We start from the raw sequence: 144,179 nt of genomic DNA, 5'->3' as shown, positions 1-144,179 counted from the left end.
TTTGTGGTGGAAATTGATCTATTTTCGGGAAATTGATATTCATTTTTCGGAACAAGGAGACCCTGGGGTCCACCCCACCCATATTTACCGATTATGCCATTAAGTGGGTCATATGAAATGATTTTGAAAGTAGTGTATCTTATAATAATTTTAATGGTCAAGTGACCACCCCCGAAGTACCCCCTAAACCGGTAATATTTACCAATGCGGTATTATAGCACTAAAAAGAAAGGCATTTGGGAATAAAGTAAAAATTTGCCCAGGAACCGGGTAGGGGCAAACTTCTCACACATCAATGAGTGCTTTCTGATTCAAGTTGAGTTTAAAAAATGTTTAACAAATACCTCAAAACCAAAAAATTTTAAAAAACCTGGCGCAAAAAAGAAACCCTCTCTGGTTACGGATAATCGTATAGTTACTTCACTTAAAGGAGAACCTTGTGTTCTTCCAAAGGGTCCAACGAAGTTTGGTGTCTGCAAAAATACCAGATAGAATAGCTCGAAAAGTTCCAAACTTGAAGAAGAGATAAAACTTTGGTTTGACTCATAAAACATAGTGCGGAAAAGTGGCGCAATATCCTTTGGACCGACGAAGTAACAAAGCAAAAAGGAATTTTCGTCATCCAAAAGGGAAAGAATTCCATGTCAGATTTACCAAAAAAACGGTTAAACATGAAGGAGGAAATGTCATGGTATGGGTCTATTTTTCTTGGGAGGGAGTAGGTCTTATAAATCTTATTGAAAACACAATGGACAAATCTGTTTACAAGGATTTGTTGGAGACAGTTATGCTACCATACACTGAGTAAAATATGGCACTTGTTTGGAGAATTCAACAGGATAATGACCCGAAACACTCATCAAAATTGGTGACTGAATGGTTTCGAGATCAATATTTGAACATTGTTGAGTGGTCAAGTCAGTTCCCCGACCGCAATCCCATTGAGAACCTTAGAGGTGAACACAAGCGACAAGTTTCTAAGCTTCAGTGCAGCAATAAAAAACAATTGTGGGAAAATATTCAAAAAGCATGGTATAATATCTCGATAAAGATTTGCAGTAAGTTAATTTTGGCCTGCGAATTATGGTAATATAACTAGAGGACCACCTTACCCCAAAACAGTCGATCAATCATAATGACTCAACAGGATACTGCGTGATTTAACTAATTTAGGTACAATGGAAAATGTAGGCCGCCCTGCTCTAAAAATAAGGACGATTCGTTCGGTGTCATGGGCGTAGATGCAAATCTTAGTGCCATGGTGGGCACCACAGTAACAGCAGGGATATATCTCACATATCAGATTTTCCAATTCAAATTTTAATTAATCGATAAGGGACCTTTCTTTCCTAGGCAAGTCCAGACGACGTGCTGGTGGGTAACACTTTTTTGTTCAAAAGAATTACATGGTCATCCCCACATGTTAAAAATTTGATATATGAGCCTAGGAGGCCTCCTCGACAGCCCAAAACAAAAAGGAGACCGATCGGGACAAAATGGGACTTAAATGAAAGGTATTTGGGAGTAGATTACGAATATGGTTTGGAACGAACATTTGACTTAATAATTTTATGATATTTAAAGGGGTTGGACCCTTCCCCCTTACCTTTAAAACACCATCCAAAATCAAAAGTGAACCGATTGGAACAACATGGATATCAAATGACAGGTATTGGGGAGTAGAATACGAATATGGTTTTCAAAATTGGGTCCAAGAACCCAGGGGGCCACCCAAAACGGACATATTAGATGACCGTGAAAAATCAGAAGATGGCAAGATCGGATTATATCTTGATGTAGCCCCCATATAGACCGATCCGCCGATTTAGGGTCTTAGGCCCATAAAAGCCACATTTATTATTTGATTTTGTTGAAATTTCGGACAGTGAGTTGTGTTAGGCCCTTCGACATCTTTCCGCAATATGGCCCAGATCGGTCCAGATTTGGATATAGACCGACCCGCCGATTTAGGGCCTTAGGTCCATAAAAGCCACATTTATTATCCGATTTTGATAAAATTTGGGACAGTGAGTGTTAGGCCCTTCGGCATCCTTCGTCAATTTGGCCCAGATCGGTCCAGATTTCGATATAGCTGCCATACAGACCGATCGCTCGATTTAAGGTTTTGGACCCATAAAAACGCATTTATTATTCGATTTCGCCGAAATTTGGGAATGTGAGTTGTGTTGGGCCCTTCAACATCCCTCTTCAATAACTGCCATATGGACCGATCTCTCGATTTTAAGTCTTGGCCTCATAAAAAAGCACATTTATAATCCGATTTCGCTGAAATTTGACACAGAGACTTATGCTAGGATTTTCGACATCCGTGTTGTATGTGGTTCAGATCGGTCTATATTTGGATATGGCTACCAAAAAGACCAATATTTTGATATACAAAATGGATCAATGACTTGTACTTATTAGACCTCTCAATATCCGTGTCTAATTTGGTCCAAATCGGACCATATTTCGATAAAGCTGATATGGGGGCATAAATTATGCATTTTTCACCGGATAATGACGAAAGGTGGTTTACATAAGAAACAAGTAACGCCTTTTTACTTGTTTCTTAGTAATTGTGTTGAAAGACGTGCTTTTAATTTGTGGAATATTACTTTAAATAAATATGGCAGAGCTAGTTCGATTTTTTTTTACTACTCTTCTAATGTGTACATGACTGGCATGGCTTTTTGTATCTAAATTTAAAGAAAAACTATTATGGAAAGTATACATTGAGTGGTGATTATAAACATCCACTGTGACACACATTTACATTTGTATTTTATTTTTTCATCTAACATTCCGTTCATAATTAAGGAACAGCCATTTTCAGCAAACAACGGACTTTTCATCTGTAAGCCTGCTGTTCTGAAATAGCAGAACTACTGCTACAATAGCAGCAAAATTAACAACTCATATTCAGCAGACAGTGTTTGCTATTTTTAGCAAACTTTTTTCTATGAGTGTACCAAACGGGACAATATGGGAACCAGAACCAATCAATGATGATGGTATAGAATGTTTACCTCCTAGTCAGAATGAGGTCCAAGTAGCAGTGACCCGACTAAAGAACAATAAGACAGCAGGAGTCGACGGATTACCCGCTGAACTATTTAAGACCGGGGGCGACACGCTGATAAGGCGTATGCATCAGCTTTTCTGCGCAATCTGGCTGGAAGAACGTATACCCCATGATTGGAACCTCAGCATACTATGTCCCATACACAAGAAAGGAGACAAGGCGGAATGTGCCAACTACAGAGGAATAAGTCTTCTCCCCTTCTCATACAAGATACTCTCGAGCATACTGTGAGAAAGATTAAAACCTAAAGTCAATTAGATAATTGCGCCCCATCAATGCGGCTTTAGTCCAGGTAGATCCAACCTGGACCAAATATTCACACGGCGCCAAATCCTGGAAAAGACCCGAGAAGGACAAATCAACACCTACCATCTCCTTGTTGACTACAAAGCCACTTTCGAAACCCCTTTACGTTCAAGCCATGTCTGAGTTTGGTATCCCAGCAAAATTAATAAAACTCTGCAGGATGGCACTTGCTGATACGCGCTAAGAATGGGAAAAAATTTCTCCGAACCATTTAATACCAAACGAGGTTTCAGACAAGGTGATAGCTTATCATGTGATCTCTTCAATCTCCTGCTGGAGAAGATTATACGAGATGCAGATGTGAATAGATATGGCACACTAATCACAAGAGAACACATGCTACTCAACATTATAGGTCGGTCACCGGAAGTAGTAACTGCTGCCTTTGAAAGAATCGAAAAGGAGTCAGTGAAAATGGGTCCGGCAGTAAATAGAGATAAGACGAAATGGATGGTTTCAACTCCCAAAACGCCTTATAAAGGGTGATTTTTTTGAGGTTAGGATTTTCATGCATTAGTATTTGACAGATCACGTGGGATTTCAGACATGGTGTCAAAGAGAAAGATGCTCAGTATGCTTTGACATTTCATCATGAATAGACTTACTAACGAGCAACGCTTGCAAATCATTGAATTTTATTACCAAAATCAGTGTTCGGTTCGAAATGTGTTCATTCACCGTAACGTTGCGTCCAACAGCATCTTTGAAAAAATACGGTCCAATGATTCCACCAGCGTACAAACCACACCAAACAGTGCATTTTTCGAGATGCATGGGCAGTTCTTGAACGGCTTCTGGTTGCTCTTCACTCCAAATGCGGCAATTTTGCTTATTTACGTAGCCATTCAACCAGAAATGAGCCTCATCGCTGAACAAAATTTGAACACATTTCGAACCGAACACTGATTTTGGTAATAAAATTCAATGATTTGCAAGCGTTGCTCGTAAGTAAGTCTATTCATGATGAAATGTCAAAGCATACTGAGCATCTTTTTTTTTGACACCATGTCTGAAATCCCACGTGATCTGTCAAATACTAATGCATGAAAATCCTAACCTCAAAAAAATCACCCTTTACAACCGAGCAGATAAAGAAAATGGTAAAAGTTGGGAACCACAACTTTGAGATAGTCAGTAACTTTATCTACCTCGGCACCGCCGTAACCGAAACGAATGCCACCAGTTTTGAGATAAAGCGAAGAATAATACTGGCAAACAGATGCTACTTTGGACTAAGTAAGCAGTTTAGAATCAAGGCCACCTCTCGACAGACAAAGATTACACTATACAAGACACTGATACTACCCGTGTTGTTATATGATTCTGAGGCCTGGGTACTTTTGAAAGCAGATGAGGAGTATTTGAGGGAAAGATTCTTCGTAAATTAAATTGACCAGTTTACGATAATGGAGAATATAGGCGAAGTATAAACCACGAGCTGTGATTGTTTACTACATCCAAAAATATTTCGGTCATATTCTACATTTTTAATTAACCACAGGTTCTTTCTTGGTCAAATTTATCACAAATTTGGATGTGACGTTACACAAAAATAAGTCCCATATTGTCCTGATCAGCCTTGAAGACCGTTTGGGATATTTAGCCTATTGGGCAAGCATATGGCTGTATGTATGCATGAGATTACCAATGGATGACTTAAACATATTATCTTCTGAAACACCCCCACAATAGTCGACTGAAGCATGCTAAGAGTGAAGCCTGAAGGGATATAACCTCAATGAAGTATTAAGCGTTTGGAAAAGTTTACCATCATCTCTCATGGGATAATATTTAAAACAGTTGGCTAAAATCGAATTCTTTGCTCCTTACATTTGATGTTGTAATTGCGAATGAAAACTCTACGCAGAAGGGAACGAAGCCATAGACACTAGTAATGTACTACTATGTTGCCTTGCAAGCCGAACCATTTAGCATACGTTATGAAAACCTTATGCTAAATCAGCTTAGTTTAGCCACATTTGTAATTTGTTCCTCATAGGGATTCTCTAAACTCACTCCTCCATCACATAACATTGGCTCCTTAGAAGGCTAACCGCAACCACACCAAGCTATCACTAGTCCGTCATACTGATATGACTGACTCACTATGCCACAGAAGAATGGTTGGACGGACTTTGTGTTGATGTGTGGCAGTCAATTACTCTGGAATTTTCAATCAAAATAAATGCTGGCAATTATTTTTCCTTTACTGGCTGCAATTTGTTGCTGTTTCCATGGCTATTCGGTTGATGTTGGACATTTATGGAGGGTGTGTATAGGCGTATGCGTGCATATGAATTTTGTTACTCGGGTAACTAAATTAGGAAGAGTCTAAAATATAGTGCGGCATATTTTGTACACCGAGTAAAAAATCAAGAGGTTGTTTCGGTTATTACAACTTTGTGAATTTGTTGTCAACGCTCAAAAGGAGTTCTAGATCAGTGGTGGCCACACTAACACAAGTATACACTATTTTATGTTCTAGTGCACGTACACAGTTATATGCAAAAGTATGACTGTATTTGGACACCATTTTTCTAAACATAAACCTTCACTTAGAGAAATTTGTTAGTAAAAACAGCAAACATGTTTGCAACAACAACAGAAAATGTGATAGCAGCAAACATTTTCTGCTATTTTTAAATGGCAAAAAGTTGAAAGCAGTCAAACATCTGCAAGAGCTTCAAAGAAAATTTGTTAAGGTTTCCTTCAAAAATTGAAAATTTTTCAATTTAGAATTAGCAGACAGTTTTTGCTGATATAAGCAAACAAATTTTTCTGGGTGTTCCTTAAAGTAGGACTAATGGCCGACATGCCTACGGTCTACATAGTCAGTGTTACCGTTGTGAGAGTAAAGTCTGAAATTCCAATCTTTTTTTGAGGCGATTGACTTTTGTGCGACTTCTTTAAATATACACTAATTTATGACCTTTTGCCGAATTGCAGGACTTTTCTCAAAGTCAAGTTGTCGTTGGTATTTTTGAAATTGTGGAAGTATTTGTAAGCCGATTACACCATTCGAAGGATTCTAGTTTGAAACTTTGAGTGGAGCGGACGTATTTTTATTTCGCTCCGCAAAATTTTTATATAAGATGTAATAGATAGTTATTTATGGAAAAAATGTTAAGTTACTCTAGGATAGTTACAATAGCGTTATCCATTAATGAGTTGATGATCTGCGCCTGTTTTCAGTAGCGAAGGCACATGGTTTCGAGTCTTAAGGAGCTGAAGTCTGAAGGCATCATTACTTCCGTAAAAAAATTTTTTAATAACTTAGCTCCTAAAAGATGCGTTACGGTAGACTTGGGATCTGTAGATCTAAAAAGATTGGACCACATAGGGATACCCCAAGAAAGTGCACTGTCTCCTCTACTTTGGAGTATAGCCATTAACAATATATTGTTGTCTTTGGAGAAAAAGGTATGAAAGTGATCACGTATGCTGATGACGTGGTAATTGCGGTTAGGTGAAAGTTTTCCAGCACTCTTAGAGATACACTGCAGGAAGCTCTACCTGCGACAGCAAGGAGGGCTAGAGGGCGCAATTCTCGTCCGATTTGATTGAAATTTTGCGCATAGTGTTTTGATATCACTTCCAATAAGTGTGAGAAGTATGGTTCAAATCGGTTCATAACCTGATATAGCTGCCAAATAAACCGATCTGGGATCTGGACTTCTTGCTCCTCTGGAGTGGGCAATTTTCATTCGATTTGGCACAAATTTTGTACAACGGCTCCTCCCATGGCCTTCAACATACGTGTGCAATATGGTCAGAATCGATCTGTAGCTTGATATAGCTTCCATATAAACCGATGTCCCGATTTTGCTTCTTGAGCCCCGAATCGGACTATAACTTGATACAGCTCCTTCTCCGTGCTTATTCATCATTCATTGTTTGCCTTAAAAGAGATGCTGCGCAAAAAACTTGACAGATGCGACCATGGTGCAGGGTAAATAAGATTCGTCCTGGCCGAACTTAGCACACTCTTACTTGTTTAAAATGTTATTACATTTTTACTTTTTACCATTTGAAAACAGCAAAAAATGTTAGCTATTTTAGCATAAAGTTACTTCTATCCCATTTCGCCAAACATTTTTTCTGTTTAACTCACGAAAGAATAAAGCTAGGCGCTTGGAATATTACATTGGAATATTGGTGTAGGTCGATTGGGATTGCAAATGGGTCAAATCGGTCCACGTTTTGATATTTGCTTTGACTTCTTGAGCCTCTAGAGAGAGCAATTGTTATTCGATTTGGCAGAAGTTTTAAAGGTGGAACTTTTTCATAATTTTCAATAGTCATTATGATTCGGCCCATACCTTGATGTAGCTCGTATATGTGTAAAAAATTCTCTAAAAGAACTTGTCCATTGCGATCCATGGTGGAGGATTTATTAGATTTGGTACGAATTTAACTTGCTATTATTTCTTTAGTTTGACAACTGGTTGTGCGTTTGAAGCAGGTGCCAATGCAGTGCACGATTATTGAATTTCGACAACTCTTTACTCGTGGACTTGTCACGTGTCGCCGGTACTGTTGTTATTACTACCGAAACCGTAATATTGTCTTTCCCTTGCTTACTTTTCTTGTTGGTTTTGTCAATTTTGGTCTTCGGAGAATACAAGATTCACCAAGGTGGTAAGCACGCTACTCCAACTTTGCTGAAGCAAGCTTTGCCCCCATGTTCCTGCCGGGCAGGCGTCCACTTGAAGATTACCCACTTCTGCGGGTTCCAGCATTATAATTTATTGAAAGGGACCTGCACAAGATCCATTAGTAAGAGTATTTTAAGGTTCCAGTTGTAGGCTTTGTCTTCTTTTGGGAAAATTACAAAACAAATGTATATGCCTTGTTTGCGTATACAAAACTCATTTATTATCATTTAATTTGTTTTTTTTTTTCAGTGTATACATTTGCATATTTTGTGCTTGAATCTCAGAAAGTCTGTGCATATTTCGACAGTGTATATGTATTATTTACCCCTCTGGGGTGTGAGAATGGTATGGGATATGGGGAATTGTGTTTATCGCACAATATGATGAAGTGCCTAGGCATGATGAATTCTCCTGCTGCTTCTGATACGTGTATGGCAGTACTGGCCATCTACTCCTTGTCGGCATTGGGACAACCGCAGTGCGTGTTGAGGATTGCCATAGAATGACTGCGAGGATTGGATTTTTAGTTTAGTGGATTCATAAAATATGCATTGAACCAAGCAGGCTATTGAATGTGGGCGTATTCGCCAGATTCACACAGCAATTGATAGATACGGACAAATATTTCGACTCGCACATTCATCAAATATGAATGGGGGCAATTTTAATCCCTGAGGCAATTTATTAATAAATAATTTATGTACACACACACACACATGCCAACATGAAAAAATATGTGCGTATCGCTATATACGCTGCCACTGACAATGATGTTGAGCACTTTTATGAGTGATGACTTAGGCTTCTATAAGACTGTATGATCTTAAAATACAATTAAGCAAAGTAATTAGATTAAATAAAAGCTTAACAAATTGCATTCAAACGAATATAAATCATGTTTGAAATATCCATAGATGCGTAATGAATATACCCAACTGTATGGCCATGACAGAGAATTGGAATCACATAAGTGATTCATAGCAGCTTCGCGTATAAAAACCAGTAAGGTAAGGCAAAAGTCGGGCAGTGCCGGCTATATAGTATACCATACCTACTTTTAAAGTGGAAATATATGTAGATATAATTAAATATGAATAAGAACCACATTTCTTGTAAGCTCAGTTTATTACAAAGTGACCATAAATTTGACACAATGTTGCCGACGTTGTATGCAAATAACGAATAATGATAAATTATGGCCTCCTTAACAGTGTTCCTTGGAAAAATGTCACTGTACCAGTTTATTACAGTTTTCTCCATAAAAATTAAGATAATACTGATAATAAAAAAGTGTAAAGCTCAAGTCAATTAATTTGGCATTCAAGTTCCAAGCAACATTTATATGTGAAAACGATAAATGATTTGTTTTGAATTTCCTCTGATTTTAAAAAAAGATTCATACCAAAGATATAGAAGTTTCGAATCGGATGATGCAAAAAAATCTCACAACTCCTGAGGGGACAAATTTTTATACCCACCACCGAAGGATGGGGGTATATTCATTTTGTCATTCCGTTTGCAACACATCGAAATATCCATTTCCGACCCTATGAAGTATATATATTCTTGATCAGCATAAAAATCTAAGACGATCTAGCCATGTCCGTCCGTCTATCTATTGAAATCACACTACAGTAAAAATAGAGATATTGAGGTGAAACTTTGCACATATTTTTTTTTATCAATAGCAGGTTAACTTCGAAAATGGGCTAAATAGGACTATATCTTGATATAGCCCCCATATGGACCGATCGGCCGATTTAGGGTCTAAGGCCAATAAAAGCCACGTTTAGTATTCGATTTTGGTGAAATTTGGGACAGTGAGTTGTGTTAGGCCCTTCGACATCCTTCTTCAATTTGGTCTAGATCGGTTCAGATTTGGATATAGCTGCCATATAGACCGATCTCTCGATTTAAAGTTTTGTGGCCCATATAAGTCGCATTTGTTATCCGATTACGCCTAAATTTGGGACAGTGAATTGTGGTAGGACCTTCGACATTCTCCTTCAATTTGGCTCAGATCGGTCCAGATTTGGATATAGCTGCCATATAGACCGATCTCTCGATTTAAGGTTTTGGGCCCATAAAAGGCGCATTTATTGTCCGATGTTGACGAAATTTGGGACAGTGAGTTGTGTTAGGCTCTTCGACATTTTTCTGCAACTTGGCCCATACCGATATCTCGATTAAAGGTCTTGACCCCATAAAAGACGAATTTATAATCCGATTTCACTGAAATTTGACACAGTGACTTATGTTAGGCTCTTCGACATCCGTGACGTATATGGTTCAGATCGGTTTATTTTTAGATATAGCTACTAAAAAGATCAGTATTTTGTGTATAACACACAATTGAACAATGACTTGTACTTATTAGTTTTTGGTCCAAATCGGAACATATTTCGATATAACTGCTATGGGGCATAAGGTATACATTTTCAGCTGATTTTGACGAAAGGTGTTTTCCGTATATACTCGAGGTGGTGGGTATCCAAAGTTCGGCCCTGCCGAACTTAACGCCTTTTTACATGTTTTGTTTGTTAGTTTGTTTGTCTGTTCCGTATAGACTCAAAAACGGCTGAACCGATTTTCATGAAATTTTCACAGATGGTAGAGTTTAGACCCCCGGTGAAAGTAGGGTCTTACATTTTTTTTAAATCCAAAGGAGGGGCGGACCCTACTCCATACCCCAATTTTCAAAAAAGCCAGATCTCGGAGATGCGTGCACTGATTTAAGTGCAATTTTCTATGTCATCTTATGGTACTTCAAAAATACGAAATTGGCAAAAAATAACCTCCTCATCCCAAAACCCACCCGAACAGACATGTGTACCGATTGGGACAATGTGGGTATCAAATGAAAGGTATTTAAGAGTAGAGTACGAACTTGGCATTAAAATGTAATGTCGGGGAGCCCAGCCCAAAAACACCACCCAACAGGACACTTTTATCGCTTTGAGCAATATGGGTATCAAATGAAAGGTATTTAAAATTGGAATACAAATCTGACACAAAAATTTATTTTTTGGTGGCTGAGGGACCTCCCACCCCCCAAAATCTCCCAGCAGGACAAATTTACCGATAGGGACAATATGGATATCAAATGATAGCTTTTTAAATGTAGAGTCCAATGCTGGTATAAAAATGTATTGCTTGGCGTCTGAGGCACCTCCCGACCCCCAAAACCACTCAAGAGGACCTATTTACCGATTGGGACAATATGGGTATTAAACGATAGATATTTTTAAGCTGGGTACACAACTATTATAAGAATTTGGTCTAAAATGGGTATCGAATGAAAAGCCTTTGGGAGTTGACCGGGAGTTGAGAATGACCGAGAATATATTGTACTCAAATGAAAGGACGTGTCAGAGGGCAACCCCCCCCCCCCCCCTCTATCCTACCCAAAAAAAGGAATTAAAAATTATATATAAATAATACGAAATAATATATAAAGGCAGAGCATGATTGAATAGGGCAGAATTAAAGGTCTTTGGAAGTAGAGTACACTTTTTACCTTTAGATTGGGATGGACACAGGAGGAACTACGGATCTTTAAGATTTTGTGGTATTTCAAGTTGTCGCTTTGAAGTATGATTTTGAATGTATATAACCAATACAAAAAAATTAATCAGTGTGAATCTGAACGAGACCCGTAGCCATGAATATCTTGATAGCCACATTCAAAATGCTTGACATTATGGGGCCAAACAAAATCGTGCTTTAGCACTATGTTGATATTTCTTCAGGCTCCGCCTGAAGACTCACTTCAAACCGGTCGTGATTGCCTACTATGGTTGCCCAAAAAGTAATTGCGGATCTTTTAAAAGAAAGTAAATGCATTTTTAATAAAATTTAGAATGAACTTTAATCAAATATACTTTTTTTACACTTTTTTTTCTAAAGCAAGCTAAAAGTAACAGCTGATAACTGACACAAGAAAGAATGCAATTACAGAGTCACAAGCTGTGAAAAAATTTGTCAACGCCGACTATATGAATAATCCGCAATTACTTTTTGGGCAACCCAATAATAGGTATTTGATTGTAGAAAACGAATTCGATATCCAATTTTGAGGCAAAGTGTTTGGGGGTCATGTCACCCCATAAACTCCTCCTAAATTAATGGCAATTGGGGCTCAAATCAAAGAGCACGATGTTGATATTTTTTTAGGGCTAAGTACGTAGGTGGCCGCCCCACCCTGCATACCCCTCAAACTGGACATATTTGTGGATTATGGCAAAAAGGGCTGAAATCTGTATCTGTTTCATGGCCAAGTGTTTCAGGGACGCCTCATCTCATAAACTCCCCCTAAACCACACATATATACCGACTACAGCAATATGTAGCTCCAATATGGTTTTTGGGAGTGGAGTATGAATCTGATATCCACTTTCGGGGCAAAGATTTTAGCTACCCCAATCCACCACCAAATCCACGCGAATGAAGTAGATCTAAAATCCAAATTTTAATGGGCGAACCCTCCCCTCACCCTATTTTTAAAAACGCCATATCTCGGAGATGGGTGGTGCGATTTACGCGAAATTTAATTTGTTCATAATAACTTGAAAACAGAAATTTGGAATACTTATTTAAGGTGGGATGTCTAAGGCGGCCGCCCCAGTTCCAAAGCCCGCCAAATGGAAATATAAACCAATTATGACAATATTAGGCTCAAAGGAAAGGTATTTGAAACTAGAGGGCCCACCTAACCCCCAAAAACACCCCTATACCGGACATATTCACCTACCATAGTAAATGAAAGAATTTGGGAGAAGAGCACCAATATGATATCCACATTGGAGCGAAATATCTGAAAGGCCGTACCGGCAGCCCCAAACAGGACGTGCCAATATAGGGCTCAGATAAAATAAAAGAGTGAAAGAAGGCTCATCTTTACCCTTATTTTCAGAAACGCCAGATCTCGGTGATGGTTGGTGCGATTTAAGCGAAAATTTTAAAAATAAAAATTTTATATCCAAATTTCGGATGGGGTACCTGGGGGGGCAGCCCCACCCTTAAAACCTACCAAATATATATAGACCAATCATGACAATATGAAAAGTATTTAAGAGTAGAAAACGTATATGATATCCAATTGTCGGACTAAGTGTTTGGGGGACCTCCCCAACCCCCAAAACACCCCTAAATCGGACATATTTACCGACCTTGGCAATATGAGACTCAAATGAAAGGTATTTGCGAGTAGAATACGAATTTGGTATCAAAATGTGGGACAAAGTTTCTGGGGGTGCACCCCTTCCGCAAAACACCCACCAAACAGGACTTTTTTTTACCGATCATGGCAATATGGGGCTCAAATAAAAGGTATTTAAGTGTAGAATACGAATCTGATATCCAAATGTAGCACCAAGTGTATGGGGGGCCACCCCCTCAAAAAGCAACCCCCAAAGAAGAAAAATTTACTACAATAGCAATATGGGGCTCAAATGAAATGTCTTTGGGAGTAAAGCACGAATCTCATATTAATATCCATATAGAACGTATTTGCTTACCATTCCAATATGGGGCTGTAATAGAAGTATTTTAAAGTAGAACAAGAATCCGATATATATTTTCAAGGCCAAGTCACTGAACGGCCGCCCCATTCCCCAAAACCCCCCCGAAACCGGTAATGTTTGCCGACTATGGAAATATGGGGCTCAAATGAAAGGAATTTGGGGGTCAAATGTTTGAGGACGCCTCATCCCATAAACTCCCCATAAACCAAAGGCAATAGGGGGTTTAAATAAATGGTATTTGAAAGAAGAGCACGATGGTGATATTTTTTCCTGGGCAAGAGTTTAGTGGACCTCCTCACCCTCGAAAACACCACTAAATCGAACATCATGACAATATCGAGCTGAAATAAAGACTTTTAATAATAGAGTATAACTAAAACCCAAACGTTTGTGACCCTAAACCTTGCGAGCGAATTCATAGACCAGTGAAGATCATATGGGATTCAGATAAAGGCATTTATATTGTTATGCTTTTGCGATATACATATACTATTTTCGTTGCATAATATTTTACTAAAAGCTCTTTAATTGTCGAAAATATATATGTTAATAAATTATATCAAAAATTGTTTAAAATCATACACTGAAAAAATTTGTGTCGTAATTTTAAAGATTCGAGCCAAAGATAAGCAAACTTTATTCAAAAATTATAAAGTTTCCAACTTTTTTTAGGAAACATTTCCTTTTGTAAAAGATATTTTCCTTGGTTTTAAGGATTTTTATACCCACCACCATAGGATGTGGGTATATTAACACCTCGAAATATTGATCTGGGACCTCATAAAGTATATATATTCTTGATTATCTTGACATTTGGATCTATATAATCTAGCCTTGTCCGTTCGTCCGTCCGTCTGCCGAAATCACGAATGCGTAAAGTTAGCCGCTTGAAATTTTGCACATATACTTAATATTGATGTAGGTCGTTGGGAATTGCAAATGGGTCATCTGGGTTCAGATTTGGATATACACTGTCGGACAAAATAAAGTGTGGTTTATATTATTTTTTATTTTTTGATTGAAACATATATTTGTTGTTTTCAGATGTTTATAAATTATAGTTTTATTTTTAATTCGGTTGATGATTTATCTAATAATGAACTTGACATTGAATTCTTACTTCATATTATCTATTGATAATACAAACTATATGTCACATAAAGAATTTCAAGTTACAAAATAAAGTAACACTTCACTAATAAATATTATGAAAAATTAAAAAATTAAAAATTAAATTAAGTACGAAGTTGCTCCTCCTTTGTTTTTTATGGCTTCTCTCAATCATTTCGGCATACCTAAAGCGAGGTTCTTCAAAATATTTGTTGGAATTGCCCTCCATTCACTTTGCATTTTTTTCCAAAATGCTTGAAGATTTGATCTGGATTCCATCGGGATTTTGATATCAAGGATAGCCCAAAGATGCTCTAAGTTTTAGACTATGTATAAGGTTTTACGATTTTAGCCTTTGTGTTGGTTCACACCACAATCTTTTCCAATTTTTGCAATTTTTTAATTCATATTTTGACTCGTCTGTCTAAATAACTTTATTCCAAAATGATTCAGACATATTTATATACTTTTTAGCAAAAGCCAATCGTTTTTATACCCACCAGGATAGGGTGTATATTCATTTAGTCATTCCGTTTATAACACATCGAAATATCAATTTCCGACCCTACAAATTATATATATTTCGGATCGTCGTAAAATTCTTAGACGATTTAACGATGTCCGTGTGTCTGTCCGTCCGTCTTTTGTAATCACTCTACAGCCTTCAAAAATTGAGATATTGAGCTGAAATTTGGCACAGATACGTATTTTTGATGCACGCTGGTTAAGTTCTTGAACGGGCCAAATCGGACCATATTTGGTATAGCCGATCTGCCGATAAAGAGTCTAATGACCATAAATTCTTTATTTTTATCCGATTTTGCTGAAATTTGAAACAGTGAGTAGTTTAAGGCTTCCCGAAATCAGACCAAATATGGTTCAGATCGGACTATATTTAGATACAGCTGCTATATTGACCGATCTCCAGATAAAGGGTCTGAAGCCCATAAAAGCTTTTTTTATTACCCGATTTCGCTGAAATTTTAATTAGTGAGTTATCTTAAGCCTCTCGACATCTGACCTAAATATGGTTTAGACAGGACTATATTTAGATATAGCTGCCATATAGACCGATCTCCAGATAAAGGGTCTGAAGCCCATAAATGCTTTATGTTTTATCCAATTTCGCTAAAATTTGAAACAGTGAGTAGGTTTAGGCTTCTCAATATCGGACCCAAATATGGTTCAGATTGGTTTATATTTAGATACTAACCGAACCGGGCCCGCTCCGCTGCGCCTTTTTTAACTCTCTAATATCTTTTTAACACTCTTATATCTTTTACACTTCGCCCTGAATGCGGATATCGAAATCATGCCATTGTAGCCTATGACGCTGAACGCTTTCGAATCCTGGCGAGAACATCGGACAAAGCGGTGGTTATCCCCTCTTAATGTTGGAGACATTTGCGAGGCACAATGCCTTGCATGGTCATTCAAAATATGTTCTCCAAGGACACGTCGCACTGCGGGACGCCGTTCGGACTCGGCTATAAGAAAAGGTCCCTTACAATTGAGTTTAAACTTGAATCGGAAAGCACTCATTGATGTGTGAGAAGATTTCCCATGTTAGGCTTCTGGTGTTTTTAAAAATTAGGGTAATGAGAAGTGTTCTTTAGGGATATGGAAATCAAATTCGTGCCATACTTCCAAATCCCTTTAATTTGAGCCCCGAATTGCTATGGCTTCAAGCATGAACCGTTTGGAGGGTGTTTTGGGGCGGGGACGACCCCCGGCACTTTGCACTGAAAATAGATATCAAATTCGTTCTTTATTCCCAACGGAAATGAAATTCAGTTAAGGGGGTGCTTTAGGGCATATCCCAAAAAACTTGGCTCCAAAATTGGATATCAAATTCGTTTTCTACTCTCAAATACTTTTTATTTGAGTCCCATATTGTCATAATGGGTTTTTTGGTCTCCAATACCTTTCATTGGATACCCTTGTTGTGCCCATCGGACCACTTTCAGATATGGGTGGCGTTTTTGGGGTAAGGGGAGGGTCCGCCTCCACCCGAGATCTAAAAATTATAAAGCCTATGTTTCCTTCGAGACAAACGTACACAATCTATGAAAATTGATTTAGCCAAGTACCATATAGTCATAATGTGTCTATAGACGGAACAAACAAACCGAAACCCATATATCCGTGATTGGCTAATGTGCCCATTTTGGGTTTTTTTGTGGGGGTGGGGTGACCCCCTATACTTCGACATGAATTTGAATGTCAGAGTCGCTATCTACTCCCGCATACTTTTCATTTGATACCCATATTGTCTTTATCGGTCCACTTTTGATTTTGGGTGGTGTTTTTGGGGTAACGGTGGTGGGTCCACCCCCTTTCGTTATCAACAAATTATAAAGCCTGTTCCTAGTTCCTGACCATATTCGTAATATACTCCCGAATACCTTTCATTTGAGTCCCATATTGTCATGATCGTCAAATAAACTTATTTCAAGGGGTTTTTGGGCTGGGGCGCCCCCCCCCCCCCACCAACTTTAATTATGAAAGTTGTACTCTACTCTTAAATACCTTTCATTTGGATGCCATATTGTCCCGATCGGTCCACTTTTATTTTTGGGTAGTAAATTTATGGTAAGGGGAGGTCCGCCCCCCTGCAATAAGGAGTTTAAATGAGATTAGAAAACGAATTTGATATCCAATTTTTAGACCAGTGGCAATATGGGGTTCAAATTAATGATATATAGTTATATGAGAATAGAGCACGTTGCTGAATATTTTCCGGGCTTTGAGTTTCAGGGACCACCCCAATCCCCAAAGCACCTCTAAATCGGGCATATTTATCGACCATGTCAATGTGGAGCTTAATTGAAAGGTTTTGGGGGGTAGAGCAAGAATTAATACACACTTTCGGGACCAATTTTCTGGTTGTCTACCCCTTTCCCAAAATACCCCACAAACTGCAATTTTTTACTGACCATCGCAATATGAGGCTCAAATAAAGGTATTTGGGAGTAGAATACGAATTTGATATCCAAATGTAGGACCATGTATTTGGGGCTTCACCCCTTCCCCAAAACACCCCGCAAGGGGTAAACATTTTTCGACTATGCCAATATGTGGCTCAAATGAAAGGTATTTGAGATTAGAAAACGAATTTGATAACCTATTTTGGGACCATGTGTCTCATCCTGTAAACTCCCCTAAACCAATGGCAATATGGGGTTTAAATAAATGCTATTTGAGAGAAGACTACGATGCTGGTATTTTTTCGGGGCCAAGTGTCTGGGGTAGTACCTCCTCCCCGAAAACACCCCTAAATCAGATATCATGAGAATATCGGGCTGAAATAAAGTATTTTAAGAATGGAGTACACCTTACATCCAAACTTAAATTCGCAGACCAATGAAGATCATATGGGATTCAGATAAAGGCATTTATATTGTTAAACCGTTAGTCAAGCGATATACTATTTTGATAGCATGGTATTTCACTAACAGTTCTTTAATTGTCGAAAATAAATATTTCAAGGAAACTTTTGTTCCATACAAAGTAAAAGAAGGCGCAGCGGAGCGGGCCCGGGTCAGCTAGTCTAAAATAAAATTCGTAGTCCAATACAGATCTTATGGGATTCAGATAAAAGCACTTATATTGTTAATCTTTTAGTCAAGCGATATAAAGGGTGATTTTTTTGAGGTTAGGATTTTCATGCATTAGTATTTGACAGATCACGTGGGATTTCAGACATGGTGTCAAAGAGAAAGATGCTCAGTATACTTTGACATTTCATCATGAATAGACTTACTAACGAGCAACGCTTGCAAATCATTGAATTTTATTACCAAAATCAGTGTTCGGTTCGAAATGTGTTCATTCACCGTAACGTTGCGTCCAACAGCATCTTTGAAAAAATACGGTCCAATGATTCCACCAGCGTACAAACCACACCAAACAGTGCATTTTTCGGGATGCATGGGCAGTTCTTGAACGGCTTCTGGTTGCTCTTCACTCCAAATGCGGCAATTTTGCTTATTTACGTAGCCATTCAACCAGAAATGAGCCTCATCGCTGAACACATGAATGAACACATTTCGAACCGAACACTGATTTTGGTAATAAAATTCAATGATTTGCAAGCGTTGCTCGTTAGTAAGTCTATTCATGATGAAATGTCAAAGCATACTGAGCATCTTTCTCTTTGACACCATGTCTGAAATCCCACGTGATCTGTCAAATACTAATGCATGAAAATCCTAACCTCAAAAAAATCACCCTTTACTATTTGCGTAGCATGGTATTTCACTAAAAGCTCTTTGCCGAAAATAAACATTCCAAGGAAAATTTTGTTCCATATGTAGTAAAAGAAGGCGCAGCGGAGCGAGCCCGGGTCAGCTAGTTATCAATAAAATGTACCTGGGCAAAATTCCGGTGATTTCAGCCGACGGACGGTAGGACATGGTTGGATCGACTTAGAATGTCAAAACGATCAAGAATGGTGTTACAAACGGAAAGACTAGATTTGTATACTCCCCATCCTTTGCTTATAAAAAATTTGCCTGTATGGAAGCACTAAAGAAAGCACTGTACTGTAATGGCCCAATATGGCGGCCGATCCCATTCATGCAGCTGGCAAATCGTTTTTTAGCCCGACTCAGTGCGATAGTCAAGGCAGAAGGTGGTTGTTTAAATATGTACGATGTGTTACTGTCTGCTACCATGTAATATGATACATGGGAGATATACAATGCGTTAATGTGAACCGATATTGATCTTAGTGGACATAAGTTGGAAAGGGGGATAGCCCGTCAAATTTAGAAATTGGTTATCGATAGTTTCGCAACAGAAAACAACTATTCAAAGGATAATAATTTCCAATCGTTGACGATTTCGGGCAGGTGCAACCACATTCAAACAACCAAGCATTTTTTTAATAGATTATATCTATTGTATTCCCCACTCGTCGTTGTTGTGTTTATTTTAAATGCTATAATAAATAACTGCATGGACAATTGAAATAAAATTATAATTATTTTAAACAAATTGATTGTTTAAAGCTTATATATTAACGACTTGTGCAAAGCGCAAAGCCGGTAACCTGGCAAGCTTGATTACAATGAAAGGCGACTGTAAGTGACTGCTCGGCCATAAATTTACATTTGAATATTTATGATAATTTGCTTGTAATTGTTGTTGTTGCTGTCATTTGCATGACATATAGATGGAGCGGCCAGTAAAGCGGACTCGACCATCCAGCCAGCAATATTCGGATAATAAAAGATTGTTGTCATTAAAGTGAATTAATTTAAGATACAATAAAACAATGGCAGATAATCAAAACGGAATGAATTGAAATAAATTCTAGTGATAATGGCGATAAATCTGTCAGATAGCAATACCATAATAAAAAGCCGATAACAACAATTCTCCACAGATGCAAACAATGTGCCAGGGCAACTGTGTTAGTGTTGAGTGGCAGAATGGACCTTGTTAAAAAGGTTTTATAGAACCTAGAGATCAATTAAAAGTTGCAAAAAAAAAAAACAAATGAGCTACGTTCAGCCCTGCCGGCGTTTGGCTAACCCCACGATTGAATTTGGTAAGTAATTTTCAAGAATTTTCTAATTCCATGATTATTTTGAAATAAACTCAAATGAATTTCACCAGCAATGGCCGTTAAAAAAGTCAAGTCGGGAGATGATACATTGAAATTATAGTTCCCTGGATTGGCTCCGGCCCGGAATAACTATGAGCACCACACAGGCTGAAACTTTGAGCTTTTACTAGTGTGGTGCCCATCGTTATCACGGGAAGCTTAGCTGAAAGCTACCGGGCGCGTCCACAGGTTGCGGATGGTGGAAAGCTCCGTCTTTATGCGTCTTTATGGTAGCTGTGAATGCGGCCACGGGCAGTCAGCGATTTTCGAGAGGAGAGTCTCAGTGAGGAGTCAGGTGGCACTGGCTCTTAATTAAATACTGAGTGCCAATGATACTCGAGATGACAAGGCAAGTTATTGGCGCCTTCAAATAACCAATGGCCAATATCAGCGTCTGTTCCCAGGATAGGGGTGGCTGGAGACGAGCGCCGGATCTTGGAGCAAGTGGCTCGCCACAAAGACAGATAAATTTGCAATCCCACAAAACCCATGCGGTTGAGGCGCTGGGCCAGTAACCCGCCCCGAAAAACTATGAGAACTAATATGAGAGACAAAGGAATAGTTAAAACGGACCCCCAACGTTGACGACCCACGAAAACGACCCACGGAATGTCCGCACCCTTTATAGAGAAGGTGCAGTATACGCGCTGGTGGATGAAGTAGAGAAGTACAAGGAAGATATTACCGCCTTACAGGATGTGTGATGGATTGGGAATGGGGATGGAAACGGCAAAGTATACTATAGCTGCCATACCACGAGGCATGAATTTGGATGTGGATTTGTGGTTAGTCGGAGGCTGAAACACCTTGTCTCCAGCTTTACGCCGGTGGATGAGAGGCTAGCCACAATCCGCAAACATCAGCCTTATTTGTGCCCATGCCCCGAGGGAAGACAAAGACGAGCATACCATGGATATTTTCTACGAGCGCCTAGAGAGAGAATATGACCACTGCCCCCCCCTCCCATGATATTAAAATCGTTCTGCGAGATAGGAAAGGAAGACATTTTTGGTCCAGTAGCACCAGATTTCGACATAAAATATTCACAAAGCCACATGGCTGCCACCCGATCAAAACAAGAGGAACCAAATTGATAGATGGACGATCGATCCGTGGAGCGAATATATATTCGAATTATTACCTTGTTGCACCAAAGATTCGCCAACGTTAAAGCGTGGCGAGAAAAGTACAATCTGGCTCGGAAATACGGAATCTGGCATATTTTCTTTATTGACATAAGGTGGGAAAAGTTCATTACGCATTTAAAGATGGCTGTCGCCTATTGCCGTATGCCGATATGATATGATATGTTAACCACCTCGGTACCGCTCTCGCATTACTTCGAGGTAGATCCCCTTGTGACACTTACGCCATGCGTCTCAGTATTTCTTCGTCCAGGTTCGCTCTCAATGTAGCAGTTGGTATATCATTGATGTCACGTCAAGGTATCTTTCTTTGGCCTGAGTATATCTTCGAAAAAAGTTGTCACAGCTCTCTAGCTATCCTCTCTGTTACACATCTTCGTTGTTAGATTTTCTTATTTCAATAATCTGCTCTTTTAGTCGCGCCAGCGGTAACAGTGGAAGACTTCGTGCTGTGCATCGTGACGCAGAATGATGAGTTGCATTTTCCCCATTCTGTGTAGGCACTTGAGGAAGTATCCGTGTCTAGATATTGCCTGCCTCACATAAAAGTTAGCATCGCCTTTCTTTCTACCGATCCCTTGCTGTATATCGGAGACGAGCTTAAAGGTCCACCTGCCTCACGTGTCGTTATTCCATCTTGACTATCAAATGCTCAGCGCGTCTGGTCGAATATATTCCAATATGGATTCCTGTTGGGAGATTCCTTGGGGTAATGATATCTCTTTGAAATTTGAAATGGCTAGAGTTGTTAAAGAGATCGTGTGCAAAATTTCAAGGCCCTAGGTTGTCCGATCCCTTCGGTATTTCGAAAAATTGTTGGGGCTGCGAAATCTTTATTATTGGTCTTTATTTTTTTTAGTGCTCGAAAATCACTACAAAATCTTCCGCTTAATGTCTACCATATCCACTGGTTTTGGAGATATACGACTTTAATTTTTTTGTGCAATTTTGACCGAGATCGGACTTGTATTTACGAAGGTATTTTTGGTTCGATTTTCAATTTTATGCATGATTTGGATTCGTGACAATATTTACAACGACTTTGCCGCGACAAATTTAAAAGTCAAAATATGTGAAAAAATTGTATTTTTTGTATATTCTGGTAAAAAAAAAAATGGAGAACATATTGTAGATGCTTTTTAAGTGAAATTTGATCAAGATATGTCAACCTAAACGGGTACTATATATGTACTTCCAACTTCTTGTTAAAAAATTGAAAAAATCCTTCGAGTTCAAAAATTCCAAGCCCACAATTTTTGAAAATCTGACCATAAATGAAGTTTGGCATCCCCAACAATTTTTCGAAGTACGCAGGTGACCAACTTTAGGGGCCTGCCAAAAGGCTCCCGGACATCCTGGGGCTTTCAAATTTTGCGCATGATCTCATTAACACCTCAGCTCTACCAAATTCAATTTCACAGAGATATATCTACCCGTTCGCAGATGGCATAGTTTTACTTTTTTATACCCTCCACCATAGGATGGGGGGTATACTAATTTCGTCATTCTGTTTGTAACTACTCGAAATATTCGTCTGAGACCCCATAAAGAATATATACTCTTGATCGTCGCGACATTTTATGTCGATCCAGCCATGTCCGTCCGTCCGTCTTGAAATTTTGCCGCTTGAAATTTTGCACAAATACTTCTTATTAGTGTAGGTCGTTTGGTATTGTAAATGGGCCATATCGGTCCATGCCTTGATATAGCTGCCATATAAACCGATCTTGGGTCTTGACTTCTTGAGACTCTAAAGTGCGCAATTCTTATCCGATTGGGATGAAATTTTGCACGACGTGTTTTGTTATGATATCCAACTACTGTGCCAAGTATTGTTCACATCGGTGCATAACCTGATATAGCTGCCATATAAACCAATCTTGGGTCTTGACTTCTTGAGCCTCTAGAGTGCGCAATTCTTATCACATTGGAATGAAATTTTGCACGACGTGTTTTGTCATGATATTCAATAACAGCGCCAAGTGTGGTTCAAATCGGTTTATAACCTGATATAACTCATATAAACCGATCTTGGGTCTTGACTTCTTGAGCCTCTAGAGTGCGCAATTCTCATCCGATTTGACTGAAATTTTGTAGATAGTGTTTTAGTATCACTTCTAACAACTGTGCTAAGCATGGATCAATTCGGACCATTACCTGGTATAGCTGCCATATAAACCGATCTTGGGTCTTGACTTCTTGAGCCTCTAGAGTGCGCAATTCTTATATGATTAGAATGAAATTTTGCACCACCTTTTTTTGTTATGATATCAAACAACTGTGCCAAGTATGGTTCAAATCAGACCATAACCTGATGTTGCTGCCATATAAACCGATCTTGGGTCTTGATTTCTTGGGCCTCTAGAGAGCGCAATTCTTATCCGATTTGCCTGAAATTTTGTCCTCTCATTATCATCAGCATACGCGTTTATTATGGTCTGAATCGGTCTATACCCCGATACAGCTCCCATATAAATCGATCTCTCCATTTTACTTTTTGAACCCCCAAAGGGCGCAATTCTTATTCGAATTGGCTGACATTTTACACAGGTCTCCAACATATAATTTAATTGTGGTCTAAACCGGATCATATCTTGATATCGCTCTAATAGCAGAGCAAATTTTTTCTTATATCATTTTTTGCCAAAGAAGAAATGCCGGGAAAAGAACTCGACAAATGTGCTCCAAGGTGGAGGGTATATAAGATTCGGCCCGGCCGAACTTAGCACGCTTTTACTTGTTATATATAAGATTTGGATTTGTGACAAAATTTACAACGACTTTGCCGCGACAAGTTTGGAAGTCAAAATATGTGAAAAAAGTATATTTTTTGCATTTTTTGGTAAAAAACAAGTAAAAGCGTGCTAGGTTCGGCCGGGCCGAATCTTATATACCCTCCACCATGGAGCACATTTGTCGAGTTCTTTTCCCGGCATCTCTTCTTTGGCAAAAAATGATATAAGAAAAAATTTGCTCTGCTATTAGAGCGATATCAAGATATGATCCGGTTTAGACCACAATTAAATTATATGTTGGAGACCTGTGTAAAATGTCAGCCAATTCGAATAAGAATTGCGCCCTTTGGGGGTTCAAAAAGTAAAATGGAGAGATCGATTTATATGGGAGCTGTATCGGGGTATAGACCGATTCAGACCATAATAAACGCGTATGCTGATGATAATGAGAGGATCCATCGTACAAAATTTCAGGCAAATCGGATAATAATTGCGACCTCTAGGGGTGAAGAAGTCAAGATCCCAGATCGGTTTATATGGCAGCTATATCAGGTTATGAACCGATTTGAACCTTATTTGACACAGTTGTTGAAAGTAAAAATAAAATACGTCATGCAAAATTTCAGCCAAATCGGATAGGAATTGCGCCCTCTAGAAGCTCAAGAAGTCAAATCCCCAGATCGGTTTATATGACAGCTATATCAGGTTATGAACCGATTTCAACCATACTTGGCACAGTTGTTGGATATCATAACGAAATACTTCGTGCAAAAATTCATTCAAATCGGATAAGAATTGTGCCCTCTAGAGGTTCAAGAAGTCAAGACCCAAGATCAATTTATATGGCAGCTATATCAGGTTATGGACCGATTTGAACCATACTTGGCACAGTTGTTGGATATAATAACAAAACACGTCGTGCAAAAATTCCATTCCAATCGGATAAGAATTGCGCCCTCTAGAGGCTCAAGAAGTCAAGACCCAAGATCGGTTTATATGGCAGCTATATCAGGTTATGAACCGACTTGAACCATACTTAGCACAGTCGTTGGATATCATAACAAAACACGTCGTGCAAAATTTCATTCTGATCGGATAAGAACTGCGCACGCTAGAGGCTCAAGAAGTCAAGACCCAAGATCGGTTTATATGGCAACTATATCAGGTTATGGACCGATTTGAACTATACTTGGCACAGTTGTTGGATATCATAGCAAAACACGTCGTGCAAAATTTCATCCCAATCGGATAAGAATTGCGCACTCTAGAGGCTCAAGAAGTCAAGACCCAAGATCGGTTTATATGGCAGCTATATCAAAACATGGACCCATATGGCCCATTTACAATACCAACCGACCTACACTAATAAGAAGTATTTGTGCAAAATTTCAAGCGGCTAGCTTTACTCCTTCGGAAGTTAGCGTGCTTTCGACAGACAGACGGACGGACGGACGGACGGACGGACGGACGGACGGACGGACGGACGGACAGACGGACGGACATGGCTAGATCGACATAAAATTTCACGACGATCAAGAATATATATACTTTATGGGGTCTCAGACGAATATTTCGAGTAGTTACAAACAGAATGACGAAATTAGTATACCCCCCATCTTATGGTGGAGGGTATAAAAATGGAGAACATAGATATGTCAACCTAAACGGGTGCTATATGTACTTCCAATTTCTTGTTAAAAAATTGAAAAAACCCTTCGAGTTCAAAAATTCCAAGCCCACAATTTTGAAAATCTGACCATAAATGAAGTTTTGGGATCCCGTACAATTTTTCGAAGTAACGAGGTGACCATTTTTAGGGGCCTGCCAAAAGGCGCCCGGACAACCCAGGGCTTTCAAATTTTGCGCATAATCTCATTACCACCTCAGCTTTACCAAATTCAAATTTTGAAGAGATATATCTACCCGTTCTCGCACGGCATGTTTTTTACTATTTTTATACCCACCACCGAAGGATGGGGGTATATTCATTTTGTCATTCCGTTTGCAACACATCGAAATATCCATTTCCGACCCTATAAAGTATATATATTCTTGATCAGCGTAAAAATCTAAGACGATCTAGACATGTCCATCCGTCTGTCCGTCTGTCTGTTGAAATCACGCTACAGTCTTCAAAAATTGAGATGTTGAGCTGAAACTTTGCACAGATTCTTTTTTTGTCCATAAGCAGGTTAAGTTCGAAGATTGGCCAAATCGGACTATATCTTGATATAGCCCCCATATAGACCGATCCGCCGATTTAGGGTCTTAGGCCCATAAAAACCACATTTATAGTCCGATTTTGCTGAAATTTGGGACAGTGAGTTGTGCTGTGCCCTTCGACATCCTTCGTCAATTTGGCCCAGATCGGTCATGTTTTGAATATAGCTGCCATATAGACCGATCCTCCGATTTAGGGTCTTAGACCCATAAAAGCCACACTTATTATCCGATTTTGCTGAAATTTGGGACAGTGAGCTGTCTTACGCCCTTCGACATCCTTCGCCAATTTGGCCCAGATCGGACCCGTTTTGGATATAGCTGCCATATAGACCAATCTTCCGATTAAGGGTCTTAAGCCCTTAAAAGCCACATTTATTATCAGATTTTGCTGAAATTTGGGACAGTGAGTTGTCTTAGGCCCTTCGACATCTTTCTGCAATATAGCACATATCGGTCCAGACTTGGGTGTAGCTGCCATATAGACCGATCTCTCGATTTAAGGTTTTGAGCCCATAAAAGGCGCATTTATTGTCCGATATCGCGGAAATTTGGGACAGTGAGTTGTGATTAAACTTTCGATATTATTTTTCGATTTGGCTCAGATAGGTCCAGATTTGGATATAGCTGCAATATAGACCGATCTCTTGATTTATGGTTTTGGGGCCATAAAAGGCGCATTTATTGTCCGATTTAGCCGAAATTTGGGACAGTGAGTTGTGTTAGGCTCTTCGACATGTATTTGCAACTTAGTCGAAATCGGTCCAGATTTGGCTAAAGCTGCCATATAGACCCATATCGCGATGAAAAGCCTTGGCCCAATAAAAGGCGCTTTTATAATCCGATTTCACTGAAATTTGACACAGTGACGTATGCTAGGCTTTTCGACGTCCGTGTCGTTTATGGTTCAGAGCGGTTTATTTTTAGATATAGCGACTAAAAAGAGCAACATTTTGTTTTACACAGTTGAACAATGACTTGTACTTATTAGTATTTGGTCCAAATCGGATCATATTTCTATATAGCTGCTAGGGGTAATAAGGTATCCATTTTTCCCGGATTTGACGAAATGTGTTTTATATATATACCCGAGGTGGTGGGTGTCCAAAGTTCGGCCCGGCCGAACTTAACGCCTTTTTACTTGTTTTTTTTTTTAATTTTCTACCCGTGTTCGATGGCGAACGTGGATCACCTTTCACCTTGCTGATCAAAATCAGCCTTTGTTGTTCCATTGGATCTGGAAATATTCCTTCCAACGCTCATCTGTTATAGACGTTCAGAAGCATTTCTGGTCGTTTCTCGGCTATTATCTTCATGGCTTCTACTCGGACCCCGTCGGGGCCGGTCGCCTTCCACCTTGAAGGCAACGTGTAGCGAGTTGGAGTTCTTCAAGTGTGTGTGTGTCCACTCCAATGTTTTCGTCGTTTTGTGTTAAATCGTGTCCAGGGAATAGTGTGGTTTCAATAATCCGAATTATTTTGTCCACGTTTGGGTTTTTCATTGCTAGCTTTTTATACCCTCCACCATAAGATGGGGGGTATACTAATTTCGTCATTCTGTTTGTAACTACTCGAAATATTCGTCTGAGACCCCAAAAAGTATATATATGCTTGATCGTCGCGACATTTTATGTCGATCTAGCCATGTCCGTCCGTCTGTCCGTCCGTCCGCCCGTCTGTCTGTCGAAAGCACGCTAACTTCCGAAGGAGTAAAGCTAGCTGCTCGAAATTTTGCACAAATACTTCTTATTAGTGTAGGTCGGTTGGTATTGTAAATGGGCCATATCGGTCCATGTTTTGATATAGCTGCCATATAAACCGATCTGGGGTCTTGACTTCTTGAGCCTCTAGAGTGCTCAATTTTTATCCGATTGGGATGAAATTTTGCACGACGTGTTTTGCTATGATATCCAACAACTGTGCCAAGTATAGTTCAAATCGGTCCATAACTTGATATAGCTGCCATATAAACCGATCTTGGGTCTCGACTTCTTGAGCCTCTAGCGTGCGCAATTCTTATCCGATTGGGATGAAATTTTGCACGACGTGTTTTGTTACGATATCCAACAACTGTGCCAAGTATGGTTCAAATCGGTCCATAACCTGATATAGCTGCCATATAAACCGATCTTGGATCTTGACTTCTTGAGCCTCTAGAGGGCGCAATTCTTATCCAATTTGAATGAATTTTAGCACGTAGTATTTTGTTATGATATCCAACAACTGTGCCAAATATGGTTCAAATCGGTTCATAACCTGATATAGCTGTCATATAAACAGATCTGGGGACTTGGCTTCTTGAGCTTCTAGAGGGCGCAATTTCTATCCGATTTGGCTAAAATTTTGCATGATGTATTTTATTTTTACTTTCAACAACTGTGCCAAATAAGGTTGAAATCGGTTCATAACCTGATATAGCAGCCATATAAACCGATCTGGGATCTTGACTTCTTGACCCCATATAAACCGATCTTGGGTCTTGACTTATTGAGCCTCTAGAGTGTGCGATTCTTATCCGATTGAAATTTTCCACGACGTGTTTTGTTGTTATAGACAATAACTGTGCCAAGTATGGCTCAAATCGGTCCATAACCTGATATAGCTGCCATATAAACCGATCTTGGGTCTTGACTTCTTGAGCCTCTAGAGGGCGCAATTCTTATCCGATTAGAATGGAATTTCGCTCGACGTGTTCTGTTATGATACCCAAGAGGGCACAATTCTTATCCGATTTGAATGAATTTTTGCACGAAGTATTTCGTTATGATATTCAACAACTGTGCCAAGTATGGTTGAAATCGGTCCATAACCTGATATAGCTGTCATATAAACAGATCTGGGGATTTGACTTCTTGAGCTTCTAGAGGGCGCAATTCCTATCCGATTTTTCTAAAATTCAACAACTGTGTCAAATAAGGTTCAAATCGATTCATAACCTGATATAGCTGCCATATAAACCGATCTGGGATCTTGACTTCTTGACCCCATATAAACCGATCTTGGGTCTTGACTTCTTGAGCCTCTAGACTGCGCGATTCTTATCTGATTGAAATGAAATTTCGCCCGACGTGTTTTGTTGTTATATCCAATAACTGTGTCAAGTATGGTTCAAATCGGTCCATAACCTGATACAGCTGCCATATAAACCGATCTTGGGTCTTGACTTCTTGAGCCTCTAGAGGGCGCAATTCTTATCCGATTAGAATGGAATTTCGCACGACGTGTTCTGTTATGATACCCTACAACTGTGCCAAGTATGGTTTAAATCGGTCCATAACCTGATATAGCTGCCATATAAACCGATCTTGGGTCATATAAACAGATCTGGGGATTTGACTTCTTGAGCTTCTAGAGGGCGCAATTCCTATCCGATTTGGCTAAAATTTTGCATGACGTATTTTATTTTTACTTTCAACAACTGTGTCAAATAAGGTTCAAATCGGTTCATAACCTGATATAGCTGCTATATAAACCGATCTGGGATCTTGACTTCTTGACCCCTAGAGGTCGCAATTATTATCCAATATGCCTGAAATTTTGTACGATGGATCCTCTCATGACCATCAACAAACGTGTTTATTATGGTCTAAATCGGTCTATAGCCCGATACAGCTCCCATATAAATCGATCTCTCTATTTTACTTCGTGAGCCCCAATGGGCGCAATTCTTATACGAATTGGCTGAAATTTTACACAGGTCTCCAACATATAATTAAATTGTGGTCCGAACCGGACCATATCTTGATATCGTTTTAATAGCAGAGCAACTCTTTTCTTGTATCCTATTTTGCCTAAGAAGAGATGCCGGGAAAAGAACTCGACAAATGCGATCCATGGTGGAGGGTATATAAGATTCGGCCCGGCCGAACTTAGCACGCTTTTACTTGTTCATTATGACTTTGTATCTAATCCCCAGGGGTCTCGGTTGAAGTATTCCTAAGTTCCTGGTGGGTGTCCAAATTTCGGCCCGGCCGAACTTAGCGCCTTTTTACTTGTTTCTTGTTTATGAATATGCGAGTGCATTTCAAAATTTCACCTGGGAGGCATACAATCATCCCATATACAACTGTGTTAATGCATTCAAAGGAATAATTTATGTTTTATTGTTTTTCAGATGACATTTAAATAAAGATAAGATTAGGCCACATGTCGTCGTTGTTGTCGAGGTTGTTATTGTGGTCTTTTAGTAGCTGCTGCTGCATCTGATACAACGGGCGATGTGGCTCTTGACCAAAATTCTTTGGTGGAAGGCTTTGTATCAGCATCCATGCGTTTCCCTGCACTTGGGACAAAAGCAAAGGCAGCAGTACCTTAAGGTTTACGTTTTACGGCTCGTAGTATATAACTGTGGTAGATACGAGTACATATATTGAAATATTTGTTTACTTTTTCCAGCTAAGTAGCTTTAGGTACATTGAATTTTACAATTCTTTTCAACGAACAACTTTAAGCCATTGTTTGAGGGTTGTTGTAATATATTCACTATATGTCCCAATGGTCTGACAAAAGTCATGTGATCACGACACCCATTCAAGTGCCCCCGGAGAAGCGAAGACGCCGCAAGCATTTTAGCTGAGATATTGACAAAGTTATGGCTTTTAACTGATAAATAGGTGCGGAGTTTATTATTCATCTTTCCCATTGTGCCAAGAACAAGGCAGTAAAGAAAGATATACCTAATCTTTACAAGAGGTATAAAATAATGGCTAAGTATATTTTGTTGATTTTTTTTTTTTTTTGTTAGTAGGCATTGCTTACAGGAAATTAAATCTTATTTAAAACCATAAATCATGATAACTTATGTGTGTTTTTTAACAATAAGTTCTTTGCATTTTTTTCAACTGACTATCAGCTGGGTTGAGCTTTTACGGATGACTAGGATTTATTACAAAATAATTTTAGGGAGCATTCAAAAATAGAAATTATTTTTGATGATAAAAAAAAAACACACCTGACGTTGTTAGTGGGTAGTAAAACACACGTTAACTTAATTATCGTAAAATTAACTATCAATGTGTTGTTGTTGTAGTAGTCGCATGTCTATATGTGGAGGTGACGATTCTCGTCTAACTTCTATAGGTCCAAAGGACCGATCAACACGGGAACATGATGGCCATTGCTTACTTAAAAACTCCAATTACCCGCCTTATCATATCGTGGACGCACCAGCTAGCTGGCAGTTAAACTTCTCGTGGTTACAATAAACACCAACAAATCGGAGCTCAAAGTTCCAGCCTGTGTGCTGTTCATAGTTACCACGTGTCAGGAATACCAAAGTGTCATAACACACTGATCCCAAGAACTTGGTAGCACTAGTAGCATTTCTATACAAGGCCCTTTAGATGAAAGTTAGTTAATATTAAGGGGACAGCCTGCAATCCGATTCACAGAGACATTTTAGAGCATCATGATGGAGTTGCCTTCTAGTACTTACCATTGCATCATCCAGATGACATTAAAAGAACTTACGATTGCCCACATCCGCTGATTCAGACAAGTCCTCAAAGAACATGAACTTAACGTGAACGAGACCATGACCGACTTACTCAATTATGGGAAGACCAGGATAAGCAAAGATCCTAACCTTAAAACATCACGTAGTTGAAAGTACAAGAGACTCAACACAGCTTAATGAACAGGGTTCTTACGATGGAACTATAATCGCCCTCCTGGAAATTCAAAAAAACTAACATAGGCAAAAATTCTAATATTGAAAAACCGGACAATGCATTGACAGGAAACCCGATGTAGGCTAACTAACAGGGAGCCGACGATGAGACCATCACCAACACCCAAGAAGCCCATTCACTTAAGATTTGGAAGACTAGGATAGGCAAAGATCGCAATATTGGAATATCAGGCAGTGCATGAACGGGAGACTCGGTGCAGACTAACGTACAGGGACTCGAGGGTGGAACCATTACTGACTTTCTGAAGATTCAGAAGAGTAGGGCAGGCACAGATCCTTATATTGAAATATAAGATAGTGCAGTGACAGGAAAATCAAAAGCATCGCCCACTCCCAAGAAGCCCATTTACTGGAGGACCAATAATTGAGGTCATCCAGATAAACTTCCACTGGAGTGAGACAATAACTCACGTTCTGACGGACCATACTAAGGTATGGTCTAGATTCATGTTGGCTTAATTCTATAGCCATGGACGACCCTGAACAAAGTTTCTGGACTGAACCATTTCAACTATCCGTTATTCTTTGAGGAACTGCGTTGTTTGTCATAAAAATATAAATTACATATTTTCTCCAGAGATGTCAACGTCGAATGTAACAGGGATAGGGATTCGGTGGAGCCCCGGCATCACTTTATCAGCCGCCACCCACGTCGGAGTTACAACGGCTGGTGAGGAAGGCAAAACAGATAGGAAATGAGGTATTTATAGTGTTCGATGTGTACTCTCATCACATTTCGTGGGATAGTACCAACATTAATAAGCGGGGCCAAGCCCTGGCAGAATTACTAACGACCTAATACTAACGACCCAAGTTGTCTCCTTCGAGAAAGGAACTCAGCCTAAGAAAATCCATGGATGACCGGGGAGATTCGCAACATTGGGAATGATGTCCGCAGACATTACAACAAAGCACGCCGTAGAAAACCAGAAGTTTATTGAGATGTGAATTACACAGAGTGACAAAAACACATGTCCAAACTGAAACTTTAGTAAACGACACGGGACTGAAAACATAGACAACGGAGAACATGTTTAGGCTTTTGATAAAAATTTTCCTTAGGATACGATGGGTCTCACGGTGACACCGGTATCTTGGAATAATGGTTGATCGAAGGCGTATCATTACCGAAATTATGGTAGGATAGGTAAGGTTAGGTTGAAAAGTGGGGTTGAGAGTGCGGATATTAATCCACCCCATGCTACTATGGACATACACCTAAACCAATAATCGGCTTGTTTTGCGCTCTACTTCGAACGTCGAAAAAGAAAATTTTGAATTAGGAATTTTCATTATTTTAATTATTTCCAAAATCCTCAATTGTTTCCATACCACTCCCCTAACTTGGGTCATGTTTAGTATTGTGTCCCCACCTAAGCACTGGTGTTTGTTAGCCGCGAAAGCGGGGAAATGGCATAGGAAATGCTCCCATGTCCCATCACCTTCCCCACATGCCATCACTTGCAGCACCGATTTTGCATATGTAGTCCTATGTTTCCTGTTATGACACCAAAAGCTATCTGACCTCCTTCTTACTTCCTCTCAGTAATAGCCTCGTCCTCTCACGATCCGGATCTTCCTATAGGATTTTCGCCTTTTTACCGACTGTTTCGCTGTTCCACAATGTTATATGCGTGTTGTCGCCCACAACCTTAAATCGGACTGCGTCGACCCGAAAGGCATCGGGTTAACCAAGTTTATTGACGGCAGTCCTCTGGCCTTCACTGCCAAATTGTCTGCCCTTTTAATCCCCCTTCCTCCGTTATGGCCCCGCACCCAAACGATGCGGATTTTTCCATCCTCAGAGAAGGAGTTAATCTTCTTACACTGAAAGACTGTTCTTGACCTCTCCTTCCTGCTTGTTATTAAACTTATGACCATTTTACTGTTCATAAAGATATTCTCACTCGACGTCCTCGCGTCAGTACCACACCACCTCACCCATTTCGTGATCGCCCGGATCACCGCCTGCAGGACCGTATTATGGTCAGGAAGTCTAAAACAGATCTCAGACCCTGGGTTCTCAATGTAGACCCCCAGGTCCACTCTTTCCTTTCGCTTTGATCCAACCGTGTAACATGATCTACCAGATGGCAATACAAGAGTTCCGTCAGTTCAAGACTGTGCCGCTGGCAGCAGTCCCTCGCACTCCACCTCAAGTGTCGTCTCAGGTATTCTATCGGAAATCTTTCCCTTCCATTCAGGTTTCCTATCGTCTTCTCGATTATACCGCGATGGTATGAGCTGCTCCCATCCTCAAACCATTCTTCCATCGCCTTAAGTCTCGTAGCCGCAGTGGCTGCCTCACACTTAATTTGTATGTCTATGGGTCGGATATTTAGAATAGTCTCCAGTGCCCTAGTGGGCGTGGTCCTCATCGCTCCGCCTATGCCAAGACAACATGTTCCAGTTGTAGGGTCCTTAAGTTGCACTTTTTTCTATAGCAGTCCATAGCTTTCAACCATTTAAGTCACCTGGACATGATGGAATATTTTCGGCGTTTCTGCCGAAGGTGGCCGATTATTTGGCACCCAATCTGGCAACTATTTTCACGGCCTGGCAAGTTGTGCGACACCATAGGTCTACAGTCCTAGAAGCCTTACGTCCTTTCTGCTTAAACCATGGAACGTATTGTGGATACGATGGTAAAGAGTAGGACATCCAGCGAACTACTCAAATAAAAACAGCATGCTTATGTCAAAAGAAGGTCGGTGGAGACTGCCCTGCACGAGGTTGTGCATAAAATAAAAGAATCATTGATGCCAAGATGAAACACATTGGCTGTATGCATTGACATCGAGGGGCGTATAACAATGTGCGGACCGACAGATTTATCCAATCCTTAGACCAGTACCTGACGACTAGACCAGACCTAGGGGTCTCGCAGTTAACCCAGAGAAGACTGAAAGATGCCTAGTCTCAAGGAAGACGAAAGTGGGCGAATTTGACGCACCACGTTTCCTCAAAAGAACGATTCCGATATCCGACAAGGTCAAATACCTACTAGTGATCCTAGATAGGAAACTGCATTGGAAGTGTCACATTCTAGTGCGTACTGAGAAGGGTCATAGATGTTGGGCACTATGTAGACGAGACATTGGCTCGAAATGGGTACTGAATTCGAGAATAGCCCACTGGCTCTACGGGAGCTTGATTAGACCAATTCTTACTTACGCCTCAGTAGTTTGGTGGACTGCGGTGGCGAAAAGTGCAATGTAAAAATAATACAACAGGTCCAGAGAACATGTTATCCTGGTATAGGCGGAGCGATGAGCACCATGTCCCCTAGAGTATTAGAGACTATTCTAGATGTCCGACCCAAAGACAACCGATTAGGTGTAAGCAGTCACTGTGGCTATGAAAATTAAGGCAATCGGAGAATAGATAGAGGGAGGGAGCAGATCACACCATAGCGGTATAGTCGATTTATGAGTATTTCCGATCGGATATCTGAGATCACACTTGAGGTCGATTGTAAGGCACTGCTGACAGCAGCACAGTCGTAGTCGTCATAGGCGTATGTTCATCAAAATCGTTTCAGATAAACATATAGCTCACGTATACATCTTATAACCGATACGCGCTTTTAAGATTGCAGCAGCCACAATTTAGGTTCGATTGTAAAAAATCTTTCCATCTTTTAAGATTATGTGCAAAACACTGGAAAGCCATTATGATATCTTTGTTCCCTTTCTTACTAAAATTTTTTCAACTTGAGTGAAAAAAATTACCTTCATTTGTGCGCACAAAGAATTTTCCCTTAAAAACTAAATCTTAATACATTTGAAAGCGCCGGAGCCGAACATATTTCGAAACCAATTCAAGAAAATAATTTCTGTTCCTTTAAGCCTAAGGAATACATTTGGACCCCAAAATAGTGAAATAAGGCTCCACAGTAAAATGGAAATATTTCCTACTATTTACCACCCAATTTTATTTGAAAAATTTGGATTTACTCGAGGAAAAACTAAATCAGCTCCAATGGCTGCATAAAGAAGGCCCAGAAAGTAATAAAAATACGCCCAAAAGTTTTTTTTTTTTTGTTCTCCATATACCTTTTTAGGGCGAATTTTTGTGTTTGGTGTAAAATTTTGTGGAGCCAAACTTCATTCGCCCACCACCTTAATATCATTATTGAGGGTGATATGTGAAGGAAAGGGTTAAGTCTCAGTACACATTTTTTAAATCTTGTCCATTTCGGTCCATGCTTTGAACTTCCCGAATTCTCAAGTATTTCCTTAATACATATGCTCGTGAATTTCTAATGGCATATTATTATTCGGGATAGTAACTATCCCGAATAATTTTTAGCCTCAAAATAAAACCTTTGAGCAGTAATCCATCAACATCATAACATGTTGACCAGCTATTGTAAACAATTTTTCATTGCAATTTCCGCAAGCCAATTTCATTTGAAACGAACTTTGATCTAAGCCGAAACCTATTGTTGTTTTGTTTTTGCCATAAGATACATTATTCAAAATACCCAAGAAACAAAAAGAAACTCATCAGTGTAGAGCTTCTTAAATCTCAAACCAAGCGAATTTATTTTGGCCATTATATTATGTCTTAAGGTTTTGCAGGTTTTTTCATCTCCTTTGAAGAAAAGATTAATGTTTGTCCCCATTTTTAGGCTATTGTCTCTGTCTCTCCCTGTCTCTGTTTTCGCTTGCTTTTGGGCGATTTTCGGATAATTTATGACGTCTACGTTAACCATACGTAAGTTATGAATTATGTGCCTGGCCAAAATAGAAAACCAAAAGCCATCTTAGTTGTACGCTTTTATTGTTTTTAGATGTTTGTAGTTGAAACCCAAATAACCTGAACTCTGGAAATATTTTGAATTGTAGCCACAGCTCTCATTTTCAAATACTAAAGACAATGACAACAATTACGAACCTAAATTGAATTTCAAATACCCATCAAAACGAAGGACGTTTAAAAATTCATGAAAACAGTAAGCGAAGACCACAGAACATCAGAAACAAATTTTATAATTATTATCTAGATACATAGTTATGCCTTTCACTCTTTCTCAGATTAAGATGCAACATCAATAAAAACTATGGAATTTAAAGTAAATTAACCGTACTACCTTTGCCCCTACTCGCATGGTCCGTGCGATTTGGTGCAGAGCGGGCATCCGATTATTTATGAGTGAGAGATTAGGTGTGCTCTTTAAAAGTCTGAGGATGATGTGTTGCATGCCGATTAAGATTCCTTGACACGAGCGTGCTAGGGTCATGGGAACTTTCTTCCGCAATGCAGATGATCAATGTGAAATTTAAAGTACAATTAACCATACTACTTTTGCCCTACTCGTGAGGTCCATGGGATCTGGTGCAGAGGGTGCATCCGATTATTTGTGAGAGAGAGTTTAGGGGTATTGAGCTCTTTTAGAGGTCGGTGCATCTCGCCAGTGCTCCTTGGAAGCCTGAGGATGATGCGTTGAATGCCACTCTGGAGGATACTCCGAGAATTTTGGAGTGGAGGACACGTTTAAGATTCCTTGGAACGAGCGTGTTAGGGTCATGGGAACTTTCTTCCGCAATGCGGATGAGCAAGGAGAGGCTCCTATAGTGGACAATATTGTGCTTCCGCCAAGTTTGGCGTAGGCATAGATGATATGACTAGAGCGAGGTGTACTTACAAAATTAGGCGAAATAGATTGTCAGAAATTTACTCTCTGGCGTAGTTACTTCTGTAATAGAAGAGCTTGTGTGGTTGGTGCTAGCGAAAAGGTTTGAAAAGATATTGAGTGAGGCTGTCCTAAGCGGCCCAACTAAGCTCCTTGTATACATATGTATGGAACCTTATAATCGATTCGCTGATGCGGAGTTTGCCAGTCATTTATAAACAGTGCATAAACTGTTGACCCATTTATCCTCGTTGAAGAAAATTACAGATTTGCGCTGAAAACTCCGGGTGAGCAGGCTAAAGTATTGTACGCGGATAAAGTGATCGTGTTGGTTTTAAGTGCCGGAAGTGTGCCCAGGAAATTGGGCGAGAAAGGTGGTCGAGAACTTTTTCTCGGGCGTACTTAATTATCTGATATAAGGGCTTACGTGGTTGGTATTTAAGATATGGTTTCCTTGCAAACCGTATGGAACGAGGCTGTCCTTAGCGTTCCATCAGTGTTCAATATATATGAAACTTCATGATGTATTTGCTACTCAGAAAAAAGTTGGCAGAACATTTAAGATGTTCCTTTGCCGTACGATTTCAGCACTGGCAAATAAAAGCGTGCTAAGTTCGGCCGGGCCAAATTTTGGGAACCCACTACCAGGGGGTGGGCATAATTTAAATCTAAATACCAAACTCCTGTCAAACCAGCAAACCAGGATATAGCTCCCATATAAACCGATCTCCCGATTTGATTTCTTGAGCCCATGAAAGCCACAAGTTTTGTCTGATTTGGCTGCACATAGTATTGCTATGACTGCCAACAACTGCGTCAAGTACGGTCCCAATCGGTCAAGAAATTTTCCTACGATTTGGCTGAAATTTTGCACATAGTATTCTGTTATAACTCCCAACAATGGAGCTAAGTACGGGTCGGTAAACTGATAAACCGATCTTACTTACTTACTTTAATTGGCTATGACAGAATATTTGTTCCACTAGCCGAACGTAGAATAGCGTTCCAAGCGCCTCGATCTTCTGCGCTCATTCTAAAATCTCCGACACCAAGTTTCAAGGTGTCTCCCACAACTTGATCTTTCCATCGGGCTTTTGGTCTTCCCTTTTTGCGTGTACCACCGTGTTTGCCTTCAAAAGACTCCTTTGCTGGAACTTCTTCATCCATTCTGACAACATGACTTAGCCAACGCAGCCGTTGTATTTTGATAACTATGCTAACATCGTCATACAGCTCGTGGTTCATATTTCGTCTATATTCTCCATTGACGAAAATCGGTCCACATATTTTGCGAAGAATCTTTCTCTCAAATACTCCAAGCACTGCTTCATCTGCTTTTACAAGTACCCATGCCTCAGAACCATATAACAGCACGGGTAGTATCATTGTCTCTTGTATAGTATAATCTTCGTCTGTCGAGAGGTGGCCTTGTTATTTTTAAACTGCTTACTTAGTCCAAAGTAGCATCTGTTTGGTAGCATTATTCTTCGCTTAATCTCAAAACTGGTGTCATTCGTTTCGGTTACGGCGGTGCCGAGGTAGATAAAGTTACTGACTATCTCAAACTTGTGGTTCCCAACTTTCTCCATTTTCTTTATATGCTCGGTTGTGCAAGGCTTTTTGGGAGTTGAAACCATCCATTTCGTCTTATCTCCATTTACTGCCAGACCCATTTTCACTACCTCTCTTTCAATTTTTCCAAAGACTGCAGTTACTACTTCCGGTGACCGACCTATGATATCGATATCGTCTGCATAATCGAGTAGCATGTGTTCTCTTGTGACTAGTGTGTCATATTTATTCACATCTGCATCTCGTATAATTTTCTCCAGCAGAATATTAAAGAGATCACACGATAGGCTGTCTCCTTGTCTGAAACCTCGTTTGATATTAAATGGTTCGGAGAGATTCTTTCCTATTCTTACTAAGGAACGCGTATCAGCAAGCGTCATCCTGTGAGTCTTATTAATTTTGCAGGGATACCAAACTTAGACATGGCTTGTAATACCTTTGAACGTAAAGGAATATCGAAGGCGACTTTGTTGTCAACATACAAATGGTAGGTGTTGATTTGTCCTTCTCGGGTCTTTTCCAGGAATTGGCGCAGTGTCAATATCTGGTCCAGGGTGGACTTACCAGATCTAAAGCCGCATTGATAGGGCCCAATTATCTCATTGAATTTAGGTTTTAATCTTTCACATCTTTCGAGAGTATCTTGTATGCGATGGGGAGGAGACTTATTCCTCTGTAGTTTGCACATTCCGTCTTGTCTCCTTTTTTGTATACGGGACATAGTATGCTGAGGTTTCAATCATCGGGTATCCGTTCTTCTAGCCAGATTGCGCAGATAAGCTGATGCATACGCCTTATCAGCGTATCACCTCCGGTCTTAAATAGTTCAGCGGGTAAACCGTCGGCTCCTGCTGCCTTGTTGTTCTTTAGCCGGGTCACTGCTACTTGGACCTCATTCTAACTAGGAGGTAAACATTCTCTACCATCATAATTGATTGGTTCTCCGGTATCCTCTTCGCCGCCAACGTCGGACACTAGCAGTTGGATAAAATGTTCTTTCCATATCCTCAGCATATTATCTGTGTCAGTTACCAGTTTTCCGTCTTTGCCTCTGCAGGAGGATGTGCCTGCACCAAAGCCATCGGTTTGATGTTTAATTCTTTGGTCGAATTTCCGGACTTCATTCTGACTCGTGGACATCTCAATTTGCTAGCACTCACGTCTTTCCATTTCTTTTTCTTTCTGCGGAATAGACGTTTCCCCTCCCCGTTTTATTTTACATACCAAATTTCTGTCAAACCAGCAAAAATTAAAGCTTCAAGGAACCGAGCAAGGATGATCGAGAAACCGGTTTACATGGGAGCTATATCAGGTTAAAGACTGATTTTGGCCGTATTTGGCACTGTTCTTGGAAGTCATAACAAAACACTACATGCAGAATTTCAGCCAAATCGGGCAAAAATTGCGGCTTGTAAGTGCTCAAGAAGTCAAAGCGAGAGGTCAGTTTATATGGGAGCGGTTTATATTACTCGACGAGACGATCAACAATGTATATACTTTATGGGGTCTTAGACGAATATTTTGAGGTGTTAAAAACGTAATGACTAGATTGGTATACCCCCACGGTGGTGAGTATAAGAAACAAGTAAAAGCGTGCTAAGTTCGGCCGGGCCGAATCTTATATACCCTCCACCATGGATCGCATTTGTCGAGCCCTTGCCACGGTATCTCTTTTTAGGCAAACAAAGGATAAACAAGTCCCCAGATCTGTTTATATGACAGCTATATCAGGTTATGAACCGATTTGAACCATATTTGACACAGTTGTTGGATATCATAACAAAATACTAGGTGCCAAAATTCATTCAAATTGGATAAGAATTGCGCCCTGTAGAGGCTCAAGAAGTCAAGACCCAAGATCGGTTAATATGACAGCTATATAAGGTTATGGACCGATTTGAACCATACATAGCACAGTTGTTGGATATCGTAACAAAACACCTCATGCAAAATTTCATTCCAATCGGATAAGAATTGCGCACTCTAGAGGCTCAAGAAGTCAAGAAACAAGATCGGTTTATATGACAGCTATATAAGGTTATGGACCGATTTGAACCATACTTGGCACAGTTGTTGGATATCGTAACAAAACACGTCATGCAAAATTTCATTCCAATCGGATAAGAATTGCGCACTCTAGAGGCTCAAGAAGTCAAGACCCAAGATCGGTTTATATGGCAGCTATATCAAAACATGGACCGATATGGCCCGTTTACAATACCAACCGACCTACACTAATAAGAAGTATTTGTGCAAAATTTCAAGCGGCTAGCTTTACTCCTTCGGAAGTTAGCGTGCTTTCGACAGACAGACGGACGGACGGACGGACATGGCTAGATGGACATAAAATTTCACGACGATCAAGAATATATATACTTTATGGGGTCTCAGACGAATATTTCGAGTAGTTACAATCAGAATGACGAAATTAGTATACCCCCCATCTTATGGTGGAGGGTATAAAAAGAATTGCTATGTTATTGGAACAATATCAAGTTGTGATTCAATTCGGACCATAATTGAACTAAATATTGGAGACCATAGTAGAAGTCACGGTGTAAAATATCAGCCAAATCTGGTAAGAATTGCGCACTTTAGGGGCTGAAGACGTAAAATAGGAACACCGGTTTATAGGGGAGCTGTTATATGCTACAAACCGATTCATACCATATTCGACACGTATGTTAAAGGTCATGAGGGATATCGGATAATATTTGCGCCCTCTAGTGGCTCAAGAAGTCAAGACCCCAGATCGGTTTATATAACAACTACATCAGGTTATGGACCGATTTGATCTATTCTTGATACAGTTGTTGAAAGTCGTAACGAAACACGTCATGCAATATTTCAGCCAAATCGAATAGGAATTGCTCCCTGTAAAGGCTCAAGAAGTCAAGATCCCTTATCGGTTTATATGGCAGCTATATCAGATTATGAACCGATTTGAACTATTCTTAACACAGTTATTGAAAGTCATAACAAAACACGTCGTGCTAAATTTCAGCTAAATCGGATGAGAATTGCGCACTCTAGACGCTCAAGAAGTCAATACCCCAGATAGGTTTATATGACAGCTTTACTAGGTTATGGGCGATTTTAACCATATTCGGCACAGTTTTTGGAAGTCGTAATAAAACATCTCAAGAAGTCAAGATCCCAGATCGGTTTATATGGCAGCTATATCAAAACGTGGACCGATATAGCCGATTTACAATCCCAACCGACCTACAGTAATAAGAAGTATTTACGCAAAATTTCAAACGGCTAGCTTTATTCCTGCGAAAGTTAGCGTGCGTACAGACGTGCGTATCGACTAAAAATGTCATGACGATCAAGAATATATATACTTTATGGGGTCTTAGACGAATATTTCGATGAGTTACAAACAGAATGTCGAAATTAGTATACCCCCATCCTATGGCGGAGGGTATAAAAATGTTTAAAAAGTTAATTTCCATACTTAAAGGATCATGTATACCATATTTTATTTTTACAAAAAAATTGTATGTTAAACTTGCTCGTACATTGTGGTGAACTTCATACCAACATGTCTCGAGGATTAATGATATGAGCTTCAGCAAAAATTTCCTACAAACAATTTTTTCCATACCAAATTTATTTTTATACCCTCCACCATAGGATGAGGGGTATACTAATTTCGTCATTTTGTTTGTAACTACTCGAAATATTCGTCTGAGACCCCATAAAGTATATATATTCTTGATCGTCGTGAAATTTTATGTCGATCTAGCCATGTCCTTCCGTCTGTCCGTCCGTCCGTCCGTCCGTCTGTCTGTCGAAAGCACGCTAACTTCCGAAGGAGTAAAACTAGCCGCTTGAAATTTTGCACAAATACTTCTTGTTAGTGTAGGTCGGTTGGTATTGTAAACGGGCCATATCGGCCCATGTTTTGATATAGCTGCCATATAAACCGATCTTGGGTCTTGACTTCTTGAGCCTCTAGAGGGCGCAATTCTTATCCGATTTGACTGAAATTTTGTTCGTAGTATTTTGTTATGATATCCAACAACTGTGCCAAGTATGGTTCAAATCAGTTCATAATCTGATATAGCTGCCATATAAACCGATATTGGGTCTTGATTTCTTGAGCCTCTAGAGGGCGCAATTCTTATCCGATTGGAATGAATTTTTGCATGTAGTATTTTGTTATGATATCCAACAACTGTGCCAAGTATGGTTAAAATCAGTTCATAATCTGATATAGCTGCCATATAAACCGATCTTGGGTCTTGACTTCTTGAGCCTCTAGTGTGCGCAATTATTACCCGATTGGGATGAAATTTTGCACGACGTGTTTTGCTATGATATCCAATAACTGTGCCAAGTATGGTTCAAATCGGTCCATAACCTGATATAGCTGCCATATAAACCGATCTTGGGTCTTGACTTCTTGAGCCTCTAGTGTGCGCAATTCTTATCCGATTGGAATGAAATTTTGCACGACGTGTTTTGCTATGATATCCAATAACTGTGCCAAGTATGGTTCACATCGGTCCATAACCTGATATAGCTGCCATATAAACTGATCTTGGGTCTTGACTTCTTGAGCCTCTAGAGTGCGCAATTCTTATCCGATTGGAATGAAATTTTGCACGACGTGTTTTGTTATGATATCCAATGACTGTGCCAAGTGTGGTTCAAATCGGTTCATAACCTGATGTAGCTGCCATATAAACCGATCTTGGGTCTTGATTTCTTGGGCCTCTAGAGAGCGCAATTCTTATCCGATTTGCCTGAAATTTTGTACAACGGATCCTCTCATGACTATCAACATACGTGTTTATTATGGTCTGAATCGGTCTATAGACCGATACAGCTCCCATATAAATCGATCTCTCTATTTTACTTCTTGAGCCCCCAAACGGCGCAATTCTTATTCGAATTGGCTGACATTTTACGCAGGTCTCCAACATATAATTTAATTGTGGTCTAAATCGGATCTTATCTTGATATTGCTTTAATAGCAGAGCAAATGTTTTCTTATATCATTTTTTTCCTTAGATGAGATGCCGGTAAAAGAACTGACAAATGCGCTCCATGGTGGAGGATATATAAGATTCGGCCCGGCCGAACTTAGCACGCTTTTACTTGTTATATATCACAGATTACAATTTAGGATGTAATTTTCATTTTTTTTGTAGCGAAAACTTTTTAGAAAATTCACATACCCACTTTAAGTATATGAACCAATTGCAATTTCTTTGATAGTAAAATAAGTTCCCGTAGTTTAGGAAATTATCATACGAAAAGAGAAAAGTATCATAAAGCGTAAGGGAATTTTTATACAAACTTTGGGTAAATTTTTTAATACACACTACGATACCCTTTTTTATACCCACCACCGAAGGATGGGGGTATATTCATTTTGTCATTTCGTTTGCAACACACCAAAATATCCATTTGCGACCCTATAAAGCATATATATTCTTGATCAGCGTAAAAATCTAAGACTATCTAGACATGTCCGTCCGTCTGTCCGTCTATCTGTTGAAATCACGCGACAGTCTTTAAAAATAGAGACAATGAGCTGAAACTTTGCACAGATTCTTTTTTTATCCATAAGCAGGTTAAGTTCAAAGATGGGCTAAATCGGACTATATCTTTATATGGCCCCCATATAGACCGATCGGCCGATTTAGGGTCTAAGGCCATTAAAAGCCACATTTATTATCCGATTTTGCTGAAATTTGGGACAGTGAGTTGTATAAGGCCCTTCGACATCCTTCGTCAATTTGACTCGGATCGGTCCAATTTTGGATATAGCTACCATATAGACCGATTCTCCGATTTAGGGTCTTAGGCCCATAAAAGCCACATTTATTGCCTCATTTTGCTGAAATTTAGGACAGAGAGTTGCGTTAGGCCCTTCGACATCCATCGTCAATTTCGCTCAGATCGGTCCAAATTTGGATAAAGCTGCCATATAGACCGATCCTCCGATTTAGATTCTTAGGGCCATAAAATCCACATTTATTATCCGATTTTTCTAAAATTTGGGACAGTGAGTTGTGCTACGCCTCTCGACATCCTTATTTAATTTGGCCAAGATCGGTCTAGATTTGGATATAGCTGCCATATAGACCGATCCCTCGGTTTTAGGTTTTGGGGCCATAAAAGGCGCATTTATTACCCAATTTTGCTGAAATTTGGGACAGTGGGTTGTCTTAGGCCCATCGACGTCCTTCTTTAATTTGGCCTAGATCGGTTCAGATTTGGATATAGCTGCCATATAGACCGATTTCTCGGTTTAAGGTTTTGGGGCCAAAAAATGCGCATTTATTACCCGATTTTGCTGAAATTTGGGACAGTGAGTTGTGTTAGGCCCCTCGACATCCTTATTAAATTTGGCCCAGATCGGTCCAGATTTGGTTTCGGTTTTAGGTTTTGGGGCCATAAAAGGCGCATTTATTATCCGATGTCACTGAAATTTGACACAGTGACTTATGTTAGGCTCTTCGACATCCGTGTTGTATATGGTTCAGATCGTTTTATTTTTAGATATAGCTACTAAAAAGACCAATTTTTGTTATACACAATTGAACAATGACTCGTTCTTAATAGTATTTGGTCCAAATCGGAACATATAACTGCTATGGAACATAAGGTATGCAATTTTCACCGGATTTTGATGAAAGGTGGTTTACATATATATCCGAGGTGGTGGGTATCGAAAATTCGACCCGACCGAACTTAACGTCTTTTTACTTGTTTCAGTGCGTCTTAGGACGCACCATTACAACATTTTCTGCAGTTATTGACCCTACTGGTCTTTACTGCTTTACTACTGGACGCGCGTGGTTGCTCCTACCATGTGAGTGGAAGAATGTATGTTCAACGTCCTCTAGGTGTTCTTCATCTTCGTAGGGGCAAAAAGGAGTGCTGCACTTCCCCATTTTGTGCAAATATTTCCTAAAGTATTCGTGCCCGCACTACATTTATGTTATGTAATAGTTTATATCTCCATGTCTCCTATATACAAAGTTCTTGATATTTGGGATCAGTTTCGCAGTCCATCTTCCGTATGCTTCGTTCTCCCACCGTGTCTGCCACTTTCTTGTATTCTTTTCTCTTAATTCATTTCTGTAGTCTTGAGTAGATTCACTGTAGTTCTCTCTCGCTTTAAAAAGTGTCATACCCGCTATTATCTACGTCTGGTTAGCAGAGCTAATTCAGTCTTTTGTATGGCCAGCTCTACCCCGCGTTCGTGCAACCAGTTTCTCGAGCGGATCATGACCTGCGTTAGCTTGCGCTGTGCCTTTTCCGTATTTCTCGCTGGTATGATCGCCGCAATGTCGTCTCGTCGGGCAATTCCATCCTTAGAGTGTCATTGTAGATGATGTTCTAAAGGTCAGGCCCCAGGATAGACCCCTGAGCTGCTACTGACTTTCGTTCCATTATTCTTAAAAGGTACCCAGATATTTTTTCACATCAAGGGTGGCCAAAAGTATGATTGGTCTGCTGTGTTGGATTGTTTCTCGTGCACGTAAGCGGAAGCCGTGCTGCTTTGCGGATAGCCCTCCTTCCGTGTTAATGGCTTCTTCCAGTCTGGGTTTTATAAGCCTCTCGAGTAGTTTACCGACTGTGTCAATCTTGCATAGAGGTCTGTAGGACGAGGGTCCTAGTGCGTCTCCCTTTTCCTCATTCTGGGAGAGCATTCTGGGAAAGCACTTTTGGAAAGACACGTATCTTACATACTTAGGAGTATGTCTGGCCTTGCCACGGCTGTTTGTTTCTGGACCTCTGTTGGTATTTCATCAGGACCTGGTGTTATCTTATTTTTCAGTTTTGCAGCTGCCGAGTTAAGTTCCTCCACTGTAAAAGGGGCAAAACCTCGTGTTTCCTCATTTTCTCAACTACCGTTGAGAAAATTTTTTTTGATGTTCTCGCTAGGATTTGAATCCTGGCGTTCAGCGTCATAGGCGGGCATGCTAACCTCTGCAGAAAACTTCAGATTTGCCGTAAAAACTCGGGAATAGCACGCCAGGGTATTCAACAAAAGTGTTGGTTTTAGCATCACAGAGGATTTAACCGTGCAAATGGTGTTAATTTTGGCGAAGATAGTATAAGGAATTAGCGCACGTTAAATATCTTGAAGGGAATGTTTCAGATAGAGATTCGATTTCCTGCTCCATTTGGATTGGTTGACGGAGAGAATGACGTGAGTAATGGGAATGGTTAAGAGCATTATGAGAAGTTATAGGGATCTAAGCCAATGTGCTGTTCGTGCCATGTCGATGTAGGGAGGACAGTAGAACTACGTTTACTAATGCACTACAAGTTTTGCCCGCACAAAGTATACTCTATGATCTAGAAATAAATGTGTGGGGATTTTCTCCCTGCTTCTTAGCAAAAATGATATCAATCAGACTTACATTCGCTTGTTGGTTGCTCGGATTATCGGTACAGGGGTCATGGGTTCGATTCCCACCGGAGCGTTGGTCTGTCGCTACTGTGGTATCATAATGTACTAGAATTGCCTAATTCAGTCTTTTTTGAAAATGGACTGCCACTCGAACCTAACCTACATTCTCGCCTGTTCCGTCTCGATTTACCAATGTTGCAAGCCATTTGCTCTTCTCGTTTATTTAAATTGATTTTAATTCGCAGTCCGACCTCTCTTCAACTATTTGTCTTATTTAACATTTCAAAGCGGTAGCCATTGGCTGTATATCATTTCAATTTGTTACCTTTGTTTCGGGCCATCATTTGCTCTGGGGTGTCTCTGTTTCTGTTGAGGTTTCATGTTTCTTTTTGAAGGGGGTTTCCTATTAATTTGAATAATGACTATTTCGTACATTTAGTGGCGGTGATATTCGTTTTTGAGGTATTTCTGCTTGTTTTCAGAGGGCAGCTAGACCATTGATTGAAGTGGCCAAGCGAAGAAGAACTACACACTCACTCACTCACAACTGCTGTTCACCATTTGATTTATGCCACTCAAGTGCGACGAGACATTGGTTCGAAGCAATGAAAAGACCATAAAAATAATGGTGATTTTTAACGCGTGATCGTTGTTATAATTAAACAATTTATCATTCGGTTAATGAACAAAACAAAATAACATACCGACATACATACGGTCTAGTACAGATACACTCACTCGCTCAATCACTCACTACACTGATGATGAAACTAGAAAAGCCATTAGTGTTGATTCCAAAGTGTCTTTCAGACACTGGCTGCAGATAAGTGTGTTAACTGAAATTAATGATGCCGTTGTCAAAACGATATTCTTGCATCAATTACTCGTGCCTGGTACCCAAATGGAGTCAAAAGCAGTTGATTGGAATTTTTAATTGTCAAATCCATTATGTTGCTATATTGTTGATGTTAAAAATATTAAAACTTAGACTATTGTTTTGAATTATGTTATCTACGCGTATGTGCAATACATACAAAATAAATTTGAAGCGATATTCAAAGATACAAATTATGCATAAGCATATTTGGTTTTGAATTTGAAACTAGGCTTAGTCGTTAAGCTGTATAAATTGAAATTTTTACATTAACAGCTTGTGACCTTAATAGCACTCCACAAATTGCCCATAATATTTTTGTAATTACCATTCTGCAGCTAAAACCGCATATTCCCATGCTATGGTGGAAAGTATACACCATTGGATAAAGTACTCGTATACTAACTTTGTCAATCCGATTGTAAAATCTTAAAATAATAGTCTATGATATGTAGGTACGTCTGATATTATAATTTCACTGAGGTGGGTTCCTAAATAAATCGATTTCACAATCGAGCCTCGCATCGCCCGATTTGATTTCATGAAATTGATTCAGATAAAAACTCAGCTAATGTGGGTACCTTGGAGATGACTTTTTGGCTTTTTTCTCAAAATTAAGTTATCGTGTCATGAATGCATGAACTTTTGCCTATTATTGACTAAAATGATATTTATTCTATTTAAATATTGAACAATATCACACAAAAACCATTTAGAAGTTTTTTTCTGTAAAAAAAATTTAATTTTTGTAACCTTTTTAAATTATATAAATCAAAAACTTAGAAAATTGTCATGGTGTATAACCTTTGCGAAAAGCCACATAACTAATGAACAAAATGAGAAATTGAACATAGAAATCGATAAACATACCTCGTTTTTACGTACATCAAGTGACATAAATCAAATCGAATTAATTTATTTAATTAAATGTACAGTGTTGGTCATATATATATAGGGATACCGTTTTTGATTTTGAAAAATTTACGTTTTATTGAAATTAAATGATAAAAACATAATTTTTCATTAATTAAATGATAAAAACATAATCTCATACGTCATAATGAGGAAAATTTGTATTTAAAACAAATAAAAACGTGCTAAGTTCGTTGCATGTATTCTGCAAAAAAATTACACAAAATAAATAAAGTTGAAGGGCATAATTTAACTCTACAAACCAAATTTCTGTCAAACCAGGCAAATACAATCTTAAAATTCCTAGGAACTAAACAAGGGTGATTGGGAGATGGGTTTATATGGGGGCTTAATCAGGTTATAGACCGATTTGGACCGTACTTGGCACAGTTGATGGAAGTCATAACAGAACACCACATGCAAAATTCCAACCAAATCTGTCATAAAAATGTATTCCTTGATGTCTGAGGGGTCTAAACATCCCAGCAGGATGCCGATTTGGACAATATGGGACTCAAATGAAAGGTATCTGGAATATAATAGAAATATTGTATTAAAGATTGGTATATGGGAGTAGAGTATGAATGTGATGTTTAAAATTGGCTTCAAGTACGTAGGGAGCCGTCCCAAGCCCAAAACAGCCCCAGATGTTCCGCCAAAAGCAAAGTGGACCGATAGGGATAATATGGGACTCAAATGAAAGGTTTTCGGGAGTAGAATACGAATATGGTGTTGAAAATTGTCTCCAAATACCTAGGGCGTCGCCCCAAGCCCAAAACCGCACCAAATGAAAGAGATTCGAGGGTACAAAGCAAATATGATTTGCGGATATTAAAAACAAGTAAAAAGGCGTTAAGTTCGGCCGGGCCAAACTTTGGATACCCACCACCTCGGGTATATACGGAAACCACCTTTCGTCAAAATCTGGTGAAAAATTTCTACCTTATGCCCCATAGCAGCTATATCGAAATAAGTTCCGATTTGGACCAAATCTATATAGTAGCTATATCCAAATCTGTATCGATTTGGGCCAAGTTGCAGAAGAATGTCGAAGAGCCTAACACAACTCACTGTCCAAAATTTCAGCGAACTCGGACAATAAATGCGCCTTTTATTGCCCCAAAACCGTAAATCGAGAGATCAGTCTAGGTTGCCCAAAAAGTAATTGCGGATTTTTTAAAAGAAAGTAAATGCATTTTTAATAAAACTTAGAATGAACTTTAATCAAATATACTTTTTTTACATTTTTTTCTAAAGCAAGCTAAAAGTAACAGCTGATAACTGACAGAAGAAAGAATGCAATTACAGAGTCACAAGCTGTGAAAAAATTTGTCTACGCCGACTATATGAAAAATCGGCAATTACTTTTAGGGCAACCCAATAGATGGCAGCTATATCCAAATGTGAACCGATCTGAGCTAAATTGAAGGAGAATGTCGAAGGTCCCAATACAATTCACTGTCCCAAATTTCGGCGAACTCGGACAATAAATGTGCCTTTTATGGCCCCAAAACCTTAAATCGAGAGATCGGTCCATATGGCTGCTATATCCAAATCTGAACCGATCTAGACCAAATTTATGAAGAATGTCGAAGGGCCCAACACAACTCACTGTCCCAAATTTCGGTGACATCGGAAAATAAATGCACCTTTTATTGGCCCAAAACCTTAAATCGAGAGATCGGTATATATGGTAGCTATATCCAAATCTGGACCGATCTGGGCAAATTTAAGAGGGCGTTAAGGGCACAACACAACTCACTGTCCTAAATTTTGGCGACATCGCAAATTAATTGCGCCTTTTATGGTCCCAAGACCTTAAATCGAGAGATCGGTCTATATGGAAGCTATATCCAAATCTGAACCGATCTAGACCAAAATGATGAAGAACGTCGAAGGGCCTATCACAACTCCCTGTCCGATATTTTAGCGAAATCGGTTGATAAATGTGGCTTTTATGGGCTAAGACCCTAAATCGGCGGATCGGTCTTTATGGGGGCTATATCAAGATATAGTCCGATTTAGCCCATCTTCGAACTTAACCTGCTTATGGATAAAAACAGAATCTGATCAAAATTTCAGTTCAATATCTCTATTTTTAAAGACTGAAGCGTGATTTCAACAGACAGACGGGCAGACGGACCGACATGGCTAGATCGTCTTAGATTTTTGCGTTGATCAAGAATATATATACTTTATAGGGTCGGAAATGGATATTTCGATGTGTTGCGGCTTCTAGTGACTCAAAAAGTTAAATCGGGAGATCGGTTTATATGAGAACTATATCAGGTTAAAGACCGATTTGGACCTAACTTGGCACAGTTATGGGCAGTCGTAGCAAAACACTGAATGCTCAGCCTATTTATATGGATCGATTTATATGGAAGCTATATCTAAATCTTAACCGATATGGCCCATTTGCAATCCCCAATGACCGACATCAATAAAAAGGGGCTGTGCAAAATTTTAAGGGGCTTGTTTTATGTGTTCGACCGCTATCTTGATTTCGACAGACGGACGGGCGAACATGCCTAGATCGATTCAGAATGCCGAGACGATCAAGAATATATACAATATATACTTTATAGGGTCGCAGATCAATATTTCGAGGTGTTACAAATGGAATAACTAGATTCGTATACACCCAAGGATGGGTGCTGGGTATAAAAATATGGGCTAAGTTGCCTATTTTATATAAAAAGGAAAGGATACATTTCCTCCATCGTTGCTTGGACGGCTTATTCGGAACACTAGTGTTTTTTATGTATTAAGTATAAAGGGGTATGATTTATGTAACTTAAATTAGTTCTTCGGATGGTTCTTAAGTTTCTGAGGGCACAGTTAGCTCAAATAACTAGTTGGGTAACCCTTTCACGTAAGTACTGCTCTTCAACTTGGGGGAAGGATGACAACTAACTTTTTAGCGATCCTGGGTGATATTTAGCCAAAATTCTTATACATATTGGAATAGGAACAGGGCCCGAATTTCAACTTGTTCTTCTCCCCAAAGCTTCCTAGAGTTCTTAAATGGGTTTGAATACGGTGATCTAAAAGTATAAGTCCTTTTTTCTGCTCTGAAAATTTTTATACCCTCCACCATAGGATGAAGGTATACCAATTTTGTCATTCTTTGTAACTTCTCGAAATATTCCTCTGAGACCCCATAAAATATATATATATATATATCCTTGATCGTCATGTCATTTTAAGTCGATCTATCCATGTCCGTCCGTCTGTCCGCCCGTCTGAATGTCGAAAGCACGCTAACTTTCGAAGGAGTAAAGCTAGACCCTTGAAATTCTTCTTATAAGTGTAGGCTGGTTGCGATTGCAAATGGGCCATATCGGTCCATGTTGTGATATAACTGCCCTATAAACTGATCTTGGATCTTGACTTCTTGAGGCGCAATTCTAATCCGAATTGGCTGAAATTTTGCATGAGGTGTTTTGTTATGATTCTCAACAACTGCGTTAAGTTTGGTTCAAATCGGTCCATAACCTGATATAGCTGTCATATAAACCGATCTGGGGTCTTGACTTCTTCTGCCTCTATAGGGCTCAATTTTAATCCGATTTGGCTGAAATTTTGCATAAGGTTTCCAAGAACTGTGCTAAGTAGGGTTCAAATCGGTCCAAAACCTGATGTAGGTGAGATATAAACCGATCTTGAATCTTGTCTTCTTGAGCCACTAGGAAGCACAATTCTTATCCGATTTGGCTGAAATTTTGCATAAGATGTTTTGTTATGACTTCCAAGAACTGTGCTAAGTACGGTTCAAATCGGTCCATAACCTAATATAGGTGCGATACAAACCGATCTTGAATCTTGACTTCTTGAGCCACTAGAGAGCCCAATACTTATCCGATTTGGCTGAAATTTAGCACAAGGTGTTTTGTAATGACTTCGAACAACTGTGGCAAATATGGTTTTAATTGGTGTATAACCTGATATATCTGCCATATAAACCTATCTGGGATCTTGACTTCTTGAGCGTAAAATGAGCATTAAAAAGCCCCCATATATACCGATAAAGCCCCATATAAACCGATATCCCGAATTGACTTCTTCATCCGATTTTACTTTTTAAACATATACCGGAAGCAATTCCTAGCCTGACCCTTTTAAATTTCGCCAAAATAACGGGTTCGTAAACCAAAACAAGTAAGAACGTATTCAGTTCGGCCGTGCTGTACTTTGGATACCCACCACCATAGATAAATTTATTATCCTATTTTATTATAACTCCACTATGTCCATAGTAATATCCAAATATATTAGGATCATATTCGGTTTAGATGCTGATATCCCAGTTTCAAATTGCTGCGAAAACTGGTATCAAATGCACCTCTTATGGGATTAACACCCTAAATTGGCAAATCGGTCAATATGGCAGCTATATCGGTTTATATGACAGGTTTGGATATTGGGAGGCTCAATACATCTCACTGTTTGAAATTTCAGCGAAATCGGGTAGTTAATGCGATTGTTTTGCCTTGGAGCCCTATATCAGAAGATCGGTGTACATGGCAGCTATATTTTAATATAGTCCGATCGGGGCCGTATATGGTATGGATGTCAAGGGGTGTAATCGAACTCACTGTTCCTGGCAACATTTGTGAGGTACTATGCCATGTAAAACTTTTCATCTAACAGGTGTCGCACTAAGGCACGCCGTTCGGACTCGGCTATAAAAAGGAAGCCCTTTATCATTGAGCTTAAACTTGAATCGAACTGCACTCATTGATATGTGAGAGTTTGCCTCTGTTCCTAAGTGGAATGTTCATGGGCAAAATTTGCATTTGCAATAAAGCATTCTGTTTCAAATTCTAGCTCAATCGGGTTATAATTACGGATGATATAGCCTTAAGACCCTATACCGGCCTATACCGCAGCGTTACCTAAATATAGTCCGATCGGGACAAAATTTGGCAAGTTGTCGAGGGTCTTAGATAAAGATACGAATATGTGTCAAAATTCAGTTCAATATCTCAATTTTTGAAGACTGTAGCGTGATTACAACACACGGACACAAAGAGATGGGGGACAGACGGACGGACAGACACGCCGACATAATTAAATCGCTTTAGAATATTACGACGGTCATGAATCTGTATACGTTATTGGGTCTGAAATTTATATTTCGGATTACATAGAAATGTTTATACAAGTGGTATAACTTCCAATAAATACGAATTGAAATTTCATTCGATACGAATGCGCACACGATCACGTAATTCGCCCCCTGAATAAATATATGGAGGCAAGTTTCGGAGCATTATCGTCCATAATAACGAATGAAATTGGCATGTTGTGAACCACATATGCTTTCATTGCTTTCTCCGTTGTATCTCTATGAAAATGGTGATCCATATTTTGAGTTTTCTCACATTTAAGACCCACAAAATTTCATGAAAGAGCACCCTAAAATCTTATGTTTTCTCCATCAGGATTTATAGCCTTTAATGTATGCTGAAGGTAAAGTTTTTTTTGGAGGCCCTCGTATGTATTTTTCTACCATGCAAATCAACAAAAAAAAAAACTTGACCCTCAGTATATTGTAAAGTCCATAAATCCTAATGGAGATTTCATAATGGTTATGGGTACAAAAGTAGAATACTCAAATAATGGATCGCTATTTCCATAGAAATGTAATGGAAAATGCAATGATTTGCTCAAAGCTGTCGCTCCAACGGGCAGCAACGGTGTTCTTTGTCTGATGGCAGTGAAATTCCAACCCCATGTAGGCAGTAATCCTCAAGGCTATTTAAAAGAAAGCAACTCGAGTGAAGGATTACTCGGTAAGCACGTAGACGTGGAGCAAGCACTTTGACTTCAAACTTCTTGAGAACAGAATTGCAGAAGGTGTTAGATGAGTTTAACCTATGGGCATCAATTGCGGTGATTGTTGCCGACTCAACAAGCGTGAATACCTGCAAAAAGACAGACGTTGTATTTCGAATGCAGCAAATGCTCGGTGAGAAAGGTCACCCTGACTAAATCATCAAACATCGAGCACTTCTTTGGGCAGGATTTAAAGAGCAATTATGACCTATTGAAAGCAGACTTCAGCAATGGTAAAACTAAAATTAAGGAAACAGGGAGCTGAATGAATGACTGAATGACTATCCAAAAACGTGAAGACTCATTGGAAAAATCTCTTAATCTCTTTTTTTTTAACATTTCCCGGAATAACCAGTGCTGTGAGTGTGCGATTAAACGTATTCAACAACTTATAACACTTTTGCCGCAACAAGGACCACCTCACACTAAGATTCACCTTCTCCAATGACAACGTGAATATGTAGGTTGGGTTAGGTTTAAGTGGTAGTTTGCCATCAGACTCACTTAGATGTTTTCGTCCATTGTGATACCTCAGGGACAGAAGAAGGAAGATGCCTTCTAGTTCCTTCCATTGAACCATCCAATATTTAATTTCCTTGTGTATTTGACGATCCTATGTAATGTTTCATATGAGTGTCTATTGAAAAATAGCGCAAAATGCTGCAATAAAATTTTTTGCGTGAGGTTTTTTATCGAATCACCTTATATGTAGGATTTTATCTAATCTTATATTTAAGCTCATCTAAATGTGGTACAGGGATACACATTTATAAATAAGTCACCACCCTATTGTTCATAGTGGTATGTGGCGGATTTATATCCGCCTACTCTTTTCAACCTTACGTAACCACAATTTTGGTACATTTTTACCATCGCACGTTGTAGTTCTTATAAAATACACAGTTGTAAATTTTAAGAGCTGACACTGCATGAAGTCCTCATGTGTGCTGTTATGAATCAAATCATGAAATAATTTCATTCAAGTTTTGACAAGTTCGCAAATGGGAGGTATCCGATCACGAATGGGAAGTCTATATAAAAAATAATACCCTGTACCACAGTGGTGGTGCAGGGTATAACTATACCTCTCACCACACTGCACAATACCCTCACCACACCGATACAGCTTTTTCCAAGGATGTGGTAAGAGGACATATGAAATGGGATGGTGTATATGGGTTAATTATACAAATCGACTTAATATCACTTTCTGATGCGGTTTAGACAATTTTGTCTATCATTCACATTAGTTGCTCGATTTCGGAATATTAATTGTATGTCAATGTTTTCGAAGAACGATTATGGTTCAGTTTTATATATTTAGTTCCATAAAAACCAAATATTTTTCATTCACAATTTTGTAAATATTTGATGAGATTTAATCATAACATAGACCGTTATACACGATCTTTGCAGATTTTTTGTTTTGCTGCTTAATATGCATATCGGTGGCACTGTCGCATCCTCCCCCTTACCACCATTTTCAAAAAAGCCAGATGTAGGAGATGGGTGCACCGATTTAAGTGAAATTTTGTACGCCACTTTATGGTACCCCCAAAAACACGAAATTGGCTTAAAATTTTGGGGTCAAATAACTTGTTTAACCTTTAGGACAATATAGGCAACTACAGGTATTCAAACGAGGAGTACAAGTTTCATCCTAAGTGTCGGGGGGTCCCTCATCACAAACAAACACCACCCAACAGAAAGTGTTCTGTTAACGCTTTTGGCAATATGAGTATCATGAAAGGTATTTAAAAGTAAAGTACAAATCTGTCATAAAAATGTATTCCTTGATGTCTGAGGGGTCTCCCACACCACAACAGGACATATTTACCGATTGGGACAATATGGGACTCAAACGAAAGGTATTTGGAATTTAAATAGGAATATGGTATTAAAGATTGGGTTTAAGTACCTAGGTGAAATGTTTTAGGGAGTAGAATACGAATATGGCATGGAAAATTGGATCCAAATACCTAGGGCGTCGCCCTAAGCCTACAACCGCATCAAATGAAAGGTATTCGAGTGTAGAATGCGAATATGATAAGCGAATATCAAAAATTTGGTGTAATTATCAAGGGGCCACCCTAAAACCAATACCGTCCAGGCATAGGCGATCATGATAATATGGGGCTCCAATTAAAGGTATTCGGGAGTAGATTACGAGTATGGTCTTAAACATGAGGTTCATGTTGTAGGAGGTTGACTACCCCTCAAAACACCTTATAAAAGGAGAATAATTGTCACAATATTGGTAAGAAACTTTTTTTGCGTGGTGCTAATAAAGGCGCATCAGAGCTTGTCAGGTACAATCAGTTGTTTCTAAATAAATTATCTCTAGATTTTTACTTCTCTGTTTTTTGTTTGAAATATTGGTGATGCGAATAGTTTATTATTAGAAATATCGAAAATATCGAATATTTCGTATACCGATAGTTTGCCAGCTCTAGCTGTAGTAGCCACAGTTTTATTCCAATACTATTATTTCAGCATAAAATCTCATTTAAGTCGGACCGGACATATTGGTAAGAAACTTTTTTTTGCGTGGTGCTAATGAAGGCGCATCAGAGCTTGTCAGGTACAATCAGTTGTTTCTAAATAAATTATCTCTAGATTTTTACTTCTCTGTTTTTTGTTTGAAATATTGGTGATGCGAATAGTTTCGATACTATCGACATTTATTATTAGAAATATCGAAAATATCGAATATTTCGTATACTGATAGTTTGCCAGCTCTAGCTGTAGTAGCCACAGTTTTATTCCAATACTATTATTTCAGCATAAAATCTCATTTAAGTCGGACCGGACCTAGTTAAGCTTCCAAATACATATATGTAATGAAAATTATATGAACTTTTGTTTTACATTGATCACAATTTTTGTTATTTTATATTTTGATATTTCAAGTTTTAAAGCCTTATAAAAGCCCATTAAATAAAATTACAATAAATACTACTCTCTTCAATTTTAAAGCAATTGGGTTGCCCAAAAAGTAATTGCGGATTTTTTAAAAGAAAGTAAATTCATTTTTAATAAAACTGAGAATGAACTTTAATCAAATGTACTTTTTTACAATTTTTTTCTAAAGCAAGCTAAAAGTAACAGCTGATAACTGACAGAAGAAAGAATGCAATTACAGAGTCACAAGATGTGAAAAAATTTGTCAACGCCGACTATATGGAAAATCCGCAATTACTTTTTGGGCAACCCAGTATTATGAAATATCCTGATTTCACTCATATACTCAATTGTATAAATGTAGTTTTTTTTTTAAGTCAAACCTTTGTTTCCATTTTCTGTCATTTATTCTTAGACAAAATGGCATTTTTATGATAATCTTTTCTTCCTGATATAAAACATAAAAATTTATCATCTTTTGTATGTGATTCCAAATCCGATGATAATTACTTATTAACATTTAAACTGGATAAAAGCATTTTTGTTATATAAACGTCTTTATCAATCATTTCACTTAAGAATTACCATAACAAAAGTTTGAGATAATTTCTATGCAATGGCTTTTATGCGACTATGCATATTAAGTTATAAAAAATAATTTTTTGAATTTATAATCTAGTATACTCGTATTTCATTAGGAGTCATAAATTATCAAGCCACAAAGACAATGTCAATATTTATGATAATAAATTTTCAACAAAGTTATCTCAAATCAAGAAGAGGGAGGAACAGAGAAAACAAGAGCTTGGAGGAAAGAATCATCTCGTAAATTTATGGGCGACTAATGAACGAGGCGAAAAAAAACCTCAATTGACACTTAGTTCGATGAATAGATATTCGATATGCATAGAATTAGCAAAAACACATGTTTAAATAACGAGGGAAGTTTAGGAAATGCTACATGTTTTCTTTTTATACCCTCCACCATAAGATGGGGGTATACTAATTTCGTCATTCTGATTGTAACTACTCGAAATATTCGTCTGAGACCCCATAAAGTATATATATTCTTGATCGTCGTGAAATTTTATGTCCATCTAGCCATGTCCGTCCGTCTGTCCGTCCGTCCGTCCGTCCGTCTGTCTGTCGAAAGCACGCTAACTTCCGAAGGAGTAAAGCTAGCCGCTTGAAATTTTGCACAAATACTTCTTATTTGTGTAGGTCGGTTGGTATTGTAAACGGGCCATATCGGTCCATGTTTTGATATAGCTGCCATATAAACCGATCTTGGGTCTTGACTTCTTGAGCATCTATAGTGCGCAATTCTTATCCGATTGGAATGAAATTTTGCACGACGTGTTTTGTTATTATGTCAAACAACTGTGCCAAGTATGGTTCAAATCGGTTCATATCCTGATATAGCTGCCATATAAACCGATCTTGGGTCTTGACTTCTTGAGCCTCTATAGAGCGCAATTCTTATCCAATTGGAATGAAATTTTGCACGAAGTGTTTTGTTATTATATCAAACAACTTTGCCAAGTATGGTTCAAATCGGTTCATAATCTGATATAGCTGCCATATAAACCGATCTGGGGTCTTGACTTCTTGAGCCTCTAGAGTGCGCAATTCTTATCCGATTGGAATGAAATTTTGCATGACGTGTTTCGTTACGATATCCAACAACTGTGCCAAGTATGGTTCAAATAGGTCCATAACCTTATATAGCTGTCATATAAACCGATCTTGGGTCTTGACTTCTTGAGCTTCTAGAGGGCTCAATTTCTATCCGATTTGGCTGAAATTTCGCAAGACGTTTTTTATTGTTACTTTCAACAACTATGTCAAATAAAGTACAAGTCGGTTCATAACCTGATATAGCTGCCATATAAACCGATCTGGGATCTTGACTTCTTGAGCCTCTAGAGGTCGCAATTATTATCCGATTTGCCTGAAATTTTGTACGACGGATTCTCTCATGATCATTAACATACGTATTTATTATGGTCTGAATCGGTCTATAGGCCGATACAGCTCCCATATAGAGCGATCTCTCTATTTTTCTTCTTGAGGCCACAAAGGGCGCAATTCTTATGCGAATTGGCTGACATTTTACACAGGTCTCCAACATATAATTAAATTGTGGTCCAAACTGGACCATATGTTGATGTCGCTCTAATAGCAGAGCAAATCTTATATCCTTTTTTTTTGCCTAAGAAGAGATGCCGGGAAAAGAACTCGACAAATGCGATCCATGGTGGAGGGTATATAAGATTCGGCCCAGCCGAACTTAGCACGCTTTTACTTGTTATATTCCTCACCTCGGATTGGGGTATGCTAATATAGTCTTTCCGATCGAGATATCGATCTGCAACCCTATCAATTAGGAATATTCTTGATTGTCTAGGCAATCAAAGTCGATCAAGCAATGGCCGTCTTTCAAAATCACTATAGTGTTCAAATGAATGAAGATATCCCCTTGAAATTTTGCACTCATACTTGTTGTTGAGGTAGGTCATTGTAAAATGCAAATGGGTCATATCGGTTTAGATTTGGATAAAGCCGCTGCTGACGAAAATATTGATTTTGTCAACGGATTAAACACTCCCAGAATCAACAAATTGATCTAAATATATTTATTACCATAATCGAATCATAAATCACCTATTTCCCCTATTGCTGCTAACAACATCACCATTAACTTCACTATCTCAAATCTTAATTTTCATAATAAAGTTTTTTATATTCTTGCTTACTTCGATAAAATTATAACTTCTTTTAAATATAATTGCATGATCATCTGCATGAGCGTTCGATCTTCCCCCTACCCATGTCATGATCTACCGGTTTAGCCAGCTGCTTGGGCGTCGCGCCCTCCCTCGCTGTCATCAATCACGTTGGTCTAGCCTAGCTTCATTCTATAGTTATATAGCAGTATAATATACTGTTAGCGCATAGGTTTGCTTGTCCGCCTAAGAAGTTGAACGCCTGGGTTCGAATTCTGGCGAGAACATAAGAAACAAGTAAAAACGTGTTAAGTTCGGCCGGGCCAATTCTTATATACCCTCCATTATGGATCGCATTTGTCCAGCTCTTTGAATGACTTTCTTGAATATATTTGAGCTATATGACCGACATGGGCCGTACTTGTCATGCCGTACAAGACATAGGAAAAATTCACTTTAAAATTAATGAAAAGAATAATTGCGCCCTCAAGAAGCTCAGAAAATCAAATTAGGAGATCGATATATGTGGAAGCTATATCAGGTATGAACCGATTTAGACCATAATTGGCACAGTTGTTGGTAGTCATACCAAAACAACATATACAAAATTTCAGCCAAATTGGATATGAATTGCGCCGGCTAATACTCAAGAAGTCAAATCAAGAGATTGATTTATAAGGCTGCTATGTAACGCGATAGACTGATTTGGACCATCTTTGGCACAGTTGTTGGAAGTCATACCAAAACGATATGTGCAAAATTTCAGCCCAAACGGGTGAGAATTACGCTCGCTAGAAGCTCAATAACTCAAGATCCATGATCGGTTTATGAAAACATGAACCGATTTGGCCCATTTACAATACCAACCGACCTATGATTAAAAAGAAGTATTTGTGCAACATTTAAAGCGCGTAGCTTTATTTCTTCGAAAGTTTGCGTGTTGGCGACAGGTAGACGAACGGACATGAATAGATCGACTTAAAATGTTATGACGATTAAGAATGTATGTACTTTATAGGGTCTTAGACGAATATTTCGAGGTGTTACAAACGGAATTTCGTCATTATACCCCCATCCTAGGGTGGAGGGTATACAAATTTTCAGCGGTGGTTGTCCCCTCTTAATGCTGGCGACATTTGTGAGGTGCTATGCCATGTTAAAACATCTCCCCAAAGAGGCGTTCCACTGAGACGCCAAAGAGGCGTTCCATTGAGCTTAAAATTTGAATCGGACAGCACTCAGTGATATGTGAGAAGTTTGCCCCAGTTCCTTAGTAAAATATTCATGGGCAAATTTGCATTTGCAAATATCCCGACACGGGATAACTATGAACACCATATAGGCTGGATCTTTGAGCTCGAATCTGTGTGATGGTCATATGTTGTTATCACGATAAGCTCAGATAAAAGCTAACGGGCGCGTACAAAGGTTGCGGATATTAAGATGCTTCGCATACGGAGTAACTGCAGCCACGGAATATCAGCGGTATCGAGTGTAGAGTCTCAGTGAGTGGCCGAGCGGCATCGGCTCTTGCTTAAATACTGAGAGCCTATGATGCTCGATATGACAAGGCGAGTTTTTTTTTTTGGCGCCTTTAAATAACGAATGGCCATCACGATAGCCAACACGCAGATGACCATGCAAATACACAATCTGGTTAACATATAAGTACAAGAATGTGGTCATAAGTTAGCTTAATGTACTAAAGGAATGGTTAAGTCCATTTTCGAAAGAAGTACAGTCGCACCTCGATTATCCGATAATCGATTTTCCCTGATAATGGATTTTTTTTTGCAGTTTTCACACATTTTTAGTAAAAACTACTTTTTGGTCTAGAATTTTATGCAACAATAGTGAACCGTAATGTTTTTTTTAATATTTATAATAATTTTTAATAGAAAATAATTAAATAAAATTAAACAAGCAAAAAGGCGTTAAGTTCGGCCGGGCCGAACTTTGGATACCCACCACCTCGGGTATTATGTATACCACCTTTCATCAAAATCCGGTGTAAATTGTATACCTTATGTCCCATAGCAGTTTTATCGAAATATGTTCCGATTTGCACCAAAATATTGGTCTTTTTAGAAGCTATAACTAGAAATAAACCGATCAGAACCATATGCGATATGGATGTCGTAAAGCCTAACACAACGAACTGTCCCAAATCTCGGCGAAATAGGAACATAAATGCGCCTTTTATGGTCCCAAAACCTAAAACCGAGAGATCGGTCTACAGGCAGCTATATCCAAACCTGGACCGATCTGAGCCAAATTGACGAAGGACGTCCAAGAGAATAACGCAACTCACTGTCTCAAATTTTCGCAAAATCGGACAATAAGTGCGACTATTATGGCCCCAAAATCCTAAATCGGGGGATCGGTATATATGGCAGTTATATCCAAATCTGGACCGATTTGGGCCAAATTGACGAAGGATATCGAAGGGTGTAACACAACTCACTGTCCCAAAATTCAGCAAAATCGGATAATAAATGTGGCTTTTATGGGCCTAAGACCCACAATCGGAAGATCGGTCTATATGGCAGCTATATTCAAATCTGGACCGATTTGGGCGAAATATAACAAAGGATGTCGAGGGGCCTAACACAACTCGCTGTCCCAAAATTCAGCAAAATCGGATAATAAATGTGGCTTTTATGGGCCTAAGACCCTAAATCGGAGGATCGGTCTATAAGGCAGCTATATCCAAATCTGAACCAATCTGAGTCAAATTGGCGAAGGATGTCGAAGGGTCTAACACAACTCACAAACTATGCACGGGAGCTATATCTATGTCCAAACCGATTCCTATAAAACGCCGTGTATATAAGAGGCATAAAATAAACTTTCGAGCCAAATGTTGTTGGGATATGTTCATAAATGTGTTTGCAAAGGCAGGAGGTCTGATCAAAAAATAACCGTTATTTAAATTTTTTCAAAAAGTTTTCATTTATTCATCAATAACTATCTTGTCCTCTTTAAAGTGACCCCCTTAGATATAATTTCTAATTTCATCCATTTTTTCCAATCCTCAAAACAATTAATACAATTTCTTTGAATAGTAAAAAATCGAAGAGCCCATCAAAACACGACTAACATCTTATCTGTCAAAAACAAACCAACAATTCAAAATGGCTCATATTACCAACATATTGGGTTGCCCAAAAAGTAATTGCGGATTTTTTAAAAGAAAGTAAATGCATTTTTAATAAAATGCATTTACCCCCCATAGGATGGGGGGTATTCTAATTTCGTCATTCTGTTTGTAACTACTCGAAATATTCGTCTGAGACCCCATAAAGTATATATATTCTTGATCGTCGCGACATTTTATGTCGATCTAGCAATGTCCATCCGTCTGTCCGTCCGTCCGTCTGTCTGTCGAAAGCACGCTAACTTCCGAAGGAGTAAAGCTAGCCGCTTGAAATTTTGCACAAATACTTCTCATTAGTGTAGGTCAGTTGGTATAGTAAATGGGCCATGTTGGTTCATGTTTTGATATAGCTGCGATATAAACCGATCTTGGGTTTTGACTTCATGAGCCTCTAGAGTGCGCAATTCATATCCGATTAGAATGAAATTTTGCACGATGTGTTTTGTTATGACATCCAACAACTGTGCCAAGTATAGTTCAAATCGATCCATAACCTGATATAGCTGCCATATAAACCGATCATGGGTCTTGACTTCTTGTGCCTCTAGAGTGCGCAATTCTTATCCAATTTGAATGAATTTTTGCACGAAGTATTTTGTTATGATATCCAACAAATGTGTTTTGTGTGGTTCAAATCGGTTCTTAACCTGATATAGCTGTCATATAAAAAGGTCTAGGGACTTGACTTCTTGAGCTTCTGGAGGTCGCAATTCTCATCCGATTTGGCTGAAATTTGGCATGACGTATTTTATTCTTACTTTCAACAACTGCGTCAAATAAGGTTCAAATCGGTTCATAACCCGATATAGCTGCCATATAAACCGATCTGGGATCTTGACTTCTTGAGCCTCTCGAGGTCTCAAATATTATCCGATTTGCCTGAAATTTTGTACGACGGATCCTCTCATGACCATCAATATATGTGTTTATTATGGTCTGAATCGGTCTATAGCCCGATACAGCTCCCATATAAATCCATCTCTCTATTTTACTTCTTGAGCCCTTTGGGGGCGCAATTCTTATTCGAATTGGCTGACATTTTACACAGGTCTCCATAATATAATTTAATTGGGGTCCAAACCGGACCATATTTTGATATCGCTCTAATGGCAGAGCAAATCTTTTCTTATATCCTGTTTTGCCTAAGAAAAGATGCCGGGAAAATAACTCGACAAATGCGAGTCATACCAAAACAACATATGTAAAAAAGAAATCAAATCGGGTGTTCGGTTTAGAAAAAAAGTGTAAAGCAAGTAAAAGCGTGCTAAGTTCGGGCGAGCCGAGTCTTATATTCCCTCCACCATGGGTCGCATTTGTCAAGTTCTTTGAATGATTTTTTCATATATATATGAGCCATATCATGTTATTGACCGTACTTGGACATGGACGTACTTGTCATGGAAATATTACTTTCAAAATTTCCGGCAAATCAAGCCATGCTCCCTCCAAAGGCTAAAAAAGTACAATTGGGAGATCGGTTTATATGGCACCTATATCAAGTTATGAACCGATTTAGACCATACTTGGCACAGTTGCAAAATTTCAGCCAAATCGGATAAGAATTGCTCCCTTTGGAAGTTGAAGAAAACAAGACGCAAGATCGGTTTATATGGCAGCTATGTCAAAACATGGACCGATTTGGCTCATTTACAATCCAAGTCATACCAAAACAACATATGCAAAAAAAGAAATCAAATCGGGTGTTCGGTTTATATGGCGGCTATATCAGATTATGGACTGATTTGGACCGTTGGAAGTAATACCAAAACGACACAGTTGTTGGAAGTAATATCAAAATGACATTAGCAAAATTCCAACCAAATGGGGTTTTAAAACCCATTAATATACTCCCATACTGTGATCGAGGGTATAAAAAAATGCGAAAATCGAACATATGTAACATACAAAATTTGAAAATAACGGTCAATTTTGAATCAGACCTCGTATATATGGGAGCTATATCTAAATCTGAACTGATTTCTATCAAATTCACCAGTAATATCGAGAGTCATAAGATAAATATACTCGCGAAATTTCGTGGGAATCGGTTGATTGAATGAACATACATCCATATAGGAGCTTTATCCAAATATGAACCGATTTCCTCTAATTTCAATAAGCTTCGACTTTAGGTCAAGAAATTTGGCTGTTATAATCGAGAGATCGGTTTATATGAAAGCTGCATCAGGGTACGTGCAATGTTGCACCACGTGCAACATTTTAGTCAAATCGGACAAAAACTCCGGCTGATAAGGACTCCAGAAGTCAAATAGGAATATCGGTTTATATGGGAGCTATATACAAATCAAAACCATTTGCAATCCCTCACCAACATACATTAATAAGAAGAATTTGTGCAAAATTTCAAGCAGCTAGCTTTACGCGTTCGACCGTCATCGTGATTTCGACAGACGGACGGACATGGCTAGATCGACTCAAAATGCCGAGATGATCAAGAATCTATATTTTATGGGATCGCAGATCAATACTTCGAGGTGTGTTTGTAATAATGATTAGAAAAGTATACCTCCATTAGTATATATACCTCCATCCTATGGTGGTGGGCATAAAAACATTTGGACTACCCTTTGCAAGAATACAGGCTATGTGTCTACCATTTCCCTTACTCTTGAGTAGTTTAAATCACAACAATTCTAAGTCCGTGAATCATTTCTCCACATACCCATGGTTCCTATGTATATACGAACCACTACAAATCCTTATGCCATCAGAAGGACCTCTAGTTCCGACGATGTGGCCTAACAATCGTGGAGATTTACCTGCAGAAACCGGACCATAGTCAGGATTTGGAATTTCCACCACTATGTGTTGGCCACAACTTTTGAGACTGCCAGGAGGTCATCGACACAAGATTCGTTCGATCTTGTCATGATGAGTTTCCGTACGCGTAGAGGGGCAGATGACAATGCAGTGGAACCACTCTTTCTCAGGACTCTTGCGGTGTGAACGATTCCCCCTTAGTTTCTTCACTAGCTGCTGCTGTCGAAGTACCTTTTGAGTTCCGTTCTTCCCCTCTGCTGCACAACTTGGGCCCAATCTAACCGAATGACCCACCTACACAGTGCTTGCCGGATCCCTTCGACGCCTTTCGCTCTTTGGCAGGGGGATTATCAGTATCCTGCAATCTGTCAGACTTCAGAGATGTGGTCAAAAGTTCCTCAGGCAAGAGTTCCGCAACAACTGGTGAGTCATCTTCTAATACTCGAACCCCACCACTTATATACATCTTAAGCTTCAACTTGTTGAATCCATAGGGTACAACTCCTTCAGAATTGTTGAGATCTGTGAGACAGCTGGAGTTTAGTACGAATGCTGTATGTCTCAGGTCGCCACCAGCCTCATTCAATCTTCTAATCGGTGGTTGATAGATTGGGATTTTAGTCCCTTAGTCTTCCAAGTATGGATTCCGGATCTTAAGGAATCATTAGTATCCTTGGAATCAATTGAGCGTTGATTCCCGAAAGATTCTTGGTCGTCATACTATTTAAGTTGACTTAACCATGTCCGTCCGTTTCCCGAAAGGACGCTAACTTGTGAACGATGAAAACTGCACGATAACTTCTTCTATGACCTCCAATAGATATTTATACCAAGTATTCCAGTTGTGACCCAAATCGGTCCATAGCCTTATGTGGGTTCTACAATATATAAGCCGATCTTTTGATTTGACATCTTGAGCATCTGCAGAAAGGGAAACTTTTCTAAGAATATGTTGGAGTTAACATAAGATTCGGCTCACCAGAGCTTAACATGTTTTCACTCTGTGTATCTAATTGCAACGACAAAATGGAGAAAATCCGCCGAACAGTAGAGCTTCCGTAGGACGGTAGCTTAGGGAATAGCCCAGTGCTACTGATGATCAACCCTCACCTTGCTAAGAACCATCTACCAATGATGCGTTACCTGTGATCCATCTATCTGTTGTCTGGAAAATTCTTTCCGGCGATTAATAGATTTCTTCATATCTGGTGATATTAAATTCCATCGTAAACTTGACTCGTCTCTTTCCTCCTTAAAAAATATATCATCCACTCTTTTCTCCCTTAAAAATTCTCATCATTTGATTATTCGTCTTCCTTGTACCTCAAACTTCTATTGCATACCCTCGATTTATTTTCGAAAAGTAATTCCTAAATGTTTATGCATATTTATTGGCTTATGTCTGCTATTTGCTATAGAAACATTTATTATACCGAAATTGAAATTTATCTATAATTTTTGTGTTATTTAACTAAAACTCACATTATCATCGGCAAATGGCATAGACATCCATATCATTGAGAATAGCACCAAATATTGCTGAGTTTTTCTTTGGGGTCTTTTGAATACATTCCCCCCTACCCCTCCACAAGAGCACTTCAACGATATGTTTAAGTATACAAGTATTTTGTGGTAATATAAATTCAATATGAATGGTTTATATAGCATTTATGCAAATATTGTAGGATACTTATCCAAGTGTATGTCTGCGCACCCATACGATCGCATGTACATGCCGTTTGTATATATCTTCCCATTATGGATATTTCTTCGACAACAGATAATTGACTCTACATTTATCCGTATAAATGGCTGTCGATATGCTCGCTGCTCAGTCGTTGCTTTGTTCATTTATGGCCTCATATTTGTATTGAAAATTTGTTATAATTTACTTCATTTGTCTCTCGCTGTAGTATACGAGTGTACATATGACTGCTGCTATTATCATTTAAGTTGCTCTTTTGTGTTATTCAGTATATGTTATAGATGTGCCCGTCCTTCCACTCGTCGGTCTGCCCGTCTGGCAGTCTGACTGCCCCTTTATCTCACCATTGTGTTATGTGACAATTTGTTATTCGTATTCATATGCAAATGTGGCAAGTAATAAAATTTATAGTTGTATTTAACAAATATGCTAATAAAAGTTTTCTCTGCAAAAAAAAAAATGAATGTGCGGAAAGAGATATAAAATTATGTTATGGAAATGACAAAGATATTAATAGAGCGATTTGTAAATACTAGTCAACTAAGTTAAGAGCAGTAGGATGGTAGACTTTGTGCAAATGGCCCTATGATAGGCCGCCCTCATGTCTTTTTGACCATCATTTGAAGATTCTCAGTTTCTATGGGAGGAATAGGATAAGCTTTTTAAATAAAGAACTTAATTTCTATAAATTTCCCTAAAAATGGAGACTACTTATCAAAATCACAAATTTCGACGAAAATGTCCGTACGGAATAAATGTTAGATTTTTTTTCAAATTTCGGCGATGTTGTGCGAAAATGTTATTTAGTCGAAATTTTCACTAAAAACGGTTAATATGGCAGTTGTAGCGAAATAAGAGGTTTTGTTAAAATAAAAACATCCTACAAATTTGAATCTACATTCTTTATCCAAATAGCATCATTAACTACTATTATTCCTCATTTTGTTTCAAAACAAATGTCATAATGGCAGCGCTGACTTTCTCATAATTATAGTTCTCATATTTCGTTTTCCCCCGGGTTTCCAAGGTGTTCCGACTGTGGGCGCCATTTTAATACCCTCCCCCACAGGATGCTGGGTATACTTATTTCGTCATTCCATTTGTAAAAATAAATTGGAAATTTTGCCCATGAACATTCCACTAAGGAACAGGGGCAAACGTCTCACATATCAAAGAGTTCTGTCCGATACAAGTTTAAGCTCAACGCTAAGAGGCCACCTTTTTATAGCCGAGTCCGAACGGCGTACCGCGGCACTTCTTTGGAGAGAAGTTTTACATGGCATAGTACCTTACAAATGTTGCCAGCATTAGAAGGGGAAAACCACCGCTGAAAATTTAGACTGATGGTCTCACTAGGATTCTAACCCAGGCGTTCAGCGTCATAGGCGGACATGCAAACCTCTGCGTTACCGTGGCCTCTATAGTGTTCTGTTACGACTTCCAACAACTGGCTCAAGTAGAGGCCAAATCGGTCTATAATCTGATATAGCTCCCATGTAAACCAATCTACCGTTTTGTTTTCTTAAGACCCTGGAAGCCGCAACAACCTAATATAGCTCCTACAGATACCGATCTCCCGATTTGACTTCTTAAGGTCCGCCGATATATATATATATATATATATATATATATATATATATATATATATATATATATATATATATATATATATATATATATATATATATATATACTAGGAGATTTCTGCGTAATTGTAGTTGAAAATGTGGATTTATGGATTTATCTACACTCAAGTACCTCTTATTTAAAAACCTCACATTGCAATGGTCAGAAGTGTGGTGGATCCCCAGACACTTGGTCCCAAAAGGGAAAGTCAATTTCGTGCTCTATTCCCAAAGACCTTTCATTTAAGATCCATATTGCCATGGTCGGTTAATATGTCCGATTTGAGGGGTTTTATTGTGGTGGGGTGACTTACGAAACACTAAGTTCCGCAATTGGATATCTGATTCGTTTTCTACTCTCAAATACCTTAAATTTGAGTCCCATATTGTACTTGTTGGTCCATAAACGCGTTTGCCGGGTTTTGGGGGTGGGCGGCTTTCCTAGGCATCCCACCCCAGAAATCGATACCAAATTTTTTGCTTTTAGATCCTTCCTTTATCTTATTTTTCTTTATTCAAAGAACCGATAGGTTGTCATAACAAAGATGCAACATATCGAAATATCCATTTCCGACCCTATAAAGTATGTTCTTTATCTGCGTAAAAATCGGTACAATTTTTCTATTGAAATAACGCTACAGTCTCTAAAAATAGAGATATTGAGCTGAAACTTTGCACAGATTCTTTTTTTGTCCATAAGCAGTTTAAGTTCGAGGATGGGCTATATCGGACTATATGTTGATATAGCCCCCATATAGACCGATCCGCCGATTTAGGGTCTTAGGCCCATAAAAGCCACATTTATTAACCGATTTTGCTGAAATTTGGAACAATGGGTTGTGTTATGCCCTTCAACATCCTTCTTCAATTTGGCTCAGATCGGTCCAGATTTGGATATAGCTGCCATATAGACCGATTTCTCGATTTAAGGTCTTGGGGCCATACAAGGCGCATTTATTGTCCGATGTCACCGAAATTTGGGACAATGTGTTGTGTTAAGCCTTTCGATATTCTTCCTTAATTTGGCTCAGATCGGTCCAGATTTGGATATAGCTGCCATATAGACTGATCTCTCGATTTAAGGTCTTGGGACCATAAAAGGCTAAGATCGGTGCAGATTTGGATATAGCTGCCATATAGACCGATCTCTCGATTTAAGGATTTGGGGCCATAAAAGGCGCATTTGTAAACCGATTTCTCTGAATTTTGACACAGTGACTTATGTAAGGCTTTTCGACATCCGTGTTGTATATGGTTCAGATTCGTTTATTTTTAGATAAAGCTACTAAAAAGATCAATATTTTGTTATACACAATTGAACAACGACTTGTATTTATTAGTATTTGGTCCAAATCGGAATATATTTCGATTAATGCTATGGGGCATAAAGTATGCATTTTTCACCGGATTTTGACGAAATCGATTTATAAAATATTTCAAAAATTTCTTTTCAAAACGGTTTGTGCGTGATTTTTTCAACATTTCAATGGAATAAATTTTATTTTAGTCATTGATAGGTAAAAGTTCATTCATCGTTCAACAGGAAATAGTTTTTGGGAAAAAACTCAAAAAGTCATCACCCTAAAGGTCATGTACGTGTATGCTTCACTGTAGCTCAGTGCCACAAAACATTGCTTTCCAAGCAGTAAAACAAATATCAAACAATTACATAGTAAATAAACGTTGACGAAATTAATCTGCCACGGCAAATTTACTATACCGAACAACAAAAGTAACCACATCCAAACATGCAGCCATTCGAATGGATCATCTCATAAAGTGTCACCGCTAGCACCATCACGAAGAGACGCAGCGAGTGCCATCATCATCATCATTATTATAATATTCGTCCATGGTGATGGTCACTCACACCCACCTTTGGTTAGCACTGCCATATTTCACCCATGCTATAAAATAAATATATTCATTCCACCAAGTGAAATAAACAAATTTCTATATAAATGTACCATTAAAATTAAGAATGAATTTTTTTGGCATCACAACATGCAACACATTGCTTTCGACATTGGATGGACACAGAGGAAGAGGAAAATTATTTCGGTGAGAAAAACTTCAAGAGAAACAATAATTCTTAATGTCCGCCAACGTAGTGTCAACAAAGAAAATCATGTGGGCGTATACGAGTACCCTATAGTAAGCCTTAAAAACAACTAATTAAGAGGAATATATCAGGAGTTTTGAGTCACATATCTATATAAGAGGGATTCTCTGGAAAAAATTATACTTAAAAAAAGTGCTTTTGGCAATTCTATGTGTTAGTACGTACATTTAATAACTGAAAGAAAATACATAATTTTTGGTTCGTGTGATCTAGGGTTGCCATGCTGTCATTATCAAGAATCGGAAGAATACGATAGGCAAAGAAACTCATACTGAAATATCAGGCTGTGCAGTGACAGGAAAGCCAATGCAGCCTAAGATCGATGATGATACCATCACCCACTCTCAAGAAGCCCATTTAATGGAGGACCAATGTTTGAGGTCATCCAATTAAACCTCCACCGGAGCGAGACAGCTACACACACGCTCTGATGGAGAAAGTAGCCAGTGCAATATGAATGCATTAATTTTGGAGCCACGGACGACCCGGAACAAAGTTGATGAACTGAACCATATCAACTACCAATTATTCTATGCTAACACAACTACTCGCCGAGTTGTAAACTCTCCCCAGAGTTGTCAACGTTGGATGCAACAGTGGTGAGACAAGGAGACGGTGGAGCATACCTGGCATGAGATTATCTGGCTTTCGACTCTCCGACTGCCACCTACGTCGGAGCGGCAACGATTGGTGAGGAAATCAAAACAGACAGTAAACGAGGTACTAATAGGGTGCGATGCGTACTCTAGCCACATTTCGTTGGGAAGTACCAACACTAATAAGCGGGGCCAAGCCCTAGCAGCGCTACCTTTGTTAATATGCATAGGGAGGAGGTTTAAGATGAGACAATATGTTTGGAAAATCTAATAGATGAGGTTCAGGATTGGGGGGTGTCCCTGGAATACTCCTTCTCTAATCATCGCTACATTAGATTTAGAATAGAACGGCCAGTGGCGAATCCGATAAGGTTCCGTAATAAGTTGAAATCCATCTGGCTAAAATTTGGTAAACTACTCAAAAGAAGACTTGGGCAAGGTAATATAGATTGTCCAAGCATTGGTGTGGTCTTTCAGAATCAAATCAGCCCAAGAAAAAATCTGGATGACAGGGGAGATTCGCAATATAGGGAAAGAATTCCGCAGACTTTTCAAAAGAGCAAGCGGGAGCATTTTGTGAAGTGTATTACACACTGGTCAAGGAATACAATAAAAACACAGGAATCTTAGAATAATTATGTTGAGCGATTATAGAATTTATGGTGAAGAAATTATTGACGAGCTTCAAATCGTTTAAGTAACCCGGAACTGATAGAATATTTCCGGGTTTACTACAGAAGTAGGCGGACTATCTGACGCCCCACATGGCCTCTACAGCGTGCCAGGGATTTACTTATATTCCGAAAGCCTGGCAGGAGGCAAGCGTGGTATTTATACCCAAGCCCGGTAAGGCAAGTTATGCGACAACAAAGTCTTACAGAGCTAAAGCCTTACGTCCTTTCTATTCAAAATCACGAAACGTTTTGTGGACACCATGATTAAAAGTAGGACATCTAGCGAACTATTCAAATACAAACAGCATGCCTATCAATGTCAAGAGAAGGTCGGTGGAGACTGCCCCACACGAAGTTGTGCATAAAATAGAAGAATCCTTCGACGCCAAAACGTACAATGTCAAATACTTAGATGTGATCTTGGATAGGAACCTGAATTGGAAGTATCACATTCAGGAGCGTACCGAGAAGGCTCACCGACGTTGAGCACTATGTAGACGGGCCATATGACTACATCCGAGGATAGTCCGATACTTACTTAGCCTCAGTAGTTTGGTGGACTGCGATGGAGAAAAAGTGCAACGTAAGGATAATACAATAGGGTCAGAGAAAATGTTTTCAAATACAATGGGGAGATCCAGATCATGAGAAGACTATTACTGAAAAGAAGTAAGAAGGAGATGAGGATAGCTTTTGGGGTCATAACGGGACACATAGGACTACAAGCCCACTTAGGCAAAATCAGGGCATGCGGGGAAGATGATGAGACCTTGGAGCATATCCCATGTCATTACCCTGCTTTCGCGGCTAACGGATACAGGCACTTATGTGGGGACACAATACCAGACATGAACATAGGGCCGTGATATGGAAAACAATTAAAGATTTTGTAAGTAGCATGGAATTTTTATCTTAGATTTTCTATTTCGTGGTTATTTTTTAGTATTTAGAGCGCACAACAATCCGATTACTGGCTAAGGTGTATGTCCATAGTGACACGGGGCGTATTAATATCCGCACCCCTTTTTCAACTTAACCTATACAGATCTAGCATTCATCTCAACAGTTTGACTTTTATTAAGCAAATTATATTAAAAACAAATAAAAGCGTGCTTGAATTATATGTTGGAGACCTGTGTAATATGTCAGCCAATTCGAATAACAATTGCTCCCTTTGGGGGCTCAAGAAGTAAAATAGAGATAGATTTATATGGGAGCTGTATCGGGCTATAGATCGATTCAGACCATAATAAACACGTCTGTTGATGGTCATGAGAGAATCTGTCGTACAAAATTTCAGGCAAATCGGATAATAATTGCGACCTCTAGAGGCTCAAGAAGTCAAGATCCCAAATCGGTTTATATGGCAGCTATATCAGGTTATGCACCGAACTGAATCATACTTAGCACAGTTGTTGGATATCATAGCATAACATGTAGTCCAAAATTTTATTCTAATTGGATACGAATTGCGATCTCTAGAGGCTCAAGAAGTCAAGACCCAAGATCGGTTTATATGACAGCTATACCAGGTTATTGACCGATTTGAACCATACTTAGCACAGTTGTTAGAAGTGATACTAAAACACTATGTGCGAAATTTCATTCCAATCGGATAAGAATTGCGAACTCTAGAGGCTCCAGAAGTCAATACCCAAGATCAGTTTATATTTCAGCTATATCAAAACATGGGCAGATATGGCCCATTTACAATACCAACTGACCTACACTTATAAAAATTATTTGTGCAAAATTTCAAGCGGCTAGCTTTACTCCTTCGGAAGTTAGCGTGCTTTCGACAGACGGACGGACGGACATGGCTAGATCGACATAAACTGTCGCGACGATCAAGAATATATATACTTTATGGGGTCTCAGACGAATATTTCGAGTAGTTTCAAACAGAACTGTAAACAAGTAAAAAGGCGTTAAGTTCGGCTGGGCCGAATTTTGGATACCCACCACCTCGGGTATATATGTAAACCACTAAGCATAACATAAGTCAGTGTGTCAAATTTCAGTGCAATCGGATTAAAAATGCGCCTTTTATGGGGCGAAGAATTTAAATCGAGAGATCGGTCTATATGGCAGCTATATGCAAATTTTGATCGATCTAGACCAAATTGCAGAAATATGTGGAGGGGCTTAACTTAACTCTTTGTCCCAGATTTCGGCAACATCGCACAATAAATGCGCTTTTTATGGCCCCAAAAACCTAATACCGAGAGATCGGTCTATATGGCAGCTATATTCAAATCTGGACCGATCTAAGCCAGTTAAGGGAGAATGTTGAAGGGCCTAACACAACTCACTGCCCCAAATTTCCGCAAAATCGGATAATGAAAGTGGCTTTTATGGGCCTAAGACCCTAAATTGGAGGATCGGTCTATATGGCAGCTATATCCAAATCTGAACCGATCTGAGCCATATTGACGGAAAATGTCGAAGGGCCTAAGACAACGCACTGTCCCAAATTTCAGCGAAATCGGATAATAAATGTAGCTTTTATGGACCTATGACCCTAAATCGGAGGATCGGTCTTTATGGCAGCTATATCCAAATCTGTACCGATCTCAGCCAAATTGACGGAGGATGTCGAAGGGCATAACACAACTCACTGTCCCAAATTTCAGCAAAATCGGATGATAAAAGTGGCTTTTATTGGCTTAAGACCCTAAATCGGCGGATCGGTCTATATGAGGGCTATATCAAGATATAATCCGATTTAACCCATTTCGCACTTAACCTGCTTATGGACAAAAAAAGAGTCCGTGGAAAGTTTCAGCTCAATATCTCTATTTTTGAAGACTGTAGCGTGATTTCAACAGACAGAAGGACAGACGGACGGACATATCTAGATCGTCTTAGATTTTTACGCTGATCAAGAATATATATACTTTATAGGGTCGGAAATGGATATTTCGATGTGTTGCAAACGGAATGACAAAATGAATACGCCCCCATCCGTCGGTGGTGGGTATAAAAATAATTATAATAAAAGAATTGCTATGCTGGAGCTATCTCACAATAGTAGAAGCCATTGTGTAAAATTTCAGCCAAATCGAATAAGAATTGCAGTCTTTAGGGACTCATAAAGTAAAATAGGGAAATCATTTTATAAGTGAGCTGTATTAGGCTATAGACTGATTCAGACCGTATTTCAAAAGTATATTGAAGGTCATGGTCAGTGTATATGACAGCTATATCAGATTATTTTCCGATTTCACCCATACTTGTCACAGTTGTTGGAAATTGTAACAAAACACCTTATACAAAATTTCAGCCAAATCGGATAAGAATTGCGCCCTGTAGAGGCTCAAGAAGTCAAGACCCAAGATCGGTTAATATGACAGCTATATAAGGTTATGGACGGATGTATACAGTATTTGGCACAGTTCTTGGAAGTCATGACGATCATAAGAAAACACCTCATGCAATTGCAGCCCAATCAAATAAAAATTGCGCCCTGTAGTGGCTCAAGAAGTCAAAATCCAAAGTCGGTTAATATTTAATATTTCAAGCGGCTAGCATTACTCCTTCGAAAGTTAGCGTGCTTTCGACAGACAGGCGGACGGACTGACAGACGGATGGACATGGCTAGATCGACATAAAATGTCATGACGATCAAGGATATATATTCTTTATGGGGTCTGAGATGAATATTTCGAGGAGATACAAACAGAATGACGAAATTAGTGTACCCCCATCCTATCGTGGAGGGTATAAAAAACATTTTTTGCCAGTTTGGAACTTTTGAATTTTTCAAAAACCCATTTTAGACAGGTGCTGAGAATATAGCCAGCACCTGTCTAAAATGGGTTAAAACATATAGACCAACAACGCCATTTTTCTGAAAGCCTTATCAATAGATACAAAGTTGTGAACATATTTCAAATTTTTCTAGTTCATGCTACACTGAGGGATCAAAGCTAGAGAACGAAAATAAAAACAGAAATCCTGACGATAAAGCTAAGCATGAGGTGGCATTGTCTTAACGCGAGGACAACGATTCGGCCATTTGGGCTATAACAACCATGACGACAAGGTCACCAACTGTCTTAAAGTTTAAGAAGGAAATTAAAGCCTCTATGATGGTGGCACGATTCACATATTTGAGTGTCAGACGACTTGGCTGTAATGGCAAAAGAAAGCTGGAAGTAATATAGGGTAATGAGAGATAAAACAATAAATCCCGTGGAATTTTAATATATTTGTGTAGGTTAGGTTAGGTTGCGTTGAATGGGTCGCTCACCAAAGGTGAGTTAACTCGGAGGCCAGTTTGACCCATTGTGGTACCCTAGAGAGAGAAAGAGAAGAAAAAAGAAAATGTGAGCCTCGTACTAGAGGTTATACACGAATAAAAGAAAAAGACAGGAGGAGTGAGGAAACCCAAGCGGGAGTTGAAGAACTGCCCGTCCCTACGCAAGCACGGATGTACCCATGCCGGAGCCTGTGGGACGCCCCCCACCCCCCGGTAGGAACCATCCTGTTCCCTCCACGTTCGCAATTTGACCCAGATCACAGAAGAAACGGCTCCCCAGAGAGGAGAGCCTACATCTCTGCAGACATGGACAGAAACAAAGCAAGTGCTTAATAGTCTCCTCCTCATCGCGGCAACTCCTTCAAAAGTCAATATGCGGTATCCCCATGCGCCCCGCATTGTGGCCTATGACACAGTGTGCTGTTATGAACCCTGTCAAAGTACTCATCGACCTCTTATCGAACGCAAGCAACTCCCTCATCCTCCTCCGGTCGATGACCGGCCATAACGCCTTCACAGACCTTCAACCATCTACCGTGTCCCACCTCGCCACAGACGCCGCCCTGGCCATCCCATCTACTGTGTTCAATAGCGTGACAAATGGCACGTAGGCAAGACCGATGACTGGTCCGCCCGGTGCAGACGAACCCCTCCTGGCGCACTCGTCCGCCCTCTCATTTCCTGGAATCCCTTCATGCCCAGGAACCAATGTCAGCGTAACATCTTGGGCCCGGAGCCTATCCAGGGATGCCAAACAGTCCGCCACGCATCTCGACCTCACCATCCTCGACCCCAACGTCTTGAGCGCTGCCATACTGTCTACATAAATTCTGAGTTTAGAGGGTGGTAAGCCCCTTGCCAGAATTTCTCTTGCGGCTACTGCAATGGCACAGACATCTGCCTGAAAGACTGTACACTCGTCCGGCAGTGTCAGAGAAATACTGATATTGAGTGCATCAGAGTAAACCCCCAATCCAGTCACTGACTCCATCTTGGAGCCATCTGTGTAGATCGAAGTCTCATCCTCCTCAAGTACACCATCCGCTCTCCATTCGTCCTTCTCAGGAAAGCGAATCGCGAATGCCCTCACTCCAGTCGGCACTGGTGCTAGGTAGTCGGAGATCCTCCTCAGTCTATCCTCCATATCCATTACACCCAGAATCGAATTGTGGCCTCAACCATCCTTTTTCAGCATGCCGAGCTCTCTTAGCCTAAGCGCGACCCGGCGACGCAGTTCCAAATATAGGCCCAATGGGCTGCATATCCAGCATCGCCTCCAAACTTGCCTGCGGTGCGGATCTCAGCGCCACTGTGATCCCGACGCAGGTCAGTCTCTGGACCTTCTCGAACTCCTTCGCACACATCCTCTTCCCCACTGCGTCCCACGATACCAGTCTCACGATGGCCGTATACATACAATAGATCATCTTGGGAGTCACCCCCACTTCCTACCGAACATCCTCCTGCAGGAGTAAAAAGCGCACAGTGCCTTGGGGCTTCTTTCCTCGGTGTTCCTCTTCCAGGACAGTTTCGAATCGAGGACTATGCCAAGATAATTCACCTCCTTCTACAGCCGCAGGGCGACGCCGTCCAAGGACGGGACTCTGAACTCCGCTCTAGAAGCTCAAGATTTAAATTCGTATGGTCGGTTTATATTGACACCATGTGTGGGATAACTGAAGGACATTCAAAAAGAAGTCATTGCAAAACTTCAGCTCCATGAGGTAAACGATTAAAATTGCGACTGCTATGGGCTCAGCAACTATAATCAGGAGATAATTTTATATGGAAGCTATATCTAAATGAGAACTTATTAATCAATATACAATTCCAACTGACCTACATCAGTAAGAAGCACATCTGCAAAATTTGGAGCTGATAGCTTTAGATAAAGTTAAACTGTCATGACGATCAAGAATACATATATTTTTCGGGGTCTTAGACCAATATTTCGAGATGTTACAAACGGAATTACACTGTTAGCAAACCCCTGTTTTGTGGTGAAGATATTTTATGTTCGCGATATATGCTGGGGGTTATAAAAGTACTTTTGGTATACAAATTTCATCGAAATAGTGTGACAAATAAACTTGAAGATTTAAGCGTTCAAGAATTTAAATTGCGAGGTGGACTATAGAGAGCATTGCATTATAAAAAGGAGCCATCTTGAACAGAGAATACACAATTTCATATTTTTTCAAATCCATATAGCAATAACTCAAAAAGCCAAACCGGGAGATTGGTTTATAATAACGGTTTATTATTTACGCAATAAGCGGATTTTCTTACTAAGTTTGTATGGAGAAAAATGTCATCCCCGATTAGCTGAGCGGCTAATCCTATCGCCACTTAGGTTAGGTTCAGAAGAGGGTGCATATATCAATCCGCCCCATGCCACTATCGACATACACCTAAGCCAGTAATCGGCTTGTTGAGCGCTCTAAAAACTATAAAGTAACCTCTAAAAAGAAAATTATAAGTTACGAATTCCGTGCTACTTATAAAATCCTTAATTGTTTTCAATACCACTCCCCTAAGTTGGTTCATTTTTGATATTGTGTCTCCACCTAAGTACCGGTATCTGTTGGACGCGAAAGCCGGGCAATGACAAAGAAAATGCTCCAACGTCTCATCATCTTCCCGCATGCCCTACACCAGCTATCACTTGCCGCACCGATTTTACATAAGTGAGCTCGTAGTCCTATATATCCCGTTATGATAGCAATAGCTATACTGACCTCCTTCTTGCTTCCTTTCAGTGTTAGCCGCGTCTTCTCACGATCTCGATTCCCCCATAGGATTTTCGCCGTCCTACCGACCGTTTCGCTGTTCCACAATGTTGCATGCGCATTCGTCGCTCACTCCCTTAACTCGATCTGCGTCGACCCGAAAGGCTTCGGATTATCCAAGTTTATTGTCGGCAGTCCTCTGGCCTTCTCCGCTAGATCATCTGCTCTTTCATTTCCCCTTACTCCGTTATGGCCCGGCACCCAAACGCTGCGGATTTTGCCATCCTCAGAGAAGGCGTTAAACTCCTACTAAAACTGCAAGACTGTTCGTGAGCTTACCGTTCTGGTTGTTATTGCCCTTATGGCAATTTTACTATCGGTAAAGATGTTGACAATCGACGTCCTCGCGTTAGCACTACACCACTTCACGCATTTCGTGATCGCCTGGATCTCCGCCTGCAAGACCCTATTATGGTCAGGCAGTCTAAAGCAGGTCACAGTCCCTGGGTTCTCAAAGTAAACCCCCAGTCCCACTCTGTCCTTTAGCTTTGATCCATCCGTGTAGCATGATCTTCCAGATGGCAATACTAGGTTTCCGCCAATCCAATACTGTGCCGATGGCAGCAGTGCCTCGCACTCGACTTCAAGGTTCATCTCAGGAATCCGATCGGAAACCTCTCCACTTCCTTCCAGTTTTCCTATCGTCGCCTCGATTATGCCGCGATGGTACATGCTGCTCCAATTCTCAATCCATTATCCCATCGCCTTAATTATCATAGCCGGCTCCCTCACACTTAATCTGTATGTCAATGGTTCGGATATCTAGAATGGTCTCCAGTGGCCTAGTGGGCGTGGTGCTCATCGCTCCGTTTATGCCAAGACAACATGTTGGACTTTCGCCACTTACTATTGTCAATCTGAATGACAAAACTAAAAGAGCACATTTATGAACTCCGAGAAACATTTATTTAAAATTAAAATAAGTTATTTTGTTTGTTCTGTTGAAATTTGATTATTTCGGATGTTTGTCAGTGCTGCCAACGTTAAAGTACAAAGCATTTAGCGGGAAGAACCCAATTGTTGGCGCTGCTGATGCTGTGTCACCTTCATTAACGTTCAGATATTTCTGTGACAGTCCTCCGCCTTCCAACTTCCGCCTCCGCAAGTGACCTAATGTGATTATTCATTGCGGGCAGTTGTGTTAATCTCAAGAAGAATTGTTGAGTGAATAAATATTTCACAGTTTATGAATGCAAATAAATTTCAAAGTGGAAATTGTTTTCAAACACTATGAGATTTGCCTTTTTTTTTAAGATGATGACGACGATGATGTCAAGACATTTTCTTTCTTGTGGTTTTATATTTATTTTAGCCACTTGTATTAATGTTTTGTGGCATGTATAGTCTTGTGACTGCGCCACTATTATGTGTGTGTGTGTGGGAAATGAAATGAAATGTCTGTTTTAATTAAAATTTATTAATTGACCATAGGATTTTCAAGTTTGTTTTTCTCTTTATGCAGGCTTGACAAATGGCTTTTTTGCTTAGTGGGGGGTTGTGGACCAAATGAAAGTGACACACTTAAAGAGTTTTCATAATTTATGTGGATATTTATTTTTCGCCATAACAAAAATGACGTCTGCTCGTTGTTGTGGCATTCCAATGGCGAAACGTGACAAATAATGATTTTGTTAAAAGAAATAATTTTCCACGGGGGATTTGATATTATTAATGGGCTGCATAGAAATGTTCGTTGTCCTAGTTTTTCGTTGTGTATGGCTGAAAATGAGCTGGTCTAAAAATATATTTATTCGCATCCATAGTGTTGATATCCATATGTCATTTAATAGGTTCTCTATACCCACATCCGATCCCGATCCATTCGTAACTCTAAAAGTCAATGGTTATTGGATAATTGAAAATTGCATCAGCAACTTGTTGAGCTCATTGTACTTATCAATCCATGTTTTATATACGACATTTTTATACCCACCACAGAAGGATGGGGGTATATTCATTTTGTCATTCCGTTTGCAACACATAGAAATATCCATTTCCAACTCTATAAAGTATATATATTCTTGATCAGCATAAAAATCTAAGACAATCTAGACATGTCCGTCCGTCTGTCTGTTGAAATTGCGCTACAGTCTTTAAAAATAGTGCTGATTTTGCACAGACTTTTTTTTGTCCATAAGCAGGTTAAATTAGAAGATGGGCTATATCTGACTATATCTTGATATAGCCCCCATATAGACCGATCCGTCGATTTAGGGTCTTAGGCCCATAAAAGCTACATTTATTAATCGATTTTGCGGAAATTTGGAACAGTGAGTTGTGTTAGGCCCTTCGAAATCCTTCGTCAATTTGGCTCAAATCGGTCCAGATTTGGATAAAGCTGCCATATAGACCGATCCTCCGATTTAGGTTCTTAGGCCCATAAAAGACACATTTCATATCCAATTTTGTTGAAATTTCGGACAGTGAGTTGTGTTAAGCCCTCCGATATTCTTCGTCAATTTCGCCCAGATCGGTTCATATTTGGATATAGCTGTCATATAGACCGATCTTCCGATTAAGGGTCTTAGGCCCATAAAAGCTACATTTATTATCCGATTTTGCTGAAATTTGGGGCAGTGAGTTGTGTTAGGCCCCCCGATATCCTTCGTTAGTTTTGCCCAGATCGGTCCAGATTTGGATATAGCTGCCATATAGACCGATCCTCCGATTTAGGGTATTAGGCCCTTAAAAACCACATTTATTGACCGAGTTTGCTGAAATTTGGTACAGTGAGTTGTGTTAGGCCCTTCGACATCCTTCGTTAATTTGTCGCAGATCGGTCCAGATTTGGATATAGCTGCCATATAGAACGATCTCTCGGTTTTAGATTTTGGGGCCATAATATGCGCATTAATTGTGCGATTTTGCCGAAATTTGAAACAATGAGTTGCGTTAGGCTCTTCGGCGTCCTTCGACAATTTGGTCCAGATCGGTCCAGATTTGGATATATCTGCCATATAGACCCACCTCTCGGTTTTAGATTTTGGGGCCATAATAGGCGCATTTATTGTCCGATTTTGCCGAAATTTGAGACAGTGAGTTGCGTTAGACTCCTCGACGTCCTTCTTCAATTTGGCGGAGATCGGTGCAGATTTGAATATAGCTGCCATATAGACCGATCTCTCGATTTAAGGTTTTGGGCCCATAAAAGGCGCATCCATTTCGCATACGATTCAGATTCTGGCTTCGAGAGGAGAGTCTCAGTAAGGAGTCAGGTGGCACTGGCTCTTAATTTAATACTGAGTGCGAATAATACTCGATATGACAAGGCGAGTTATCGGCGCCTTCAAATAACCAATGGCCAACATCAGTGTCTGTTTCCAGGTTAGGGGCGGCTCGCCACAACGAGGGATACATGTGCAATGCCACAAAACCCATGCGGTTGGGGCGCTGGGTAACCCGCCCCCGGAAAACTGAGAACTACTATGGGAAACAAAGGAATAAGAAAAACGGACCCCCCCAACGTTGACGACCCACGCAAACGAAAAAAGGACCATGATTTGCGGATCTGCACGTGGAATGTCCGCACTCTTTATAGGGAAGGTGCAGTATACGCGCTGGCGGATGTAGTAGAGAAGTACAAGGCAGAGAAGTACAAGGCAGATATTACCGCCTTACAGGAAGTGCGATGGACTGGGAATGGCGTTACTACAACACCAAACGGTAACGAACTATACCATAGCTGCCATAACACGAGTCATGAATTTGGTTTTGGATTTGTGGTTAGTCGGAGAATGAAACACCTTGTCTCCAGCTTTACGCCGGTGGATGAGAGGCTAGCCACAATCCGCATAAAAGCAAAAATCTTCAACATCAGCCTTATTTGTGCCCATGCCATAACGGAAGACAAAGACGAGCAGACCAAGGATATCTTCTACGAGCGCCTAGAGAGAGAATATGACCGCTGCCCCACCCATGATATTAAAATCGTTCTGGGAGATTTTAATGCGAAAATAGGGAAGGAAGAAATTTTTGGTCCAACAGTCGGAAAGTTTAGCCTCCACGAGATAACTTCCAGTAATGGGTTGAGGCTGACAGATTTCGCCGCGGCAAAAAACATGGTAGTTAGTAGCACCAGATTTCAACATAAAAATATCCACAAAGCCACATGGCTGTCACCCGATCAAAACACGAGAAACCAAATTGATCACGTTGTGATAGATGGAAGGCATTCATCCAGCGTGTTAGATGTACGATCGATCCGTGGAGCGAATATAGATTCGGATCATTACCTTGTTGCAGCAAAGGTTCGCACGCGTTTGAATATGACGAGGAAAGTACGATCTGACACTGCACGGAAGCTGGACATTGAAAAGCTGCAAACACAACAAATGGCAGCGGCATACTCCACTCGACTGACCCAATTGCTTGATGAAAGCACACCTTGTTCCGATGATATAATGGCGCAGTGGCAAAATATTGCCCACTCCATGGAATACTTGGGTACCGGAAGCCTTCTCCAAGAAACCCATGGTACGACCAAGGGTGACGAGATGGTACTGAAGCCAAGAATGCGGCTCATAGAGCAACCCTGCAATCAGTAGCAACGCGCCAGATGAAGGAAAGGTATCGGGAGAAAAGGAGAGAGAAGAAACGTCTATTCCGCAGAAAGAAAAAAGAAATAGAAAGACGTGAGTGTGAGCGAATTGCGAATTGAGCGAAGTCCGAAAATTCTACTAAAGAATTAAACATCAAACCGATGGCTTTGGTGCAGGCACATCATCCTGCAGAGATAAAGAAGGAAATCTGGTAACTGACACAGATGGCATGCTGAGGATATGGAAATAACATTTTACCCAACTTCTAGTGTCCGATGTTGGCGGCGAAGAGGATACCGCAGAACCAATCCCTGATGATGGTATAGAATGTTCATCTCCTAGTCAGAATGATGTCTAAGTAGCAGTGATCCGACTAAATAACAACAAGGCAGCAGGAGCCGACGGGTTACCCGCTGAACTATTTAAGACCGGAGGCGACACGCTGATGAGGCGTATGCATCAGCTTATCTGCGCAATCTGGCTAGAAGAACGCATACCCGATGATTGGAACCTCAGCATACTATGTCCCGTACACAAGAAAGGAGACAAGATGGAATGTGCCAACTACAGAGGAATAAGTCTCCTCCCCATAGCATACAAGATACTCTCGAGCGTACTGTGTGAAAGATTAAAACCTAAAGTCAGTGAGATAATTGGACCCTATCAATGCGGCTTTAGACCTGGTAAATCCACCCTAGACCAGATATTCACACTGCGCCAAATCCTGGAAAAGACCCGAGAAGGACAAATCAACACCTACCATTTGTATGTTGACAACAAAGCCGCCTTCGATACTCCTTTACGTTCAAAGGTATTTCAAGCCATGTCTGAGTTTAGTATCCCTGCAAAATTAATAAGACTCTGCAGGATGACGCTTGCTGATACGCGTTCCTCAGTAAGAATAGGAAAGAATCTCTCCGAACCATTTAATACCAAACGAGGTTTCAGACAAGGAGACAGCCTATCGTGTGATCTCTTTAACATCCTTTTGGAGAAGATTATACAAGAAGGCAAACACGGTGGTACATTCAAACCGGGAAGACCAAAAGCCCGGTGGAAAGTTCAAGTTGTGGGAGACACCTCGAAACTTGGTGTCAGAGATTTTAGAATGAGCGCAGAAGATCGAGACGCTTGGAACGCTATTCTACGTTCGGCTAGTAGAACAAATAGAATAAGCTTCTAAAAATACCAATATTTTGTTATACACAATTGAACAATGACTTGTACCGATAAGTATTTGGTCCAAATCGGAACATATTTCGATATAACTGCTATAGGACATAAGGTATTAAATTTTCACCGGATTTTGATGAAAAGTGGTTTACATATATACCCGGGTGGTGGGTATCCAAAGTTCGGCCCGGCCGAACTTGACGCCTATGCGTATGATACCGCGCATGTTCATTCGTTGCTGCCTCAACAACGACTGAACAACTAGCATAAGCATACGTTTAACTTGCCATCAACGCTACCGTAAAGGGCTGGGCGTAGCAGCTATAGAACATCTGCTACATATATACCCGAGGTGGTGGGTATCCAAATTTCGGCCCGGCGGAACTTAACGCCTTTTTATTAATTTTTACGTGACTTAACCTAAAAATGTGAGCAATGTCTAGTACACGGCATTGTTCAGATTCACTGTAGGTGACCCCGTTGACATTAAACGGGGGTTTTGGGCGCGCTCGGTAGTGAGTTACCACTACAATCACACGTTGGTCTTACATAACGATACTCGTTTAGAAAGTGTTAGTTCAGTCCCTTTGTGATTGATCCACTGTGGATTGCTTCCGATATGGGCCTTTAGCAGCCCAAAAATCTGCACATGTACCCCGAACTTTTCTCAGTTGATTCATCTAGGATTTCTGCTTAGCTTCCTCCTTTGCATCTCGTGCTTCATCTGTAAACTTTTCACTGGATTCTTCCTAATAGGGCCACTAACCATTTTGTGCCTGGCGAATTCCGTGAAAGGCTTCTAATCCTACTTTTCGCTGGAAGAGAGTTGAGATTCAGATTACAAGATCAAAGTAAGGGTACTTTTCCAACCTTCCAACATAATGTTTTCTGGAGCTGAGTAGTTGAGCTAGCAGCGAGTTTTGAACAGTGCTGTGTGATTCTTGCGGTGGGAAACGAGACAGAGGTTTGGTTATAGCTAGTGTGGTATCACAATGAACAAAATCAATATAATATCTACTAAATCACTCAAAAATACGTTCTTCTCTGAAATCAAGAACATTTTATTTATAAAATGAATGATACCACTTAGAAAGATGTAAAGAATCATCCCGGCTGTTTAAAAAGTAGCCCTAAATCTTCATTTAGTAACTGTTTTCGGATGACAATTCTATGGTTATTGCTGTTTCAGTTTCGATTTCAATTCATTTTAACCGACTAAAGAATAAATTTAAAAAAACATCAATAACTTCAACTTTGTTCTTCAAACAAAATTTTACTTTCATTTAAGCCGACAAAGGAGGCAACAATCGCTAAATACAAATGTTTTCCTATAAGCTCTAAATTGAAGTGCTGCCCCAAAGTCCGCCGGGCTCACATCTCCGACATGAAATGAAAAACTGACTTGAGACTGTTTTACGCTGTCTGCTTGATCAGCAAATAACGCCAATAACATCCAAAGCAAACAACCTACATACTAATCATGAATGGATGATGGTCGGTCGCATGCTGCTGCTCCTGCCACATTTTGTTACTGCCTTTCATGGAACTTTGGCCAAGAGTAGCATTGCGGATGCCACCTCTTACGTCGCAGCCATAGCTGTTGTCTTAAAAACAACAACCGCCATTCCGTCACAGTGCAATATGGACGCATACAAGGTGTGGTGTGGTAGCTTTATTTCAGTCCAAGTGATTTGGGTTTTTTCGAACTACCGCAGTGACACCACTTAGCCAACCACCAATAGAGCGCGGAAATGAAACGCCAAGCAACACAGTGCGTCTGGGCGCTTTGAGATTGTGCTGTGGAGCAGCAGCAGTCATCGTCATCGTTGTCTTCGCTGTGCACAGAAGGACTGTGATGATGATAACAAAAATATGGCTGAAATACATTCATTCGTTATGTTTTCTGGTCTTGTTTTCAACGAGTTGTATGCCGCCAAGTTTTCCGTGTAGTAGGGTTTATATTGGCAAGGATCACAGTGTTTTCAAGGGACACATATTAGATGTTAGACACTTTTTCGCCACTATACTTGAAAATACAATTCATGCATTATGAGGCGCATGCAATAGGACACAAAAGCAGTATGTATAGTGTAGGGATACTCAAATGGGTAAAAATCACAGTGGAGTGAAGGTAGGGACCTAACTTCGTCGATTAGATTATATTGATCTAGGAACATATAAAGCAGGGCTTTGGAGTCGAGCAAAATTTTTAGCGGTGGTTTTCCCCTCCTAATGCTGGCAACATTTGTGAGGTACTATGCCATGTAAAACTTCTCTCCAAAGAGGTGTCGCACTGCGGCACGCCGTTCGGACTCGGCTTTAAAAAGGAGGCCTGTATCATTGAGGTTAAACTTGAATCGGACTGCACTCATTGATATGTGAGAAGTTTTCTCCTGTTCCTTAGTGGAATGTTCATGGGCAAAATTTGTATTGTTATACCCACCACCGAAGGATGGGGGTATATTAATTTTGACATTCCGTTTGCAACACAACGAAATATCCATTTCCGACCCTATAAAGTATATATATTCTTGATCAGCGTAAAAATCTAAGACCATCTAGCCATGTCCGTCCGTCTGTTGAAATCACGCTACAATCAAGCCACATTTATTATCCGCTTTTGCCGAAATTTGGGACAGTGAGTTGAATTAGGCCCTTCAACATTCTTCTTCAATTTAGCACAAATCGGTCCAGAGTTGGCTTTAGCTGCCATATAGAACGATATCTCGATTTAAGGTTTTGGGCCCATAAAAGGCGCATTTATTATCCGATGTCGCCGAAATTTGGGACAGTGAGTTGTGTTAGGCCCTTCGTCATCCTTCTGCAATATGGCACAGATCGGTACAGATTTGGATATAGCTGCCACATAGACCGATCTCTCGATTTCATAATCTATTCTGATTTTTTCGTTCTACGTTACGGATTTTCAATTTGTTCGAAAACTGAGCTTATTCAAAAAACGGGTGAAAGTTTTTAATATATTTATCTTGCACCAATACTGTTGTACAAGAAGGAGAGATAGACCCATCAATAAATACACCGATCTACTCAGAATCACATTCTGATTCGATTTTGCTATGTCCATCTGTCGGGCAGCCTTTTTTACTTTACTTTTACTTTAATTGGCTATGACAGAACAATTGTTCCACTAGCGGAATGTAGAATAGCGTTCCAACCGCCTCGATCTTTTGCGCTCATTCTAAAATCTCAGACTCCAAGTTTCGCGTGTGTTCCACCACTTGATTTTCTATCGGGATTTTTGTCTTTGCCTTCAAAAGCCTTCTTTGCTGGAGCTTCTTCATCCATTCTGACAACATGACCTAACCAACGCAGCCGTTGTATTTTGACGCTTGTAACTATGCTATTGTCATTATACAGCTCGTGGTTCATACGTCGCCTATATTCTTCATTAACGCAAGTACCCACGCCTCAGAACTATATAACAACACGGGTAGTATCAGTGTATTGTATAGTGTAGTCTTCGTCTGTCGAGAGGTGGCCTTGTTTCTATACTGCTTACTTAGTCCAAAGTAGCATCTGTTTGCCAGTATTATTCTTCTGACTATCTCAAAGTTATGGTTCTCAACTTTCTCCATGTTCTTTATCTGCTCGGTTGTACAAGGCTTTTTGGCAGTGGATTCACTGATTCTCTTTCGATTCTTTCAAAGGCTGCAGTTACTACTTCCGGTGACCTATGATATCGATTTCGTCGGCATAGGCGAGTAGCATGTGCTCTCTTGTGATTAGTGTGCCATATCTATTCATTTATGCATCACGTATAATCTTCTCCAGGAGGATATTAAAGAGATCACACGAGAGGCTGTCTCCTTGTCTGAAACCTCGTTTGGTATTAAATGGTTCGGAGAGATTCTTTCCTATTCTTACTGAGGAACGCGTATCAGCAAGCGTCATCCTGCAGAGTCTTATTAATTTTGCAGGGATACTAAACTCAGACATGGCTTGAAATACCTTTGAACGTAAAGGAGTATCGAAGGCGGCTTTGTTGTCAACATACAAATGGTAGGTGTTGATTTGTCCTTCTCGGGTCTTTTCCAGGATTTGGCGCAGTGTGAATATCTGGTCCAGAGTGGATTTACCAGGTCTAAAGCAGCATTGGTAGGGCCCAATCATCTCATTGACTTTAGGTTTTAATCTTTCACACAGTACGCTCGAGAGTATCTTGTATGCTATGGGGAGGAGACTTATTCCTCTGTAGTTGGCACATTCCATCTTGTCTCCTTTCTTGTGTACGGGACATAGTATGCTGAGGTTCCAATCATCGGTTATCCGTTCTTCTAGCCAGATTACGCAGATAAGCTGATGCATACGCCTTATCAGCGTGTCGCCTTCGGTTTTAAATAGTTCGGCTCCTGTTGCCTTGTTGTTCTTTAGTTTGCCACTGCGCCATTATATCATCGGAACAAGGTGTGCTTTCATCAAGCGGTTGGGTAAGTCGAGTGGAGCATGCCGCTGCCCTCTGTTGTGTTTGTAGCTTCCGTGTAGTGTTAGATCGTACTTTCCTCGCCATGTTCAAACGGGTGCGAACCTTTGCGGAACAAGGTATTGATCCGAATCTATATTCCCTCCACGGGGAGATCGTACATGCAACACGCTGGATAAATGCCTTCCATCTATCACAACGTGATCAATTTGGTTCCTCGTGTTTTGATCGGATGACAGCCATGTGGCTTTGTGAATATTTTTATGTTAAAATCTGGTGCTACTAACTACCATGTTTTTGCTGCGGCGAAATCAATCAGCCTCAAACCATTACTAGACATTATATCGTGGAGGCTAAACTTACCGACTGTTGGACCAAAAATGTTTTCCTTCCCCATCTTCGCATTGAAATCTCCCAGAACGGTTTAAATATCATGGACGGGGCAGCGGTCATATTCTCTCTAGGCGCTCGTAGAAAATATCATTGGTCTGCTCGTTTTTGTCTTCCGTCGGGGCATGGCCCCAAAAAGGCTGATGTTGAAGAATTTGGCTTTTATGCGGATTGTGGCAAGGATACAAGGTGTTTCAGTCTCCGACTAATCACAAATCCACAGCCCAAGTCATGTCTCGTATTATGGCAGCTATGGTATAGTTCGTAACCGTTTGGTGTTGTAGTGACGCCATTCCCAGTCCATTGTATTTTCTGTATGGCGGTAACATCTGCCTTGTACCCCTTTTAATACATCCGCCATCCGTCGGTCAGCCTTTATGCCAATGTTAATCTTTGAACAAATTTTTTATATGTATCTTTTTTAGCCTAGAGACGAAGCTTATTGAAACTGGAAGAATTCGGTTCAAATTAGGATATAGCTCCCATATATAGGTTCCTCTGATTTGGACTAATACTGCAATAATATCGCCATTTGTCAACCAATCCTCGCCAAATTAGGCACGAAGGTTTCTCTTATGACTATTCTGATTACTAATGAATTTCATTGAAATCTTTTCATTTAGATATATGTGTCGCCCGATTTTCACTTCTAGAGCCTTTGCAGGCGCATTTAGCAACCGATCTTCCCAAAATTTTACACAAGTATTTCCTCTATGACTCTTAAAATATATTCGGATTTTAATCGAAATTCTACATAGCGACAAGATTTTTATAAAATTTTTCCGAAAAAACTTCAATGATATATTTTAAGATAAAGTAGTGGTACAGGGTATTACAACTTTGTGAATTTGTTTGAAACACCCAAAAAGAAGAGAGATAGACCCATTGATAAGTATACCGACCGAGTCAGAATCACTTTCCGATTCGATTTAGCTATATCCGTCTGTCTGTCCATCCGTCTGTTCAAGTTTATTTTGTGTACAAAGTACAGGTCGCAGTTTTCATCCGATCGTCTTCAAATTTGGTACAGGCATGTTTTTCTGCCTAGAGACGAAGCCAATTGAAATTGGTGAAATATTTATGTTCGTCCGATTTTCAGTATTAATGCAATAAAATTGTCATTTGTTAACCGGTTCTCACGAAATTTGGCAGAAGGGACTTTTTACGACTGTCGACATTACTGGTGAATTTCATGGCAATCGGTTCAGATTTAGATATAGCTCTCATATGTATATATCGCCTGATTTTCACTCCTAGAGTCACATGGCATTTGTTGACCCATCTTGCCAAAATTTTGCAAAACGCTTTAATCGACGAATGTCACATTATCTGAGAAGTTTGCTCGAAATCGGTTCTGATTTAGATATAGCTGTCATACACATGATCGTCTGATTTAGATTATAGAAATCAGCCCAGATTTAGATATAGCTGTCATATATGTATATCGCCCGATATTCACTTTGTGCCACAATAGCCACTGCAAGCGCATTTATTGACCAATCTTGACAAAATTTTGCACAACGCTTTCCTCGACGACTATCACATTATCTGAGAAGTTTGCTCGGAATCGGTTCAGAATTAGATATAGCTCCCATATAAACGTTCGTCAGATTTTGGGTTATTTGCCATCATGTTGTCATTTGTCAACCGTAGTTTTTACAGTTTGAACAAAATTGGTTCGGAATCGGATATAGGCCCCACATTGTAATTATAGGGTAGGTGTAGGGTATTATACAGTTTAATGAAATATTTTCTTAAGAATTTTCCAACGACATCCTTATTAAAGAAAAATTTTAAATAAACAATTTTCTAAACACAAAATTTCAAGGACATTTTTAAAACAAAATATTTCAAAGGCATTTTTAAAAACAAAATCGTATTGATACTTTTATTGAAACATAGTTTCAATGAGAGTTTTTTGTTTCAATGAGATTTAAATGACATGAGTTAAAGACAAAATTTTAAAAGCGAAACTCTAATGAAATTTAATAAAGTTCTTACCCAATTTGACTGAAATTTTACACGACAAGTTTTGTAAGAACCACATCATGATGAGTATGGTCTGAATCCGTAGAACGTTGATATAGCTATCATTTCAAATATAAACCTATTCCCAATTGGAAATTTTAGATAAAGGGCGAAACTTCTATCCAAAATCCTTGATGTTGTGAACCTTTTGTTCCGTTTGATTATTCACATTTTTCGCTTCACTAATGCTATTTTTCAACTACATGTGGTTTACATTAAAACACTGTGGCCGATGTCAGTGCATAAAGCGCGGCATAAACGACCCAACAACATGACAGCTCGATTTAATATTACAATTTATGTTGGCCATTAAAATGTCGGATGGTTTCGCTCTTTATTTTATGCGATTATAATAACCAGTAAAAGCATGAAAAACGTACAAAAAAACAGACAAAACAAAAGTCCAGCTGAAAATAAGAAAAAATAATACGACAAACTAAAAAAATGAAGAACTGAAAAAGGAAGCTTCCACAATGATGAACGTGTTCAAAACTCCCGTTTTGTTTAGTTTCTTCCAAAGGAATCAAATGAAATTTAACCGAATGTGTTGTCGGATATTGGACATAAATGCGCCATGCAATGTTTCAAATGGATTATTGAGTGAAAGGAACCTTTACACGTTAAGACTTATGAGAAATAAAACAAGTAAAAGGCATTAAGTTCGCCCGGGCCGAACTTTGGATAACCACCACCTGGGATATATATGTAAACCACCCTTCGTCAAAATCCGGTGCAAAATTCATACCTTATGGCCCATAGCAGCTATATCAATATATATTCCGATTTGGATAAAATACTAATAAGTAAAAGTCATTGTTCAACAAAATATTGGTCTTTTCAGTACTTATATCTAAAAATAAACCGATCTGAACTATATACGACACGAATATCGAAGAGCTTAACAAAAGTCAGTGTGTCAAATTTCAGTGAAATTGGATTAAAAATGCGCCTTTTATTGGGCCAAGACTTTAAATCGAGAGATCGGTCTATAAGGCATCTATATGCAAACCTTGATCGTTCCAGACCAAATTGCAGAAATATGTGGAGGGGCTTAACTTAACTCACTGTCCCAAATTTCGGCAACATCGGACAACAAATGCGCTTTTTTATGGCCCTAAACTAAAAGATCGGTCTGATGGCAGCTATATCCAAATCTCTACCGATCAGTGCGATAATGCAGAAGTATGTCAAGGGGCTTAACTTAACTCACTGTCCCAAAATTCGGCGACATCGAATAATAAATGCGCCTTTTATGGGCCTAAGACCCTAAATCGGAGGATCGGTCTATATGGCAGCTACATCCAAATCTGGACCGATCTGGGCCAAATTGACGAAGGATGTTGAAGGGCCTAACACAACTCACAATCTCAAATTTCAGCGAATTCGGATAATAAATGTAGCTTTTATGGGCCTAAGACCCTAAATCGGAGGATCGGTCTATATGGCAGCTATATCCAAATCTGTACCGACCTGAGCCAAATTTACGAAGGATGTCGAAGGACCCAACACAACTCGCTGTCCCGAATTTCAGCAAAATCGAATAATAATTATGTGGCTTTTATTGGCCTAAGACCCTAAATCGGCCGATCGGTCTATATGGAGGCTATATCAAGATATAGTCCGATATAGCCCATCTTCGAACTTAAGCTGCTTATGGACAAAAAAAAAAAGAATCAATGAAAAGTTTCAGCTCAATATCTCTATTTTTGAAGACTGTAGCGTGATTTCAACAGACAGACGGACGGACATGTCTAGATCGTCTTAGATTTTTACGCTGATCAGGAATATATATATATCGATGTGTTGCAAACGGAATGACAAAATGAATATACCCCCATCCTTCGGTGGTGGGTATAAAAACAAGTAAAAAGGCATTAAGTTCGGCTGGGCCGAACTTTGGATAACCACCAACTCGGGTATATATGAAAACCCCCTCCACACGTGACAATCCGGTGAAAATTGGATAACTTATGCACCCAAATTCGACACGGATATTGAGTGGTCTAATAAATATAAATCACTGTTGAGTTTTCTATTTCAAATTTCAACAAAATCGGGTAATAAATAAAGCTTTTATGAGCTTCAGACCCTTAATTGGCACATCGGTCTATATGACAGCAATATCTAAATACAGTCAGATCTTTACCATATTTGGGTCGGATGGCGGGTGGCTTAAAACCACTTACTGTTTCAAATTTCAGCGAAATCGGTTAAAACATAAAGGTTTTATTCGCTTCAGACAGTTTATCGGGAGATCGGTCTATATGACAGATATACCTAAATAATTCCGATTTGATCCATATTTAGGTCAGTTATCAGAAGGCTTAAGATAACCCACTGTTTCAAATTTCCGCGAAATCGGATAATAAGTAAATTTTATGGTCTTCAGACCTTTTATCGACAGATCGGTATATATGGCAGCTATATAAAAATATGGTCCGATTCGGCCCCTTCAAGAACTACCAGCGTTCATCAAAAAGACGTATCTGTGCCAAATTTCAGCACAATATTTAAATTTTTGAAGGCTGTGGATTGATTACAACAGACGGACGGACATCGTTAAATCGTCTTAGAATTTTACGCCGATCCGAAATATATATACTTTGTAGGGTCGGAAATTGATATTTCGATGTCTTGCAAACGGAATGACAAAATGAATATACCCCCTTTCCTACGGTGGTGGGTTTAAAAATAAACATGTTAATACAAAATCTTTTGGAAGAACGATAGGGTTAGGTTAAATGAGTAGTATCCCATGACAATATGAGTTAACTCGGAGGTCAGTCTGGTCCATTGTGATACTCTAGTGCGAATTTTGAGTGAAAAGAAATGGTGAGAAATATATGAAATTATAAAAAGAATTTATAAGAAGAGATTTAGGGGCAAGCGCCTATTCAACACGCTTTCATGTATGTGCATCGGCATCGGCGTGAACGTCGATGTCTATTCAGTGAGTTCCAATCAATAGTGCTGCTCGTCTAGGCATATATGACCCGTCTACATGAGCCTGTCTTATCCACGTACCTAAGGAGATTCGGCATCCATAAACAGACTTCCACTTTCCTCCGCACTGGCCACCTCCTCTACTATATTCAGTTATTCGGTAAGTTGCTATCCCTAGCATATTCGTCTGACTCTATTCAGGGACTTCAAGCACTCTGCCACGTACTTCGACTTCACTGTCCTCGAAACCAAGCCATTGATGTCCGCCATACTGTCCACATAAATAACAAATATCCTAAGTTTCGAATCGTTATGGCACATATCCTGCCTGAAAGACCCGCACTCGTCCGGCAGCCTAATGGCACACATGTGTCGATTGTCTCGGAGTATACTCCAAATCCAGTCACTGTCACCATCTGTGAAGACTGAGGTCTCATTTTCCTCAAACACAGCATTCGACTCCCACTGCTCACGGGAAAGCGAACAAGGTAGATACTTTTCCAAATCGGTCTCGGTACAAAGTAATTTAAGACTTTCATCAGTCTGCCCTCCGTATCCACAGTGTCCAGAGCCGTATCAATAGTGGAGCCGTGCGTGTATTCTGTCAATATGCCAAGTTCCCTCACCTCAAATGCAATCTTGGCGGTACCTTTGTAGCTTCCATATCCAGCATTGCTTCCAAACCTTCCTGCGGCATGGACCTTAACTTTTCTGACTCAGGCCAGCTTTTGTCCTTTCTGTAGCCCCGTGTAGCGAGTCGTCTTCTCCACAGCCTTCCACCATACCAATGCCCCATATTTAAGTACTGGTCATGCTAACTCCCTATATTTTATAGAATGTCATACTGCAGGAGTAGCAGGCTTTTCTGCTTCTTTATCCCGTATTCTTTTTCCAGGACAGTTTTGAATTGAAGACTAGGCCTAGACTACTGCAGGGTGATCCTGTCCAAAGACAAAGTCTGAAATCCTATATACTATATATACTAGCTGACCCGGGCCCGCTCCGCTGCGGCTTCTTTTACTTTATATGGAACAAAAGTTTCCTTGGAATATTTATTTTCGACAATTAAACAGCTTTTAGTGAAATACTATGCTACGAATTAGTATATCGCTTGACTAATTGTTAACAATATAAGTGCCTTTGTCTGAATCCCATATGATCTTCATTGGTCTACGAATTTAAGATTGTATGTAAGGTGTACTCCATTCTTAAAATACTTTATTTCGGCCCGCTACTCTCATGATATCTGATTTAGGGGTGTTTCCGGGGGTGAGGTGGTCCCCCAGGCACATGACCCTGAAAAAATATCAGCATCGTGTTCTTCTTTCAAAAACCATTTATTTTAACCCCATGTTGCCATTGGTTTAGGGAAGTTATACGATGATTCGTCCCCCAAACACATGGCCCAAAATAGGTTATCAAATTTGTTTTCTTATCTTAAATACCACATATTGGCATGGTCGAAAAATTTTTACCCGTTGCGGGGTGTTTTGGGAAAGGGGTGATGTCCTAAATACATGGTCCTAAATTTGGATATTAAATTCGTATTCTACTCCCAAATACCTTTATTTAAGCCCCATATTGCGATGGTCACTAAAAAATTGCTGCTTGTGGGGTATTTTGGGAAAGGGGTTGACCCCCAGAAAACTGGTCCCGAAAATGAGTATCAATTCTTGCTCTTCCCCCCAATACCTTTCTTTTAATCTCCATATTGTAATGGTCGGTAAATATGGCCGATTTAGGGGTGTTTTGGGGATTGGGGTGGTCCCTAAACACTAAGCCCGGAAAATATATCACCAACGTGCTCCATTCTCATATATGATTTATTTGAACCCCATCTTGCCATTGGCCTCAAAATTGGATATCAAATTCGTTTTCTAATCTCATTTAAACTCCTTATTGCAAAAGTCAGCAACTAAGTCCGGTATGGGTTTTTGGCCCTAAAAACTATAAATATTTAGTTCTACTCTCTTTAAGAGCCAAATTGTCTTGGTGAGCAAATACGTCCTATTTGGGGGTTGTTATAGTGGTGGGACGTCCCCTAGACAGTTGGTCTCGAATGTTGGTATCAGATACGTGGTCTACTCCCAAATACCTTTAATTTGAGCCCCATATTTTCATAGTCGGCAAACATGACCGGCTTGGGGGGGGGGCTTGGAAATATATATCGGATTCGTGTTCCACTCTAAAAACCCTCTTATTTGAGCCGCATATTGCAATAGTCAGAAAATACTTACAATTTGGGTGGTGTTGTGGGGGTGGCGTGGCCCCATAGACACTTTTCCCGAAAATTGATATCAAAGTCGTGCTTTACTCCCAAAGACCTTTCATTCGAGCCCCCCTTTGGCGGGGGTTTTTGGGTAGAGGCGGCCCCCCAAACACTTGATCTCACATTTGGATATCAAATTCTAATTCTACACTCAAATACCTTTTATTTAATCCCCATATTCCCATGGTCCGTAAATAAGTCCTGTTTGGGGGGTGTTTTGGAAAAGGGGTGGACTCCCAGGAATGTGGTCCCAGATATAAGATTCGTATTCTACTCGCAAATACTTCCATTTGAGTTCCATATTCCCACGGTCGCTAAATATGTCCGATTTAGGGCCGTTTTTGGGGTTGGGGTGGTCCCCCTAGCACTTGGTCCGACAATTGGATATCAGATACGTTTTCTTATCCTAAATACCTTTCATTTGAGTCCCATATTGTCGTGATTGGTCTAAATATATGTTTGGTAGGTTTTAGGGTGGGGCGGCCCCCCTAAGTACCCCATCCGAAATTTGGATAACAAATTTTTATTTTTAGGGTACTATATGAGAACACACAAAATTTCGCTTAAATCGCACCACCCATCTCCGAGATGTGGCGTTTCTGAAAATTATGGTAAGGGGGAGGGTCCGCCCCCCCTTCAGATATCAAAAAATGTAGTACCCTATTTTTACCACGGGATCATTATGCACCATCTGCAAAATGTTTCAAGAAAATCGGTTCAGCCGTTTTTGAGTCTATGAAGAACACACAAACAAACAAACACAAATTGAGTTTTATATACAAGATTCATATGCATAACCAAATTTGCAGTTTCAAATGTAAATTTCTTATGTGCATACCATTAAGTGACAGAGGCCAACTTCTCACATTAAATGACTTTCCGAATTTGCAGTTACACATACAATATTCTGGAAATCGGCTCAGATGTACATACAGATCCAGTAAATTACTTTATACTGTAAAAAAAGACGGCTTTTAGAAACTTAAGTTATTTGATTGGGTACACACATCTTCGACACATCGTATAAACCCCCCCATTAAAAATCAATCTCTTTAATTCGCTGAAGTTGTTTTTTTTTATTGCACATAACTTTTGTTTTCTTCTTACCTGACTTAAACTAAACAGAAGTTAAATACTTCCTTTCCCGTCACTGCCTTCTACATAACTGCAGCCTGCACTACAATGAACGTTAAATGACGACATGTCTACCTTAGTCGTTGGCGGTCATAAATTTTTGAAAAAATATTTATGTTGACACATACGAAAATAATAAGACACATTTAATATTTTCTGGACACATCCAACAACCAAAAGAAGAAAACACATGGCAAAGAATCCCTGGGAGGATGGAGGCTATTCTGAGAGCAGTGTACCGTGTGAAAAGTATGGTTTTTAACATTTTTATACCTTTTGTGGGTAATGAATGAGGGCTTGTGGATATTAATCATTTTAAATTAGTTGTTGAATTTAAAGAATTTGTATGAAACCTCCGAACCGAGTATAGAAAGTTGAACAAAGTCTGAGAAACAAGACGATGGTTTCTGATGTATTGGTTAATTGTTGGCAAACTTGAGTTATAGTAGATCTCTTGAAATCGAAACGATTTTTTCTTATAGTCAAAACAAAACGAATTATTGGAAGTTTCAGCAGAAACCCCAATACGAATTGTATCATATTCCTATTCGAGTTGTGCCTTGAAGGTGCTCAAAGAGTCTAACAGGAACATCGGTTTATGTGGCAGCTTTACCATATTATGAACTGATTTGGTCGGCTATGCGCAATAGCCACCCAATGAAATAACTCCCAAAGAAATAACTACCAAAGAAATAACTCCCAAGAATTAACTACCAATGAAATAAATAACTAGGTCCAGGCTCCACTAGCCGACAGATGACTGGTCAGGAGGGGGTTTTAACGAAGACACCTGGTTCAAATCTTAAGAACAAGGCCAAACCTATTCTATCTTCGCATGCCTATAGTTTGCCTAGGCCATCGATCTTCCCCGGCAAACCAACACGCTACACGCTACAGGCTACCCCAAAGACTACACGTCTAGATACGGAAACTGCGCCGTAGTCAACCAAAGAGCTGCGGTCACTTGGATGACATCCCATGCCTAAAGGAACTAGGGCGAACAATAATATTGTAAGATGGGTCCAAAAACCTTTGCTAATGTCGCTAGGGACAGTTGTCGACAGAGGAGAAGAACAGCGCTGCCTACCTAGGAATGATTGGAGTGGGATAGTCAATGGACTGTCATCAGCATATTCTTGAGGAATTTCTTGGGTCTCCCCCAGTTTGTGACGATGCAAGCTGGTATCGAGGCCGATACAGACTAATTTCCTTCGGGGATCAACCCTTAATTGAGATGTATCGTTGCGTTCTAAAAGAGATTGATGAGAGCTGGCCAGGTGCAGCACTAGATTTAGTCAAGAAGGAAGACATACCTTCTCGACCAATGGCGCATGCATGAATACCAAGGATTCCCTTAGATCCTGAAGGCCTCGGACTGGAAGATTGGAAGATTGCAAGGCTAATGGCTGTCGCAGACCTTAACAAGAAGGAGTTGTATACTACAGATTCAACAAGATTAAACTGACGGTCTACAGAAGCGGTGGGGTTGGGGAATTAGGAGAAAACTTAGCAGTTGTTGCTGAATACTTGCCTGAGGACCTATCTACCACATCGTTAAAGTCTGGAGGATTGCAGAAGACTGAGAATGCCACTGCCTTAATCGATCCAGGAGGGGAAGGTATCGAAACGAGACCCGAAAAGCCTTGTGTGGCAAATTAGACTGGGCTCAAGATGTGCCCTAGCAGGGAGGAACGGAACTCAAAAAGTACTTCGACAGCAGCAGACAGTGAAGCATCTAAGGAGGAATCGTCCGCACCGCGAGTGTCCAGTGTACTAAGGAAGAGTGGCTCCACAGCTTTCTCACCTGCCCCTCGATGCGTACGGAAGCTCATCATGACAAGTTCAAACGAATCTTGTGAACTCCTGGTGTAATCAGAAGACGAGGATAACACAACAGTGGTGGAAGTTCTGAATCCAGACTATGGTCCGGTTTCTATAGATAAATCTCCAGCATTGTAAGGCCGCATCGAGAATTCCGGGATTTAAACTTCTCAAATGGGAGACCCAGAGCCTAAATTCTTGCAAAGAGTAGTCAAAATGATTTTCTTCTTCCGTCGCTTAGCACTGGAGATTTAGTTGTAGCTAGCCTTGAAATAAACAAGTCTCATTACTGGCTGGCTTCCCTATATATGGCACACGATTCAGTGATGCCACCTTAAGTCGCTGGTTGAAGCCGCTTCTGTAGGGATAAAAATGCCTCATTGTACAATAGGAAGTGATGCTAATGCACATCACCAGATACGGGGAAGTTCGGATGTCAACGAAAGGGGTGAGCTGCTTACTGAATATATATAATAAGTAGCAATCTGGCGATTTGTAATAAAGGGGATAAGCCGACCTTTATTACCAGGTACAGGCAGGAGGTACCAGATATTACCTATGTATCGGAAGATATCAGCGAAAGAATATGCGACTGGGATGTGTTGGATTACCACGTATTCTTTGATCACCGTTATATTAGTTTCAGCCTTGGGGAAAATACCACAGAAGTGGTCCCTAGGCTAAACAACAGAAAGGCGGATTGGGATAAAATTCGGCACAAACTCTGAACGTCTTTCCCTTTTAGACCAAAAATGAAAGTGAAAACTGCGGAGAATATGAATATAATGGTTAAGCGGATCACGGAGGCCCAGAATGACTCACTTGTGTCAGCATGTCCTAGTCCCAAGGCAAATAGCGACCGATATGGGGGATCCCACAACTGATTTGTCTAAGGAAGGATTTCAGAAAACTCTTCAACAGAGCGAAAGCCACTGGGCACCACACGATTGGGACATCTATAAGGCTGAGCTAAGAAAATATAAGGGCGATCTGAGAAAGGCCCAGAACAAATCCTGGGTGGAATTCTGCAGGCTACATCTGATGGCTCTCGGCTAAGGTGGGTATTCAGAAGTCAGAATGTATGGACAATGTCTAGTGAGGAAACACTAGAACTACTCATTTCCTGGGAAATTCTCCAAGGGATAACGCAGACTGAAGGTTGCCAATAGGGACTTTTGCAGAAGCTGTGAGGACATCGAAGACGAAGATAGTATAGAATACCTTCTGGGTGTGTGTCCCGCATTGGCAGTAAAGAGGTTCTCATTTCTTTGAGAACCTGTCTGATTTAGTGAATGTGTTCGATCGCAAGTTTTTAGGTTTTTCCAGTGGTATCACAATGGACGAAAACGTCTAAGTGAGTCTGATGGCAGACTGCCACTTAAACCTAACCTAACCTTACCAAATGACCATTGTGAGTTATTTTTATTGGAGGGGTCCCAAATAATATCAAATTTGCATTATATCCTCAAAGATATTTTATTTTAAGTACAAAGTTCAACAACACTGGCCCGATGACAAGAATATAAATATGACGCCGTCAATTCTGAATATCTTCCTTTGTCTGGTATTAAATGGTATTAAAAATCTTTGTCAATAACGCGAACATAATAAAAAAGTACCGCCATTTTTCTATCAGTGTAAGCCCAAATGGAGGATATGGGCTTTGGACTATGAGAACTCGAGTGGTTTTCCAATTTTTGAAAAAAATTACCTTTTTGAAGTACATATAAAACCTGCTCAAATTTACATATCTTAAGATATTTAAGCAAGTTTTTCAATGAAGACCAATCAATGAAAAATCGTTTTTTTTAGCAGAAAATTCAATAAATACACTTTTTATACCCACCACTGAAGGATGTGGGTATATTCATTTTATCATTCCGTTTGCAACACACCGAAATATCCATTTCCGACCCTATAAAGCATATATATTCTTGATCAGCGTAAAAATCTAAGCCGATCTAGACATGTCCGTCCTTTTCTACGCCTGTCTATTCAAATGCTACAATCTTCAAAAATAGAGATATTGAGCTGAAATTTTTGCACGAATTTTTTTTTGTCCATAAGCAGGTTAACTTGGAAGACCGATCCACCGATTAGGGTCTTAGGCCCATAAAAGCCACATTTATTATCCGATTTTTTTGAAATTTGGTACAATGAGTTTTGTTAGGACAGTCGATATCCTTCTTCAGTTTGGCCCGATCGGTACAGATTTGGATATAGCTGCCATATAGACCGATCTTTCGACTTACGGTTTTGGGCCCATAAAAAGCGCATCTTTTGTCCGATGTCGCCAAAATTTAGGACAGTGAGTTGTGTTAGGCCCCTCGACATCTTTCTGCAATATGGCACATATCGGTCCAGACTTGGGTGTATCTGCCATATAGACCGATCTCTCGGTTTAAGGTTTTGGAACGCTGAAATTTGGGACAGTGATTTGTCTTAGACCCTTCGACGTCTGTCTGAAATTTGGTCTTGATCGGTTCAGATTCTCGGTTTTAGGTATTGGAGCCATAAAAGGCGCGTTTTTTGTCCGATATTGCCGAAATTTGGGACAGTGCTTTGTGTTAGGCCCTTCGAAATTTTTCTGCAACTTGGCCCAAACGGGTCCAGATTTGGATATAGCTGCCATGTAGACCGATATCTCGATTTAAAGTCTTAGCCCCATAAAAGGCGTATGTATAATCCGATTTCACTGAAATTTGACACAGTGACTTATATTAGGCTTTTCGACATCCGTGTCGTATATGGTTCAGATCGGTTTATTTTTAGATATAGCTTCTAAAAAGGCCAATATTTTGTTATACACAATTGAACAATGATTTGTAGTTATTAGTATTTGGTCCAAATCGGAACATATTTCGATATAACTGCTATGGGGCATAAGGTATGCAATTTTCACCGGATTTTGATGAAAGGTGGTTTCCATATTTACCCGAGGCGGTGGGTATCCAAAGTTCGGACCGGCCGAACTTAACGCCTTCTTACTGTATAACTTTTAAGTGAATAATCAGATGTGGACACTTTTTACGGCAAAGTCGTTGTAAATTTTGTCGCAGTGTAAATGAAAATCGAACCACATATGGCAACGTTCAAAGCATTTCTCGGTGAAAATTGCAAAAAAATAAAAGTCGAATATCCCCGAACAAGGCGAGATATTCTAGACCTCAAGCGGACTTTTTTGTAGGGATTTTGGAGCACTACCTAAAAAAGTTGGAAATCAAACCACAAACGTAGACTTGGAAACCCAAAAAAATTTTCGAAAGGCGCCTGATAACCTAGTGCCTTGAAATTTTGCACACGATCTCGCTAGCTACCGCACCTCAGCTCTAAACCAACATCTCCACCCGTTCTCACATAACAGATTTTCTGCTACTTTTGTTCTTCGGTACTATCCCACTGTACAACGTTTCAAACAAGAATCATGAAAACGATAAAAGGGCTATGTTAACTCAAGGCAAAAGCGGATTGCTGCCGATATTGCCATAATTCCTTTATTCTTCTATTTTGCTCATCTGTTAGTTCCGAAATTTCCGTAATTTTTCAGCGAAATAAAATTAATATTTGAGTATTTTTGAACAATAAAAGAAACTGCATGCTTTTTATTGTCTTAAAAATGTGGTAAAAAAATGAGAGTCGGGAACCGTTTTCAATAATTGTTAATTAATTTATCAACAAAAAATAAACTCGTAACTAACTGAAGGCACACATTTGGTTTTGTTCATCAACACCGTTGCTAAGCCAAGTCCCAAAAATTTAATTTATGGTTTTCCACATCGCCTGATCCAGTAATGCCGATTGCTATCAATGCTGGTTTGCTTTATGGATTTTCCTTCAAAATCGCCTTAATCTTGTTAGCTTTGAGTTTAAAGAAACCTCCACCTCTTTTATGTTTGGAAAATTTATGGCAGTTACCTTCAATTTTTTTTTTTTGCAAAACTGTATGCTGGTAGTTGTGATTAGTGGTTGCATGGCTGGCTGTCCGAAGGTGTTGGTTGCAATTTCGCAGAATTTGATTGTAGGCTTGCGTGTTGCAAGTTTTCATAATTTGCTCTATCGCAAGCCGTAAAAAAGGCAATAATGAACAACTTGTAACTACATTTCATTATATTTGTGATTTATTACACCTTTGAATAATGCATTATTTAATAAATGAAGTTTTCAGAGGAGTAGCGTAGAAAAATTAGAAAACAATCTCCTCACTAGGCCTTAAAATTTATTGCACGCTTTGGAAGGGAAAAACAAACAGGCGTAATCCGAAGAGAGATCGCTGAAAAGACCGTGAATGAAACATAACATGAACTGAGATTATCTGGATAGCAATCAAATTAGTAAAAATCATGAAAACTTAATCTAAATTTCACAGAGTGTGAGGAGGAGGTAATCACATGAAGGATGCTGCTTTGACGCACACACATATGAGTTGAAAATAACCACAAAGAAAAAAATTATTTAAATTTGGTATCCAAATTTCGGATGGGGTACCTAGGGGAGCCGCCCCATCCTAAAACCTACCAAAGATATATTTTAACCAATCACGAAAATATGGGACTCAAATGAAAGGTTTTTAGGATAAGAAAACGTATCTGATATCCAATGTCGGACCAAGTGTTATGGGGACCACCCAAACCCCAAAGACACCACTAAATCAGGCATATTTACTGACCATAGCAATATGGAACTCAAATGGAAGGTATTTGCGACCCCTTCCCCAAAACAACCCCCCACAAAAAGGACTTATTTACTGACCATGGGATTATGGGGCTTAGATAAAAGGTATTTGAGTGTAGAATTTGAAACTGATATCCAAATATGGGACCATGTGTTTGGGGGGCCGCTTCTCGCTAAAAACATCCCCCAAAGGGGACACATTTACGACCATAGCAATATGGGGGTTTTTAGAGTAGAACACGAATCCGATACATATTTTCAAGGTCAACTCACTGAGTGGCCTCCCATCTCCCAAAACACCCCCAAAGCCGGTCATGTTTGCCGACTATGAAAATATGGGGCTCAAACTAAAGGTATTTGGGAGTAGACCACGTATCTGATATCAACATTAAGGACCAACTATCTAGGGGACGTACCACCACCATAACAACCCCCAAATAAGACGTATTTTTTCACCATGACAATTTGGGTCTTAAAGAGAGTACAGCTCGCTATAGATAGATTTAGGGCCCATACCTCTTAAATGAAAGGTATTTGAGATAAGAAAACGAATTTTATATACAATTTTTATCCAATTTGATATCAATAATTGATATTTGAGAGTACTTCACGATGCTGATAATTTTTAGGGCTAAAAGCTTCTGGGTGTCAAATAACAGGTATTGAGGAGTAGAGCCCAAAATTTATACCCACTTTCGGGACGGGTATTTGGGAGTAGAATACGAATCTGATACCCAAATGTCGGACCATGTATTTGGGGCACCTTCTTCAAAGAGTACAAATTTACAGACCATGGTAATATGTGACTTAAATGAAAGGTATTTGAGATTGGAAAACTTTTTAATTTCATAACCAATTGTTGGGGCCAAGTGATTGGGAACGGTTCAACCCATAAACTCCCCTTAAACCAATGGTATTATGAGGTTTAAATAAATGGTATTTAGAGTAGAGCCCAATCCTGATATATTTTTCAGGGTTAAGTGTCTGGGAAACACCCCATCTCCTAAAACACCCCTAAATCTGACATATATATTTACCGACCATTGCAATATAGGGCTCAAATGAATGGTATTTAAGAGTATAGCCCAAATTAATACTCACTTTCGGGATCACGTTTTTATGCCCACCACCGAGAGATGGGGGTATATTCATTTGTCCATAACCAGGTTAAGTTCGAAGATGGGCTATATCGGACTATATCTTGATATAGCCCCATATAGACCGATCCTCCGATTTAGGGTCTTAGGCCCATAAAAGCCACATTTATTATTCGATTTTGCTGAACTTTGGCGTTAGCCGGGCCGAACTTTGGATACCCACAACCTCTGGTATATATGTAAACCACCTTTCATCAAAATCCGGTGTAAATTGCATACCTTATGCCACATAGCAGCTATATCGAAATATGTTCCGATTTAGACCAAATACTAATCAGTACAAGTCATTGTTCAATTGTGTATAACAAAATATTGATCTTTTTAGTAGCTATATCTAAAAATAAACGAATCTGAACCATATATGATACGGATATCGAAAAGCCCAACATAAATCACTGTGTCAAATTTCAGTGGAATCGGATTATAAACGAGCTTTTTTTGGGGCCAAGACCTTCAATGGAGAGGTCGGTCTATATGGCAGCTATATCCAAATTTGCACCGATCTAAGCAACATGTCAAAGGGCCTAATAAAACTCACAATCCCAAATTTCGGCGACATCGGACAATAAATGCGCCTTTTATGTCCCCAAAACCTTAAATCGAGAGATCGGTCTCTATGGAAGCTATATTCAAATCTGAACCGATCTAAGCCAAATTGAATAAGGATGTGGAAGGGCCTAGCACAACTCATTGTCCCTAATTTCGGCGACATCGGACAATAAATGCACCTTTTATCGCCCCAAAACCTTAAAACGAGAGACTGGTCTATATGGAAGCTGTATCCAAATCTGGACCGATCTGAGCCAAATTGAAGAAGAATGTCGAAGGGCTTAACACAACTCACTGTTCCAAATTTCGGCGACATCGGACAATAAATGCGTCTTTTATGGGCTCAAGATTTTAAATCGAGAGATTGGTCTATATGGCATCTATATCCAAATCTGGACCGACCTGAGCCAAATTGACGAAGGATGTCGAAGGGCATAACACAACTCACTGTCCCAAATTTCAACAAAATCGGATAATAAATGTGGCTTTTATGGGCCTAAATCCCTAAATCGATGGATCGGTCTATATATTGCAGCTATATCCAAATCTGGACCGATCTGGGCCAAATTGACGAAGGATGGCGAAGGGCCTAACATAACTCTCTGTCCTAAATTTTTAGCAAAATCGGATAATAAATGTGGCTTTTATAGGCCTAAGACCCTAAATCGGCGGATCAGTCTATATAGGGGCTATATCAAGATATAGCCCGAGCCCATCTTTGAACTTTAACTGATTATGGACAAAAAAAAGAATCTGTGCAAAGTTTTGGCTCAATATCTCTATTTCTAAACACTGTAGAGTGATTTCAACAGATAGACGGACGGACATGGCTAGATCATCTTAGATTTTTTACGCTGATCAAGAATATATATTCTTTATAGGGTCGGAAATGGATATTTCCATGTATTGCAAAAGGAATGACAAAATGAATGTACCTCCGTCCTTCGGTGGTGGGTATAATACAATAGAATAAATTGGCATTTGTCCAATTTTAAAATAAATTTTCATTTTATGTGTAAAGATGAGTGTAGCGGACCGGACCGAAGCGAAGATACATTCCTGGGGCGAGAGATATTATTTTTGCCGGAGGGGAGCGGAAAAAGATACTCCAGCAGGATCCCGGCTATAAACTGATATGCCTTTCTTTCGATCAGTCTGCTTTGCCTGAATTTACGGAAATTTAGTATATCAAGTACACATATGCCCTTGAACTAAGTTAATTTATGGACATTGTTAGCAGAATCTATGGTGGTGGATTCCCAACATTCGTCCCGGTAGACTCATAGAATTTTTTACTTGTTTACACCACTCACAAACACACATGCACATGCAAAGGTTATAATTCATTGTCATTTATAGCCACCTACATCACATTCGCTTGCTGGTTATATGACAATTTATTAGCATTTCTAAATCGTTTATTATCTCTTAAGTATCAAATAGAAATTACGCATTTGCGGCTTACTTAAACAAAGCACTATGGTCATAAATCAAAATAAATTATAACATGCATTAGCTATGCTACATTTGAAATATTTATAGCGTATCCTGTTAAAATAAGTGAAAAACGCGCAAAAACGTGTAAGGTGTGAAGGTTCGAGTTATGGGGACGCATCCCATTCCATATAAACATATTAAATTTCGACAAATATTTCTCCTATTATGGACCCAATACGTTCATTTAAGAGATGGTCTAGACCAAAACGGGCAAAAGTGACGGTGTAATACTGTAGCAGAAGAACAACTAGCTATGGTAAAGCATTTCAATATCCTCCACCATATGGAATGGAAGTATTTTAACATCGTCATTCCGTTTGTAACACATCGAATTGATGGTCTTGGGCCCCATAAAGTATATTTGCATATTCTTGATCCCCATGATATTTTAAAGTCGAACTAGCCATATCCGTTAGTCTTTCCCTCTGTCTGTGGAAGGCACGCTAACTTTCGAAGGAGTAAAGCTAGGCGCTTAAAATTTTGTACAAGTACTTCCTATTAGTGTATATAGGTTGGGATTGGAAATGGTCCATAACCTGATATAGATCCAATAACATGACAATTTCTATCTGTTATCGTTTATTTGCCTTTAAGGAGATACCGGCCAAAGAACTTGACAAATGTGATCCATGGTGGAGGGACCCGGACGAACTTAGCACGCTTTTAATTGATTTATATATATTTCACCCTCTCCATAAGTATCTTGCAACACATAGCATAGAGATGAACTGAAAACCTATTCAAAAATATGTATCAAGATAAATTAAAATGTTGTGAAATATTTCTCATAGCAAGACGAAGGTCACCCACACCAAGCGGCCATTGAGCAAAATGACAGAGAGCTAGGGACGTAGACAGGGGGGGCCAACGGGCCCGAGCCCGATTCTTTTTGCTAAAGACTTTTCAATGAAATTTTCTGAAGACAAAATGTTAATACTTTTTTTAAAATGTCAAAACGATTTTTTTTAGACAAAATGTTAATGAAGTAGACAAAATGTTGCTCGGGCCTGGGCCGCCTCTTAATTATTTTTTCTAAGAAAAAGATTTCAATAAATTTCAATATCATCTATCCAATCGATAGAATTTTCCTACAAGTTTTTTCTAAAGACAAAATTCATTTAAAACTTTTATAGACAACATTTTAATGAACTTTTCCTTAAAGACCGAATAGCAATGTAATATTTTTAAAATACGAAATTTTTGAGACTTTAAAAAAAATTATTAAAATTTTCCTTAGGCTAAAAACTTTATGGAATTTCTCCAATAAAAAAAAGACAAACATTATATAAAAATTTTCTAAGACACAATTCTGTATGATTTTTCTCTTAATTCTAGTTTGATTAAATTTTATCTCTTGAAAAATATTATTAAAAAATTTTCTATATATAAAATATTTTGCTTGCTAGTCTGAAAAACTTTAGATATTAATAAATATAGATTCCAAAAATATTGTAAGTAATAATTAACTATAAATTATTTAAAGTACATCAGCAATGCAATGAAACATTTTTGATGACTCGGAAACACAAATTTAAAACACCCGAAATGATCACCCAGATTAATTAACATTTTAAAATAATTATTTCAAATGAAACTTTTTCGAATTTTTCTTGGATTTCCATAAATCACAATACGGTACTTAAGGCGTTCATAGTGATTAAGGGTCGAAACATATCAGTCAATAGAAAACAACGTTGATTCTAGCAATTAGGGTATCTTGGGCGTTTTGAATGGAATAACGTTCTAGAGAATTTGCTTTTTGAGAATATTTGAAAATAATTTACTTTTTGAAGATTATCATTTTTGAGGACGGCATAAAATAAATCAAATAAAATTGACAAAGAAAGAATAAAGTTTTCAACAGCAAAAACGTAGAAATCTCTTCGTATTCCGATTTTTATACCCTACACGACTACTGTGGTACAGGATATTGTAACTTAGTGCATTTGTTTGTAACACCTAAATGGAAGAGATAGACCCATTGATAAGTATACCGATCGACTCAGAATCACTTTCTGATTCGATTTAGGTATGTCCTTCTGTCTGTCTGTCTGTCCGTCCGTCTGTCTGTCCATGTTAATTTATATACAAACTGCAGGGCGCAATTTTCAATTTTGGCAGGGAGGATTTTCTTCTGACTCTCAATATTACTGGTCAAGAAATCGATTCAGATATATGTATAGCTCTCATATATATATCGCCCGATTTTCACTCCTAGAGCCACTGTAAGCGCATTTATTGACCAATCTTCCCAAAATTTTGTACAACGCTTTCCTCGACGACTTCCACAATATCTAAGAAGTTTCGTCCAAATCGATTCAGATTTAGATATAGCTCCCATATATATGTTCGTCCGATTTTGAGAAATATTGCAATAAAGTGCTCATTTGTTAAACGATTATCTTGAAGTTCGGCGGGAATGATTTTCTAATGACTCTCGACCTTACTGGTGAATCCCATAGAAATCGGTTCAGATTTAGATATAGCTACCATATATATGTTCCTATGATTTTAAGACAAATTGCAATAAAGAGTTCATTTGTTAACCGATTCTCTAGAAATTCGGCTGGAAACATTTTGTTCTGACTCCTAAAATTACTGGTGAATTTCATAGAAATCGGTCCAGATTTAGATATAGCAAGTTCATTTATTGACCAATATTGCCAATCAAAATTTTGTACAACGCTTTCCTCAACAACCACCACAATATCAAGGAAGTTTGCTAGAAATGTTTTCAGATTTAGACATATATCTCACATGTATATGTTCGTCCGATTTTGAGAAATATTGCAATAAATTTCTCATTTGTTAACCGATTCTTTCAAAATTTGGCAAAAAGGATTTTCTTATGACTTTTAATATTAATGATGAATTTCAACGAAATCGGTTCAGATTTATATATAGCGGTCATATACGTATTTCGCCCGATTTTCACTTCTAGGGTTACTGCAAGAGCTTTATTGACCAATTTTGTCAAAATTGTGCACAACTCTTTCCTCGATGCCTGCCACAAAATCTAAGAAGTTTGGTCAAAACCAGTTCAGATTTAGATATATTTCCCATATATATGTTCGTCAGATTTTGGGTAATTTGCAATAATGTTGTCAACCGTAGTTATTACAGTTTGAACATATTTGCTCGAAAACCCATCTGCAAATATCCGCCGAGGTCCATCAAAGCTGGTTCAGAATTTGTTTGTACTTAAAGGGTAGATGTAGGGTTTTATAAAGTCGGCACCGCCCCACTATGGCCTTTCCTTACTGGTTAGTTCTACTGCCTTTACTTATTTTATCTTCAATAAATTAGGAATATTTTAGGACTAATAGGATCATGATGCAAGTTATAAGCATAGTTGGATGCAATTTTTACCGGACATCTAGATGGAACTTTGAAAAAATGGTCGAAATTATTTTTTTGAACTGAAACTTTCAATATTAAACTAAGATATTCGCAAAGACAATCACATTTTTAAGAATTTGAAAGATTAGGATCGGCCTGCAAGTAGGGTGTTGACAGGCAGTACAAAAATTCAGCTCTGACTTTATGACCAAATGTAACCGACGATGTGTCAATTCCTGCACCCAATAGCGACCACAATTTTCAATAAAAAAATTAAAATTTGTCAATTTTTCAATTTTGAGAAAATGGACCCAACCCAAAATAAAGTCCTGGCTACGTCCCTGCAGAGAGCCGTAAACAAAATAAATAAACAATATTAATTTTATGCTAATCACAAAGTGACACATGAATTTCATACATTTTTCAACAAACAAATAAATGACAATAATTTTCCCAACAATTTCACAGTTGTCTACATACACCTCCACAACCGCGTCGCCTCTGCTCCACAAAAATCACAAAGTGCGTTGAAGATTTTTTTCTAATATATAAATTTGCCATTTCAAATAGAATGGAATGCCAACATTTATGGGCGTATATTCAGGAGGCAATTAAATAAATCATAATGACATGGTTTCTCGTATGTGCGATTCGTTTGTTAAGTCAGTGGCTGATGTTGGACTCATGTCCACACATTCAAATTTACCCAATTCCAAAGCGAACATGAAGTAAAACGACTGAGCTGTTATTATGGCTGTTCATATACAAAACGGAAACATACAATACCGGGCATAATAAATTCAGACGTTTATGTCACTCAAACAAGACTATTTTGTTTTGTTTTAAGGTGAGAGAAGGCGGGAGGGGCGTACTCGTCTAACATTATAAAAAATTTATTTCTGTTTCATTTTTATAGCTAACAAGTATATATAGGCATTTATTTATGTATAAAATAAATTTAGTTTTTTTGAATGTGTTTTGTTTGTTATTTTCCGTTTTTAATTATGAAACATAAATTATGGCGAGTTTTAGTGGCCACTGTGCGGCATTCTTCTTTTTCATTTGATTGTACAACCGCTGACGTTGGCCGCCGTCATTGTGTGTTTGTGTGTATTATGAATTATGTATATGTATGTATCTATGCTTGGTCATATTGTGTGTCGAATTTTCTATTTTTAATAGGAGCCATAAAATCCATTAAAAAGCTTTTATAAATCTTTACAGTGGAACCACTTTTTGGCCCATAAAAATGTTTGCTTAACCTTAGACCACTCATTGTCATCCCACAAAAGTTGTTAATTGAATTTTATAAATTAGGCAAATAAATATTTTAATGATATCACTAAAACTATGCTGTGTAATATACGTACATGTATGGTAATCTGTGAATATGTGTAAATGAAGCAATGAAAAGAAGGGAAAACAAGTAAAAGCGTGCTAAGTTCGGCCGGGCCGAATCTTATATACCCTCCACCATGGATCGCATTTGTCGAGTTCCTTTCCCGGCATCTCTTCTTAGGCTAAAAAGGATATAAGAAAAGAGTTGCTCTGCTATTAAAACGATATCAAGATATGGTCCGGTTCGGACCACAATTAAATTATATGTTGGAGACCTGTGTAAAATTTCAGCCAATTCGTATAAGAATTGCGCCCATTGGGGCTCACGAAGTAAAATAGAGAGAACGATTTATATGGGATCTGTATCGGGCTCTAGACCGATTCAGAACATAATAAACACGTTTGTTGATGGTCATGAGAGGATCCGTTGTACAAAATTTTAGGCATATCGGATAATAATTGCGACCTCTAGGGGTCAAGAAGTCAAGATCCCAGATCGGTTTATATGGCAGCTATATCAGGTTATGAACCGATTTGAACCTTATTTGACACAGTTGTTGAAAGTAAATATAAAATACGTCATGCAAAATTTCAGCCAAATCGGATAGGAATTGCGGCCTCTAGAAGCTCAAGAAGTCAAATCCCCAGATCTGTTTATATGACAGCTATATCAGGTTATGGACCGATTTACACCATACTTGGCACAGTTGTTGGATATCATGACGAAATACTTCGTGCAGAAACGCATTCAAATCGGATAAGGATTGTGCCCTCTAGAGGCTCAAGAAGTCAAGACCCAAGATCGGTTTATATGGCAGCTATATCAGGTTATGAAACGATTTGAACCATACTTGGCACAGTTATTGGATATAATAACAAAACACGTCGTGCAAAATTTCATTTCAATCAGATAAGAATTGCGCACTCTAGAGGCTCAAGAAGTCAAGACCCAAGATCGGTTTATATGGCAGCTATATCAGGTTATGGACCGATTTGAACCATACTTGGCACAGTTGTTGGATATCATAACAAAACACGTCGTGCAAAATTTCATTCTGATTGGATAAGAATTGCGCACGCTAGAGGCTCAAGAATTCAAGACCCAAGATCGGTTTATATGGCAGCTATATCAGGTTATGGACCGATTAGAACCATACTTGGCACAGTTGTTGGATATCATAACAAAACACATCGTGCAAAATTTCATCCCAATCGGATAAGAATTGCGCACTTTACAGGCTCAAGAAGTGAAGACCCAAGATCGGTTTATATGGCAGCTATATCAAAACATGGACCGATATGGCCCGTTTACAATACCAACCGACCTACACTAATAAAAAGTATTTGTGCAAAATTTCAAGATCGGTTTATATGGCAGCTATATCAAAACATGGACCGATATGGCCCGTTTACAATACCATCCGACCTACACTAATAAGAAGTATTTGTGCAAAATTTCAAGCGGCTAGCTTTACTCCTTCGGAAGTTAGCGTGCTTTCGACAGACAGACGGACGGACGGACGGACGGACAGACGGACTGACATGGCTAGATCGACATAAAATTTCACGACGATCAAGAATATATATACTTTATGGGGTCTCAGACGAATATTTCGAGTAGTTACAATCAGAATGGGGAGCTTGTTGATTGATCCTCTTTAGTTTCTGCCCATAAAAAGAACTTGACAAACGCAATCAATGGTAAACAGTATTCGGCCCTACCGCACTTAGCTCGTTTTCACTTATTTAGACTTTAAAGCAGGGTATTCTGTTCAGCTTTCGGAATAGTTGCGATACCCACCACCGATGGATGGAGGTATATTCATTTTGTCATTCCGATTGCAACACATCGAAATATCCATTTCCGACCCCATAAAGTATGTATATTCTTGATCAGCGTAAAAATCTAAGACGATGTAGCCATGTCCGTCTGTCTGTCTGTTGAAATCACGCTACAGTCTTTAAAAATAGAGATATTGAGCTGAAATTTTGCACAGATAATTTTTTTTGTTCATAAGTTGGGTAAGTTCGAAGATGGGCTATATCGGAATATGTCTTGATATAGCCCCATATAGACTGATCCGCCGATTTAGGGTCTTGGGCACATAAAAGCCACATTTATCATCCGATTTTGCTGAAATTTGGGACAGTGAGTTTTGTTAGACCCCTTGACATCTTTCTGCAATTTGGTCTAGATCGGTTCAGATTTTGATATAGCAGCCATATAGACCGATCGATTTAAGGTCATAGGCCCACAAAAGGCGGACTTATTTCCCGATGTCGCCAAAATTTAGGACAGTGAGTTGTGTTGGGCCCTTCAACATTCGCCTCCGATTTGGCCCAGATCGGTCCAGATTTGGATGTAGCTGCCATATAGACCGATCTCTCGATTTAAGGTTTTGGGCCCATAAAAGGCGCATTTATTGTCCGATTTCGCCAAAATTAGGGACATTTAATTGTATTAGGACCTTCGACATTCTTCTTCCATTTGACTCAGATCGATCCAGATTTAGATATAGCTGCCATATAGACCGATCTCTCGATTAAAGGTTTGGGCCCGATTTCGCCGAAATTTGGGAAAATGAGATGAGTTAGGGCCTTCGACATCTTCCTGCAATTGGGCTCAGATCGGTCCAGATTTGGATATAGCTGCCACATAGATCGATCTCTCGATTAAGGGTTTTGGAGTTTGGCTTTCGCGTTTAACAGTTGCCGGCTCTTAGGTGGAAACACAATACCAGACATGAACCAACTTAGGGGAGTGGTATTGAAAACAATCAAGGATTTTGTAAGTAGCACGGAATTCCTAACTTAATTTTTTTTTTAGAGGTTACTTTATAGTTTTAAGAGCACACAACAAGCCGATTACTGGCTTTGGTGTATGTCCATAGTGGCATGGACCTAATACACCTAAGCCTCTTGCTAATATCTGCACTTTCAACCTCTTTTCAACCTTACCTAACCTTAGGGTTTTGGGACCATAAAAGTCGTATTAATTGTTCGATGTCGCCGAAATTTGGGACAGTGAGTATGTTAGGGCCTTCGACATCCTTTTTCAACTTGGCCCTGATCGGTTTTGATTTGATATAGGTGCCATATAGACCGAATTCTCGATTTAATGTCTGGCCCCATAAAAGAAGACTTATGATAAGCTTTTCGACATCCGTGTCGTAAATTGTTCAGATCGGTCCATATTTGGATATAACTACCAAAAAGATTTTGGTCTACGGCAGCTATATCCAAATCTGAATTGATCTGGGCCAAATTGAAGAGGTATGCCGTATTGCTCAAAACAACTCACTGTCCCAAATTAAGGTAAAATCGGACAAAAAATGCGCCTTTTATGGGCCCAAGGCAATAAATCGAGAGATAGGTTTATATGGCAGCTGTATCCAAATCTGGACCGATCGGAGCAAAATTGGAGAAGAATGTCGAGTGGAGTAACACAACTCACTGTCACAAATTTCAGAAAAATTGGATAATAAATGTGGCTTTTATGGGCCTAAGCCCCTAAATCGGCGGATCGGTCTATATGGGGGCTATATCAAAAAAGAATCTGTACAAAGTTTCAGCTAAATATCTCAATTTTGATGACTATAGCGTGATTTCAACAGACAGACGGACGTACATGGCTAGGTCGTCTTAGATTTTTACGAAGACCAAGAATATATATACTTAATAGGGTCGGAAATGTATATCTCGATGTGTTGAAAACGGAATGACAATATGAATATACCCCCATCCTTCGGTGATGAGCATAATAAAATTGTGATGTCTGCATCTCTCGATCTGGAAGTTTACACATGTTCAGAGAACGTGTTGTCTAGGCATAGACGAGGCGATGGTAACCAATTAATTGATTCAAACCGACACGGGAGCACCACACGGATTGGGATTCTGCTCTCCGATTTGTGTGATGTGCAACTGTAGTCGCGGACAATCAGCGTTATCGAGTGTAAATTCTCAGTGAGAGGCCGGTCGGCACCGACGTTTACCTAAATACCAGCCTGTGATGCCCAATATGACAAGGCGAGTTATTGGCGCATTTAAATAATCAATGGCTATAACATACCAGCGGCGTTTGTAAGGACCGAAATAAGGTTGCTTACCTATGGAGCTTGACGAGGACCACAAACAATTGCAGCGACAATAATAACAACAATTGAAGTCGAGTGTGAGACACTTTTTCTAACGTCACAATCTTCCATTGACTGAAATCTAATATTTCATGCTATGCGGACGGATCAAAGCTAGACGAGAAAACTCGTCTAGGCGCTTTTATTGAGAACACATAGACAGAGTTCTGTACGGTACGGTTTCAATGCTGAGTGTGTATATTTTTTCGGATAGTAAACGACTCTTAGGTCCATAACATCCAAGACGGTAAGGCCAAGAACAGTTCATGACATTATGGTAATATTTTAAAAAATCTTTCAGACCACAACCAATAACCTGTGATGGTGCAGAGTCGACGCAAGAACGTAGAAGGTGAACAATTTTATGGACACTTAGTTGTCCGATAGGGAAATAACAACCACGATGGTGAAGTCACGCTTTGCCTTGGAGTTCTTGCCTTCGCTGATTCCATAGTGGACGTAAGGAGAATAAAAGGGTAGACGGCTTGACTTTAATAGTCAATAAACTTGGTGAAAGTTAAGCCTTTCAAGGCAGTCTAATTTAAGCGGCGTTGGCGACGCATTGTGGAACCCTTTTAGGCCATAAATAGGCATAAATAGGCGGCATAAATCAGCACCAATAGTATGAACAAAAGTAATTTAATTTCTATTTTTATACCCTCCACCATAGGGTGGGGTGTATACTAATTTCGTCATTCTGTTTGTAACTACTCGAAATATTCGTCTGAGACCCCATAAAGTATATATATTCTTGATCGTCGCGACACTTTATCCGATTCGAATGAAATTTAGCACGACGTGTTTTGTTATGATATCCAACAACTGTGCCAAGTATGGTTCAAATCGGTCCATAACCTGATATAGCTGTCATATAAACCGATCTTGGGTCTTGACTTCTTGAGCCTCTAGAGTGCGCAATTCTTATCCGATTGTAATGAAATTTTGCACGACGTGTTTTGTTATGATATCCAACAACTGTGCCGGGTATGGTTTAAATCGGTCCATAACCCGATATAGCTGCCATATAAACCGATCTGGGATCTTCACTTCTTGAGCCTGTAGAGGTCGCAATTATTATCCGATTTGCCTGAAATTTTGTACGACGGATCCTCCCATGACATCAACTTACGTGTTTATTATAGTCTGAATCTGTCTATAGCCCGATACAGCTTCCATATAAATTGATCTCTCTATTTTACTTCTTGAGCTCCCGAAGGGTGCAATTCTTATTGGAATTGGCTGACTTTTTACACAGGTCTCCAAGAAGAAGACAACATTGAAGCATATTCGTCATGTAATGGTCGAAATGTTAAAAAGAGTATGACAAAATTGGACAAAGCGGATGGACCATTTGAGGTGCAATCACGGTCAACATTTGCATGAAATAATCTTCAAACATTAAATTATTTGAACCGTACTATCGATTCAAACCAAGATTTCATGAATTTTCTGAATTTTATCTTGTCTTGATTTTTTTTGAAAAATTTTAATATAACTCTTAAAAAACGCCCTTTATATTCTTGATCTTCGTAAAAATCATAGACGTCTGTTAAAATCACGCTACAGTTTTTAAAAATAGAAATATTAAGCAGAAATTTTGTACAAATTCTTTTTTGATGCATAGGCAGGTTAAGTTCGAAGATGGGCTATATCCTAATATAGGCCCCATATAGACCGATCGGAACAATTTTTATAAAAAAAAATGTTTTGCCAAGAAAATTCCATGAAGTTTTTTGCTTAAAGCAACTTTTAATAACTTTCCATTGAAAACAGTTAACAAAATTTTATCTTTTGAAAAAATTACATTGCGATTCAGTCTTTAAAAAATTGCATTAACCCATTAATGACGAAAAATACCAAAGAATAGAGCAGTTTTAGAAAAATTGTAGCTAAAGTTAGAAAAGAGGTATCGTAATGAAATTTGGATTAACGTAAAGTGGACGAATGAAACCCGTCATGTTTTGGGAGAAAATTGGCTTGTCGAAAGTCCGCAATTTTTTATATCCCAAAAATCAAACGAAAAAATTTCTCAAAATCCTTAGGAGTGAGATTTCGGGAATCCGTTTTAATGTATTGCTTTATTTGATGGTTTCTACATTAAAAAAAATAAATTTATGGCAATAATGCTTTTTCTTTTGACAGCAGGTGTGATTTTATACTAAATCATTAAATCCTGCTTTATTCGCGAATTAAAATGATAAAGAACTAATTTTTTTTTCTTTTTGATGGGGCTTACGAAATAAAAAATTTTAGGAAAATGTTTGGGACAGATAATCATAATAAAATAAGTAAGAACGGACTAAAGTCGGTCAAACCCTACACCACATTGGATATGCGGACTAAGTCGTCGAATTTAAAATTTTTATACCCTCCACCATAAGATGGGGGGTATACGAATTTCGTCATTCTGTTTGTAACTACTCGAAATATTCGTCTGAGACCCCATAAAGTATATATATTCTTGATCGTCGCGACATTTTATGTCGATCTAGCCATGTCCGTCCGTCTGTCCGTCCGTCCGTCCGTCCGTCTGTCTGTCGAAAGCACGCTAACTTCCGAAGGAGTAAAGCTAGCCGCTTGAAATTTTGCACAAATACATCTTATTAGTGTAGGTCGGTAGGTATTGTAAATGGGCCATGTCGGTCCATGTTTTGATATAGCTGCCATATAAACCGATCTTGGGTCTTGACTTCTTGAGCCTCTAGAGTGCGCAATTCTTATCCGATTGGAATGAAATTTTGCACGACGTGTTTTTCTATGATATCCAACAACTGTGCCAAGTATGGTTCAAATCGGACCATAACCTGATATAGCTGCCATATAAACCGATCTTGGGTCTTGACTTCTTGAGCCTCTAGCGTGCGCAATTCTTATCCGATCAGAATGAAATTTTGCACGACGTGTTTTGTTATGATATCCAACAACTGTGCCAAATATGGTTCAAATCGGTTCATAACCTGATATAGCTGCCATGTAAACCGATCTTGGGTCTTGACTTCTTGAGCCTCTAGAGTGCGCAATTCTTATCCGATTGGAATGGAATTTCGCACGACGTGTTTTGTTATGATACCCAACAACTGTGCCAAGTATGGTTCAAATCGGTCTATAACCTGATATAGCTGCCATATAAACCGATCTTGGGTCTTGACTTCTTGAGCCTCTAGAGGGCAAAATTCTTATCCGATTTGAATGAGTTTTTGCACGAAGTATTTCGTCATAATATCCAACAACTGTGCCATGTATGGTTGAAATCGGTCCATAACCTGATATAGCTGTTATATAAACAGTTCTGGGGATTTGACTTCTTGAGCTTCTAGAGGGCGCAATTCCTATCCGATTTGGTTGAAATTTTGCATGACGTATTTTATTTTTACTTTCAACAACTGTTTAAAATAAGGTTCAAATCGGTTCATAACCTGATATAGCTGCCATGTAAACCGATCTGGGATCTTGACTTCTTGACCCCTAGAGGTCGCAATTATTATCCGATATGCCTGAAATTTTGTACGATGGATCCTCTCATGACCATCAACAAACGTGTTTATTATGTTCTGAATCGGTCTATAGCCCGATACAGGTCCCACATAAATCGTTCTCTCTATTTTACTTCGTGAGCCCCAATGGGCGCAATTCTTATGCGAATTGGCTGAAATATTACACAGGTCTCCAGCATTGTGGTCCGAACCGGATTGTGGTCCGAACCGGATTGTGGTCCGAACCGGATTGTGGTCCGAACCGGACCATATTTTGATATCGTTTTAATAGCAGAGCAACTCTTTTCTTATATCCTTTTTAGCCTAAGAAGAGATGCCGGGAAAACAACTCGACAAATGCGATCCATGGTGGAGGGTATTTAGGATTCGGCCCGGCCGAACTTAGCACGTTTTTACTTGTTTTAAATTTGATATGTAGAATTTCGATCAAAATCCGTACATATATAGGAGCAAACTTTTGATAAAGATTGATAACTGGGTTAGAAAAGGTGTAAATCGGGAGATGCATATCTGTGGGAGGTGTATCTAAAACTGAACAAATTTCTATGAAATACATCAGTCATCGGAAGAGTTATAAGAGAAAATATGGTGTCAAATTTTGTTATGATCGGTTAGCAAATTACTTAGTTATTGAGTATTATTCAAAATCGGACGAAAATATATATGCGAGCTTTATCAAAATCGGAAACGATTTCTATTAAATTCAATAGCAATACCGGGAGTCATAAGAGAATCCTTTGTGCCGATTTTCGTGCGAATCGTTAACAAATGACCAAATTATTGCAATACTAGTCCAAATCGGACGAACATATATATGGAGCTAATACTAAATCTGAATCGATTTCTTTGAAATTCACCACTAATGTTGAGACTTATAAAGGAACCCCTCGTGCAAAATTTCGTGGAAATCGGTTTAAATATGACGATATAATTGCACTTTTAGTCCAAAGCGGAGGAACATATATATGGCAGCTATATCCAAATCTGAGCCGATTTTTTCCAATTTCAATAGGCTTCGTCTCTAGACCCAAGAAAATGCTTGTGCCAAATTTGAAGACGATCGAATGAAAATTGCGACCTGTACTTTGTACACAAATTAACACGGACCGAAAGACAGACATACGGAACGTCAGACAGTCGGAGAGACTGGCGTACGTTGCTAAATCCAATCAGAAAGTGATTCTGAGTCTATCCGTTTACCAATCAATGGCTCAATCTTTCTTTTTTCTGGGTGTTACAAAAAAATGCACTAGGTTATAATACCTTGTACAACAATAGTGCTGTAGGGTATATACGTCAATGCTAAAATGAACTTGAACGGACAGCCATCCTAATATGATGAAGTTTTTCTATGCCGAAATAAATTTAAATACAATATCTAAATAATAACACCCTCTTTCATGAAAACAAAAAATAGATATCGTAGACAAATTCAAGTTTCAACAAATTTAACAATTTTTGACAGCTTATAGAAAATTTATGAGTCTATTGTTTGAACAAAAGAACAATAAATTTATCAAACAAAAACGGCAGCAAACTCCCGAGACAATGGAAAAAATTGAGTCGACTCGCATTCAAATATGTTTATAAATAACTGTCATTTTGACAACACCGCATTGACACTTGGCCATATTTAAAATTTGTTTTTGTGTGGTGTTTGTAGCTTTGTACAAAAGTTCCTGCCATCGATACTGGCGAATAACAGCAACAATGACAGCTGAAAACAATACCTGTGAAGTGCTGTGTTTCTGTTATACGTGTCGGCCTTTTGGTTTTGCATAACAAATGGTGGAACATCTGATTTTAGATAAATTTCTGCATAAATAAATAATAATCACCTTTAGGTCTACTGCTTTTCATTTTTAATGTTGGTCTGATATTCTATGGAGTTTTTATGCAGATGTAGATGCAAATACATACAAGCTTTGTATCGAAATTTATGTAAATACATATGTATATGATATATTTCAAAATTTGTAGATACCATATATGTAGCCCCGAATTACATGAGGCAAACAAACATTCTATGCAAAGCGGCAACACAAGATGAGATTTGGATTTAGACTATTCGTATTGGGTTTCATAAAGTTGTCTTTTCTTAGAACCCTCACTCGGAAGTCCGTTCTCTAACAAAAATATCGTATCTTTAATATCGCAAAGCAGTTTATAGAAGACTAGAAAGTTCTTTACACAATCCTGGGGAGCTGCGACAAGTAAGCTTGTTCATTGAGATAAGGCTCAAAGAGCAACGGATGACAAATTGGGGCTGTGAAGCTCCAAGATAATATTTCCAATTCTATAAAAATTTCTGGCCTAATTAGGAAAATGCAAATGTTTATCATCAAAGTGGTTTTTATTGTTTTATATCTCCAAACTTTTCAGTGGCACGCCGTTCGTACTAGGCATAAAACAGGCGGTCCCCTTATCATTGAGCTTAAATTTGAATCGGGCAGCACACAATTGATATTGGAAGAAGTAAGTTTTCCTCTAATTTGTTCCATAATGGGATGCTTGAGAAACACTAAACCTAAACGTCTCCAAACCATGGTTATTGAACGGGAATAAAAATAAGTCATTGGACTGTACGGATGACCCATTAATTCGACTTTTTTGCCAGTCGAAAAGGCGCTGGTTTGAGCCGAAGCGTGAGAGCTCGCATTAATGGTGATTCGTCATTCCTTGCTCGTTCTTTGGATACGTATTTTGAAGTACCGCGATCGTTTTTTTTTTTCAACATTTCTTCGCACTAATCGACACGAGCCTTTTTTGAGCGATTGTCAAATTGTGCGGAATACAACGAGAATAAACTATGCTGGTGGGAGAAATATCCAAGGATGTCTCTATCTCACGGTATGTCACATGACGACCTTGACTGCATCAATGTTCTCTAGTACAACGGTCGTTTTTGGACGACCTTCACGGTATTCGACACTGAGCGAGCTTCGCTCACGACTGAATTCATACTAATACTTAATTTCCCATGAACATTCTATTAATGAACAGGGGAAACTTCTCTAATAACAATGAGTGCAGTACGATAAAAGTTTGCGCTCAATGACAGGGGACTTCTCTTTTTTGACGAGTCCGAACGGCGATCGGCATAGCGAGACCATTTGGTAGAGAAGTTTTAACATTGTAGAATACCTCGCAAATGTACCCAACATTAGCAAGAGGATAACCGCCGTTTTCTGGTTTTATTGCCATACAAAGATTTAAGTTCATCAATGCTTGTTTTGTCCAAGCCGAAAACTGAGACACATGGTCACTTAAAAAATATTAATTTCCTTTTTTTTATCAAATTGATTTTTTTAAATCACTGTAAAAGGATAGTCGTACGTCAAAACGTCCTGAGTACGGTTATGATAGAAAATGTCAGACTTTCCAATGGCAAATTGCACCTGGCAACACTTAGTCTCGCCTAGGTCACAAACTTATATAGCAGCCCTCGTAGACAAATGGTAAAAGCAACGATTTTTGCAGATTCCCACAACTTCTACATCAAGAAAGAGGTATCTATCGACCATCTGTTGTATGCGTTACCTATACTCACAACCAAAATGAGTTCCACTTTAGTTTCTTAATTCCTTTAAGACTTGTACGAATAATTTTTTTATAGTTCGACTTCCAAGAACTGTGCCAAATACGGTCCAAATCAGCCTATAACCTGATATAGCTCCCATGTAAACCGGTCTCTCGATCATACTTTTTCGGTCCCTAGAAGCTTTAATATTTGCCGGTTTGACAGAAGTTTGGTGTGTAGAATAAAATTATGCCCTTCAACCAAATTTATTTTGTATAAATTTTTAAGCAGAATCCATGGTGGTGGGTTCCCAAGATTCGGTCCGTCCGATCCTCGACATTGCATTTTTCAAAAACGCCAGATCTTGGAGATGGATACACCGATTTAAGCAAAATTTTGTATGCCGCGTTATGGTAACACAGAAACACAAAATTTTAATACAACTTTGGGGTCAAATTACCTGGGGGACACCCTATCCAAGCGGATATGTTTGCCGATTTTGACAATTTGAGTATCAAATGAAAGGTATTTAAGAGTAGAGTACAACTTAATACAAAAACTTGATACCAAGTGTCGCAGAGACGCCCCACCCTCAAAAGAACGTCCCAAAAATTACATATTCATCGTTTGGGCGAATATAGGTATCAAATGAAATGTAATTGGAAGTAGAGAACGAATCTGTAATAAGAATTCGGTCCAAGGTGTTTACGGGACCTGCCCAATCCAAAAACCCTCCATAACGGGCATGTATGACCAAAATCAGAAATGGGTATCAAATAAAAAGTCTTAGGGAGAAGACTATGAATCTGGTATGTAATCTTAGAACAAAGAGTTTGGGGATCGCCGATCCATTAAATACCCTTCAAAACGACATATAGGTCGATCGTGACAATATGGGACTTAACGGGAAGGTCTACGATAGTAGAGTACGAATCTCATCCCTGGACCCTACCCCGTTCCACAACTTTCAAAAACCCCAGATCTCGAAGATTGGTGCACCAATTTAAGTAAAATTTTGTATGTCATCTTATGGTAACCCAGAAACACAAAATTGATATAAAACTTTGGGGTCAAATAACCTGGGGGACGCACCACCCAAAAACCCTTCCAAATGGACATATTTTTAGATTGGGACAATATGGGTATCAAATGAAAGGTATTTAAGAGTACAGTGCAATTTGATTTAAAAATTTGACACAAAGTGCCAAGTGGACTAAATATTACATATTTACCAATTTAGGCAAATGAAAGGAAATTGGAAGTAGAGAACGAATCTGATATAAGAATTCGATCCAACGTATCTACGGGACCTCCCCTATCCCAAACTCTGTAAAAAAATTTGCCTCCAAGTGTCGAGGGGTCCCTATATTTATTTGAGATTTATAACAGGCACTAAGCGCTTTAACAGGACATTTATATCACGACAATAAGGGACTCGAAGAAAAGGTTTTGACAAGTGTCTGAGGGACTGACTCCCAAACGTACATTTTGACAGACCGGAGTAGGAAATACAATGGTGACTGCCCAACCCAAGAGAATACTATTGGCGATCGGGACAAAAAAATCCTCAACCGATCATTTATGCCGTTCGGTACAAAAAAGGACGCAATAAAGGGACTGGTTGTGTAAATAACAAATACACTAACCAAATCAATTGGTTTAATAAACCTGTCTTGGTCAGGAATAAAAGAAACTGCACTACAACACTTATTGATGCCGTCGAAGATCTTCGTCGAAAACAGGATAAAAATATGATAACTATGCTCGTCCTTTTGGACCATAGTAAGGCGTTTGACGCAGTAAATCATAACTTAGTGCATTTGTTTGCAACATCCAGAAGGAAAAGAGATAGACCCATTGATAAGTATACCGATCGACTCAGAACCACTTTCTGATTCGATTTAGCCGTGTCCGTCTGTCTATCCATGTTAACTAGGGTACAAACTACAGGTCGCAATTTTCATCCAATCGTTTTTAAATTTGGTACAGTCAACATGTCAGGCCTAGAGACAAAGCCTATTGAAATTGAAAGAAATCGGTTCAGATTAAGATATAGCTCCCATATATATGTTCTTCCCATTTGCAGTAATAATGCAGTATAATGGTCATTTGTTAACTGATTCTCTTGAAAGTTGGCACGAAGCTAGTTCTTAGTCGAACTAGCCATGCCCGTCCGTCCGTTTGTCAAAATCATGATAGCGGTCGAACGCGTAAAGCAAGCCGGTTGAAATTTTGCACAGACACTTAATATAGATGTAGGTCGTTGGGGATTGCAAATGGGCTATATCGGTTCAGATTTGAATATAGCTCCCATAAAAACCGATCTCCCGATTTGACTTCTTGAGCCCCTGCAAGACGCAATTTTAATACGATTTGGCTGAAACTTTACACACAGTCTTCTGCTATGATTTCCAACAACTGTGCCCTGTACTGTCCAAATCGGTCAATCACCTGATATAGCTCCCATATACTCCGATTTCTAAATTTGACTTCTTGAGCCCCTGGAAGTCTGAATTTCTATCCGATTTGGCTAAAATTTTGCACATAGTATTCGGTTATAATTTCCAAATACTAAGCCAAGTACGTTCCGAATCGGTCTATAACCTAATATAGCTTCCATATAAACCGATCTCCCGGTTTGACATCTTGAACCCCTGGAATTCGCAATTTTTGACCGATTAGGCTGAAATTTTGCATGTGATATTTCGTTATGACTTCCAACAAAAGCCAGATATATTATATCCAAGTCCAAATATAGTTATATATAGCATATATCCTTGGATATAATTATATATAGCAGATATAATTATATCTGGTCCCATATCCAATTACATCTGCAACTAGTTATTGTTATATATGACATCGGCTATAATTATATATAATTGGATACGGTACATCCGTTTGGATCTAATTAGATCCAAATTTATATTATCCCAGATATATTTGGATTTGGCCATATCAATTTTTTTACTCAGGTAAACCTATACCTACCATTATTGGTATTGATATATGGTTTTGGTATTGGTTCTGCGGTATCCTCTTCGCAGCCGTCTTCGGGTACTAGCAGCCGGGAAATGTTCTTTTAATATCCCAAACACACTATCTGTGTCAGTTACCAGAATTTTATTCTTTGTCGCTACTGGAGGATGTACCTGCTCCAAAGCCGTCAGTTTGATGTTTGATTCTTTGGTAAAATTTCCGAAATTCGTTCTGACTCCTGCTTATCTCATTTCGCTCACACTCGCGTCTTTCCATTTCCGTTTTCGTACCTTGTTTTCTAAAATGGCATAAATAGAAAAGTCCATCGAATTATCATCTGGTGAACTGGACACCCATGTGTGGATGAAATATGATGCGGAACATGATCTTTTAGCCAATCCTGGCTTATACGTGCTTCGGATAGCCGTTTGTATACTCAAATTCTCGCATTCTACACTCGATTAAGTGAACACCACCATTACGTGAATTAACGAATGACTCACTTGCAAACTTTTCAATGTTTGGAAAGTTCGTGCAAGCACAGCACCCTGTTCTTTTATAACTTACTTCTAACTTTTATTAGCTTTGCCGTAAGATCGTGTGCTCTTCGAAATTTTTAAGGCTTTACCCCGATTTCGTTTTTATACCCTCTACCATAAGATGGAGCTGAACTAATCTTGTTATTCGATTAGCCACATCCGTTCGTCTGTCTGTAGAAATCTCGATAGCTATTGAACGGGTGAAGCTAGCTACCTGAAATTTTACAGACATACTTTTTACTGAAGTAGGTCATCGGTACCGATATAAATTCTCGAGCCCTTAGAGGGTGCAATTCGCATCCGATTTGGCTGAAATTTGGCACAATGATTTCTACTTTGACATTAAATTTTCCTGCCAAGTATAGTTGGAATCAGTTCATAACCTGATATAGCTCCCATATAAACCAATCTACCGAATATATTTCTTGGGCCTCTGACATATCCAATTCTTATTCGATTAAGCTGAAATTTTGCGCTATGGCTTCTTCTGTGACTTCCAATACTCGTGCAAAGTATGGTCTGACTCGGTCCATAACCTGACATTGCTCCCATATGAACCGATCGCCCGAAAGATCTTGGGTCCACAGAGCCACCAATTCTTATACAATTAAAGGCTGGTATTATATTCGCTTTTCACGATATTTATACCCTACACCACTTCTGTGGTACAGGGTATTATAACGTAGTGAATTAGTTTGTAACACCCAAAAGGATAAGAGATAGACCCATTCATAAGTATACCGATCGACTCAGAATCACTTTCTGATTCGATCTAGCTATGTCCGTCTGTCCATGTAAATTTGTGTACAAAGTACAGGTCGCAGTTTTCATCCAATCGTCTTCAAATTTGGTATGGGCATGTTTTTCGGCCTAGAGACGAAGCCTATTGTATTTGGAAAAAATCGGTGCAGATCTGGATATAGCTCCCATATATATGTTCGTCCGATTTTCAGTAATAATGCAATAAAATGGTCATTTGTTACCCGATTCTCTCGAAATTTAGCAGGAAGGATTTTTTTAACGACTCTCAATATTACTGGTGAATTTCATGGAAATCGGTTCAGATTTAGATATAGCTCTCATACATATATATCGCCCGATTTTAACTTCTAGAGTCACAGCAAGCGCATTTATTGACCCATTTTGCCAAAATTTTGCAAAACGCTTTCCTCGTCGACTTCCACAGTATCTGAGGAGTTTTCTCGAAATCGGTTCAGATTTAGGTATACCTCTCATATATATGTTCGTCCGATTTTGAGAAATATTGTAATAAAGTGCTCATTTGTTAACCGATTGTGTCGAAGTTTTGCAGGAAGGATTTTGTTATGACTCTCAATATAACTGGTGAATTTTATAGAAATCGGCCCATATTTAGATATAGCTGTCATATATATATATGACCAGATTTGCACTCCATGAGCCACTGCAAGCGCATTGTTTGACCAATCTTGCCAAAACTTTGTACAACGCTTTCCTCGACGACTACTACATTACCTGAAAAGTTTTTCTCGAAATCGGTTCAGAAGTTGATAATTTTGCAAATTTTGCCCATTAACATCCACATTAATCCACTAAGGAACAGGGGCAAACTTCTCACATATCAATGAGTGCGTCCGATTCAAGTTTTAAACTCAATGATAGGGGGCCTCCTTTTTATTGCCGAGTCCGCACGGCGTGCGCAGTGCGACACCTCTTTGGAAGGAAGTTTTACATGGCATTGTACCTCACAAATGTTGCCAGCATTAGGAGGGAAAAACCACCGCTGAACATTTTTTTCTGATGGTCTCCCCAGGATTCGAACCCAGGCTTTCAGCGTCATAGGCGGACATGCTAACCTCTGCACTACGGTGGCTTCCAACCTCAGAAGTAGATATAGCTTCCATATATATGTTCGCCAGATTTTGGGTAATTTGCCATAATGTTGTCATTTGTCAACTGTAATTTGAACATATTTGCTCGCCGAGGTCCATCAAAATTGGTTCTGAATTGGATATAGATCCCATATTGTACTTATAGGGTAGGTGTAGGGTATTATACAGTCGGTATCGCCGACTTTTGCCCTTCCTTACTGGTTTTTTTAAGATAATAGATTTTAAAGCAAAACAACTTGCGGATTTCATTCAGGTTAGGTTGGCAAGAGGGTGTGGATATTAATCAGCCCCATGCCACTATGGAAATACACCTACGTCAGTAATCGGCTTATTGTGCGCTCGAAATACCAAAAAAGTAACCTCGAAAGAGATAATATAAGTCAAGATTTCCGTGCTGCTTACAAAATCCTTAATTGTTTTCCATGCCACGCCCCTAAGTTGGATCATGTCTGGTTTGTTGACGCCAGACCTCTCTACTTCACAACCAAATCGTCAGCTTTCTCATTCCGAGTTACTCCGCTATGGCCCGGCACTCAAACGATGCGGATCGTGCTTTTCTCAGAGAAGGCGTTAATTTTCTTCTTACATTCCAAGACTGTACGTGATCTTACCGTCCGGGTTGTTATTGCCCTTATGGCCAGTTTTAAGATCACCTGCATCTTCCTCGTGAACAGGCAGAATTCAGACTTCTCTGCGTTAACATTGAGACCCCTAGGTCTAGCTTAGTCGTGTGCCATCTGCAAGACACTTTCGACCCTTCTGCATAGCTGGTTAGGATCCTCACTCCTTAGAAGGTTTCCTATCGTCGACTCGATTAACAGCGATGGTATGAGCTGCTTCTATCCTCAATTCATAGCCGCAGTGGTTGCTTTACACCTAATCTGTATTTCAATTGATCAGATTTCTACAATAATCTCCATAACCCGTATGGGCGTGGTCCTCATAGCTCCGCCTACGACAAGACAACATGTTTTTTTGAACGTGTTATATTATCCTTACGTTGCACTTTTTTTCCATCGTCTGCATAGAGCGCAACATCTGTGAGCCTTCTAGGTACGCTCCTGAATGTGACACTTCCAATTCAGTTTCCTCTCCAAGATCACACCTAAATTTTTGACGTAGTCAGATATCGAAATCGTTCTATTGAGGAAACGTGGTGCGTCAAATTATCCCACCTTCGTCTTACTCGTGATTCTCCTTGGTTTAGCTCAGTCGCAATATCCGTAAGAATAGGCAGATTTCAGTTTTCTCTGCGCTTACATAGAGACTCCTAGGTTTAGCTCAGTCGCCAGACCCTTTCGGCCCTTCTTCATAGCTGGTTCGGATCCTTACGCCCTAGAAGTATTATAACATCATCTGCATAGCAGACGGGTTCAAATCCCTCCTCAGTCAGTATCCGTAATATCATTTATGGTGGTCACCCGTAAGAGTAGCGATAAAATGCCCCCTGTGGCGTGGCATGTGCCACTTTCTACCTTTATACTCGTATTTATGTCATGGGACTTACAATTTATCCACCTGTTCCTTAGCCTATGTTTTATTCAGTCTCTAAGGACCCGATCCTCCCTATTGGATCAGTGTGTCGTGGTCCAGACATTACTAAAAGCCCCCTCAATGTCAATGCATACCGTCAGTGTGTACGTTTTACCATGAAAGGATTCTTCTATTTTATGCACAACCTCGTGCAGGGCAGTCTCCACAGACCTTCCCTTGACATAGGCAAGCTGTTTGTATTTGTGTCCACGATACGTGCCACGGTTTTGAGTAGAAAGGACGTAAGACTTATAGGTCTGTAGGCCTCTGGTGTCGCTTAACTTGCCTTGTCGGGCATGGGTATATACCAACCTAGCTTCCTGCTAGGGTTTCGGAGTGTATGCAAGTCCTCTGAGAATACAGGCCAGATGGGGCTCCAGATAGTCCGCCTTCATCCGTAGTAATACCGGAAATATTCCGTCAGGTCCGGGTGACTTAAATGGTTTGAAGCTCCTCAAAGCTTCCTTTATCATAAATTCTGTAATGATAACCCTTCGACCAACATAATTATTCAAAGATTCCGGTGTCCCCGTGAGTCATATCGTATCCTGTGGAAAATGGGTTTTCATCAAAATCCTCAACATGTCCTCCGTTGTCTCTACTCTCACTACCATGTTGTCTACTAAAGCTTCAGTTTGGATATGGGTTTTTGAGAGAAACTTTTGATACCCTCCACCATAGGATGGGGGTATACTAATTTCATCATTCTGTTTGTAACTACTCGAAATATTCGTCTTAGACCCCATAAAGTATATATATTCTTGATCGTCGTAACATTTTATGTCGATCCAGCCATATCCGTTCGTCCGTCCGTCTGTCTGTCGAAAGCACGCTAACTTCCGAAGGAGTAAAGCTATCTGCTTGAAATTTTGCACAAATACTTCTTATTAGGGTAGGTCGGTTGGGATTGTAAATATGCCGTATCGGTCCATGTTTTGATATAGCTGCATATAAACCTATTTTGGGTCTTGACTTCTTGAGCCTCTAGAGCGCGCAATTCTTATCCGATTGGAACGAAATTTTGCACGACGTGTTTTGTTATGATATCCAACAACTATGGTGCAACCAAGTATGGTCCTAATCGATCCATAACCTGATATAGCTGCCATATAAACCGATCTTGGGTCTTGAATTCTTGAGCCTCTAGAGTGCGCAATTCTTATCCGATTGGAATGAAATTTTGCATGAGGTATTTTATTGTGACTTTCAACAACTGTGGTAAGGATAGTTCAAATCGGTCCATAACCTAATATATCTGTCATCTAAACCGATATAGGATCTTGACATCGTGAACCTCAGCAGGGAGCAATTTCTATCTGATTTGGCTGATTTATTGCGTTACGTATTTTTTATGACTTCCAACAACTGTACTAAGAATGGTTCAAATCGCTGTCATATAAACCGATCTGGGGTCTTGACTTCTTGAGCCACTAGAGGACGCAATTATTATCCGATTGAGCTGAAATTTTGTACAACGGCTTCTCTCATGGCCTTTTACATATGTGTCGAAAATGAATCGGTTAATAGCCTAACCTTAGAGCTAATAGCTCTAAAGATTTACTAGATTTGTCTGAAATTTTACACAATGACTTCTATTGTGGTCCCCAATATTCAGTTCAATTATGGCTCGAAATGAACCATAACTTGATATTGTTCCAATAACATAGCAATTATTTCCTTTTATCCTTTGTTTGCCATAAAAGAGATACAGTGGCAAGAGCTCGACAAATGCGATCCATGGTGGAGGGTATATAAGATTTGGCCCGGCCGAACTTAGCAAGCTTTTACTTGTTTATCTTCGTGCCGTAATTAACACTATCGACCTGTTCGCAGAGGCACGTTTTGCCGCTCTGGTAATCTTATTGTATACCTTGTGCCGCGTTTAATACAGATCCCAATAAACTTCCGCTTTTTTACAACGTGCTCTGTTTAAAAGACTGCGGACCTCTTTCCCAATATTGCGAATCTCCCCTGTCATCCAGGGTTTTTCTTGGTCTGATTTCCTTTCCCGAAGAGGACAACGATCTTCGAAAGACCACACCAGTGGTCTTTTTCTTTTATGCTTGGACAATCTAATATCTTTTATGCTTGGACAATCTAAATTATCTTGCCAAAGTCTTCTTCTGATTAGTCTTCCGAATTCAGTTGGTTTTCAACTTATTACGGCAACTTATCGGATTCTGCGCTGGCTGTGCGAGTGTAAACCTAATGTAGCGATGGTCAGAGAAGGAGTGCTTCATGGAGACCCTCCAATCCTGAACCTCATCGATTAGATTTTCCGAACATATTCTTACATCTAAAACCTCCTCCCTAATCCTATTAACATAGGTAGCGGTGTTACCAATATTAAGTGCTAAATATGATCTGATTCGGTTTATATAACTCCTGTATAAATTTAGGTGCTGTTGCAGTTATTGTGGACCAATCCTATGAGGTGATGATTTATGATGCGATACACAAACGAATTGATCATTTCGAAGTGTTTGAGTCCGGCAGCAATAGGCTGTCGGGATGTTCATCCAAATAAAATGCAATCAAACTATTACACTTAAACTCCATTTTCACACTGGTTGTTTAATAGAGAAATACCAGTGTGAATTTAGTACCACTTGGTGTCAGTTAACAATGTACATGCAACTTTGGACGCGGAACCGAATGGAGATCTCTGATATAGTTCTATATAATTCATCATCGGGCTTTATGGATAAAAAAAACTCGTCTATTCTAATGGAAAAGAATTGGTAATTGGAGAAAAAGTGAAAATCCTGCAAATAGTCGCTGGACCAGAAACTACCTATATAATTTAGAAAAGTTTGTTACACCCATCACCGAAGGATGGGGGTATATTCATTTTGTCATTCCGTTTGCAACACATCGAAATATCCATTTCAGATCCTATAAAGTATATATATTCTTGATCAGCGTAAAAATCTAAGACGATCTAGATATGTCCGTCCGTCTGTCCGTCTGTCTGTTGAAATCACGCTACAGTCTTTAAAAATAGAGATATTGAGCTGAAATTTTGCACACGTTCTTTTTTTGTCCACAAGCAGCAGATGGGCAATATCGGACTATATCTTCATATAGCCCCCATATAAGACCGATCCGTCGATTTAGGGTCATAGGCCCATTAAAGCCACATTTATTATACGATTTTGCTGAAATTTGGGGCAGTGAGTTGTGTTAGACCCTCGATATCCTTCGTCAATTTGGCTCAGATCGGTCCAGATTTGGATATAGCTGCCATATAGACCGATCCTCCGATTTAGGGTCTTAGGCCCATAAAAGCCACATTTATTATCCGATTTTGATGAAATTCGGGACAGTGAAATGTGTTAGGCCCCTCAATACCCGTCTTCAATTTGGTTTAGATCGGTCCAGATTTGGATATAGCTGCCATATAGACCGATCCTGCGATTTAGGGACTTAGGCCCATAAAAGCCACATTTACTCTCCGATTTTGCTGAATTTTGGGACAGTGAGTTGTGTTAGGCTCTTCGACATCCTTCATCAATTTGGCTCCGATCGGTCCAGATTTGGATATAGCTGCCATATAGACCGATCCTCCGATTTAGGGTCTTAGGCCTATAAAAGCCACATTTATTATCCGATTTTGCTGAAATTCGGGACAGTGAGTTGTGTTAGGCCCTTCGACACCCTTCGACAATTTGGCTCTGATCGGTGCAGATTTGGATATAGCTGCCATATAGACCGATCCGCCGATTTAGGGTCTTAGGCCCATAAAAGCCACATTTATTATCTGACTTTGCTGAAATTCAGGACAGTGAGTTGTGTTAAGCCCTTCGACATCCTTCGTTAATTTGGCTCCGATCGGTTCAGATTTGGATATAGCTGCCATATAGACCGATCCTCCGATTTAGGGTCTTAGGCCCATAAAAGCCACATTTATTATCCGATTTTGCTGAAATTTGGGACATTATCCGATTTTGCTGAAATTTGGGACATTTATTATCCGATTTTGCTGAAATTTAGGACACTAAATTGTGTTAGGCCCTTTGATATCCCTCATCAATTTGGTGCAGATTGGATCATTTTTGGATATAGCTGCCATATAGACCGATCTCTCGATTTCAGGTTTTGGGCCCATAAAATGCTCATTTATTGTCCGATGTCGCCGAAATTTGGAACAATGAGTTAAGTTAAGCCCCTCGATATAATCCTGCAATATGGCATCAGTTAAGATTTGGATATAGCTGTCATATAGACCGATCTCTATATTTAAGGTTTTGGGCCCATAAAAGGTGCATTTATTGTCCGATGTCGCCGAAATTCAGGACAGTGAGTTAGGTTAAGCCCTCCGACTTCCTTCTGCAATATGGCCCAGATCAGTCCTGATTTGAGTATAGCTGCCATATAGACCGATCTCTCGGTTTTAAGTTTTGGGCCCATAAAAAGCGCAATTATTGTCCGATTTCGCCGAAATTTGGGACAGTGAGTTGAGTTAGGCCCTTCGACATTTTTCAGAAACTTGGGCCGAATCGTTTCAGATTTGGACATAGCTGCCATATACTGCCGATTTCACTGAAATATGACACAGTGACTTATGTTAGGCTTTTCGAAATCCGTGTTGTATGTAGCTCAGATCGGTTTATTTTTAGATAAAGCTACTTAAAAGACCAATATTTTGTTATACACAATTGAACAATGACTTGTACTTATAAGTATTTGGTCCAAATCGGAACATATTTTGATATAACTGCTATGGGACAAAAGATATATAATTTTCACCGGATTTTGATGAAAGGTGGTTTACGTATATTCCCGAGGTGGTGGGTATCCAAAGTTCGGCCCGGACGAACTTAACGCCTTTTTGCTTGTTTTAAAATAAATTCATAGTCCAATAGAAAGTGAAAATGTCGTTATTGGCAGTTTTACTCCGTTCCATGTCAACAGCGTTTCTGTTTGTTTTTGCTATAATTTCGAACAATCAGTATAAGAATGCTAGAAAATTGCTTTCATCAATTACATATCGTAAAGAAAACATTTTAATTGACGTGCCTTGAAGTTATTTTTAGAGAATTAACAGCCGAATAATAATGTGTTTCACAATTTATCACCCCGTGATCTGTGATCATGGCAAATTTAACAACACCATGAGTTCAATTCAAGTAAAATATTTAATCAAGATTTTTTTTAAACGTTCATTAATTACAGCAATTAAATCGTCAACAGCGCTCTCAAACACTTGCCCCGGTAACAGCCAATACACACATAAACCGCTACAAATGCACTCGTATGGGCACTAGTTAAAGTTAAAAGAAAGAAAAAATAAGGCAAAATATTGTCGACTGATTTTCTGACAAAGGCGGGTGACGGCAAATCAACTGCCCAACGGACGAGACGATACAGTTCTACGAAACAAAAAGCCAGCCTGTCGAAAAATCAAAGTGTTGCTATAAATAACGTATAATTAAGTTTGAAACAAATCATGCCAGTGGTTTGTGTACAGTGGGCATCAGAAAGATGAGGCTTCTTTGAACCATAGAAGACTAATGGCTCAAAGACCAATTTGGACCATATTTATCACGGACTCGGAAATCATAGGGGAACATAAAGTGCAAAATATCAACCAAATCGGACAACAATTGCAGCTTATAGGGTCTCAAGATCTCAAATCGTGAGATCGGTTTATATAAGATTTTATAAGGAACTTCTTCCTAAATAGCTAGGACCTTGCACTTTCTTTACACAGATAGATCTTAATTGGGTTGATCACTTCTGTAAGGTTTGTGGTTACAAGGAGGAATTAGAGACCGCTGAACACCTTTCATATTAGTGCCTCGAAAATTTGAGGAGAAGGCACAAGCTTTTGGTTGTACATCTGTTTCCGTGCAAGGATTCTCTGCAGACAATTGGCCCATTGGTCATTTCGGTATGTTGAAGAAGCCTTAGGGTCTAATTGCGCAAAGCTCTTACTAATGATAGCTTTCCACTGGTTTACTTGCTTCCTCTCGCCTAGCCTAGCAAACAGGGTTGCCAGTCATCTCCAAGTAGTTGGTATTAATAACATGTCATCTGAGCCTAGCTGATCATATAAAAGATAGGTATCCGTTATGAACATATACACTCATAAAAAAAGAGTTTGCTGAAAATAGCAAACACTGTCTGCTGAATATAAGTATTGGTTGCCTAAAAAGTAATTGCGGATTTTTTAAAAGAAAGTAAATGCATTTTTAATAAAACTTAGAATGAACTTTAATCAAATATATAATTGCCATTTTGTTCGATAACCTTTTGCCATCTTCCTGGCAAATTTATTGTAGTATTCCACGCTCATAGAACTTCTGGCCTTTATCTGCAAAAAACTGAACCAAGTGCGATTTTATAGCCTCATCATTGCCGAAAGTTTTACCATTTAAGGAGTTCTGCAAAGATCGAAATAAATGGTAGTCTGATGGTGCAAGGTCAGGGCTATATGGTGGATGCATCAAAAGTTCCCAGCCAATCTCACTCAGTTTTTGGCGAGTGACCAAAGATGTGTGCGGTCTAGCGTTGTCCCGGTGGAATATGACACCTTTACGATTGACCAATTCTGGTCACTTCTCCTTAATGGCTGTATTCAATTTGTCCAATTGTTGACAGTAAATATCCGAATTAATCGTTTGGTTCCTTGGAAGCAGCTCAAAATATACCACACCCTTCCAATCCCACCAAACAGACAGCATAACCTTCTTTTGGTGGATATAAGCCTTCGAAGTGGTTTGAGCTGGTTCACCATGCTTGGACCATGATCGTTTTCGACTAACGTTGTTGTAAACAATCCATTTTTCATCTCCAGTTATGATTCGTTTTAAAAACGGATCGAATTCATTGCGTTTAAGGTGCATATCACAAGCGTTGATTCGGTTTGTTAAATGAATTTCTTTCAATACATGTGATACCCATATTAAAATTGACGCCAAACAAACAAATGTAAACAAAATTTCGCGCACTTTTTTTCTAAAGCAAGCTAAAAGTAACAGCTGATAACTGACAGAAGAAAGAATGCAATTACAGAGTCACAAGCCGTTGAAAATATTTGTCAACGCCGACTATATTACTACTATATTACCGACAATTACTTTTTGGGCAACCCAATAGTTAATTTTGCTGCTATTGTATCAGTAGTTCTGCTATTACAGCAGTAGTACTGCAATTTCAGAGTAGCAGGTTTACTGCTGAAAAGTCTGTTGTTCTTATGAAGGGGATGTTAAAAACAAAAAAAAAAAACAAAATAAAAGCGTGCTAAGTTCGGCCGGGCCGAATCTTATATACCCTTCACTATGGATCGCATTTGTTGAGTTCTTTTCCTGGTATCTCTTTTTAGGCAAACAAAGGATAAAAGGAAAGAATTACTATGCTATTGGATCATAATTGAAATTAATGTTGGAGACCATAGTAGAAGTCACTGTATAAAATTTCAGCCAAATCGAATAACAATTGCGCCCTTTAGAGGCTGAAGAAATAAAAAAGGGAGATCGGTTTATAGGTGAGCTGTATCAGGCTATAGACCGATTCAGACCATATTTGTTACGCATGTTGAAAGTCATTAGAGAAGCCGTTGTTTCATCCAAATCGGATAATAATTGCGCCCTCTAGAGGCTCAAGGAGCCAAGACCCCAGATCGGTTTATATGGCAGCTATATCAAAACATGGACCCATTTGGCCCATTTACAATCCCAACTGACCTATACTAATAAGAATTATTTGTGCAAAATTTCAAGCGGCTAGCTTTCCTCCTTCGAAAGTTAGCGTACTTTCGACAGCCAGACGGACGAACATGGCTAGATCGACTTAAAATGCCATCACGATCAAGAATATATATACTTAATAGTGTATTAGGCCACCGTAGCGCAGAGGTTAGCATTTCCGCCTATGACGCTGAACGCCTGGGTTCGAATCCTGGCGAGACCATCAGAAAAACTTTTCAGCGGTGGTTTTCCCCTCCAAATGCTGGCAACATTGGTGAGGTACTATGCCATGTAAAACTTCTCTCCAAAGAGGTGTCGCTCTGCGGCACGCCGTTCGGACTCGGCTATAAAAGGGAGGCCCCTTATCATTGAGCTTAAACTTGAATCGGACTGCACTCACTGATATGTGAGAAGTTTGCCCCTGTTCCTTATGGAATGTTTATGGGCAAAATTTGTAACAGTGTATTAGACGAATACTTCGAGGAGTTACAAACGGAATGACTTGACTAGTATACCCCCATCCTATGGTGGTGGGTACAAAAAAGACTGGATACTATAGAAGATATCCCTCATGCAAATCACATCTTACCCTATAAAGTATATATGTATACTTGATCGTCTCGACGTTCTGAGTAGATCTAGCCATGTCCGTCCGTCCGTCTGTCGATATCACAATAGAGGTCGAACGCGTAAAGTTCGCCACTTAAAATTTTTGCACAGATGCTTAATATTGATGTAGTTTGTTGGGGATTGCAACTGGGCCATATCGGTTCATATTTGGATATAGCTCCCATATAAACCGATCTCCCGATTTGACTTCTTGAGCCCTTAGTAGCCGATTTGATTGGAATATTGCATGTGGTGTTCTGATATGACTTTCAACAACAGTTCCATGTATTATCCAAATTGGTCTTAAATCTGATACAGCTCCCATATAAACCGATCTCCGAATTTGACGTCTTGAGCTCCTGGAAGCCCCAATTTTCATCCGATTTGGCTGTAACTTTGCACGCGGTGTGTTCTTATGACTTCCAATAAGTCTGCCAAGTACGGTCTAAATCTGAATATAACTCGATATAGCTCCCATAGAAGCCGCATTTTTTGTCCGATTTGGCTGATGGGTTCCCATGGTGGTGGGTCCCAAGATTCGACACGGCCAAAATAAGCACGCAGTTAATTTTGAAATGTACAGGGCGAAGGTGTTTGGTAGACGATATACAAAATTCAGACCATAAATGCACTTTTGGCAGCCCGAACAAAATTTTGTAGGGCCTAGGTGACCAACTTCGAAGTATCACCAATGAGTCCCGGGCCTCCTATTTCCCTGAAATTTTGAACATAGTCAAGTAAACACCACAACTAAAACCATATTTATTTTTGTAAAGATGTCTTTAGCCTTTCAGACTTATTTCCACTCATTTGCCCATCCCACTGTGCGTCCCATGCCTCTAACGACAGAATGCAAGTCATCATTCGGGTTGTTATGCGCTCTAAATACCGAAAAGTAACCCCGAATAAATTTATGTTAGGAATCCCGTGATCCTTAATCCAAAATATAAAACGTTTGTAACATCTTTGTGGCAAACAAATCTGCTGTATTAGGGATGTACTATTTATACCCTACTGTGGTACAGGGTATTATAACTTCGCGCATTTGTTAGAAGGAAGAGAAAAAGAAATCTGTGTGTTGCTAGAATGAAATTTGTCATTGGAGATACTAGCATTTTTATAACGAAACTTTAAAAATGTACACTTTCCGAGTTTAGCACCCGCACTCGTCCGATCTGCTCTTTGCTCTGACATAACAAAAGAGGAAAAAATGTGTTGTGTAACAATATGTCTATGCCAGTGACGAGCACACAATTGCAATTATTTGCAGGCCTATGGGTCTGCTTGTGATTATTTTCTTGTTTGCGTACAAAGTAATGTGCAATGGAGTGAGTATTATTTCAACAACTAGTTTTTTTTTTTTCTTTCTCTCCAGTAGGAGATACACAAGAGAATAATCGTTTGCGGCTATCGAAGCACTTTTGCAATTAAGTAGTTTTTGGTCTTACAACGAAAGAAAATTCCTTTAACCATAGACGAAGCTGCTGAAGGGTTTACAGTAAACGAAGTTCGTTACGTTCAATAATACCATGGTTATGGCTAACATTTATCTGTTGGAGCGAAACATTACACGGTTAAAATAAAAGCAAAACTTCGAGATAAAAGTATTTTGTTTGTCGTCAAACTTTCCCAAACATGTTATTTTTTGCGTGTAGAGACGAGGCCTATTGAAATTGGAAAAAATCGGTTCATATTTGAGTATGGCTATTATATATATGAATGTCTGATTGGGACTAAAATCGCAAGTCCCAAATCGTGAGATCGGTTTATATGGGAGCCGTATAAGGTTAAAGGCCCATTTGGACCGTATTTTTCACAGTTGTTGAGAATCATACTGTGAAAAATACACGGCCCATTTGCAATCCCCGTTCGTTACGCGTTCGAACGCTAACGTGATTTTGACAGATGGACGGCCATATCTAGATTGACTCAGAACGTCAAGGCGGTCGAGATCATATATACTTTAAGGGGTCTTGGACGAATATTTCGAGTTGTTACAAACGGAACGAGTAGATCCAAATACAATCCAAAGGTGGTGGGTATAAAAATAATAGTGATTTTTTGAAAAGTAATTTCCATGTGAAATTTTTATTCGTATCACCATATGTGTGCAACTTTAACAATAGCAAAATTTGACATGCCATAAGACAAGAACATGTAGTGCGATGTCAACCCTCCACCATCGATTCCATTTGTCAAATTATTGGCCCGATATCTATTTACAGGCAAACAAAGGATAATGGACAAAAATTGACAAGCTATTTCAGATTATCGACCGATTCACACCATATTTGGTTTAAGAGGCTTAAAAATTCAAGATCCAAGATCGGTTTATATGGGAGCTATATCCAGTTTTGAACCGATTTGGAACAAATTTGGCATAGTTATTTATAGGAATTGCACCGTCTAGAGACTCAAGAAGTCAATCTAAGATCGGTTTATATGGCAGCTATTGGGTTGCCCAAAAAGTAATTGTCGGTAATATAGTAGTAATATAGTCGGCGTTGACAAATTTCAACGGCTTGTGACTCTGTAATTGCATTCTTTCTTCTGTCAGTTATCAGCTGTTACTTTTAGCTTGCTTTAGAAAAAAAGTGTGCGAAATTTTGTTTACATTTGTTTGTTTGGCGTCAATTTTAATATGGGTACCACATGTATTGAAAGAAATTCATTTAACAAACCGAATCAACGCTTGTGATATGCACCTTAAACGCAATGAATTCGATCCGTTTTTAAAACGAATCATAACTGGAGATGAAAAATGGATTGTTTACAACAACGTTAGTCGAAAACGATCATGGTCCAAGCATGGTGAACCAGCTCAAACCACTTCAAAGGCTTATATCCACCAAAAGAAGGTTATGCTGTCTGTTTGGTGGGATTGGAAGGGTGTGGTATATTTTGAGCTGCTTCCAAGGAACCAAACGATTAATTCGGATATTTACTGTCAACAATTGGACAAATTGAATACAGCCATTAAGGAGAAGCGACCAGAATTGGTCAATCGTAAAGGTGTCATATTCCACCAGGACAACGCTAGACCGCACACATCTTTGGTCACTCGCCAAAAACTGAGAGAGATTGGCTGGGAACTTTTGATCCATCCACCATATAGCCCTGACCTTGCACCATCAGACTACCATTTATTTCGATATTTGCAGAACTCCTTAAATGGTAAAACTTTCGGCAATGATGAGGCTATAAAATCGCACTTGGTTCAGTTTTTTGCAGATAAAGGCCAGAAGTTCTATGAGCGTGGAATACTACAATAAATTTGCCAGGAAGATGGCAAAAAGTTATCGAACAAAATGGCAATTATATATTTGATTAAAGTTCATTCTAAGTTTTATTAAAAATGCATTTACTTTCTTTTAAAAAATCCGCAATTACTTTTTAGGCAACCCAATATATCAAAACATGGATCAATATGACGCATTTATAATCATCCCAACCGACCTACACTAATAGGAAGTATTTGTACAAAATTTCAAGCGCCTAGCTTTATTCATTCAAAACTTAGAGTGCTTTCGAAAATCGTAATGACGAAATTAGTTTACTACCCATCGTATGGTAGAGATTGGTCTATATGATAGCTACATCAAAATAAAGTCCAATACGGATGTGTGGGAATCCAATACAACTCATTTTATCAAAATTCAACAAAATCGGGTAATAGTGCCCCTTTTATAGCCCTGGATTTTTAATCGGGAGATCGGTATATATGACAGCTATATACAAGTATAGACAGAAAACACAACCAACTGTTCCAAATTTCAGCGATATCGGTTAACAAATGCGCATTTAATGGCCCCAAGGTGTCACTTTAAACGCTAATTTTTGCTTTCCTTACGTGTACGTAAGTGTTTTTGCATTAGTCGAGCTTGA

This window comes from Stomoxys calcitrans, chromosome 3 (assembly GCF_963082655.1).
Source record: "Stomoxys calcitrans chromosome 3, idStoCalc2.1, whole genome shotgun sequence".
Classification (NCBI taxonomy): Eukaryota; Metazoa; Arthropoda; class Insecta; order Diptera; family Muscidae; genus Stomoxys; species Stomoxys calcitrans.
Note: the sequence above shows the minus strand (reverse complement) of the source record.